We start from the raw sequence: 101067 nt of genomic DNA, 5'->3' as shown, positions 1-101067 counted from the left end.
AAACATCTGGTAGTTCAGTTTATTGTTTGCTCATCACTAAATTGTAATTGCTTCTAAATTACTCTACTACCAATGTAATCCTGGGGAGGGAATGAAACTCCTCAAGAGGTGGTACAGTTGTGGTGCCAGTTTAATTCCACTTGCACTGGGGGCGTTTACATTGATGTAGAGGCACTTGTGCTGGTGTTGGGGAGCCGCACAGCAGCATGATGCTTAGGTACCAGCACTGCCTTTCTGCCAGTGCTTCCTTAGTGCAGAAACCCGTGCCAGTTCCAAGGGGTTTTTCCCAAGAACAAGGCTGGCTTGGTTGGCTTCCTGAACCTTTTTAGTCTGGGTATGTCCCCAGTTGCCGGTGCAGACTTATGCCAGCAAACACTTTGTGTGGAATCGGCCTCTGAGTGGCTACAACACATTAGTTATTTTTTGACTGGATCATTGTTCTTTCAGTTGTGTACAGTAGCACTCCTCAGCCATGCACTCATTGCTGCTTCTTGATCCACCACAGTGTCATTGCTTAATACAGTTTATGTTGCTCTTGCTAACTGAATTTTTATCTTGAATTTTACTTGGGTTTACAAACAAAATTGAAGTCCAGTAGCAGTTCATTTGTGTTTAGGTGGCTCTTTAAAGAGGAGTGGAAATGCAATTTTTGGACTTTTAAAATCTGCCATTATTTAAATTGTTGGAGGCCATTTCTGCACGGCCAGAGGCAACGGCTTCCCACCAGCTTAAATGAAGCCAGTGGAGTGTCGGGACCATTCACTCTACCCATGCGGGCAGTCCCAATACTGCTGATGCCCACAGGGGCAGCTCCGTATAGATCCACCCAGGGTGTGTGTGAAGGACTTGCCTTGCCTTCCTGTGCAGCTCCAGGTGGCTGGAAAGACACGCCCATGATGCCCTCTGACCCTCGTGTCTTTCCAGCTGGCCGGAGCTGTACAGGAAGGCAAGGTAAGTCCCTCGCACACACCGGAGGGGCCAAAAGCGGCACCCTCATGCCAGTGCGGTTCATATCACGCCGGCACAAAGACGCTGCTTTTGAAAAACCTCGATCGGGGAGCATGGTTTCAGTGGGCCCAGCACGGTGCTGCTGCGAACAGTGCCCCAGGGACGATGTTTTTACCATCCTTAGGGCGCTGTGTGGAAACAGCCTTAGTTTTTATATTGGGAGCCTTTGTAAGGCAATAGGTGGACGTTATAGGATGTAAACATTGAAATGAAAATGAAATGAAATGAAATGAAAAAGTAGCAGAGCGGAATGCAGGTCCTGTTTCCTTGCAATAAGTAGGAGAACCTTGTAGGAAGAGTGGGACCTCTTGAGCCTAGGAAACCAGCATGCTATGCCAGGGAATGGAAGCAATGGCATTGATGTGTTTCAGACAAAGCACCCAAGTGCCTGAAGTCAATGCTGTGCTATGCTATTGTGCTAGGAATGGTTGAAAGAAGTTCTGCAGCGAAGCTAGTTCTGACTGCCAAGCCAATATGCTGCAGCCTCCCAAACAAACTGTAAGTGACAGAGAAGCTGTGATGTAAGCTCTCCTAAGAAGGAATTATGTTACTTGAGTCTCGTGATCTTAAAGGCATGCCCTCCTGTGGCCATGAAATATTTGTCTTTTGTTTCCCTTCATTGTATAATAATGGCAATAGAAGGCAAAGGTTCCATGCAAGAAGGCTCCTGTGCAAATCTCAATTTGGTTGTCTGTATTTTACACTGAGAATACTCCTTTCACTTGAAAAAACAGTTCTTTAATATTCTTTCCACTTGAAAAAAAACAGTCCTTTAATACTCTGTCCCAAATGAGGAACTTTCCTTATGGTTCTATCTCCTTTCTCTGAACAGGGTCCTATTTGGTAGTTTATTAACCTTAATATGGACCAGGCTTCATGTAACTATTATTTTATCATGTGGTGGTGGTGGTGGGGACAGTTATCGTTTTAGCCAAATGAGTTAGTTTTGTATTAATTCTATTTGTGTCATTACTCAGGCTATACAAATGCATCAGGATCCAGCAGTAACATAATTTCCTGGCATATTTTTAACATAGTTCTAATAAATCTTAATTGTTAAGTAGAACCATGCAATAAGGAAAAAAAATACTTTCATGGCTCCATGCTAAGGTAACATGCATTAGAATACTTCTCAATTGAAAAGCATCTAGTCAATAAAAATTTTGGAGAAAGGAAATAGCTGAAGGACTTTTTAAAAGCATTATTATAACCACTTTATCATGGAAGGCTAATGCTCAGACAATTTGTCATATTTTAAAATGTTTTCATTGGATACCTGAAACTGATCAATCTTGTTTTGCCTGCACCCTTAGTTCCTAGACGAGTGATGGCAAACCTATGACACTTGTGTCAAAGGTGACATGCCATGGCATTTGGGGTTCACCAACACCTGGCAACAATTATTTGAGTCATTTTTGTAATTATTTGACGTTTATTTAATACACAGCACCACACATGATGGGACTATTTTTTTAAAAAATTAAATGACTATATAAAGAATTGTTTCCCATTTGTTCAAGGGGGAGGGGTGTTACATGCCAGCAGAGTCAAGATAGGCATTGTCTGAATTTTCGACATGCTGAGCTGAAAAGGTTCACCATCACTGTCCTAGGCTGTGATATTATAGACAAAAGCTTTCGAGTCAGAAACCATCAGAACTAGAGGGTCTTCAAATGACAGGGCTGTCCTGGAAAAAAATACAATCTTTGTGGAACCCCTCATTTTTTCGGGCGGGGTGGGGGGACAGGACTGTAGAGACCAGCTAGAATTCTGACAATGGTGACTTCAGGTTCAACAATGGCTGGCCTCAGAAACTGCTGAGGGTTGAATTATGCACTATGGCAAGGAGAAGTGTGTTCTTAGAGATCTGCTTCTAGTTAAACTGAACTGCTCTGTTTCTTAACCAAGGTGATGCTGAAGGCTTACTGATGAACTTACTTCTGTGGAAGTGGGATTGTGAGAAGGTGAAGACATTTCTGTGAAGGAAACATTATTTGAGGTTGTCAGCAGAGAGCTGTTTTGGGATGTCTCTCTTCTGACACCTCTGCAAGTAATGGAGAAATAATAGCTTAAGGAGTTGACATTATCTGTTGTGGTTCATGTTCATTTAAGCCTGCATAAGTCCCTAAATGAATTATATACTGGGTAAAGAAAGAGAATGTGCTAGACAGTGTGGTTCCAGGGAGCAGAAATGCTTCTGTAACTGGCTGTGGGTCAATATGAGATAAAGCTAATAGATGTTGTTAAGATCTGCTCTGCTTAGAAGAGCAAACTCCAATCAAGATATTAATGTCTGCATGTGAAACATTTGTTTTGGCACTATCCTCTGTATTGTTTTTGTTACTATGGTCTTCAAGAAGTAACTCTTCAGTGGTAAGGTTAACGTTACAGACTTTATATGAAAACTAGCGGGCTCAGCCACGCGTTGCTGTGGCAATTGTCCTTCTCATCACAGTCCGCAACCCACACAGATGTCCATGCAGGTCCAATGATCCGCAGCATAGCCTTTTGGGGTGGTCAAATGGAATCCTTCTTTCCCTTTTCAGTGCACATCGTTATATGGTGCTGTCTAGTTTTTTTAGTATAAGGTAACCCTTCCCATTCCACAACAGAACTGTCCAGAGTGCGAATCCCGCTGTCCATGAGGCTGGTTGACACGCACAGTCCTGGCTTGGGTAAGGCAGAAATGGGTCAAGGCGGCCATCCCAGTCAGGCAGCAGAGGCAGGGTGGTGAGGCACTCAGATTGAGGCCAACTCCCTGGGTTCTTAAAGGGCCATGTGCAAAAGAAGCAGAGGCAGTAGTGTTGGTTCACCCCCACCCTGCGGATTTTCTTAGAAGAAAAAGGCAAACTCCAGCTTGCTTTTAGTAAAAGAGAGCTGTGGCAAATATGGGTGAGGAAGAGGGTAAGTGGTGGTTGGATGTGAGGGAGGGCAGAGTGAGGTGTGTGAGGATGAACCAGATGTGTATTGTGTGGTAGCAGTGGGTGAGGCACAGAGAGTAAAAGTTACCTGCGTGTGAGGGGGGGAACCCCACCTGACGTCTCACATGGCAAAGTGTGTATGTGTTTCACTTCCACTCGTATTATCTAACAGTATTACCTATTTACTGTTTTCACTGCTCACCTCTGCCCATCTGCACGAACATTCTAAGCCCTCAGGCCATAGACAGACAGGCTGCACAAACATTCTAAGGGTGACATTTAAACAGAGGCAGCTTCATGGCCTGGTGCGCCAGGAAAAAGACGTTTTACCTGGCTCAGGTATGGACTTTCGGTGGTTTGAAGGTCCGAGTACCTGCCAGCAACAGGGAGGGACGTCCTGTGAAAATTTGGGGGTGATCCATCCAGCAGCTTCTGAGGGACACCATCAGGGACAAACACACTGTTAGATTTTTATATAGATAGATAGGCCACTGACCTGAGTTGCTATCATAGAATACTGTAGAGCATTCTGCTGCGTGGAAGGTTACATAGTAGTGCTTGTATGAGAAAAGTGAACAGGCTGTTCAGCCACATGACTTTGGCTCACCTGTGTTCTTGAAATAGGAAATATATTCTGCCTTTATTATTCTGGTAAATCTAAGGAATTTATTAGTGAAAAGAGTAATATGAGTGAAATCCTGACAATGGATGTTGGACATCTGTGTGAACTTTGGATCTTCTGTGTTCTTATAAAAAGTCGATCACCTCAAGCTCAGATCATACAAGGAACATTTTCATAGCACAAATTTTTGGCAGAGATTATAATGTGTGCTCTTGGTGGAAAAGGAGGCAGGAATGGCTGATGACTAAGAAACTAAGAGAAGAAGGGGAATGGACAGTCTGGGAAACTGATTAATTTAAGAAATAGCAGGCCCAGGAGGCAGAGTGACTGAAGGAAGGTCAACAAATAAGACAGTGAGTTGAGTAGCAGAAACCTGTGGGAAAGTGACTGAAGAAGAACAAAGCAAAAGGTCTAGGGAATAAGCAGCAAGAAGATTCAGGATGACAACATTGAGAATGGGGGAGAGAGGTAGAATAGACAGCAAAAAGCAGAGTAGTGCACTTCAGAACTCAGACTCAGAGGCAGAAGGCAAGGAAAGCCAAGGAAAGCAAATGCCTTAGCAGACCAGGTGCTCAGGAGCAGCAGCAGCAGAAGGCCATTGCTTTCACATCCTGCATGTGAGCTCCCAAGGGCACTTGGTGGGCCACTGCGAGTAGCAGAGTGCTGGACTAGATGGACTCTGGTCTGATCCAGCAGGCTAGTTCTTATGTTCTTATGTTCTTATCTTGCCTCTTAACACTGTATTCTGAAGTTTATTACCTCTAGATGTGGAGGTTCCCTTCAGTCACCGTAGTTAGTAGTCCTAGGACCTAGGTCCGTGGTGGCAAACCTTTGGCACTCCAGATGCTATGGACTACAATTCCCATCAGCCCCTGCCAGCATGGCCAATTGGCAGGGGCTGATGGGAATTGTAGTCCGTAACATCTGGAGTGCCAAAGGTTCGCCACCACTGACCTAGGTGGACATATTCCATTAATCTTTCTAATGTCCCTTTAAAACCATCATCCTCTGCAAGCATATTCAGGGCAGATCTTTAAAAAAGGACAGAGCCACATACAAGGTAGAAAGTACCCCACTGTAATATTATTAAATAAAAGGTTTAAATAGTGCTTGATAACTATTTTAATGAAAAATTACTACCGGTATTTGTGAATGTGCATGCTGCTGATCTATATCCTTTCACTTCCCTTGCTGTGGGGGACGGGGGAGTTATATAGTGTTAAGGCACACACACAAACATTAGTATATTTGTGATATATCTAACATAAGGAATTCTTGGGTCCTAATCCTGGGAAAATTTAAGGTCATAGGCTTTGAACACTTCTGTGGAGTTGGAGTTGGACTTTACCACGCAGGCAGAAAAGTAATAATATTTTCTCGTATTCGTTCCATAAATTTCCACCTTCTCCATCTTTTTTTAAGTCTTGGGATTCTGAAAACCTGTTCAAGGTTATTTCAAACATTGCTACAACATACTGAGTATTAAAAGGCCATTTTCAGTGAAATAAAAAATAACTTTGGTGATTTATTTCCCCCTGGTGGAGAATGCTTAAAACTGCAAATTCTCTCCTCAAATTCCTTTAAAATATTCTGTTGCTAGGAAGATGCAAAAATTAGTGTGCAGGAAGAAAATCCTATATTGCTATAAAACATTTTTAAAGCATTATGTTTGCACATCCCTATTTCCTTTCTTTTTGTCTACTGTTGCTTGTCAAGAAAGGTGTGAGGATAAAGAAGGAATGCATTCAGAAGACAGAGACATTGGGGAAGGCGGGCAGGGTCAATATTCCTGGGGCCCAAGTTATACCAGTTCAGAATAAAGATGACAGGAGATTTGTGGATTCATCTGCCATTTCCCAGACTATCTTTATTCTAGAATGCTCCACTTGGATCCTAGGGCCTTCGGGACAGAACTAGGTTGGCACTAGGAGTTATGCGGAGCATTCTAGAACAAAGACGGCCCAGGAAATGGCAGATGAATTCACAAATCTCCTGTCATTTTTATCCTGAACAGGATGTAGCTGGAGTCAGTCATATTGCATTCAGAGTCTAATGCAGTTCTACACTACAGCTACTATGGACTGAGGTCGATTCCCCACTTCAAAAATGAAAGTAGATTCAAACCGGTTTGGTTAGATTTGGGACCTTTTGAGCATGGTTTCATGGTCCCCACTGCAGCTTCTGCCCCTTTGTTCCCAGAAACGCCGCAGCCACGCAGGAGTTCCCACTGTTGGTGGATCAAATGCGCAATCCACTCAGGGGCTATCCTGATTGGCTGCTACGTTGTGCTGGGGCGGGAATTTTTTTATTTTCAAACTGACGGATCCATGTCTGTGTGAGCATGCGCAGAATGACTACACAAAGACGAAGAAACGGGCGATTAAAGCAAAGCCCTTTTTCGGCGCACCTCCATGTACTCCGATTTACGTGGATATGACGTGTAGCACAGCTTTGTATTGCCTTCTATTCAGTCAATTTGTCAAAACCGCCCCATGTAGCTTCGTATCCATGTGGATCTCTGGTCTGGAAACAATGGGGAATGGGGACCCCCTTTGGGAGTCCATAACTTTGGACTCCCTGAACCAAACCTCACCAAACCTGGGTGATAGCATCAGGAGAGTCTCTGAAATTTTGGTGCTGCTACCCTAAAAACAACGCCCTCTGCAGGCCAAAAACAGAAAAACACTAAAAATACAAAAATCCACAAACGAACCTGCAGTTTTTGCACCCCCCACAAGGGTGTGCCCTGGGCAACTGCCCACTTTGCCCAATGAGAGGAACACCTCTGCTTGTCTGGCAGCAAGATATGGGAGAGTAGAAGTCTCTGCACCTGATGAAGATTAACTCCTTGCAGAATCCCAGCCCCTTGAACATGGCTGTCTATATAAGCCTTGCTGTGAGCTTGCTTCTGCCTGGGTGCAACAAGTGTGTTTCCTGTTGCTTCTGTGTGTCTGGTCTATTGCTGAACTCCAGCCTGTTTGCCTGATCTCCTGTTCCGTGTTTGCCTGATCTCCAGCCTTTTTGCCTGATCTCCTGTTCCATGACCTGTTTGGACTGTGACCTGACTATGCCTTGCCTGCCGCCTGCCTTGACCCATTGGACTTTCTTTTGGCCACGCTCTTGTCTGCTGTTCTGTTCTGAAGGACTGGACCTGACCAATCCCCACCTGCCTGCAGCACAGCCTTCATTTCTCTCCCTCTCCCTTCTAATTTCCCCCTTTTTATGTGTCAGTTGATCTCAGCTCTTCATCCCTATCTTGGTAGTAACTCAGAAATAATTAATAGAATGATAGCAGCAAACCCTTGTTAATATTATTAAAGTGTTTGGTGTGTGTGGGGGCGGGGGGGGAGGAAGTTCGTATTTTATCCAGTAATCCATCAAAGTATTAAAAAGATGCTCCCTACATGCCTGGTAATGGAATGTTAAGCTGACTTGGTAGTTTAACATGTGGAACATAAGTTAGTATTCCTCTGCCTGCCTCTTAATCAGTTTTAATTATCCTATATACTCGAATAAAAGTCGATTTTTTCAGCACATTTTTTGTGCTGAAAAAGCCCTCCTCGATTTATACTCAAGTCTTGCAGAAGCTGGTTGCCATGGCAGCGGGAGAGGGGAGGCTTTGAAGGACCCCTCACTACCCCGCCATGGCGGGAAGGGGCAAAGGCGCCTCGCTTTCCCTGCCATGGAAGCTAAAGCGAGGAGGCTTTCAAAGCCTCCTCGCTCTCGCTACTATGTAGGGAAGCAAGGTGCCTTTCACCGGTGCAGGGTGCACAGATCCCCTTCCCACCTCCACCCGAGGCTCCATAGAAGGTGGGCAGGGAAGGCTGGCTGCTGCATTTCCCACCCTAGACTTATACTCGAGTAAATGAGTTTTCCCAGTTTTGGGGGGCAAAATTAAATGCCTCAACTTATATTCAGGTCGACTTATACTTGAGTATATACGGTACATTTTAAGGGGTGGTGGTTGTACTGGTGGATCATCTAATTTCCTTTGTAAGTGTTACTTTGCTACCGTAGACATTAAGCTTCATGTTATATGACAAATAATATAATATTTTTAGAATAGTTAGAATATCCAGAATATTACACCAACAGTTTGCCCCTGCGTTTTTGCTAGGCAAAGGTACAAGGGTAAACTTTAATAGTTTCTTACCAATTTACTTACTAAAGTTATATTGTGATATAAAGTGAACTAGAGCACATTTCATCAGAATGTAAGACACATGTCCTATATAGGTACACATACGTTTATGTGTACAAATATAAAATTGCCTAATTAAACAGATGGCTTAGATCAGGGTCATATAAGGAGGTGGGGGGTGGAATATTTAACTGGAACAGAAAGTGACCAGAAATGGAGCCGCTGAGCCCTGAAAGGTATAGTTTGATGGTGCCTAGATAAAAGACCTGCGCAGAGTCCTGGTATGCCAGCTTGACTGGAAGAAGGATGGTATATAAGTGTAATAAATAATGGGCTCAACAGTACAAGCCCCCAAACACATAAAGTCACTGGCTCTCAGCCACAGCAGCTCTTCCCATTGTTTGGACCACCATTTCAAAACGATCAGAAGGGCTTTAAAAAAAACTATTTCAACACTGAAGATCTATCGCTGGAGCAATAGACCTCATGCAATTGACATGAAATTGACCTGGTCCAGTGAAGTAATGCTAGACCAAAGAAGGCAAAAAAAAAAAAAATGGAGGTTGCACTGGAAGAACAAGGAAGTGGCCGGATGGCAAAACAGCAGATTGCTTTAGCTAGGGGCACTTTGCAGAAGGAAGCTCCCCATGTAAATAAAAGCCAGGAACTGCTCCAGCAGCTGCCACAGCTCTTCTCCACCACTGCTGAGCCATTGTGTTGTAGTTGCCATAGCTGTTTAAAGTTGAGTCTCTCAGAGGCAGCAACCTGCCCAGAACTTTCTCAGTACGAGAAAGGGCTAGTCTGCACCTGTATGTGGTTGGTCCCTCCCACTTCCTTTTCTTTTGCTTCAGTTTATTATTAGTAGCTGTTGTTTTGTTCTTCAGTATCTTTGAATTTTACTAAGTCAGCAAAAGAATTTGCCTCCTCCCTCCGCCCCCCGCCCCCCGGTATAACTGGAAGGCTTTGCATACAGAAAAAAAAATGTTCTGCTCTGTTAGCTACCCCCTTGATTATGCCCAAAGCTCCAGATAAAAGAACAATTCTGCTTTGCCTCTTACAGCCTATGTACAGCTTGCAAATATTTAGTCTCCCATAATTATGAATGGTTTGGTTTGGGTTGACTGAACTGTAGCTTTAGACTTGAACAGATATTTTAGGGGGATTTTTCCTTCTGGAACAAAGCTGGATTTAAAGGTTTGCGGTGAGTGGTTGATTGCACCCTTGATCCACAGCCAAAAGCATTACATTACATAAAGAGTTTTGTCTTCATTAGGAATTAATCTTTACTAACCAACCGCCAGTTTGTAATGACAGTTTATTAACATGTGGCCCTCTCTGAATGAGGCATATTTAATTGAAATATTTCATTTATTACACAATATTTTAACACACCTACACAGATTAAGATCCAGATTTCCATCCATGATGCCAGTTATGTCAGTGTGTATTTGCGAACTATGGGTTAGATCCAATGGAGCCTTTCTGTGAACAGAAGGAATTCCATCTGTACTGCGCAACTTTCTTGCCTCCGCCTCCCACTACAAGCCCCAAATGCCTCCCAAATCACCAAATCACATCCCCCCCCAGCAGCATTTCTGAGAGCAACAGTTAACAAATAGGGCACTGAGTTTAGGATCCTTTTTAGAATATACGTGTCTCTTGCATAATTAGTAAATTGCTTGTTTGACCACTAGGTATCAGTGGAGCTTTGGGCAAAAGTTATTGCTCTTTGTTCCCTAGTCACTTTCATTTTTGGTCTCTCTAGTACTAGTCACTATATAATTAAAATGCAGCTCATAGCCCCATCCAATGGGCCAAGTGAGGTGCCATGGCTGCACCAGCCTGCGGCTCCCAAGAAGACTTCCCAGCAGCCTGGGAAGGCTAAAAATGCAAACAAGCCTCCCTGTGGCCAGAATTCCTCCACTGAGCTTAATGGACTAACGCCACCAAAAAAGTGGCATAAGTCCAAAACCCTGGCCGACAGTATAATGGAGGCAATGGCCAGGAGGAAGCCAACTAGCACCAGCTTCTTCCTTGGCCACACTCCTGGACTGCCTCCACTACACCAATGGTGGGGGCGCAAGAACTCTGGCAGTATTCCGTGCGGTGTCCCACCACCATGGAGGGCCATGGTGGCTGCATGCAGGCAGATTCACCCCTCCACTGGGCCAAGTGCTCCAGGGAGGGCAAATCTGCTGGCACAACCCCACACCACTCCCAATGGCAGATTTGGCCCCCTCCTTTGGATGGAGCTGTTAGGTAGAAAAGTTGTTTTGTATTTTCTACCAATTTTCTACCAATGTACACCCTTCCTATTGAGTATTATAAAATCTCACTCACAGTATGTTGGTTCTGTTTACTTTCATTGCATTATACTGCTAAATATGAATTATGATTATTAATATTAATATCTCACCCCAACACATAGAGGCTCACTGCTGCATTCATATACATCTCTCTCAAGCAGATGAAATCTGAACCTGGTAAATTTATTTATTGAGACTGAATTATTTCCATCACATCTCTGAGACCTTGGAAAGAACACTGCCTCTCCAAGTGTTTAAATAAGTTTGGTATTTACTAGATTAGATTGACAAATATACAGCAGTTATGACTTCCCAAGCAGTACTAAACTTCAGAGTTTTGATTTTTGATTGATGTTAGCCTAATCAAATGTAAGTTCTTCTGAGTGTAAGCTTACCATCACAAGTTAAAAACAGATAAGAACTTCTCTTAGAGTCCCATTCAAAGGGCAGTACAACCACTTACCCCAGCAGAGGGAGTGATTCACCAGCGAGTGGCCGCCACAGCTCCCCTAGCATTGAAATGTGGCACAGGCCACTGCACCCATGTCCCAGGGCCCCATTATGCCAGTGGCCCTTACAGCAGGCTTAAGCCACCCTTTTGGGCTGCATAAGTCCATTGAGGCCCATAGAGGCTCCTTGGTGGCGGGGAGGCTTTTTGACTTTTTGAGCCTCCCCATGCCACCAGGAAGCCTTTTTCAGGGCAGTGGCCTGGCGTAGCTGCGGTGCCATGGTTGGGTGCCCGGCTCTTGGATGGGGCTGTCTATTTCTTATTCTTACAGTGCTTCTGTAAAGTAGGCCATATTTCTCCTCATTTAACACAGGGGAAGAGACAAGATGAAAGTGAGTTGCCCTATGCCACTAAGGGAGTCTGTGGAAAGGTAAAATTGGAATTCACATCTCTCACAATCAGTCATAAGAGTTGATTGATAAGAAGCTGAGCAAAAATAACTCCAAATGCATGGGACTTGTGCTTTATTCATATCCATCTTTGAGTCAATTGGAATCAGACAGTAAATACATTCTCAAATAAAAGTATGCCTGCATTCAAGATAATCATTGATATGCCTGTATCCAGCATGCATCATTCCATCTTCTAGAAACACTTATTAATATTTTATGCTTTCCAAACCTATATTATATAAATGCATATGTGGCTATCATGCAAGCTAAGGCTAGACTTTTCAGAACCAAGTTCATTATATAGCATTTGAGAGATAATATCTGTACAATTGGGTAAATTTGGGTAAAATTAAGGGGGAGAGTCAATAAAAATAAATATCAGGATGAAAGCAAACTATTTATTGACGGAGCAGAAGATATTGTCCTGAATGTACACCATTTACGTAGTGATTTTGAAAAATATTTATCTCTAGGGCAAATCCATTGGTTTTGCTGAAAATACACCAAAGGTGACTAAGGCTTTGTAATGTCCACAAACCCAAAACAGGGTTGCCAACTATTGGTTGGGAAGTTCCTGGAGATTTTGGGAGGAGGCCAGATAGGGCAGGGTATGAGGATGTGGGACCTCATCATGATACAATGCCAGAGTCCACTCTCCAAAGCAGCAGTTTTCTCTAGAGGAGCTGAGCTTTGTAATCTGGAGATCAGCTTTAATTGTAGGACATCTCCAGACCCTACCAGGAGGTTGGCAACCCCATCTCATAACTGTTTGTGATCATGAAACCAGCATGTCCACTGGCTCTTTATACTAATTAGCTGTGGACTACTTAGCTTAGTTATATGAAATGTATGAACTATAAAAATAATACTCTGTCTATAGACAGGCCTTGCAGCCAAGGATGAGAAAAACTTTACCAAATGTTTATTATTCACGCAACCCTCACTAAACATGTGTGAGGTAGTCTAGTTCATCACCCCCATTTTATAGATGGGGAAACTGAGGCACAGAAGAGGTTCAGTGATGTGCCTGAGTGGTATACACAAATCACCCCGCCCTCCTTTCTTCCAGTCAAAAAAGATTTTGGTGATTCATCTGTTGAAATGGATTTCTGCCTGCAGAGTGTCCTGCTGCATAAAATCCAGCATGCAGGCAAAAAAGGAGAAAACAATCACAACCGGCACCAAAGCTGAGTGAACAGAAGTCTTGCACCACTGCTGTTAGTGGAGAGAGTGAACTGGAGGAAACTTTTCTCCATCTCTCATAATACTAGAATGTGGGATCATCTGCTGAAGAGATTCAAAACAGACAAAAGGAAGCATTTTGTCACACAACGCATAGCTAAATTGTGACACTTCCTCCCTCAGGGTGTGATGATGGCTGCAAACAGGGAAGTGGACATGTGCATGAAGGATAGGGCTATCCATGGCTGCTAGTCAAAAAGGATACTAGACATGATGCATATCTATTCTCTCCAGTATCAGAGGAGCACACCTATTCTATTAGGTGGTATGGAACAAATGTAGGATAATGCTGCTGCAGTAGTCTTGTTTGTGGGCTTCCTTGAGGCACCTGGTTGGTCAGTGTGTGAACAGACTGCTGGACTTGATGGGTCTTGGTCTGATCCAGCATGGCTTTTCTTATGTTCTTAATTCCAACAGCATCATCCATTTCTCAAGTGGGTATTTGAATAATGTGACATATCCTTTTGCCCCCTTAAACCCCTGTTGTTGCCTTCTGTGCACAAAGATCTTTACATTGGAGTCTTTATTTATTGCAAAATTAAAATTAAATCATTATAAACCTGTTTTCTATAGAAGACTTAGCTAATGCTTATAAGCAATGCAAACTTACTGGGTTTTTTTTTAATTACAAAGAAAAACTGCTTTGGAAGGAAGCACTTTGGAATGGACAAGCTGTTAGGCTGGGGAATGCATTTGTCTGTCTCCTGCGTAGCCACTATAAATTGCTTCTCTTCCTCACTTCTGATATATATATATTTATGTATATGGAATTTGCCATAGATTTTCTCCTTCAGAAAAAGTGCACAACCCTGTCAATACCAGAGTGAGTTTTATACGTGTGAATAAATAGGGAAGAGGCTTTGAATAATAATCCTTTCTCTTTTCCTAAAAGACCTTCAACGTAGTCCTGTGAGGCAGATAAATACTCAGGGAGAATGGCGCGTTCAAGGCAGGTTCTATCATCCTTAAGGGGTTTGGACATGGGGGATCCTCCATGCATGTGATGTTATAGGTGCCATCATTGTTTGAAGATTCAAGAAGGGGCAGGGACAAAGGCCAAGGGGGATGATGTCCACATGTCCTTAGATGGCCCTCTGAGGGCTGCACTGACCAGCAAGGCTGAGATATGTGGCCAGACTTCGACAGTACTGAGATCCCACTGTACTGGCCAAGCTGACGGCCCCACCACTCCATTACACAATGGTGCAGGAGAGTCAGGTGATTGGCCACTTCCATGGCCTTTGCTGGCATCCATATCCAGGATAGCACTGTCTCAAGTGCAACAACACAGTCACTGGGGCTCCAGTGGGATCTCTGCGCTGGTGAGTCAGCCAACCAGCCACATGGGCCAGCTGTGGCATAGCATGGAACTCCAAAGGGGACTGACTAGTGCTGCCGCCATTGTACCAGCAGACAGCTGTTAGCAAAGCTGCCAGCCTCAGGACTGCTCTACCTGTAATCATTAACAGAATATATTGTCGAAGGCTTTCACATTAGGAACAAAATCCACCAGACCACGGCCACACAGCCCGGAAAACCCACCAGAACTAATTAACAGAATATTTCCAGTCTTAGACTGCAGTAACTATAATGCATACAATTGCACTGCAAGTTAATTCAAGTACAAAACAGTATTTTCACATGAACCATGATACTGTGAGGCATAAAATACATTTTCAGAGCAATCATTTGACATCAACATATTTCGTTTTACATCCTGAGTAATGTTAGTTGCTTTTGTCATAAACAACAAGGCCTAAACGTTCAGACTTTGTCTGATCCCAAGGATTCTGAAAAAAAAATTGCTTGAGTGATCCAAAAAGCAATTCTGAGTTTCATACTGCAGCCAAATGTAATCTCTAGTCAGATCTCATCTATCAGTTCTAGAATGGAAGAGGAGATGTCTTTGTATTTAAACAATTAAACTCTGAACGGTCACTTTTTCTTTGAAACTGAGGTGATGTTCCCTTCTACATATACATTATAAACTTTCAGTTTCAGAAACTGACTTGTAGTTTAATATGAGTTGCTCCTTAACATGGGACGCTTGTTGATCCAGGGATCATTGCTAGAACATCACTATCTGTTACAGTGAAACCTTGGTTTTCGTTGATGTCGGTTATCGTCGGATTTGGTTTTCATCGATTTTTTTGTGTGAAAATGTTGTCTTGCTTTTCATTGGTTGCCTCAGATTTCATCGGATTTCGCTGCTTTCATCACCATGCCACGTGACCTCACTGCTGATTTCCTATGTATGGAAATCATTGCCTTTTTGTTGGTTTTGGATTTCACCGATTGTTTTTGGACGGATTGCAAGATCAGATGGCGCCCGCAACGGATGCTCGGCAGCAGAGCTCCGTTACTATAAGTTTTTAAGCTAATTTCCTCCCACATTTCCTCCCACATTTTTAGCCTGGAGAGGGAGTGTTATGTTTACTTTTTGCTACTGAACTACACTGGCATGAAAAACTACAAGTGAAATTGCAACTGTAAGAGCTGTGACTGCGGGAAACTCACCAAGCCTGATAAGCAGAGGTGAAGTGGAACGAAAAGGGAGGAGAAGAAAGAGACGGCATGAGGTACTTGGCTTCCTTTGAGCTTCATGTTATTTACCTCCCCTGTGTTCCTCGCCCTCTTTTTGGCAAGGTCCTTCGCTCCCCTCATCATACTACAATATGAGGCAGCTGTTTCCTACCATGCTTTCTGCTTCTCGCCGCCTGCTCTCCGCAACTGTTCGTGGCAGCCGGGCATCCACCTTTGAGGTACTATCCCAGAAATCTGCGATAACAATGGGGGTGTCGGTGGCAGAGACCCCCCAACCCCCCCTTTTGGTTCCTAGAACTCAGGGGAGGGTGCAGCAGAAACGGGAACAAGAGCCTCATGGTCGAGAGAACCGGGAGGGGCTGGAGACAGTTGCGACTACAACGGGGGTGTCGGTGGCAGAGGCACCCCTCCATCAAACCCAGCCCCCAGAGCCCTCCTTGGGAGGAGCATGGTTGAACCAGGGCCATCTGAACTGGGAGCCCCATGCGTGGGCGGAGCTGCAGACGGCAGCGCCGGTGGGACGACCGGAGCCGGTGACGAGAGGCTCCGGAGTGGGATCAGAGGAAATCGACCCCGGTGCTGCAGAGGCGACGATCTTGCTGGTGAGGTCCATCAGGCCCGGCTGTGAGGGCGGGGCCCCGCAGGACACTTTAGTGACCCGGATGAAGGCAGAGCACTACAAGCTGTATAGACGACCACTTAAACATCAGAGGTCGGCTGTGGAACATACAGCCAGTGGAAACTTTACAATTTTTGCAATTTTTACAATTCAGCACCATTGCTACCTTTCTGGCCTTTTTAAAAATCAGTTAATTAGGGACGGTGATACTTGGGCAAGAATTGGCACCTTTGAGATCAGGGAGGAGCGGCCAGTGGCAGTGGTCCTCCAACCTTTGCGCTACTTGCCCATTACCGCTATCGTCTTCATCTCCTTCCTCTTCTTGATTCCATATGCTCTCTGGACTTACAGATCAATACAGGAATCTTCCCTAGGTGGTGGGAGCCCTAGGTTTGAATTTTCCTGCAGCGAACTAAATAACGATTGCAATCTTGTGACTATTAGTGACCACCGGAGGGCGCAAGGGCATAGAAGCGGCCCCGTGCCTAATTCTACAACGTGCCAAAGTGACAGCACTTAGTTAATTTTGCCTCCCTGTGAAGCCTGGACATTGCTATCGTCCCAAATGCTGGTATACTGACATCTCCGGCTCTGATTTTATTGTGTAGCCATTGTAATTATAAGTAGATAGTTAGCTTTAGACTTGGGGAGTTGGTTGTTAGAAACTTATTGATGCTGACTGTATCTTTGTTAATATTTAATTAGGATTATTGTAGGCTGCTAGTCAGATAGGTTATTTTAGTGGCGAGCCCGAGCCCACATAGTGGGGAGCCCTCGCCAGGATGTTAGGTGAGATAAGGGATGGCAGGGAAGGGGGGGTGCCACCTATGGGTCTAGGGATCCCAGTGTTGATGGGACGGGGCAAATATGACGGTAGACGGTGGCCACATGAGAGAAGATGGAAGCGAGATGCAGATATGCTTTCGCCTGCCTTCTGACCTCCGATCTATCGAGGCGTGGGTAGTAGGGATCAGGGTTACTCTGCTTAGGTCACTGGTGTTGATAAATGCCAGGTCCATAAATAATAAGACAGCTGTTCTCCGAGAGATATCTCCGAGACCTACAGATGGACCTGGCTTGCATTACCGAAACCTGGAGTCACGAGAAGGGGAGACCGTGGCCTTAGGCGAGGTCTCCCCACCGGGTTTCGCGTGCCTCCACCGGTCACGAACACAGGGCCGGGGGGGGGGGTGGAGTGGCAATGTTCATCCGTGATACTATCCCCTTCAGGGCTGTTCCTGTCCCAGAGATTGTGGGTCTGGAATGTGTCGGCCTGGAGTGGTTGGCCTCGGAGAGGTTGGCTGTCCTCCTGGTGTACCGGTCGCCTAGCGCACCAGGGGACAGCCTGCTGCGGTTGCTGGAGGTGGTAGCTGACTAGGCGTTGCGGTTCCCCAGACTTATTGTCTTGGGTGACTTCAACGTCCATGTCGACACCGCCTCGTGTACGGTAGCTGTGGACCTAGTGTCATCCATGGCGACACTGGGCCTCTCCTTGGTAAACTCTGGCCCCACTCATGAGGCCGGGCACACACTAGACCTAGTCTTTGGGTCGGGAATTGATATGGTCATATCCTCTATTGATAGAGTGCCATGGTCTAACCATTATGCCCTGAAGGTCCGGATGGTCCGGATTCTATGCTAGAATGGCCTGAAGGTCCGGATTCTATGCTAGAATGCCCTGAAGGTCCGGATTCTATGCTAGAATTATGCCCTGAAGGTCCGGATGGTCCGGATGGTCCGGATTCTATGCTAGAATCTATTCTATGCATAGAATCCGGAAGGTCCGGATTCTATGCTAATAGTAGAAGCATTCGACCTAAAATGGGGGAGCTGGAGTACAGAGTTTTGAAGGAGGACATTGATATAGTGGGCATCACAGAGACATGGTGGAATGAGGAGAACCAGTGGGATGTGTTTTCCCAGGTTACAGGCTCTACAGGAAGGATAGGACAGGGCGTATTGGGGGTGGGGTGGCCCTCTACATCAAAGAGAGCATAGTGTCACATAAAATAGACAATGCAGGGGGAGCTGATTCCTCTACAGAAGCACTGTGGATATCAATACCAGGGGTGAAGCATAGTTTAACATTAGGAATATATTATCGTCCCCCTGACCAAAGCGCACAAGAGGATTCTGAGATGGAAAAAGAAATTAGAGAGGCCAACAAAAACAAAAATGTCGTGGTAATGGGCGATTTTAACTATCCCCATATAAACTGGAAAAATGCATGTTCAGGTCATAGTAAGGAAAGAACATTCCTGGATATGCTAAATGACTGTGGCTTAGAGCAGATGGTTGTGGAACCAACCAGGAGATGTGATCCTAGATCTAATTCTATGTGGGACCCAGGACCTGGTGCGGGAAGTCAGTGTTGTTGAGCCGATAGGGAACAGCGACCACAATGCTGTCAGATTCAGTATCTCTGCATGCGAACAAGTGACAACTACTAATGTAGTTACATTTGCCTTCAGAAAGGGAAATTTCTCAAAGATGAGGGGGATAGTCGCAGGGAAGCTGAAAGGGAAAATCAAGAGAGTCAAAAATGTCCAAGATGCTTGGAGGTTATTTAAAACCACAGTCTTAAAAGCTCAGCTGGAATGTGTTCCACAGGTTAGGAAAGGCAGCGCCCAGTCCAAAAGAAAGCCACCATGGTTAACAAGGGACGTTGAGGAAATTATTAGGAAAAAAAAGATGTCTTTTAGAAAATGGAAGTCCAACTTAAATGATAAAGAATACCAGAGAGAACACAAATGGTGGCAAAAGAGAAGCAAGTTAGCTGTAAGGGAGGCAAAAGGTTATGAGGAGCATGGCTGTGAACATCAAAACCAGCAACAAACAGTTCTTCAAGTACATCAAAAGCAGGAAGCCAGCAAGGGAAGCGGTAGGCCCGTTAGATGACAAAGGAACAAAGGGTGTGCTAAAAGATGACAGGGTGATTGCAGAAAAGCTGAATGAATTCTTTGCATCTGTCTTCACCCAAGAGGAGGTGAGGAAAATTCCTGCACCTGAACCAAGCTTCTTAGGAGGCGAATCCGAGGAACTAGAAGATAGTGGTAGACAAGAGGAAGAAGTTCTGGCAGCCATTGATAAACTAAATGCTACCAAATCCCTGGCCCCAGATTGCATTCACCCAAGAGTTCTTAAAGAGCTCAAGCATGAAATTGCTGATGTTCTCACTTTAATATGCAACTTATCCTTGAAATCAGGCTCCATCCCTGAAGACTGGAAGATGGCCAATGTCACACCAATCTTTAAGAAAGGAACTAGGGGGGACCCGGGAAATTACAGGCCAGTCAGTTTGACATCTGTTCCTGGTAAATTAGTAGAATCTGTCATTAAAGATAAAATTATAAAACATGTAGAAAAGCAAGACCTGCTGAGAAAGAGTCAGCATGGCTTTTGCAGAGGCAAATCCTGTCTTACAAACTTACTAGAGTTCTTTGAGGATGTAAACAGGCATGTGGATAAGGGGGAACCAGTGGACATTGTCTACTTGGATTTCCAAAAGGCTTTTGACAAAGTTCCTCACCAGAGACTATTGAGAAAACTCAGCAATGAAGGAATAAGAGGGGAAGTCCTCCTATGGATTAAAAACTGGTTGAGAAACAGGAAGCAAAGAGTGGGTGTAAATGGGAAATTCTCACAATGGAGAGATGTAGGGAGTGGTGTCCCCCAAGGATCCGTATTGGGACCAGTGCTCTTTAACCTATTCATAAATGACCTGGAAGTAGGGGTGGGTAGCGTGGTGGCTAAGTTTGCAGATGATACCAAATTATGTAGGGTGGTGAGAACCACAAAGGATTGCGAGGAGCTCCAAGCGGACCTTGATAAATTAGGTGAGTGGGCTAAGAAATGGCAAATGCAGTTCAATGTAGCAAAATGCGCGTCTGGGCGTCTTAGTTGATAGTTCCATGGGAATGTCAACTCAATGTATGGCAGCTGTGAAAAAGGCAAACTCTATGCTGGGGATAATTAGGAAAGGAATTGATAATAAAACTGCAAAGATTGTCATGCCCTTATATAAAGCTTGCATGGGTGCGACCGCACTTGGAGTACTGTGTTCAGTTCTGGTCGCCACATCTCAAAAAGGATATTGAAGAGATAGAAAAAGTGCAGAGAAGGGCAACGAGGATGATTGAGGGACTGGAGCACCTTCCTTATGAGGAAAGGCTGCAGCGTTTGGGACTCTTTAGTTTGGAGAGGAGACGTCTGAGGGGGGATATGATTGAAGTCTATGAAATTATGCATGGGGTAGAAAATGTTGACAGAGAGAAATTTTTCTCTCTTTCTCACAATACTAGAACCAGGGGGCATTCATTGAAAATGCTGGGGGGAAGAATTAGAACTAATAAAGGAAACACTTCTTCACGCAACGTGTGATTGGTGTTTGGAATATGCTGCCACAGGAGGTGGTGATGGCCACTAACCTGGATAGCTTTAAAAGGGGCTTGGACAGATTTATGGAGGAGAAGTCGATTTATGGCTACCAATCTTGATCCTCTTTGATCTGAGATTGCAAATGCCTTAACAGTCCAGGTGCTTTTGGGAGCAACAGCCTTAGAAGGCCATTGCTGCATCCCTACGTGTGAACTCCCAAAGGCACCTGGTGGGCCACTGCGAGTAGCAGAGAGCTGGACTAGATGGACTCTGGTCTGATCCAGCTGGCTTGTTCTTATGTTCTTATGTTCTTATGTTCTTATGGATATGCCGCGACATCCCTGTCTAGGCGACGGGCGGATTTATGCCCGCCCGCAGAGACTTATGGATCCTATTGGATTCCTGAATGCTCTGCGGGACCCTGAACCTACTGGCACCCTCGATGAGCAAGTGGAAGACTGGAATTCCCGCCTTTCCGATGCCATCGAGGGTTATTACTCCAAGCCCTCTGGCTCCCGGTGTGACTAGCTCCTTGGTACACTGAGGAGCTCACATGCATATGAAAACGAGGAGCTCAGGCGGCTAAGCGAGTGTGGAGGAAATCTCGTGGCGAGACTCTTGCTTGAACATCTTATAGGGCGTTTATGAAGGCCTATGAGATGGCGACGAAGAATACGAAGAAGGGACATTCTTGTCCTCCTCTCTCGCATCTGCTAGCTCTCGCCCGGCACAATTATTTCGTATCATTCGGTCACTCACCTCATTATCTGAGGGCTCTACAAATCACCAATTGGCTATTAGCTGTGAGGCATTTATGAGCTTTTTTGCGGATAAAGTCGCATCGCTCCGCCAGGACCTTCCTTCCACCTTAGAGACAATACATGAACTGGAGGCTCCCTTGCCGTCTTCTGGCGCTTGTTTGACCCAGTTTTCCCTGCTCTCTGAAGCCGCTGTCGACAGGGCCCTGGCTGCTGTTAGACCTACTACCTGTCCTCTGGATCCGTGCCCCTCCTGGCTTATTAAAGCATGCCGGGTGGAGCTACGATCCCACCTGTTGAATATCATCAATAGCTCCCTTGAGCAAGGAGTTTTTCCGGGTGGGTTGAAGGAGGCAGTAGTCCGCCCACTCTTAAAAAGACCATCGTTAGATCCTGGAGATCTGGCCAATTACCGCCCCGTTTCGAATCTTTCGTTTCTGGGGAAGGTAATTGGGAGAGTGTGTTGGAGCAACTTCAGGAGCTTCCTGGAGGACACATCGACCTTCGATCCCTTCCAGTCCGGCTTCCGTGCTGGAGGCATGGGGCGAGAGACTGTTCTTGTCGCCCGTCACAGATACGCTCCGTATGCAACTTGACCCGAGGCGGATCAGCTGCTGGTGTTGTTAGATCTTACATGGCGTTTGATGTTGATGCCGACCACGACTGACCCACTGCCTGGCCGCTTCTGGGGTGCGGGGCACTGTCCTTCAGTGGATTGCCTCGTTTCTCCGGGACCAGGGTCAGCAAGTGTGGTGCGGGGACCAAGCTTCCCGGAGGTGCCCACTTCATTGTGGTGTGCCTCAGGGGGCACTGTTGTCCCCGCTATTATTTAACATCTATATGCGACTCCTTGCTCAGTTGGTACGGAGCTTTGGGCTGACCTGTCATCAGTACGCTGATGACACTCAGCTCATTCTGTTGATGGAGAGGGGAACGGTCATCGCCCCTGCAGCTCTCCAGCACTGTTTGGAGGCGGTTGCTGGTTGGTTGAAGCAGAGCAGGTTAAAACTGAACCCGTCAAAGACGGAGATCCTCTGGCTGGGGCGGGAAGGAGGGGGGTGGGGATTTCCAGCCGCCGATATGGGAGGGGGCTACATTGGCACTGGCCTCCTCCGTTCGTAGCCTGGGGGTCCACCTGGATTCGTCTCTTTCAATGGAGACCCAGGTGGCCCATGTAACCCGGGTTGCGTTTTTCTATCTGCGCCAAGCCCGGCGGCTGGCCCCCTTCCTCTCTCAACCGGACCTGGCCATCGTGATCCACGCAACGGTCACCTCCAGACTGGATTATTGCAACTTGCTCTACGCAGGCCTTCCCTTGCGTCTGATTCGGAAATTAAAATTGGTCCAGAATGCGGCAGCACGCTTGCTCACAGGAGGTGCCGCCAGAGACCATATCTCGCCTGTGCTGTGCCGCCTGCACTGGTTACTGATTGAATTCCGAATCATTTTCAAGGTGTTGGTTTTGACCTTTAAGGCCTTGCGCAGCCTGGGACCCTCGTACCTACGGGACCGTCTTGCCCCATATGTCCCAAAACGGCCTCTGCGCTCAGCAGAGGCAAATTTACTGGTGATCCCTGGCCCCTCAATGATGCGGCTGGCCTCCACCCGGGCCAGAGCCTTTACAGCTCTGGCCCCTGCCTGGTGGAATGCTACCTCCAGCTACGCGGGCCCTGCGGGATCTTAATGAATTTCGCAGGGCCTGCAAGACGGAGCTGTTTCACCGGGCCTTTGGGGAGCCCGGCCGCTGATGCCCCCCCTCTTTCTAAAATCTGTGGACCCTGCCATTCCCCCTCCCTCTTCTTTCCTCCCCCCCTCTTTTCTTAGGGGACTACGAGTAAGACGCCATCGGTAATTTTGATAGATGCTGCATTTTAATGGGGGTCGATTTTAACATATAGAGCCATATTTAATAACTATTTTAAAATTTGATTTTATTTGTGCTCTATCTATTTGTTTGTTCACCGCCCTGAGCCCTTCGGGGGAGGGCGGTAATAATTACTGACAAAAATTGAGGTTTCACTGTAGTTAAGTTGATGACAAAGGTTATTAAGTTGGTCCACCCACAAACAAGGGGTGGGCCTCTGTATACTTGATTGACTTTGTAAATTAAACAACAAAAATGTTTAATGGTTAAATGAGGACTAAATATTGTTCCAGAAGGGAAGGAGTGTTGAGAGCAGATGAGTGTCAATTACAGGGGACAGGGGGAGAGGAGCAAATCAGCCCTGAGAATTGAACACCTGATGGGGAAGATATTTTTGGGTAGATGACATTTCCAAAAAGGTTGTTGCCTGTAAAATCTGCCAACTGCCAGGACAAAATAGATGATGTTTACAAAAGCTTGTGTCATAATACTTCTGTTAGCCCAAGGAGCCATTAGGCTTTTATTGCTTTTAAATGGTGTTATCCATGATGCTCATCTCGACAACCCTATCACAAAGGAGAAGCAGCAGGTTGTCTGGTAAATTTTTAAATGATAACTTCCCATTCAGTTGTTGTCATGAACGTAGTGGTGAGAGTTCTTAACAGAACTCTCGTAAAAGTGCATGTTTGACCCATGCTCCACTAGCTGCACTGGTTACCAGTTGAATTCTGGGTCATTTTCAAGGTTTTGGTGCTAACCTTTAAGATCCTGAGTGGTTTATTTATTTATTTATTTATGGGATTTCTATACCGCCCAATCCCCAAAGGACGAAATCATACCTGAAGGACCACATCACTTAGTATTGCTTCACTGAGCCGGTGGTAACCTTTTGGTAATCCCGGGCCCCAAGATATCCATCCAGCTGGCCTCAACAAGAGCCAGGGCGTTTTTTGGCCTGGGTCCAGTCCAGTGGAACTCTCTGTCTCCAGAGACAAGGGCCTTGTGAGTTTTACTTCAGTTCTGCAGGACCTGTAAGGTGGAGATGTTCTACTGGGTCTTTGGTTGAGACAATTATGGGTGTTTGTTTCAACTTGCTGGCCTCCTAATATTTGTTCCCACTACACTTTCCCAAATTTGGTAAATCTGGATCATAAATGGGGAGGAGATATTGCTGTTGTTTTAGTTAGACTATGGCCCTGTGTTGGAGTCTATTGGAGTTTTAAATGGATAAGTCACCATCACTGGGTACCATTATAGTATTGGATATTTTGGGGGTTTGTTATCATTGAATTGTATATTGTATTGTTTATGTTTTAATCATATGTGTAAGCCACTCTGAACTCAGCTGTTTGGCTGGGAAGAGCAGGGTAGCAAATGTAATAAATACATTTTAAAATGCTGGGAAAAGTCTACATTGTTGTTACTAACCATGCAATTTTAATGGACTTACAAGGATGGAACTTTGCAAAGAATTGTGCTGCAACCCTCCTTCAATGTGGGGAGAAAGAAACATAATAAAGAAAGAAACATGATAAAATATTAATGGAAATACCCTGGTGTCACCTAGGCATCATCGGCCACTCCTAAATATCCCTACTGCCATATCAAGACATCCTCATGATGTCAGTGAAACAAGTTAGAAAACATACAGTGTTTTACTTTGTTTCTTAGCATAGAATGCTTGTAAGCTGATTGGTAACTGATTTAATATACAGAAAAGTAGGTATATGTGAGAATTCAAAGTTCTATCTGACAAGGGTGAACAAGGAAGCAAAACTTCCACCAGGATGCGTAATTTTACACAACAATATTTGAAATATTTGGCTGGAATTTCCCCCACCCTCAATACACCTTTTTTGTTCATGCTGACACTCTATAAAAAGCAGTGTTCTTCTGCAGTATCCTAATAGGACCTGCCCTTTTCAGAATCTCTTCAACCATCTCCCAAAGCAACTAGGAAGATGATCTTAAGTGATTTATAGTCTATAGTGAACAGACCATGGAACAGACCTGTTTACAAGTGCCATCTGTCCTTTATGATAAGAATGTTCCAAGTGAACACTTTCCTCCTTAAAATGTTAGAACTTTTCATTATTTCTACAGTACCAATTGAATTTACAAAGCAGATCAGAACTCCGCCTTATCTCTTATTGTTGAAGGGTTGACTTGGCAATCTTAGGATCTATTGCGGGTACCCATGTTGCATGCAATTCAGATGTCAACAGGTTATCGTTTCAAGTATGAACAATGAGACTAACATAAATTAAAAAATAATTGCAAGCAGTTATAAATAAACAGTATCCAATACAAGTTTGTGACATGCAGAGCTTTCATGTTCCAAAAGTGCACCAGGAGAAATAGAATCCTCACCTCTCTCTCTTGTAAATGACTTCTGGGTGCCCCACTGACACTATATATTCAGCAGAAGACAGACCAATATACCAAGTTAAAAAATATATAGGTGCCTGGGAATAGTAACCTTGAGTAGTTATCAATAATATGAGTGTTCTGGATGATACGAAGGTTCACATATCCCTTGAGCCCTTTTTTCTTTGATGCATTAGGCTCATTATGCATGGTCAAATGGATCACCATCTTGTCTTGCTTATCCTCCTCAGTCACTATCTGACCTCTTGCATATCTTTCTAGGCTGCTGACATCTGAATCACTGTAGGTACCATCGAGCAGCACAGTTTTTGTAGAAGATATTCCACATGTACATGGAAACTGGGAGAAGAAATACAATAAAAGAGACAGAAAGAAGGTTACTGGAAAATAATGGTTTTCTCCTGCTTCACATATATGGCCCCTTCCGCACACGCAAAATAATGCGTTTTCAAACCACTTTCACAACTGTTTACAAGTGGATTTTGCCATTCCGCACAGCTTCAAAGAGCACTGAAAGCAGTTTGAAAGTGCATTATTCTGCATGTGCGGAATGAGCCTTAGTTAGAAGCTGACTCCCTATTTGCAGATGCCCTATCTGGCCCTGCTAATCCATGCTTCAGTAACCTTGAGGCTAGATTACATTAATGTGTTCTGCCCTTAAAGACTAGCTGAAAACTGCAGGTAATGCAAAATACAGCAGCCCAGGGGTTAGCCAGTGGGTTTCTATTACTTCTAGGCTGTTCATTTCCGTGGCTGGCTGTTCCGTGGCTGGCTGTTCATTTCCGTGTTTAATTCAAGGTAATGGTGCTCATTATAAAGCCCTTCATGACCTTAGGGCCACATATTTATTTATTTATTCTAAAATATTTTAATGTTGCTTTTCTACCCACTCAGGCTCAACAAGGCAGCAAACATTAAAACAATTAAAATACAGATAAAATATAAAATCCAATTAAAAACACATAAACATATTTTGCAACTACTTAGTTTCAGCCTTTTTCATGGGTTCCCCATGTTTGAGGAACAGCTGCCTAGAAGGGGCTTCTACCTTCCTAGCTCCAGCAGGGCCAGACCTACATTTTTTGGAAGGGGGGTAAAAGTACAAAGTGACACCCCCATATATTATAGACATCCACACACACACACACACACGTGTGTGTGTGTGTGTAATCAACATATACGCATATAATCAACAACTCCTTTAAATGACAAAATAAATTGTGCTGACTTCTATGAACAGTTAATGAATAATTACACTTTTACATTATTTTATCTGTTTGTTTTGTTCTGACAAGTCACAGGTGACTTATGTTGACACCATAGAATTTTCAAGGCGAGAGATGTTCAGATATGGTTTGCCACTGATTGCCTCCATGTCATGATCTGGTAGTCCTTGAAGGCAGTGGTGGGATTCAAATAATTTAACAACTGATTGTTTACAAACAGCATTCTAACAACCGGTTCTGCCGAAGTAGTGCAAACCTGCTGAATCCCACCACTGCTAGAAGGTCTATTTCTACTATGATCCAAATGTCCTTTCTTTGTCATCTCCCTTTGATCCCTTCTTGCTTTTATCTTGCAGTTCATAAACCTCCTTCTACTTGTTCCTCCTCCTGCACTTTTTGTCTTTAGTCATTACCGTCCTTTTTCCTCTATCGGTAAGCTAACAACTTCTCTCCTTTGGAATATTTCATAGAAAAAAACCAGCCTTTTCTGGAGCTCCATGATTCCGTCACGTCCTGCCATGCACTAGCTCCTTATCAGCCATCACCTCTTTATTCACTTAATGTATACACTACTTTTCTCCTCAGTAGGGGCCAAAATGGCTTCCAACATTCTCCTTCTGTTTTTATCCTTGCTGGGAGTGTGTGACTGGCACAGGGCGACTCAGTAAAATTCCATGGCAGAGGGGGGATTTGAACCCACGTGTTCTAAATCCTAATTGAACATTGTTAATATTGTACCACGCTGGCTTTCTAATCTGATTCCAGCTTTGTTTTGCCCCTGTTACCCACTGCATTTACTCAAGTTAATTTACCATATATTTATTATGCCATAACTGATTTGAGAATACAGAGGACTGAGTTTGTGAATGCAATTTTTCTTTTGTCCCCAGCTGTTTTGTGCTGATATTGTGACTGCACAGCTAGAAAGTAATAGTTATTCCAAATCAATCAATCCACAAGGAAAAGGTGAAATCTTATTTGACCTGTCAACAGCACATTTGGTGATGATGACTTCTGAATATTGCAGAAAAAATGGACTTAGCAACTGCTAATGTAAAGAAAAGAAATAAAGGAAATAGAGAAAGATTGGAGGGGGAATGCATTGGGAAAAATAAGTCAGGGGGGTTCATTTTGACCTCTCACGAAAATATCTAGTTGTCAAGTTGTACTAGATGTGTGCAAGGGAAAAAAAGAAAGTTGTGTGTGAAGGCTGAGTAGGTAAAGTTTGCTTTGCCTGGCATATCAGCTGATCTTCCCTTAACCCCCCACCCCCCAATGTAGGACGTTGAGTCTGCCAAAGGAGATGCTGGGTGACTGCCCACTCTAAGCAAGGTCAATCAATTAATGTTTAATGCAGTCATACACCAGCACTCATCACAATAAAATTCAAAACAGAAAAAAGAAATAATTGAAAGTAACGGGCATGCATAAGTTTACTTATACTAGATGATTTATTTTGGAAAGAACTGGTGAGTGAACTCCTCTTCAACTAACAAATATAAGGCTTTGGAGCAAGTGGAAAACTCAAATATCGTCTCCCTTATACCCTCAAGTGATTGATACAGTTGGGGTGAAAGGGAGGAGGCTGTGTCCCATCCAGTAGCTAATTTAGAGACTATAAATTCTGGCCTGGCTGCTCTGGAAGAAATCTTGCCATGCTATAGGGCACCAATTGGAGGATGGCCAATTTCCAGGCCAGCCCCCACACCAGCACACCCGCTCGAGCATATAGAGGCTTGTGGCACTTCTGGGCCCTGGACCTCAGTTTCCTGAGATCCCCCTTCGAACAGTGCACCTCTCTGCCCTTGCCTGGGTCAGTAGCTCCCGCTAACTCCCCCTCCCTGACCCAAATCTGGCCCTGCTCTCCAGTGAGCCTGTTAAACAATTATTCTGGAGGACTTTAGGGGCCACCTGATCCTTGGAAGAGAAGGAAGATCCTGCTAGTAGAGCATAGGGTGTTTTTAGATTGGTGAATTGCTCAGGAAAGCAATATATTTTTATTTTTATTTATTTATTATTTATTATTTATTTATGGGATTTCTATACCACCCAATCCCCAAAGGTAATTGTATAAGTAATTGTATAAGTATTCTAAATAAATAAATAGGATGAAACAAAGGCTGTTTCCACATGAAAGGAAAATAGCGCCCTAGGGATGGTAAAAACACCGTCCGTGGGGCACTGTTCACACAGCTGGTGCTGCTGCAATGCAGCAGCACGGTGCTCGCCCTGTTGAAGCAGTGCGAAAACACCACTTTTGAACCTCACTCAGGGAGCGAGGTTTTCCAAAAGCAGTTTCTTCCACCTGCTGCTGTGCATTTTCCCCGTGCCGGCCTCAAACGCCTCATTACCTCCTCCTGCTTTCCGTTGCTCTGTGGAGGCCAGGGGACATGCCATGCACTAACTCTCTGCAGTTGTTGCTCTGGCCATGGGGGCATGTCCCCTGGCCTCCACAGAGCGACGGAAGTCAGGAGGAGGTAAGGAAGCATTTGGGGGGTTGTGCAGCCAGAGGGGCCTTTCGTGTGAATGGCCCCAGGGCTTGCATTAGCATGAACCATGCCGATGCAGCCCTGCTGCTCTGGCCACGCGGAAAGATTTTACTGGGGTATTTTCGTGGTGTTCAATAACATTGCTTCAGCAGCTCATGTTATTGTATGACTCCTTATCTGCAGTTTCATTTATACTCTGCATCAAAAGATACATTGAGACAGTTCACTGGGGCCCCAAGGAAGTTTGCAGTGCAGTTCCAGCTGTTCATTTGCATTGTTTATGTGTGCAGAAACCTGATTTGTGTTTGGCTTTGGCGTACTTGATTTGGGGGTAAGTGTGTCCGATTCATGAGTTCCTCCTTTGCACTTTATACAGGAGATGATAATAGGATGCATGTCACCTATGCATCTGATGTTTCCAATTCTGTTTAATTGTGAATCTGAGTGCATTTTATACACGAGTTTCTATTACCACATTGGTTGAAGCCAGTTTTAAAATGTGCACCTTATGGTGGTAGGGACTTCACAATTATTCTTTAGCAATAACTAAGAGCACAGATGCAAACATAGGGAAATATATTGAATTTTCTTCCTTCCCTTCCCTATCAAAATGCCAAGCTGCAGATTTTCCCTTAGTTTCCTGTCCTCTGTTATTTATCCTGTGATATGTTCCTGCTTTTTGGTGTTGACTTTTTGGCATTGATGCCTACACAAAGATTATTAATATAAATAGACATATGGCACTGGAATTTTCTCCCTCATGTTCACAAACCTCAAACATATTCCAAGGATATGTGCAGAAAGTATTTCTCACCTTCTCTCGCAGCTTCCGCTGCTTTCGCTCTTGAACTGTGGTCAGGTAGTTCACTGCTGCATACTCTATGACTGAGAGGAAGACAAACACAAAACTGACCCAGAGGTAAATGTCCACAGCTTTGATGTAGGAAACCCGAGGCATGGAGGCGTTGACACCCGTAATGATGGTAGACATGGTCAGCACTGTTGTTATTCCTGGAAAGGCCACACAAATAAGGTTTTATTACATTCATCAATATATAACAAGTAAGAGGTTTAATTTGCACCCAGGCTAAGAGCAGAAGTATTTGTTTTCTTTATTTTTCTTTTTTGTAATTGTTTTTATTTTTCATGAAAAATATAACAACAATATAAAACCACTTAAACAAGTGAAAAGATAACTACTAAGAATGAAACTTAGCTTAATTACAATTCTGAATATAAATATGATAAAATAATAAAATTATACAAATGATATCATTGGCGTTTTCCCCACAGCCAATATATCCTGGGATAAGGAAGTGAACCATCCCGGTTTGGGCATGAATTCCGCATGGCTTCTGGGTCTAATTCATGACCACCCCGAAAGATTTCCCTCATCCTACGTCTTTCAAAAAATGATAAAATTGGCGGTTCTTTTAAAAAATTGTGCCACTCCCGCTCCCATGCAAACACTGCAGGAGATGGGCTGGTTTATTTTTCCTGCCTTGCTGGCTGCAGCCAATGAGAACAGTGGAAAAACGGGACAGTTCACACATGCGCAGCATCGTCGGCAAGAAAAATGAAAGTACACCAGAGGCTGTGCGTAATCACCTGGAGTTCTTCCTCCCAGCTTGAACGCACTGATGGGCTGCCATGCGGAGGGAGGAACGAGATGGAAACATCCTAGTATGTATGATCCCGTTTCCCCCCTGGGATGTTTTGGCTGTGGGGAAAACGCCTATAATTAGTCCTGAAGTGAGAGGAGTGGTCAATAATTCTTTATCAGAATGAGTTGGGCATGTGTAAAACTTTAGTTTGAGGCTCTGACCTGGATAGCCCAGGCTAGGCTGATCTCATCAAACCTCAGAAGTTAAGCAGGGTAGATACTGACAAGTATTTGGATGGAAAACCTCTATGGAATACCAGGGATACACGGAGACAGGCAATGGCAAACCACCTCTGAATGTCTCTTGCTTTGAAAACCCCAACAGAGGGTGTCATAGGTCAGATGGGACTTGACAGCATTAAAAAAAGCCTTTTAAAATGGCTGTTGCCTCACAGTGTGAAGAAGAATAACTATTCTCACCTAAAGAAACTCTTGCAGGCACAGCTCTGCGGTCGATCCAGAAGGATACCCAGGACAACATGACCATAAGAGTGGCAGGAAAGTAAGTTTGGAGCAAGAAGAAGAAAATATGACGACGTAAAGTGAAGCTAATGTAGAGGCGATTGTACCAACCTGTTGGAAGAGAAAAGTCTTTAACAGCAGCAACAAAAGTGAGACGTAAGCTTTCTTTTGGACATATAAGCAAGAATCAAGTGACACATAAGGACAGTGAGGAGAATAAGGCCAGAAAAGGAGAGGGAGGGTCTCAGAAAAAAAGAAATTTTAAAAAGACAATGAGGGAATAAGACAAGGGAACACTATCAATATTATGTTTCACTATAAAAAGTTAAAGGTAATCTCCTGTGCAAGGACTTGATCATTACTGTCCCATGGGGTGACGTCACATCACAATGTTTACGAGGAAGACCATGTTTACAAGGTGGTTTGCCATTGCATTCCCCAGTCATTTACACTACACTAGCAAGTTGGGTATTCATTTTACCAACTTCAGAAAGATGGAAAGTTGAGTCAACCTTGAGCTAGCTACCTGCAACCAACTTCCGTTGGAATTGAACTCATGTTATGAGGAGAATTTTAACTGCAGTAGTGCAGCTCACCACTCTGGACCACAGGTTTCACTAGCCTTCACAAAACACTTTTATCCTTATTTTATATGTGGGAACTGAGGTCAATGGCGACTTGCCAAAAGCTATATAGTGAGCTGAAAGGGTCTCTGGGATTCCAAGTTAAATACTATATAAAATGTTGCTTTCATAAACTGAGCGTCATTTATATATGTACATGACTCTTATGTGCTTAGAGAAATTATATTTTTAATTTCTGGATATCAGATAACATTTAGTAATGTCTGGGTTTTATTTTATCAGCTAGGGAAAAGGAGAGACATTGCTTGTGATCTCTGAAAAAGCTACACCAGAGATATTAGAACATGTATGGACAAAAGCATGTGAGATGGGAACTGATTAGGGCAAGACTGAACAGCCAAGCTGTTGGCTCAAACTCTCTAAATTCACTGCTGATGTATTGCCTTTTCATTTAGGATAGCTTAAATTCTTGGGGGGGGGCGGGGGGGTGAGAGAAGGGTTGCATTTCTTGCATTTAAAGTGCAAATGTGAACACTATATTGGTTAGAAGGTATCTTTGATTTAAAAATGGATATGAGTGACTGAAATATGCTTACTGGAATTATGTCTGAGAGAATTTATTCATTCTCACAAATAGAAAGAGGAGCAGAAAAAGATCTAGTATAGTCTTATTGGCATTTCATTAAGCAAACATATGAGATTGGGTCAGCAAAGTGACAAGGGTGCAAAGGAAAATAGAAACTAAACTCAGATACCTGTGCTACTATAGAAAGCGAGTCTAGAGGTTGTATGAAATTTTTGTATTAGAAACTGAGATAAGGAAATTTTCTCATCTGTTTTCAGAGATTCATTCCCGTTTTTCCAGTAGAGCATTAGATCTTCATCTGTGTAAGCATCTAGGGGAGAAGTAATGAGGGTAGTAGAATGTAACCCTGTACAGTTCAATACCAAAATAATGAAATTGACAGATGAAGTAATAATCCTGAAGAAAACAAGAGATTATGGAAAAGTGTATATATTTATCAATACCTATTATACACTAACATTCAATGAAGAAAGCATAACTAAAGTAGGTAGTACTGGGTAATTATAAGCAAATACCTGGGTGGGAGGACACTGCAGAGGCCCAATTTGGATTTTGGCTTGGGAAAATGGTTCCTGTCTCTATGCTGAGCTGTCTTCCTAAGCCAAATTTTCAATTGGCTGGGGGGGAGGTATTTGCTCAATGGTGGGGTTTCATGTACACATTGCACTCCCCTAATGGAGCAGATAATGGTACCTGATGATATATCAGTGGGGGAAAAGGCTATGGGGGGGGGTTAGGCACAAGCCCTGCTTCCTCTAGCCAAATCCCGCTCCCCCACTCCCCAGGGAAAAACAGTAGGAAAACAATATATACATAATGGCACAAATATACACAGGTATTGGATCACTCAAACAAACTTGTGGCCAACTGAAGAAAATATCCAAATTTAAGCTAGTACATGGGATGCTAAAGCAACTTATGAAAGTTATTGAGCTTCGTTAGGAGATCTGTCCTGTGTGCTTTTCAATGGGGCTTTCACTGAATAATCCTGGTTGAAATATGGCTGTGAGTTCCCGTGGCAGATTCACATAAATATGTATTTTGGTCCTCAGTCTACCAATGGGGGTGGGGTGCATTCTGAACTTTTGGGAGCCTCTTGCTTCTTAATAGATTTTACTAATAGATTATACTAATCACCTTGCACTGATGATAAAATTCTAGTTTTCTCCTCTATAATGCCTCCAACAAAGAGCAAAACAAAATAATACTCATTCACCCATAGAGCGAAATATGTGTAATGCATTTCTAGAAAAAAAACATCAAAGAGGGCCCTGTAATAACAATATGTATTTATATAAATCATTTATATGCTGCTGAGACTTGCTCAATGCAACTCACAAAATAAAACAAGATAAAACCATAAAACATCAAAACATTAAACCCTAGCCAATAAAAACACATAGCATATAACTGCATAAACCTCAGAACCTAAAACTTCTAGCAAGGAAATAACAGCTTCTCCAAAAAGTACTGGGCAGGCTCACAGCATTAGTAGGCTTATTTTCCCTGTGTCTTCATTTGTTTAAGTATGTCTATAGTTAATAAAGTTGTTTTGTTTGGAGTGCTGTTGTTATGTCCTAATTTTTTTTAATTAGGGCTTCATGACATAAAATGATAATGTTTTGTACTTTGTGGGTTGTAGTGGATTAAGGGTTGCTGTAGCCAAGTGCCTGGAGGATCAGTCAGCAAGCAGATACAATCAATTTTATCACAACCAAGATTCTGCAGGTCAGCTGGACCATGGATTAGTGGGTCTACTCAGACAATTTAGGAAAGACAAAGCAAATAAGAGGCTCTTCTGGAGCCGCTGGCTGTGCCATAACATTCCTAATACAAATATCTTCCTCACCATCAGCACTGGGGTACCTTGATCAGAGGGCAGAGGGGAAATAGAACATTTGACCCATCTGACCCTTTGTCCACACTTATAAAACTATCCAGTGGTAAGGACTTTCACAGTGCAGATGACAGTCAAGGAGAGTTGTAAGCTCTTGGCTACAATGGACAATTATCATTTGGGCAATAATCACCTTCTGGTTTAACATGTTGAACTTGCAACATGTGGTTTTCAAACAGGCAAAAATGGGAGTAGACTACTGAAGTGTGCAGACAGAGCTGGAATGTAAGGGCATAAATAGGGATTGATGGGTAAAATAGGCAAAAGTTTCACAGCCCAGCAGAAAGCACCATGCACTTATTGATCAGGTAAAACCCAAACTGCACATTATAGAAGATTAGGAGTATCACTGAGCTGCATTTCCCACTATCTCTTCTGTTAACATGTAGCTGAAAAAAACCATGACGTCACTGCAAGTGACAATCAATAAAATGGAGCAGATGTAATGTCATTGTGTCACATGTTTTTCAGCTGCACATTCATTAGGAAGACATGAAGAGGCAAAATACATGTTGACAGCACCCCTGCATCTCTCCTTAAAATCCAATGCTACCTGCCATTCTCAGATTTTAAGAAGGCAACAGATTTCCTAAACAAATACCTGAAGACAGTGATGGGTTGGATGCAGACAAACAAATGTAAGCTTTATCTAGAAAATATGAAGGGGACATTGTTGCTTGAGCTTCAGTTGTCTCCGGGTATGATGTTCAACCTGTCTTGGATTTGGTATACCATCCCTGGAGATCCAGGTTTACAGTTTGAGGCAGTTCTGGACCTCACTTTGGTACTAGATAGACCTCACGTTGGTACTAGAAAGACCCCCACATTCCTGATCTCAGTGATCCGGAATAGCTGCTTCTGGGCCTGCTGGGGTCAGAGGTAGCACCATTCTCTGTGTATGGCAGAGAACACTTTATTTAGTTTTTGTGGATTTAAACCTGTGTTAATTTTTTTTAACTTTTCAGATTATTTTGCAGATCTAGGGGGGTATCTACAGGAAAGGGGCACACTTGGAAATTAGATAAATAAATTATACATTGTTGATTACAATTGTAATTATTGGTCTATTATTGGTCCTAGATTTTTACTGTATTATCGATGCTGATTTTCAGATTCTAATGTTGAGGACTTTTATTGCTTGATCCCTGTTTGCTTTAATGATTAGTTTTATTTGTAACTTGGAAATTTTAAAATTATATTTTGTATCTTGACACTGATTTTATTGTAAGCACTTGGGGAAAAACTTTAACTGAAAAACAAAATGGAGATTTTCTAATAAAGTATTGTAGATCATGTGTCTCTGTGCTTCTTGAAATATAAACATTATCCAGGCTTCTGTCCTCTGATGGTTCATGTTAGATTAAATCCTAAAATAGTACAGTAATTTTAATTCTACATGATTATTGACAAATGCCATGGATTTGTCACACATACATTTCTCATCAATTTAGCCAAAATAATGAGTAACTGAACAGTCATGTAGGGAAAGAATTGCAGATAGAAATGTTAATTCTACATACAGCTTTCCAGCTCCAGGGAACAAGTCTGGGAATCTAGTGGAAACCGGCTGAAGTCCATGTTGCACATTGCTGTCACTGTGATCCTAGAAATTCCAAAAGAATAGGCTGTAAGTTTGAAATGACTGAACTGATAGATTAATACACTAAAACAGGGGTCCCCAACATGGCGTCTGTAGATGCCATGGTGCCTGCCAACACCTTTCCTGGTGCCAACCAAGTATTTTTAGAAACTGGGTGGGCCCAAGTGGAGCTTTTGCCCAGCAAGGCTTCGAATTGACCACTGGATTAGCTGTGCCGGGGTTTTTTAAAGGGTTGCTTTGGCAGTAACTGCCACCACAGCACTGTATGACTGAAGATAAGCTATAGAAGCCACTTTGTGGCTGATTCCAGCTCCTGTGGCAGCCAGCCATTTTATGGATGTGCTTGTCAGGTCAGAATTTCAAGGGTGCCCATAGGTTGAAAAGGGTTGGGGACCCTGCACTAGAATATCAATCACAGATAAACATTTGCTCTTACCCAATTAGTTGGTGAAGATGAGATGAAATGAACAACATTAACACATCTGCTAAATCTTTCTGTATCAGTTAATATGAAAAAAATGCGGCTTTTTAAACAATTGGTATCATACAGAGGAAATATTTTCCACTTCCAGATAGAACCACTATAAGTTTCATTCTGGTAACCCGAATCAGGTGCAAAAGAAGCTGGTTGTACACAGCTGGGGTAAAGAAGATGTAAAGAGATTTCACAGCTCTGTGACAGTATTTGAAGATTAGACCCCATTCCAAGGATTTTCCACAACTGTCCCCTTTACCATCTCACTGGAGAATTCCAGTGGGAATAAATAACTGTATATGGCAGTGATGGCGAACCTTTTCAAGACTGAGTGCCCAAACTGCAACCCAAAACCCACTTATTTATCGCCATGTGCCAACACAGCAATTTAACCTGAATACTGAGGTTTTAGTTTAGGAAAAATGGTTGGCTCCGAGGCACGCGTTACTCGGGAGTAAGCTTGGTGGTAGTCGGTGGCTTTGCTTTGAAGCAACCGTGCAACACTTCGAACAGGTGAATCACGACCCTAGGAGTATTTACGTAGAAGCAAGCCCCCCACATGAAAAACTCTGTGCGCGCGTGCCCACAGAGAGGGCTGTGAGTGCCACCTCTGGCACCCGTGCCATAGGTTCGCCACCACTGGTATATGGGAACAGAAGCTGACTGTAAGGAGTCTTTGGCCACTGTCTGAGGTATAAGGTATAATGACTGGATGAGTTACTTTTTGAAGGAACAAGGATTATTCAAAAGAAGAAATGCACATTAAAAAGGATATTAATGAGGAATGTGGAATGCCAGTTTTTAAACACTGCACTGGGAAATATCTTTCCCAGGGAAGCTTTTTAAAATATATACCCTGGTCAAATAATTATAATTAATTCAAAACGCATCAGTCATTCTTTCTACCTCTGTGCTATCTATAACCCACACCCCTGTTACAACTAACCCTTTGCCGTACTCTGCTCTTGCTCTCTGTTTTCAACCCTAGCTCCTAAATGTCAGAGCAAGCTTATATTGGCTGGTTCAAAGCACATTATCATTGGCTCTGCATTGCTGGGATAATATTCTGTGCTCAACTTGTTGCAATATCTTTCAGCTATGTATGTTTTCAAAAGATGCCTGAAGACTTTTTGGAGCTAGTCAAACACCCCAGGACAGGGGCGTAATGAGGCAGCCCTGGGCAAACTGTAGCCCTGGGCAAAACCTGAGTTGGATGCCACCCCCCCCATGGGCGGCCACTCCACCACGACCAAATTTTTTTTGCACCAGGACATTGGTGCCTGCAGGGGGTGCATTTTTAGACATATCAGCACCAAAATTTCAGCATATCATCAGGAGACTGTCCGTATGCTACTGCCCAAGTTTGGTGAGGTTTGGTTCAAGGAGTCCAAAGTTATGGACTCCCAAAGGGGGTGACCCATCCCCCATTGTTTCCAATTGGAGCTAATAGGAGATGGGGGCTACAGTTTTGAGGGTCCATAACTTTGGCCCCCCTGAACCAAACTGCACCAAACTTGGGGGGTGCCATCATCTCCAGATGATCCCCTGAAATTTTGGTGCCGATACATCCAAAAATGCACCCCCTGCAGGAACATCCTAGAAATTTGCCCAAGAATCTTTGTTCTGCATTGAGTTTTCTGCATTGCTGTCAATGGGGGTTGCAGGCTGTGGGGGGCACATTTCTGAAGGCACAATCTCAAAACTTTCAGGGGCTCATCAGGAGACTGCCCTAATGATACTCCCCAAGTTTGGTGCAGTTTGGTTCAGGGGGGGGGCAAAGTTATGGACCCTCAAAACTGTAGCCCCCATCTATTAGCTCCCATTGGAAACAATGGGGGATAGGGGCACCCCCTTTGGGAGTCCATAACTTTGGACTCCCTGAACCAAACCTCACCAAACTTGGGGGGTAGCATAAGGACAGTCTCCTGAGGATACGCTGAAATTTTGGTGCCACTAGCCTGAAAACTGCGCCCCCTGCAGGCCAAAAATGGAAAACCACTAAAATACCCAAAAACGAACCCAGCATTTTGATGCCCCCCCACAAGGTGATGCCCTGGGCAGCTGCCCACCTTGCCCAATGGGCATTACGCCAGTGCCCCAGGACAGTATATTCCATAGTTTGGTGGCTGACTGCATCTTTGAAAAAATTACATGAGAATGTATATGAAATCCATTCATCTATCATTAATTGTTTAAAATAAATTGCATTATTAGGACCCTTTAAAGTGCATAACTTTTTCAGAAATTGGTACTTCTAGACTGAATGCAGTGAGGGCAGCCTCACTGTATATGTTATGTGTGTCTTCCCCCTTAGCCAAAATTAACATATCATTAAAATCTGTACAGTCTATGATGGGTCCCCAAAGTGGTTCCTGTGGGATCCATCATGGCTGCTGATACTGTTCCTGGACCCAACAAATGTTTTTAGAAAGTGGGTGGGGCCAGGTAGGTATATTTGCCTAGCAAAGCTTCTGATTGGCCATTGGAGACCTGATTGGGCAGATTTTTTAAAAGTTGATTTTACACCAGCCATTACAAGACAAGGATCTTCACTACATGATTGTAGGAGAGCCATGTTTACGCAAGAAAATATTTTAAACGCTAGGTTCATTTAAAAAGGCATCCTGTTAAACAGTGTCTGCCTGAAATGTTGAAATGTTAATGCTGGTTATGCATTTCCTCAGTTTCTGACATTTTGTGGTTGACTCCACTTCCTGCAGCAGTTGTTGTGCCCATAATCCTGTGTCAGAATTCCAAAGATGCCTGCTGGCTAAAAAAAGGTTGGGGATCCCTGGTCTATAATACCAGTGGGATTTGAATTTGTTCATTTTTAAGATACTTATGGCCTTATTTGTGCTATAGCAATAAGAAATTCTAAATTCAAGATATCCTGAATTAATTAATAAAATGTTCGAAATGATGTGGGAAGAGAGGGAAGAGCTCTATTAATGTGATATCATTAATAATGTTACCGAGGAAATCCATAAAAATAACACCATTCTTGTTCCAACACACTGTATGCAGCAAACATTGCAGAAGTGGATATACTAAATGGGAGACGTGCTGCTGGTGTATTGCCCTATACACATACAACAGAAGGATGACCTTGTATGGTTTAAAACAGAAAAATACAAAAGCAATTTGCAAAAAAAAAAAAATCTCTGAGCATTAAGTGCAACAGATACTGACTGTGGCTTCACCTCATACTATAGAGAACATGACCATCTGGGAATACCCGCAACATGATATTGTCAGTAGTTGTGTCATGAATGAAGGATCTTTTAGAGTGAACAAAGAAGACATCAGGCACCCAGATCTTCTTCACTAGCCTTCCATCAAAAGTCATGCTCTTATTAGTATGACTGGGAAAGGAGAGACGCTCATCCTTCCAATAATGCCTCAGATACAGTGTCATTGTGAAGTCCTGAATTAGGAGAGAGAAGAGTAATTAGGATTATATTTCCAACACCCATACAAATTAGTAAAAAAGGCTTAAAGTGATAGAAAAAAGACAGGGGGGAAGATAGCTATATTACCATTTTCATAAGGTAAAATTTCCTGAGTTGAATCTTGACATACAATAGCTACATGGTCATTTGTTCTCTTTTACTGTAACACCCTGCTACACTGGGACATTGCCATTTATTTATTTATTATCCCAGCATTTTATTCCACTTTTCAATTTAAAAAAAACTACCAAAGGTGCTTATAGTAAAATCACAATTTTACTCAACAGTTGAGAGTTGAACTAAACACATTTTTGGTAACCCCTGAAAAGACATAGATGGACAGGAGTAAACATAGACAAGGGGATGCCAGGTGATCTCTGGTCACCGATGGGAGTGATGGGGGGGGGGGGTTAGGATTGCTAGGTCCAGGTTGTGAACACCTGGAGATTTGGGGAACCTGGAGAGGACAGGGCCCTCAGTGGGGTACACTGTTGAAGAGCCCATCCATGAACTGTAATTCTGGGGGATTCCCAAGTCCCACCTGGAAGCTGGCATCCCTTCACAGTCATTTGCCTGCTACATGTGCTCACTGACACGTGGTCATTATTAAATTGTACTCAAGATTATCCACATTTGCATTTATCCACAACTATCTTTGATGTTGGAATGTACGCAAATCTCTAAGTACCCTGTTTCCCCTAATATAAGACATCCCCGAAAAATAAGACATAGTAGAGGTTTTGCTGAAGTGCGAAATATAAGGCATCCCCCGAAAGTAAGACATAGCAAAGTTTTTGTTTGGAAGCATGCCCGACAAACAGAACACAGGAAAAATAAGACATCCCCTGAAAATAAGACATAGCACATCTTTGGGAGCAAAAATTAATATAAGACACTGTCTTATATTCGGGGAAACACGGTATATTCCTAAATTCCCATTTTGTCACTGACAATCCATTTTTGCAGCAACAGTCCAATACTAGGGAAACATTTAATAGGCTGTGCTGTGTCGCACAACTTGCTTTGGCTCTATCCCATCAGGGCTCCCCTTCCCTTTCCCTTAGGAAGCTGATCAATCACTTTGCAATCATATAAAGGCAACATTCAGATCTGACACTGCATTTATTGCTGACAGATATTTGGCTATACACTTTGGGAGTCACACCTGTATGAATGTAAGTGTATTGCCAGAACTGTAACAACTATATGTAACAACTATATTTGTAACTGTAACAACTATATTTGCCGTGCTCCTTGTGGCAAATGGGAAGGTGGGAAGGTCGAGCCCTGACCTAAATAGGCCTGGCCCCACCTTCGTTGGTGACGTCAGGGTGCCCAGTGTCGCTGCTCGGCGCCCTGAAGCCTGCCAGGCCCACGTTGCCAGGCCAGCCTGAAGCCTCGCGAGCTCTGGAGAGCTTGCGAGGCACAGTGAAAGGGGGGAGCATCACGGAAGGCATCCCTTCCCCACCAGCAATGGCTGCCGCGGTAAGTCACGGCTGCTCTTTGCCAGAACTGTAACAACTATATGGCTATGTGTGTGAATTTGCAGGCAGATCCAAATATGTGCAGCTTCTTTATAAGAAATACCGTTCAGCAAGCCAGTGAGGAGGGCAAATTAGGACAGTAAATTTACTTCAACGCCTCCAGCATCCAAAATGTGATGACATCATTTCTGACATGCACCAGAAGTGATGTCATTGCATCAGTGATGACCATGGGGATGCTCTAGTATATGGGCAAATTCTACCATAGCGTTTTACCCAGTCTTGAAGGGCCATCCAGGAAAAGCAGTGATGAAGAGGAAAATGACCAGCATTTCCAGGAGCAAAAGGAAGAGTCCACAAGCAAGTGGGGGTGTATGCACAGATACAACACACACACACCCACACCCACACCCACACACAGTAAGAATGGCCAAAGGACCAATATTTATTGGCCCTACTTGAATTTTGGCAATCCTAATTAGGGATAAAGGTTCTAACTTTCTTCCTGACGTGATAGTTTTCTTTATGCAGGAAATTTTCGAATAGAGGAGCATTTTAGCATCCACCTACAATTTGAGAATGGCATGGCCCAGACCACAATTAGCTATCTTACTAAGAACCAGGCACAAATGACAATCTATCAGGCATTGGTTTGTGGGATATTTGGATGCTAAAAGTGTAATACTCTTCCCAACCCCAGAACCAAAATTCAATATTTTTCTCACTGGAAATAGACTTTTAGACGTTACGTACCATATCAACCTCAGAAATACTGTCCAAGCTTTCAACCTGCACATCAACCCCAACAGGAATAGGAGGGCCTGTGGGAGAAAAAAACTCAGATTAGTCCGTTATAAAACTTTAGACAACTACAGCAAAGGATGTGAATATTTCTACTTTTGTTGGTACTTCTGATTGCCATTCCCACTTTTAATTTGAACATGATGTATGGATCATTCATTACTGATACTTAAGCATACATAATATTTTAACACTATTGTATTGCAAATGTTGTCTGCTAAAATGAAAATCTACGCTCAAAATATGATGGGGGAGGAATGTAGCTAGTGATTTTATTCTCTATCCAAGAAAGCACCAGTAGTAGTTATGAGTGCTATTTTATTCAAGGCTACTAACTTCCAGGAAAGCATTATTTTGGATCACAGCTAGTTACTCCCATGGCAATCTCACAGGAGTCAATGACAAACAGCACAAAATATAGGGTCAACTCAAAAGATCTTGGGGAACAGTTCAGAGGTTTTTGAAGACCTGAGTGGAAAAGGATAAACCCCAGACAAACAAAGAGTACATTCTGAAAACTGCTGTGAGTTTGCCATTTCTCAGGGATGCACTCATTCAGAAACTGCTGAGATCCCAGTTGATTTTGACATAGCTGAATTCCTGAATAAAATACATGTACACAGCAAACCAGAACCCATGTGCACTAAGATTACTGAGGTAGCTGGTCATGCTAGAAGCAGTCAGAGCTTAGATGTATGTGCAACTCCTGCATGGAGAGTTCCCCTGATTGTGCCAAACTCTGTTGGTGAAATTCAGAAAAATTTCTTGGCTACCGTACCATTCTGTTCCCTAAATCACATAGTCATTGTATAGTTTGTGACAAAGCACTAACATTCATCTTCAGATCCCCTTCTGCAAAGTGACAATGCTGCCTCCCAGTGTCAGCAGGGGACAGTCCACTGACTGTTTAATTGAGTTATATGCATAAAAGGATGTTTCAATAGTGATAGTTTTAGGCTGTTCTTGGATTAAAGGGAACACAACTGGCTGAAGGATTGCAGTCTTATTTTTTCCTTATTGCACCACAGTTTTATAGACTGGTTTTTAAGTATGCCAGATCAAAATATTAACTGCAGAATTTAAGTAAAGTAAAATACATTATGTTCCATAGAACTTTTGAATTAATGAATCAATTGCTATATATTTATTAGAAAAACACACTGATTTTGAAGACTATAGGACAGTCATATAAAGAGACATTTCTTATGATAACAATTACAAATACAGCATATATAGAAGTGAATAGTCATTTTACAACTTAAAGGTGGCTCTTCAAAATGCAAAGAGGTAGGAATGCCAGATCCCCTGTTTTGGGCCCTCTCCCCAGGCACCATCCAGCTGGAGATGGGGGTCTTAACAGGCTTAAAATGAGGCCCAGGCCTTGATGTCAATGGTGTAATGTCACCACTTCCGGAAGTGACATCATCACACAGGTGACATCGAGGCCTGGGCATTTTAAGCTTGGTCATGTCCCTCTAACCCTGTCATGTGGACAAATGCTTAATTAGCAGAGTTAATGCAATAATGAGGCAGAGACCAGTTGCTTTACTGAAATAAAGTTTACTTACTACAGGGAAGGGAAACTTGGAAGAAAAACAATAAACATCTTTCTTACCAGCTAGCACCAACAGCCAGCTTGCTGCTTAGACTATTACATGGCTACTAAGCTATGGATAAACTGAACTGACCATGTGCAGAGTGCAACAAAGAACATATATCTAAAGCCTACGTGCAGACCTGCATGTAGCCCACCCAACCAATAGGTATCAATTACCTGGTCAGTGACTTCTGACCTCACTAACAAATTAGCATGCAACAATTAACTCCTTCATTATTGGACTGTGTGACTGGCACTTGCCAAATCCCATCAAACCCCCTCTCTGTTGATGCCCAGGGGATGACCAGGCAACTCTAGGGAGACAGGAGGCCCAGCAAAGCTTTCTCCACCATCCTGCTTGGGGCCAACTGTCATAGGGATCTCCTCCCTGCCCCTAAAATGTCTTCTGCAACAGCCATTTCACCTGATGATTATGGAACAGTTTTATAATCATCAGAGGGGTTACACCTCAGCTGATTCGTTTTTCTTTCTCTTCCTGTCTCCTTTTTCTGTGGTGTTATGTATGTTACATTCTGGGCAATTATTTTAAGGTATAAATCAGCTTGGATGTAAAGGCATATAAATAAATAAATAAATCACATGGCCAACTTTTATAACAGTAAGAATGAAAAGGTAAGTGACCATATAGCAATTCACTTTTATAGTATCAAAAACAAAACACATATCCAGAAGAACCAGCCTCAAACTCTATCTGGGTGTTTTTGGAGGTTGTCCTGGCAGCACACCATACTGTTGAATTAAGCATCTGGTGATGAGTCACAGAAAGATCAAGAGATTTTTGATCTCGCTAATCCCTAGTCATTAGAAAGCTGCTAGATCTTTAATCCTGTCTCCACCTAAAACTATACTGGTTTGGGAGGGTTGGGTTGCTCCAGATCGTTAACTACAGTCTTCACTAAATTAACACCACAGAGGAGAAACCAAAATCAAATTTAAAAGTACAGGAAATGCATGAAGGAAAACGAAGTTCAGAGCCCTTTCAGGACTCTAAGCACAATCCTTTGGAAATGTCTCTTGCGCAGGCCTTGCTGAACTGAGCAGTAGCCAGCACCAACACATCCCCCATCTATTTCAACTAGGTTTGTGTGATTGTCATTCTAAATTGCATCTTTTACTCTCAGTTACATTTATCCAGTGTTTTGTGTGCTTCTTTTCAAAGCGGTTTTTGTTTGTTTGTCCTGCTTATCATCACTTGGTGAGGAAAACAGCTCATCTCGAATATGTTTACTTTTCTAAGCAATTAAGTTCATCATAATGCACATAACATCTAAAAAGTTTACAAAGGCTAATTCTGCACAGCAAAATTGCTCCTCTGTTACCCGGGGAATGCCCCAGTGCAATTGGGAGTTCCGCACTGTGCCATATGCTGCTGCATGGCTGCCATGTTTGTGCCCTGGAGCTGCCTCATGGCAATGGTTTTGCTCTGTGAATTTCCTGAACCACAAAGGTTGAAGTTTTTTTGAAATGCCCCTTTGTTGCTCTGGAGGCTTCTGCTGCCATGCAAAACTCCTCTGTAGCAGAACTTGGGCCAGTTTTCCCGCCTCACTGCTCTGGCCCGCCCCTCCAATGGACAAGTGCTGAGAAGCGGTGTCTCCCCCCCCCCCCAACCAATTGCAGTGAGGGGACAAATGGAGGAAGAAATCTTGATTTTTTTTATAAAGGAGGGAGAAACCTTGGACAGAAAAGCAGTGTGCTCAGCCTACCAAACAAGGGAATCCTCCTCCCCGCACACACGCAAGAAGTTTGAAGGAATGGAAATGGCAATTCTCTCACATGGGCGAGGAATTTGCAGGAGGTAGAAAAGGCAATTCTCGCACGAGCAAGGAATTTGCAGGGGGGGGGGAGCAAGGATTTCAGACGGGGAGAGGAGGCCGAGGGTGCCGATTCTCAGCGCCTGCCTGCATTCTGTTTTTAAAATACAAAAAAAATACAGAAAGTGAGTGGGGGGAATGGGGCGAGATTCAGCCAATCTGAAAGCAGGAAACGAAGGCTGCACACACATGTGTGGAACAGACTGCAGTGTTTAAGCAGGGCTTATGGGAAATCCCAGGGCTTGTGGGGCTTCCCACACCGGCCCTGACTCGAGCAAAGGAAAGAGCTGGGCAGCAGTGGGGAACTACAAGCAGGGAGAGAAGCCCCGCAGCAGGTACATTCCCTGGATAAGCCATGGAGCAATTTCGACATGCAAAATCAGCCACAGAGTACAAACACTTCCAATTATGGTGCAAACAAACTTTGTCACCATGTTTACTATATACTCTAACGCAGTGGTGGGATCCAAAAATTTCAGTAACATGTTCCCATGGTGGTGGGATTCAAACTGTGGCATAGCGCCAATGGGGCTGGGTGGGGCACAACGGGGGTGTGGCCGGGCATTCAGGGGGTGGGGCATTCCTGGGCGGGGCTGTGGCAAGGACGCAGCTGCTGCGCCAGTCCTTGGGCGGGAAACGAATGCACGCAGGCGCAGGCTGCCACGCACGCCAGTGCACCTCCTGCTAGACTGCTTCAAGTTCTGCGTGCTACTGCTGAGAGGAGGGGCGTAACTAAGGCAAAAATCACGTGGCAAAATCACCAATTAGTAACCCCCTCTTGGCACACACAAATAATTAGTAACCTACTCTCGGGAACCTGTGAGAACCTGCTGGATCCCACCTCTGCTCTAACGATCATGTACACCTGTAGCTGTCAAGCAAGCTCTAGAGGCTAAGTAGGCATCTGTCAATAAACGTAAGTGCTAATGGAAAGGAAGATTTCTTTTCAAGCATTTAACGTTATTCATAGAATCTCTGTGTTATTCGAATAGGCTATGGAACCATTCTAGAACTCCTGATGGAGATGGGCAATTATATTGCAAGGAGGGAAGGATTCAAGAATTCTTCATGGTGTTGAAAGGCAGTGGATATGGACATGGCTTCAATCCTGGGTGATTTTTGACTGACTGTTCAAATGTCCCAGCCACAAAAACCTATGGGAATGCTTATTTGGGGGGAAGGGAAGGACAGTACAAGCATTAGGATTGCACAGAAGCTGTAGCTTCCTGTTTTTAGAACACTTTTTTTACATAGGAAAAACTCACCATAGGAAAATGGAATGGTTATTTCCCACCCACCCACACCACCACCACCAGCCGGCCATCTTTAGTGGGGGGTCACTCTGTGATTACATGTGATGCTATCCTGTGGTGCTCTGAACTCCATCGAATCCTCACATGGAAGTTTAATGCAGTAGCATTCCGATGATGAAGTGAGATGTAGATACTGGTGGAACTGCAGGGTAACCAATTAACAAATGTGCTAGCGGCAGTGAAAGACCTTAACAGAAATAAATTTTATACCCTGCTCAGCAAACCTCAATATAACAAAGTTCAAAAAGTTTAATAATGTAAAAAAGTGAAAAATATAACAACAAATTATCCATTCATACATACACCACATTCATACCTACAAACTCTCATACAGTTTATACCTCTCTTACAGCATATCTAATTGAAATAAGTCTGGTTTGTTGCACTATGAGGTATAGCACTTAAACTTGTTACTACAGAGAGGAAATAAGCAAATATAACAATTATTCCACATAAGATAATGTTCTTTCCGGTTCTTCCAGAATCTCCTGGAATCTCGCAGAATCTGTATATTTTATGTTGTATTTTAAATGATTGGGGTGAAAGGAATCCCAGTGGCGCTATGCATTGCGGTCTGTGGGTTTATGATATATATTAGCCCTTAGTTTTCTTTCTCTTTTCTATATGCACCAATAGGTCCAAAAATAGAAATTGTGTGTTATTAATTTGTGCTGTGAATTTAATATTATCCTGAATGGTATTCAGCTGCAGAACAAGTTGTTCAACTTTTGACTGGTATGTAATAACAAAAAATAAGTCATCAATAAATTGTCTGAATATTAAAATGTCTGAAAAATGAATTTTCAGTGTTGTTATTTTTCTTCCAATATGGACATAAATAACTTGGCAAGATAAATTAAAATCCTTTCCAACAATATTTTTTTTAAAAAATCATCTGTTTCAAAGTGTGCTCTTTCAGTCTTTATAAGAAACAATCTCTGTCTGAAAAAAACCTTGCAATTTTATTTGAATAACTTTGTACAAACTTCTCTCAGGCTGTACTTTCTTTCAGTTTGTTTAGGCCCAACTGAAGAGTTTTGTTTAGCAATTACACTCAAATTACACTTAACTGGAAATTAAAAGATAGAACTTGATAAATTGTTAAACTGGATATTGGATTAAAGGTGTTGATGAAATGGACAATGCTAAAGGATATTGCAAATGAAGCCCCCTTTTGCTTGCAAATCTGTAATAAGGTAGTCATTCAGCTTCACGCTTTTAGGGTCACACAGCAGAGATAGGTATATTCAAAACAACATTCATTTATTAGCAAAAATATACAGGGATGGGAACAATTAGGTTTAGGCCATAATAGGGGACACAATTTTAAGTAGGAATATTTGAGCACCCTCCAGGTTAGCTCAGATGCTTTCCAGCTATGAGCTGCTCTTGGCTGTTTGTCAGGCTGTTTTATAGTATTTCTTCCTAACAGTAGCAGTTGCCATGTTTAAAACGGAAAGCACACATATACATACCCATAGGCCCTTCCTTGCTATTAGTCTTTAGGCTTGCTTTTTATTTTGTTCACAATTATCCATTTGTAGTTTGTAGTAGTTTCAAGACAAGGGCCAGAAATACCCCATTAATATATGCCTGGAAGAGTGAATTGTTTGGCCTTTTACTCACTAGAGCCCCTTCTTCATAGGTAGCTTTAAAAGCCATACAGTGCATTTGTTCTATTTTAAAATGACCCTTCTATTTAATTTCTTTGCAACCAGGGTTTTTTCCTGTTTAGTGCATTGAACCTTGTTCACTCTTTAACAATGGGCTGCTTCTGAAAGGCACACACTAATAATACCGGAGTGGTATTATGACACATGAGACCTCTTAGGGATACGATTCTGTAGGGGGAGCCTAAGGCTTTTCTCCTTCATATCCCATAATTCTGCTTCTGAACAAAGTCTGGGATGAACCATGAGGGAATAAAGTATTATTCTTGCTTTTTACAGGCACTACATTATTACTTCAGCAATTCAGCACTGAAAGCAGCACCAAATGGAGGGGGGCCTAGACCCAGGGGCTCTGAAGAGAAGCTTATGCTATACCTGCCTGCTGGCTCCTAGCCACAGTACCTAATCCTGCAGTTTTGTGAGTGATGTTCACTACAATCTAGTTAGTCAGTTATTTCAAATCTTGATTGAATTTTAGATCGCTGCAAAGAGGCAAGGGATTAACAGTCCCAGAGACTGAAGCTCAGTCCTGCATTAACATGAAGAACTAACATGACAGCCACCTGTCTGGTTATCACATATGCAAAATAATAAGGCATTTACAGCAGTTTCAGTTTTGCTTATGCTATAAAATTGTTTTCAGAAAAGAACTACATATAGCTTATATTAAAAGAAATACCATTTAATACTATGTGAGACAACTATATGTTACTTTGGCAAATATGTATCCAAAGTCTCCTTTGCCAAGATACCAAAAATAAAGGTGTTTTTTACTTCCAGAGGAAAACTGGTAGATAAGATATTTTACCCTTCTGATGTCTATCCATTCTCCTATACAACCTGCTTGACAGTGCTTTACTTCCAAAATAGCTTATTTCTGATTTTGAAACTTGGCTATAGAAAAGTGTTTTCAAATGTCATGAGCGGGCTGGTGAGAGAACCAACATATGAGAAAGGGTTAATCAGTCCCCACCAATTCTCTCCTGCCCGCTTCCCTCACATGTCCAAACTTGTAATTTGCCTTGCACTTCTCATAATACCCACATCTTCCCTACAGAACCATTCCAATGTTATATAATTCTACAGCACCTCTTCCCTATTCCTGTTACTGGAGTACTTAAACTGGATATCAGAATAGAACCTGGAACTTTATACAATCAAAGTCTGAAAACTACTATTAAACTATGGTTGATCACTGTAGGTCAGAGAAAAGCATTGCATAGTACAGTTGTCAAGGGCTTAATCATTTCTCAACTTGCTTTTGAGCCTGATGAAAGTAGTAATCAACCTATTTTGAGCTCCTGATGTGCTTTAGTGTATAAAGTACAGTGGAACCTCAGTTTTCCTTGGTAATCCATCGAAAAGAACCACTAGGGCTGTTTTCACATGGAGACAAAAAATGCATCTTAATTGTGGCAGCAGCAAGCAGGATGGGACAGCCAGGAACGGCCAGTTCTGGTGCTAATTGCTGCTGCCCCCTGTTCCTCCCACTTTGCTCCACTGCACGTGTGCAAAAGTATAACATGATGGCAATTCCAGCATCCTTACAACTTGAACCAACCCCCGGTTACTCTTCCATTTCATTTCCCTGTCAAGCTACAGTGTAGTGCTGCAGTACAGCTCAGCTAAAGGGAAAGAAAAGCCCTTGAAAGGGCTGAAAAATGAGGAACATAAAGTGGATCTTTGCTCCACTATTTTGAATTGGCAATAGGTAAAGTGTCCAGATGGGTGTCCCACCTGTAGACATTTAATACTTTCTCTTTGAGCCAGATGTAGGAAAGTTTATTTGTGATATGACTAACAAAGGAAAAACACAGGAGCCAGACAAGCTGTGCTCACACTGGACACCATGTCCTCTGAATGCTCCCAAATACTTCTGGGCTTCCAAAAGTCCTCGTGATGAAAAATCCCCATGAAAGCAGCTTACAGTACTAAGGAAACAATTGAAATATTAATATCAGGCGGGAGGACTAGCATGTGATAAACTGCTTCTAGACAGAGAACGTAGGACAGGTATTCTTTCTCATGATAGAGGCTTATAAAATAAAGAAGAGTTCTGAAGATGTCAAGCAGGGTAGCTTTGAAAGTATAAAACCATATTACTAGTAGAGATTAAACAAGACCAGATTGAAAATGATGACTACACCAAATTAAGGTCATTTCCCCCCTGAGAAATTAAACCCGGATGCATCCAGGTTTCAAAAGAAACAGAACCTTTTCATCGAGGTTTCACCCTCCCCACTGCAACATATGTCTGATGAGGACATTGATGTCTATCACGGTTTCAAACAGTACAGCACTCCCCACGAACATGTGATCTGCTCAGCGGCTCTGTTCTTCCTCATCCTGATTGGCTGTTGTGTTGTGTTGGGATTTTTAAAAAAACTTTTTTTTTGCGTTTTGTTTAAGTCATTTAATTCTTTTAATTCCTGAGCCCAAGACTTCTTCCTACCATGAGTACCAAATTCCTTTTGAAGGATCCTGAAGGATCTGAGGTCGATGTCCATATCAGTGTCCTGAGAATTTGTAGAGGAAGTTGGAAATTTTTTTTGGCTCATCCTTTATATCAGTTAGGACAGGGTTGTTACTTGCTGTCTCGAACTTCACCTGACTTGATTTTTACTAACAACCTTGGGGCAATCATTTATGTGGCACTCCCAAGGGGCAATTGGTTCATTGTTTGAATGACCAATTTGTGAAAACAATTATTCTGGGGTTGTTCTGAATTGTTTAAGCTGGGCCAGACCTAGCTCAAAATATTTCCAGTCTTTAGTCAAGGCTTCTAATCTTTGTTTTATGTTGACAGGATGCATTGATTGCCCTCTTTTCTTAGGGGACTACGAGTAGGACGCCATCGGTAATTTTGATAGATGCTGCATTTTAATGGGGGTCGATTTTAACATATAGAGCCATATTTAATAACTATTTAAAAATTTGATTTTATTTGTGCTCTATCTATTTGTTTGTTCGCCACCCCGAGCCCTTCGGGGAAGGGTGGTTTAATAATAATAATAATAATAATAATAATAATAATAATAATAATAATAATAATAATAATAATAATAATAATAATAAAGGTCATCCTCTTTTAGTTGTTTATTAGTAAAAAGGTTGATAATATTTAAATTTTTGAATATTGTAATCGGTATGTCATACATAATGTTCAGATAGTGCTTCAACTCCAATAACCATTTTGTGACTGCTGGCTGAGAGAAACTGAGAACAAGTCTTTTGTAAAAGCCAAGGCTAGGAAGTGTTTCATATTTCAATAAGGAAATTCTAGAACTTGGTTTTCTCAGCAATTGCCTCAGAGACTTTTTTTATTTCCCAGAGGTTTTCCCATTTGCCCTGGTCAGTGGCGTATCTACCTAGGGGACAAGGCGCCACTCTTCTGGTCACATGGGGGGTGCAAAATCAGCCCCCCACGTGACCAGGAAGTCCTGCTGCCTCATTGTTTTCGCGCACCCTTGACCCCATCCATGTGTCATCTACATGGGTGGGATCAGGGATCTTGAAGACCACGAGGCAGCAGGAGGTCCTACTGCCTCATTGTCTCTGAGAACACATGGGTGGAGGTGAGCGAAAACAACAAGACAGCAGGACTTCCTGGTCACATGGAGTCAAGGGCACCCGGCAGCATTGCGGGCGGAGCTTGGGGGCATGGGGGCAGAGTCTGGGGGCGTCCAGAGACAATTTGTCTCCGGATGCCATTTATCCCCGGTATGCCTCTGGCCCTGGTTGAATCTGTTATTTCCTATAAAAATCACCAGTTGGTTTTTTTGCAAGGTTAAATTTGACACTCCTGATGTAACATTTATAAAATTTGTTGAACCAGAAGACTGGCTATGAGTTACTTTGGTTGGAGAATGAGAAGAGCATATTCTTCTGCATTTCTTTGCTGCACCTGTTAGGTCTACATGGGCTATACACTTTGCAGTTAATATATTCCAAGCTATCTGTAATTAACTTGCAATTATCCAAAACCATTTCCAAGGTCTTTTCAATTAAGAAAGATTGCCTTGAGGAGAAGTTTAGTAAAGTTCCTTCAGAGTTTGAAGTTCCCAGTTTTTGTAACCAGGGGACAGGTCTTGTTCTAAAGTTGGAATTTCCTCACTTGTGATATCAAGGTTTACATTCTCCAGGGGAGTAAACCTATTAGATAGTTCAAGGTTACAAAGCAATTCTTCTGCCTCCAAGTGATCTTCTAAATACATATCTGTCTTTGTTTACTTGCAGGCTTTTTGGTCATGACTGCTGGCGAGGAACGACACCCAGAGGTGGAGCTAGCAAGAGACAGGGGGCGTGCGTTGCACTGGATGTGCACCTGGGGGGACAGAAAATTGCCCCTGCCTCCCCGCAGCACCCCCCTTCCCCTGTGGCACCCCCAACCCCACACTTACCTTATTGAAACAATGCAGGCTGGAAAACAGCCTGTTCCCTTCAGGCTGAAAATGGCCTGGTGGGAACTGCACTTTGCAGGAGACCTTGTGAGCCCCAAGGTCTCCTGGGAAGTGTAGTTCCCACCAAGCCATTTTCAGCCTAAAGGGAACAGGCTGCTTCTCCAGCCTGCATTGTTTCAATAAGGTAAGTGGGGGGGGGAGGACACTGTGGAGGGGGGCAAAAAACACAGAGTGCGCACTAGGCGCAGAATAGCCCAGCTATGCCTCTGACGCCGCCGTTTCTTATTTGGCATTATTATTGCATGAAATGTTAATGCCCAAAGCTGTAGCTTATCTGTCTTTAATAGGAGGAAAGAAAGTTCCAAATTTTCCTAGTGAATCTTTGAAAGAGCAGGAAAAATAAAACTCCTGTAACTTATCTTAAGCAGCAAAGATAAAGCAACCTCCTTCTGCTCCCCTAGTGGACTCAGGGTTACATAAAGAAAATTACTGAAGGGTTGTTTAGAGACTACAGTGTGTTATTACAGGATGTGTAAGAAAGGCCTATGAGATAGTGTAAAAAATATTATCCACCTTGGCCAGAGGCCCTAGGATTCAGCCTGCCTAGCCTATAGATAAATCAGGCCCAGCTTGGAAGACATCCTCCTATGCTCACAGAAGAAAGAATCTTCATGGTAAGTTTCCAGTGGCTGTTCTATTACAGACCAACATGGCTACCCTCTGAACATTAATGTGATGTTTCCTTATTGTATTACATGATAAGGATAAACCATGCATGCAAATAATGTACCAAAGCTGTGAAGTGGGCTACATACAGAGGTGGGATCCAGAAGTTCTCACAGGTTCCCGAGAGTAGGTTACTAATTATTTCTGTGTGCCGAGAGGAGGTTACTAATTGGTGATTTTGCCACGTGATTTTTGCCCTAGTTACGCCCCTCCTCTCAGCAGTAGCACGCAGAACTTGAAGCAGTCTAGCAGGAGGTGCACCGGCATGCGTGGCAGCCTGCACCTGTGTGCATTCGTTTCCCGCCCAAGGACCGGCGCAGCGGCTGCATCCTTGCCACAGCCCCACCCCTGGAACGCCCGGCCACACCCCATCATGCCCCACCCAGTCCCATTGGCGCTACGCCACAGTTTGAATCCCACCACCATGGGAACCTGTTACTAAAATTTTTGGATCCCACCACTAGCTACATATGTAATCAAATTAATAAAGCAGGAGCAAAACTCCACACAGCAGCAGATTTAGAAGGAGCCAGCAACATTCACAGACTACTTATGTCATGTGGTAACTTTTCTTTACATTCCTATTAAGAAGTCACCACTGCAGAAACTAGTGAGTAGTCTTGCAACCAAACCGTATTCATTTATGCCTCCAGTCTATACATGCTGATTAAATTCTATCCAGTGGGATCTGGCTACTATGGGGGAGATAGGTGGGGAGTAAACTGCATCACAGGAAGCATTAGACTGTTCTTCAGTGGAATAGATACAGCTATTTTGAGTATCAGATAAAGCTGCTTATTCATTGACTCTCTGTCAAAAAACAGGAGATCTCCCAGATGAAATGCATCCAGAGAGAGTATGCGTGGGTCCTAATGATCTATTTACATAAGCTTTAAATATTAATATTTGTAGTAAATAATACCTGAACAGCTGCTAGTTCCACCAAGGTCACTGGCACTAAGAAAACTCTGGAAGGGCTGAAGCAAATGTGATTCATCATCATTATTTACTCTTGTGTACAGTTACATTGAATGATTTTGTAATTATGATTTTGTAATGTAGGGCTGGAAAAGGTACCGTGCTATATGTGAGAAATAAGAAGTCAAAGGTGTTGAATACTGTGGCGAAACGGGCTTGCTTTGCCTGGCAGGCACTATCCCGCACTCTGCACACCCTCAGGAGTTACCAACTTTTCCTGGGGAGGGCTAGCTTTCTCTCTGGGTACGCTGCCACCACCTGATCATTTGAGGACTGCCTGTGGGAAGATCAAGAGTTCCCAGCTTCCTTTCCAACTGCGAGGTTTCGGACTCAGTTTCCCTTTGGTTCCCCTCTCCTGGGTTCCACAGTGTAGATTGGAGGTCCTAGAGGAAAAGCTGCTCAGCCTTCCTCTATCTCCTATTTAGATAGTATGCCAAAGACAGTGGGGCATACATGGTACAGAGAACTGTCCTCCACATCTAAGGTTTTACAAGTATTTATTAAAAAGAAAATGATTACCAGTATGTTTTATCACAGCACGAGATGGAGCAAGGGTTTACAAAGCAAAGGAAATAAAACACAAATCCCCTTCCACTATCACTTATACATACCTAGCTAGTAGATGGTAGAAAGCAGGGTAGGTCCTTAAAACTTAAAAAGTTGCAGTTCTCCAAGAGCTCACATTACCTGTAGAGCACATGGTCCAGGAAGTGGCTGCTGCCTTCCTCAGCTCAGGCATGAGGTCTGCCCTCCAGCTTGAGGAAAGAGAAAAGAGACCTCTGCCCCTTCACTCCCAGCAATTTATCAGATCCCAGACCCCACCCTCCTTTGACTAGATCAGGCTGGGCCAAGATATAATTTCCCCCTAGGTCAGATAGCATTTCCTGATGTTTCTCTGGAATTTCCAAGTCCCCCAAGTTTATGATACCTGATGGGAGGAGGGGAGGAAAGAAAAAGAAAAGGGAGGGGGGAGCCATTTCTCCACAAATACCCAGATATATGGGCAGAGATGAGGGTACTGTAAACAACAGACTTGACTGAGCTAGAGACAGTTCTGGATAGCCATTAAGCTGTTTCTCGGTGGGTCAATGGGGGCAATGTGTACCATACATATGTCACTGTGAATGTGACTCATTTTCTAGTAGGAGCCCAGATTCACACTAGGATAGTTCAGTGGCCACACTGTTTGTTTTGTTCCTGTCAAACCAGAAATGTGCTGGGAGTTCCATGTTTGAATCTTAATTCTTATTCACGTAGGAGCCCAATTCAGACTGAGGGTGCAGCACAAGAAAAAAGGGAGATTAGCCTTCTCCAGTGTTGTTTTCTTGACCTGAAATAGCCAAGGAGAACTGCTGTTTGCCCTGTTATGGGCTACACATAAATTTCCCTGGACAATTTCCCGGGTCAAATGTCCTGTCAGTGAATCCTAAATGCATCTAAGCAACCTGCATCCACAGTTCAAATTCTCAAATTCCCAGCAGCCCCATCTTGAAGTACTCTGATACTGCCCTTGATCGAGTGCAGTCTTACTCTGTTTGCTAGTCTTCAGTCGTTTGAGGTGTTAATGGTCAGAAACACTGCTTCATGGTCTCTTCTCATGCCTTTTCCGCGCAAGGCATTTACAACATTTTCAGTCTGGAAATAAAATATTTCCTCCATGGAGTTCCACATTGTTCCTTCCCGCCCCCGCCCCTTTGATTTTGGAAAGACTTCCAAAACATGTTTTCTCCATTGTTTAAATGGAGTTACAGAGCATCAAAGCAATGCATCAGTGAAGCACTGTTCCAATGAATAAGCAGGAAAAAAAATTAAACTTCATGGTGGCCATAAAATGTTTAGAGAAGTTGAGTGTGGTAAATGGCAATTAAATGGGCAATTAAAAACGATTAAAAATGATCAGGAAATGTTCTAGGTGACTTGTGCAGAAAAGACCTGTAATAGAATTTAGCAATATGCTGATACTTGGGAAAGCGTTTCTATGTGCTCCTGCATATCAGAAAGTTACCCAAATCCTATTTCATCATCATTGGCTTGTCCAATGAAAGGTAGCCCCTAACAATATGTAGGACAATACATTAAGTTTATGAACAATTCAGCTGTAAAGGAACTGGTACAATTTCTTACCTCCAAAGGCAGGTCTCATGCTGAAATCATGGTCATCCACCCTCAGGAGTTGTTCAGTTTTTCCTTTCCGAACTTTTGTTACATCATGGTTCTTTTTATATATGTGACTAAAATGGAAAACAACAGCACCAATTGAAATATTCAGAGCCCAAACGTTATTCCAGAAACAATCCTTAAAAACTGTGGGAAATTTGTTTTATTTCCGTAATGGTTAATATTCTAAAAACTCTGGAATGTTTTCTGCCCTTGAGTAGCTTAATAGCTTTGCACTGAGCTAGAAACTGAAGATGTCCTTTGAAAAATCAGGAATTATGAATCAAAATAAAAACTATAGTGTACTGGCCCTTGAATTTTTGTGAGGTTATAAGCATGTTAAAATTTAGAACTGTACAGCTCATGGGAACTAAATGCACTGGTTTAAATTGATTCATTCTATGGTCCTAGATGGTATTCTAGTGATTACTTCCAAGCTAGGCCATCCAAGACATTAAGGTTGGATAATTCTAATTTGGTAATTTTAAGAATGCTGTTAGGACAACATACTGCTGTATTGCAATGGGTTCACTGTTCTATTCTGTGAAGCAGAAAGGGATTGGAGAAACAAAATTAAAAGTAAATGTCCAATAGAACAACAGTCTGAGAAAGTAATTTATACTAAATTTCTCAATATCAGGATTTTGAATGGGGTTTTGAGGAAAATAGGAAGCCAGTGCAGAGGGTGAAACCATTGTATAATAGTTCTCATAGTTCATATTCTAATGGCAAGTTATCCCATCTTCAAGAACTGACCCAAGTAGACTTAACAAGGATTTTAATAATGTTATATCAGAATATGGAATAAATTCAACCTAGACTTTGCCAAAACACACACACATGGGTGGCTATTACCACTAGAAGCACTATATAGACAAGAAATTACTTTTGAAAAGAAATGGATTCTGTATAATGATATCCTAGATTGTTCACAAGAAGACTGCAAAATAAAATAAAAACTAGAGAGCAATTACAGGTAAAGGGTATTAATTGTGCTTAGTTTTCCTATACACAGTTCCAGGAGAGATTTAAACTAAACAAAAATTGTATGGTTTGGTGGAAACCAAGATGGAATTTGAAAGGGAACTTAGCACAAATGATAAACATGTTATTGTTAAGATTTACAAACTTATGTTGAGACTGGAAACAGAAGAACAGGTCAAAGAATGTATGATAAAATGGGCTACCAATGTTGGGTATAATGGGTATTTGAACAAAGAGAGAATATGTGGTCAAAGGGGCTTAAATATAGATTGTTACAGTTTGAAAGAGAACTTTGATAAAATGATGTGTCAGTGTATGACACTAGAAAAACCAGCAAAGATGTATAAAAATGTTTCAAATAAGTGTTGGAAATGTGAATACTAAGGGGAGACATTTTATCACTGATGGTGGACTTGTTTAAAAGCTAAGAAATTTCTGAGTTCAATACATACAATAATCCAAAAGATTTTAAAAATTAATATACAAATGAAACCTGAGGCTTATCTTTTGGAATTTATGGACAGATATGTGGAAAGAGAACACAGAACTTTGTTTTTATATATGACAGCAGCAGCAAGAATACTAATGTACAGAAATTGAAAACTCCAGCTATGCCTACAATTGAAGAATGGTGGGTGAAGGTAGTTTGGCCAAGTAAACTTCACTACTCAAAGAAAAAAACTTAATTAAGTTCATAGACAAGTGGAAACCCTTGACATCTACTGGTTTTGAATGTTAAGGACTGTTAAAGTAAGAACCAATGAAAAAACATGAGACTTTTTATCAGTAATATTGCTAAAGATTTCATTTCATTTCAATGCTTAATAAACAAGTGCGGAAAAATTGTTTTGAGTTATAAGGATTAATATTTGATACAGAAGAAACTGGGAGTCTATGAAATAAGTACTTTATAATCTGCTGATTTTTTTGTCTTTTTGAATGTTTTAGTTTTTGCAAAGATTTTGATGAACAAATAAAAAAGTTCTACTCATTAAAAAAAAAGAAATGTTAGAATCTGCAAATGCATTTTCATGTATAGACTATTTTTGCAAATGATTCAGGTTTAAGAACCAGAATACTATTATTGAAAATATTTCTTAAAACTGGAAAAAAGGACTGACCCAAGCAGACTACAGAATGAAGACATACATTATTATTGCTGGATTCTAATTTAACAAAAAGATACACAGTTGATGTGAAATTATGAAGTACCATAGATTTGCCCATTATTTCACATGATCATATTACAATTATGTGTCATTTTATATACACACATTTTCCCCACTATGTGCAGAATGTATTCATTAAATTCTATTTAAAACTCCTTCCCTCTCTTGTACGTTGAAGCAGTATGTGACTGTATGTACTTGAAACACTCTTCAGAACACAAGCGCATTGGCCCTGATCTAAATTACAGTGCTAACAAAAACTATGTATATCATATAAAATGTATCACAAGAGAAGTATACCTCCTTTTCAAGGCTGCAAAGGCTGCAGATTGATAATTCAGAATCCATTTCCATGGAAACAGAATTATTTTCCAATTAATTTATTTATGTCTGATTATGTCTGATTGCCCTGTGGAGCAGATAAGAAAATGAAATCTACAGAATTTGAAGACCATGGAAATTAATGCAGAAAGATAGCAGAGCAACCTCTTCATTTAAGGGTTGCCATAACGTATATTACCCAAAGGGAATTTAATTACAGTAAGAAGTCACAGGGGTCAGTTAGCTAAGAGGGAAGAAACCCTAGTTTTCTAATCATTGCTAGAGGATTAGAATAAACTAAGATCCACAAGCCTTTTGCCCTCACAGGGAAATCTACAAAGTTGTAAATACCATTGCTACAGTCATGGGCAAGAGAATGTAGAAGAGAACCAAATTCACTTTTTCAGGGAAATACTGACTGGCAAAATACTTTAGAGTTGAAATAAGAACAGCTGAGAAGAGTGTTGGAAGTAAAATGACACCCTAAAAATAAAAGGATGCCTAAACTGAAAATAAGAAAGCTAAGCTGAAAATACGAAAAGATGCCTAAAACATCTGTGTCAGAGTTTTTCCCCCTATACTGAGAGGGACAAAAGCAGCAAATTTAGTTCAACAATGTCTAGAGTTCAGTCAGGGTTAAGTCAATGGTTCACAAACTCTTCAGAACACAAGCGCATTGGCCCTGATCTAAATTACAGTGCTAACAAAAACTATGTATATCATATAAAATGTATCACAAGAGAAGTATACCTCCTTTTCAAGGCTGCAAAGGCTGCAGATTGATAATTCAGAATCCATTGCTGGGCACATTAAGGTAGTGTGAGAGACTTGCTGGTGTGCCATGAGAAGTAGATTCATTAATTAAAGGTTTCTTGTGAGACCTAAAAACCTACTTGGAGAAGAGGAGGCTGCATACAGCATCTTTCCATAATTTATTGATCTGCCCTTGTCTCTTTCTAATCGAAACCCTTTTGAGGCTGGGTAGTTCTGTAATCTCTGTATTGGGGTGGTTGAATAACCTTATCACACCTGCAGTGATGAACAACCCAGATGGAAGCAAATGTCTAAATACCAATGTTGGCATGTAACAGGGCATCAGCCTGCTTGCCCTGTTTGGTTGGCCCTCCAGGGCAACTGTTTGGCTACTATGTGAAACAGTATACTGGCTTAGATGGACCACTGGTCTTATCCAGCAGGCTCTGCTTACGTTCTTCCTTTCTTGGGATAATCAAAAATCCTGAAAAAAAAGTCTTGATTTTGGTGACCAAAGTCAATGTGTTCCACAACCCCAGAGGCAGAGCAAGGGGAAACTGCGCCCGGGGCACCCACATGCGCCCTGAGCTGCTGCCATGGTGTCGCCCACCCCCGCCCTGCCCCCTCGATGGCCCGGCCATGCCTCCGCTGCTGCTCCGCCCGGGGCATCACAACCCCCCTGCCCCATGGGTGCTATGCCACTGCCCAACCCTCAGAACCTGTACTACAGTTTCACATAACACAGAGATGTTTCTCTTGCCCAGATTTCTTCCTTCCTTTTCTTAACATCTAACAATTCACACAATTCTGTGGAACACTATCAGGTTATCTTTCTGTGAGGAGGCCGGGGGGGCACAGATTTTACCTCTTTAAAGAATGTGACATGCTTCTCTTCCTCAAACATTTTAAAAAACTTTTTTTATTCCAGTAACTCCCTACAAATTCTATTGCTTAGCAAAAAAAAAAAAAAAGCATCCTGCTGCAAATGCAGTTGATCATTGTGCGGTTGTTTTATACCCAAGTGCTTTTTTATTTACATAAAGAAAACTGTAAGTGGTAACTGGCTAAATTGTGGGGTCATCGTTTACTAAGTTGTAAGTGACGATTCCCTAAAAATAAACAGTTTTAAGTCACTTCTCTATCCATTCTGCCCAAAATTCAAAACAAACAAACAAATCTGTAACCATGGATTACTAATGCTTCAAACTGATTTAAGAAGCAAGGCCAGATAATTTGATAGTCCAAAATCAGAGAGCAATTCAGAAGAGAAGAATTTTCAAAGCATTCTTAATGGGAATAAAGGAGAGGTGGCAGAGAATAAGACACAGGACTTTATATATCTACTATAGAGACACAGGCCTAATTGTGTCCATGGCAACTGATTACTAAGCCTTACCATAACTTTTGGAAGTATTCAATCAATAGATGGAGGCTATTATGTTGTGAGTCTTTATAGGGAAGCTATTTTTGTGGTATCCCTATGCAAATGACATATTCTGACCCATAGATTAAAGCTCCAAATTCTGTCCCCATGATCACCACAAGATTGTGGAGGCTTACAACTTGATGTTACCAATATATATGGTGGTTACATATGGTGTAAAGGACATGTTACCGCAAGGAGGCCATTTTTGATGCTATCTCCATGTCAAATATAATTTGAACTGTTTCACATAGAGCGAGTGGGGACTTTAAAATGAGTAGAACGTTAAATCTATTGCTGAAGACTAAGGCACATTATGCATGGAATGCTTACCTTGGGATTCTTCTCTGGGCAGTGGACTTGCAGTGGGATTTTCTTGTGTTTCTCTGTTTACATGTGAGAAGGCACTCCCTCCTGCATCCATATTTTTTCTGCAGAAAACTCTCCTGGCCTGGTTCTCTTAACTCTGCCCATCAACTTATTCTTAAAGGCACAGATCTTAGAGGCACATTCCTAAAAGCACAGATGTCCTTACACTTGGTAGTCAAGATTGCTGGCTTAGTCTTTAAACTACATTTTTATTGATACTGTTGCAAAAAAAATTATCTCCCCTTAAATGAAAGAGCAAAGCAATTTTCTGGATTGCAAGCTGCTAAAGAAGGGGACCACGCCTTAGAGCCAGTTTTCTCTCTCCCTCCCTACTGCTGCCGCCGCCACAGGAACAGAGAGAGACTTGTTTTTCCAAGCATTCTCTGTTGTTATTATTGATCTTGATATATCAAGGTCAATAATGTATAGTACCTTGATATATCAATAGAATGCAGAAGTCAATGTGTGAGCTTTCTTTTCTATGACTTGAAGGAGCTGGATGGCAGTGGGAGAGAGCAGGAAGGTGGACCATGGACAGAGGGAAGATGTCTGGGGCAAAAGTGTGCTCACTGGCAAATCTGCCTGCTCTGGTGGTGAAGCAGAATTAAAATCATGTTAGAAGTGGGCTCACTTGCCATGGAGAGAATGAAAAGTGAAAGCAAGGCATGAAGAAATATATCAGTACAAGAAATTTTGCAACAACGGACATTCACCTCCACCACTCAGCTAGCACATCATGCATAATTGGCCTGGGGGAGTCAGTGCACTGACTGAAGGAGGCGGGTGGCTAATGACAGCTATATGGGCAAAAACAAAGCATTTTTTAAAAACCAGAACTGAAGATAATTAATATGGAAGGAAGGAAGAAAGTGCAGTCAGATGAAAGGTGGAAAGAACATGAGCAATTCTTTTAGCTGAAAATGGAAAGGGAAGATGAAAGAGCTCGGAGGAAGATTCAGTAATTTAGTAGCTTCATTTAATACCTCTTCTTCCCAATTATTTTACCACCAGATCTATCAGATTCTTCTCAAAGGCCAGTTGTCTGAAGTGGCGACATAGCAAGCTCCAAATGAATCTGAGTGTTCCAGCATCAAGTTCCTTCCATTCCTATGGTCCTAAGCCAGGCATACTCATGAAAGGTCAATAGCATACATCAATTTGTAAATATATAAACTGTTTCCTCACTATGTAGACCAGTTGTTGGTTTGCATACTACACTAGCAAAGATTTGGTACCAGATATACCATCTTTACTAATCTATGCTTAAATTATGAAGAATGGTAACATTTTGGATCTAGATTAGTGTGACACACTGTAAAATATACGCAGGTGTGATTTCTAAATGTTAAAAAGTGGTTTCTAGACATGACAAAATAGTTACAAACAGGTTTTCACAGCCAGAATCTACTAGCTATTGTGGATTTTTCAGACTGTGTGGCATGATCTGGTAAATTACCTCACAGCCCAGAAAACCCGCAACAGCCAGTTATAAACATCTCTTAGAGCAATGGCTTCCAAATATCTGTGTCCCATCTGCCGGATCTAAAAGAAAATCTTGTACATACCACGTCTTCACTTCACAATATGGAGAAGCTTTTTTTCTCATGTGATATGAAATAGTACAGCCCTTTTCCTCTTACAAACATTAGAAGGTAAGGAAAGGAGGGCTTTATGAAGCCCTCCACAGTGTTGAATGCTACCAGTATTTGCTGGGCCTGAAAGCATTAATAGATTAACAGCTTCATAGATTAAAAACAGAGCTCCAATTAATCAGAAACTGCCATCTGGGCATTTCCAAAGCCACTTACAAGACCATGACTGACTCTCCAAATTGCTTCCTCCTTAGTCTTCCCATTGAGGAATCTCCTTTCCTTGCTGCTGAACAAACCTTTATGACTATCAGCATTTGGTCCATATTGACTACTATTCTTGGGAAACAGGGCAACAGTCCAGTGAGCAGAGGTAGGAAAAGTGTTCAATGAGATCAAAATGCATCTTCCTGCATGAACAAATCCTACTTACAAAAAATGGGAGTGAGCAACACGTTATCATTGTTACCTGGAGAATTTCCTAAAAGGATGCTGAAGGATGCTCACAGATATTTGGGAGGGTACATAGAACACATCCATAAACCACCTTATATTGCATCAGGCTACTGGTCAACCAAGGCCAGTATTGTCTGCTCAAACTGACAGCGGGCCTTTCCCCACTTAACTTAAGCCCCGCGCTACTCTCTGAAAGTAGCGCGGGGTCCCCCGGCACTCCCCACGACAGGGGGGGCAACAGCGCAGCCGCCCTGCCGCTGCCGCTGTCGCGCCCCCTCAGCGCACGGCATCCCTGGTACTCTTTTAAATGGCACCTTGTGATGACCCCACGTCATGGGGACGCCCAGGCGCGTGCCAGGGATGCCACGCACTGAGAGCAGCACGCGGCATAGGGGGATTAAGGTAAGTGGGGAAAGGCCCAGCAGCTCTCCAGGCTTTCAGGCAGAGGTTTTCCACATTGTCTACCATCTGATCGTTTCAGCTGAAAACTCTGGGGATTGAACCGGGAACTTGCAACATGCCAACCAAATGCTCTACCACAGATCCACTGCCCTCTCCAGAAATGCATTACTTTGTAGTGGAAGTTCATCTTAGCGTGTGGAAAAGCAAAAAGTATGGGCTTATCTCAATGACAAGCAGATATAACTTTTCTGGCAGTTTGCCGCCCTCTCCCCAAGGATCCTGGAAATTGTAGTTTGATTGGAGAGCTGAAAATGTTAAGAAATTCCTTCCTATTCTTCCAGACCTGTAATTCAAAGGTCTTTTGGAGTCATACATTATATTTATCGGTATGCCTCAAATTTGCTGTATAAAATAGCATGGCTAACTGATAAATTAATTCATGTAAATAGCTGAATTGGGGAACAGCAGAAATTTGGTCTGATATAGGAAATGGGGAAAGTTATATCTGTTTGCTTTCCTAGTCATTAACATTTTTTTGACTGTTAAAATATTTTAGCATCAGTATATACGTACTGAATTATAATACAATATATTCCAATATGGGTCATTTCCATGTAACCAAAATAAGATGTCCTAGGGATGTCTTTAAAAAAAAAATCTCTTTTTTTTTGTCCGGACAGCACGGCAAAAATAAAACATTTGAGGGGACAGTGGTTTTTCCCCCCTTGCCTGCCAGGTGTTTTATTGTTCCCACCCAACTTGTAAGCTTTCTACTTTCATTTTTCTGCATCCGCCATTTTCTGCTGCTTTTGTTGTGCAGAAATGGCCACTGATAAGCAACTGAGCCAGCAATGTCCAAAACTAATAGTGGGTTGTTGGATGAAAGTCTACAGATGTCTGTGTCAGGAACCATGGGGACCATGCTGGACTACCCTGTCTTTCCCTTCCCACAGCAAGCCAGCCCACTTGAGCTCAGGGAGCTCCTTACTTGGAGCAGTGGACAAGGCAGAGGGACACCAGGGCCATGGCACATGAGGTTGGGCTGCGGGCAGGCAAAAGAGAGGCCCTGGGGCAGCGGCGGCAGGGCTGGGCCACAGGGAACTGGTGGGTCTCTCAGCAAAGCACAAGCTGCTGAGTAGTGGCATGAGCAAAACACTGGGGGCATGAAGCCACAACTGCCAAGGGGAAAAGGGAAACAAGTGCCCAGCCATACTTCTTCTCCAAGGAACACCCAAGCCACAACAGGCAAAGAACTTGTCTTAAAAGGGAGCTTGGGGGCAGAGCCAGACCAGGGTGGCGGGGTGGAGGCTGGAAGTCAGGGGGTGGGGGAAGGGCAGGAATTAGGATAAAAGGCCATGGGATCCTAATGGCCCAGGAGGACACGTTGGAAGGCTGAGGCCCAACCGAGGGCCTTGCTGCCATGTTAGCCATGCTCCTCTGGAGTAAAAACCTGTGGCTTGATCTGAGGCCATAGGACAGACCCCGGTGGCCAGCAAGGGGGGACAGGGGAGGGCTTCAGACTCCACAGTGCAACAGTCATATCTTTTAAAGAGGAAAAAAATTATGAATTCTAAGATCAGGTCAGCCTGGGCTATCATGGTTAGGGCAATTAATAAACTTTAAATGGATGCAATTCCTTGGAGGTTGCCCATCCAAATACTAACCAGAGACAACCCTGCTTAGCTTCTGAAGTCTAAAGAAATCAGACTAGCATAGGGGTTGTTATTGTTGGGAAAGTTAAAACGTTGGGGAAGAAGTATCATAATTCCATACATTGCCCTTTGCTTTTATTGCTTAAATAGAGTGTCATTAAAAAAGCCTTTTTAGATGAGAATTTTCCCAGGCATATTTTCTCCACTGCACATTGTATTTGTTTCTAAGCTTTCACATCTTTGAGACACACCCATGGAAGAGCTCACCATCATACTGTTATATTGCAAATAGGATTTTTTGGAAGGAGGGGGAGAACATTCCATCTCTTCAAGTCTGGAGCAATGTGTGCTATAAACGTAAGAATGCTGCTGACTCTTGTGGTGTACAGCTGTACGCATGCCACTTGAAAGCGCTTCTCAGACATTTTCCTACTGTTGGTGTGCTTGGGTAAAATATGGAAGGGCAGTTCTACATGTGTTTGTATTGGGTTCCTGAACTGACTGGTGCCCAGGCGGGAATGGTTATGTTTAAGGTAATTTCAGTCAAAATTTTACCATGCCTATGTCCTTTTTGAGTGTGAGGGAGAGTGACACTCTTTGTTTTCTGAACATCAGCAAAACATGTACAGTAAAGTGTGGGAGTCCTGCTATATCCAAATCCCTGCTCAGTCTCTGGGTGGCTTTGAACAAGTCCCCACTGAATAGGGTTCCAGCAAGGATAAAAAGGAATAACTCATGTATCCTGAACTCTCTGGATGGAAACCAGGATGCAAAAGCTATATAAAACTTTTATAATCTTTATTTATAGCCTGCCTTTCTTGCTGAGACCAAAGGGCAGCTCACACAATGTGCAACAGATGCGGCAAAGATGGTGGAGTTATCAAAATTTGCCACCTGTCTTACACCATGGCCTACAACTTAGCAGAGTTGTCCTTGAGGCACCCTAATCTTATCTTGCTTGTGCCTTTGCTGTCAGCTGATTTTTCTCTGTCCTGTCTTCAGAGGCTGTGTGGAATAGAACTTAAGAGCATCAGACTAGGATCTGGGAGACTCTTGCTCAAATCCCCACGTTACCATAAAGATCACTGGGTGATCTTGTGCCAGTCTCTCTCAGCCTTACCTACCTCACAGGGTTGCTGTGAAGATAAAATGGAGGGGAAAAGGTATTTTTAATGCCGTGAGATCAGTGGTGGGATTCAGCAGGTTCGCACCACTTTGGCAGAACCAGTTGTTAAAATAGTGCTTGTAAACAACCAGTTGTTAAATTATTTGTCCTACCACTGCCTGAGATAGTTGAAGGAAAGGCAAAATTAAAGCATACTGAATAAATACTTGGTTTCTCCACTGCAGCTGTGAAGATTGTAAAATTCTGAACTGCCCACTTCATTTGTGCTTTTGTATAGCATCTAGTGCAAATATTGAAGAGTGACAGTAACAGCCAAAATTCTAGCATTACTGGAGCATCTAATGTATTATGTAATATTTAGGTTGATTCTAAATACCCTGCAACAATTCATTCGGCAACATAGGGACATGCTTGTGAAGGCCAAGGTCTATTGCCTTAGTGCCTTCCCCATATAATAATGCATTGCTTGAAGGCTTTTCTGTGTGTGTTCTGTTCAATAGTTAGACCCGTGCCATCTTAGAAGACAAGAAAGTGTTCTTGTGAATCAAGAAAATAATTTTAACATAATTATATTGTGCTATAGTTCAATATGCTTCAGCAACTACATTGTCTGGCATGGCAAGATGAGGGCATTACACGGTGCTTTAGTGTTCATGTTTAACAAGTTACGCTCATTACCCCCATTCAGGCACTTCAGTTCTGGAATTCTGAAAAATTACAATGCTAGCAAATTATGTTTCCCTCCTAATGTTTTCCCAGCAGTTTAAAAAGAAAAAGGGGACAGTGACCCAGCAGAGATAACCAAGGCAATGGTTTCTGATAAATGGGGGCAGCTAGTTTATTGTGAACAAATTGTTGTTTGACTACATGGTATCTGGACAACATGGTCATATATAATGGACTCTCATTGTTCCAAAATAACTCTTATTCAAATATGTCACATCCTTTTCATTCAAACCAACAGTGCTCAATTTCTCCAAATAGTCATACATAGTGTTCTTTTGTTTCTTCGTACAGTCATGTACTCAGGTACATAACAACACGGAGAAGTTAAGTCCTGTGAATGATCTAGACTAGACCATCAGTTGTAGTTTAGTGAATAGCAACTATACATATAGGCCTGCAAAGTGAAGAAAGAAGCAATTACTTAGATCCTTGTACTGTTGTGTTTTTTTTTCCTGGAAACGACTGGAAAGTAAGTGCATCTTTTATACATACCAAAGGAGCCACAGCAATTTTAAAATAAAAATACTAGTGCAACTACGACACAATTCTAGTGCAATCCTTTTTCATCAAGGAGCAAACCACCCCTAAATGTCATATTTGGATGCACCAGTACTTAGGTTTTTTATAGATCAGATAGGAACAGGCAGGAATCTGGGAACGATATTAATTTCATTTCATCAGTATTTAATCACAGTACTTTCCATGAAGGAAGAAATTATATGCAAGCACCAGTCTTTGTTATCCTTAAGTTACACAGTACCAGGAGCTGACCTCCAGTGTTTAATTACACACGTGTTCAGATAAAGGGGCGGGGGGGGCTTCAATCTTGAACAGAAATAAAGGGTGAAATTCACTAAGTACTGCTTCACTGATTTCAGCAGATGAAATTTCTCCGGAAAGAGTGAACTCTGCACAGAAACAGTAAATTTCATCCTAAAATAATTTAGTTTCGTAATACTTTAGATTATAAATCATTAACAAGATTGGCAAGTTGTCTTTGATGTCAATGTCACAATTCTAATTGATTTACAGTACAATCCTATACAGAATTATTGCAACCTAAATCCATTGTAATCAATGGGATAGGGACTGGAGTAACTTTGTACAGGATTGAACTGTTACACATGAAGATTTTGATCCATAGATATAATGAGGCTGTCAAAGTGAGGTCATTTGGTGAACTAGAAAATGCAAGTGTTCACCAACGGTCTTGGCCAAATAAACGGTATCACAATATCTAATGTGTTGCTCTTACTTAGTGGGACAATGGCAGCAATAATCCCATATGAAAAACCTGAGGAGAGCACATCTATAAAGCTAAGTGTCTCCTCCCGTTAAACAGCTATCGTTAGGCAGCAGCCCTGTTCAAGTGTGGATTGACTGGTTGTACCAGCTGTGTAATATATTAGCAACTCTTTCATGAATGCTATGAGTTCAGAGGATCATGCTGAAGACCGCATGCCTAATGAGTAGATGACGGCCATAGGGTTTCCATTTAAGATGGATTAGTCTATCTTTGTTTACAAGGCAAATGGTCATATAGGATGCCACAGTTCACTGGATGACATAACAAAGAGAGATAATATACTGAAGCTTGCTCGGCAGTGTCAGAAGATTATCTTTTTCTAACATCAACCATTCACCACACCGCTGTGATATTAAATCTGATCAACTTTATTAAGACCTTTTAGTTCTTTGGTACATGTTCTCCTAACAGTCCAAAAAAAAAACAAACAAACACCAAGCTCCCCAATTTGACACACACACACACACACAACCATAAGTACAAGAGAATTTGGCAAGCTCTATAGAATCTTTTTTTAAAAAGGCTGCTATCATTGGCATTTAACAAAAAATAAGCCCCTCTGAACTGAGTAGGAATTTATATGTTTGGGCAACAGGAATATATTTTAGGACTGCTTGATTCCCTTTGCATTTCTCCAGTCTTTGGCTGTAATGCAGATCAGACCCACCAGTTTAACTGGGACCATTTCAGCATAATTGCACGGTGGATAATGCTTTCATTGTCAACATTTATGCCCAAGAATCTATTCAGTGCTCCATTTATGTCTGAAAATACTTGCAGACATGATCCACTGGAACAGCTCTCAAAGCATAAAGAAAGTGGTTTAGAGAAACTTCCATCCTGCCCCTTTCTCACACTGACAAATACAGTGCACGTCCTTTTTACAGACAACCAACATGGCTTAAGTAACAGAGCTTAAGTACAGAGAACACTATTTTTTTCAGAGAAAATGTATAATGAAAGCAGAGAGGAAGAGAGAGATCGTTTGACTTTGTTACCATTCCTTCCTTACCTTGCCTTCTGCATCTCTATCTGTCCCGTCCATCTCCTCCTCCTATGCTTTCTGCTCTCCCCAAGAAGGACCAAACAAAAGATCAACAAAAAGAGCTTTACAATATAAGGCATCCTGTGGGAATTGCTGGTCCACCTTCCTTGTCTCCAGTAACCTCCTGCACTGCTAGTACACCCTGCTTTAAACATTGAATCAGATGTGCCTCCAGGGCTTGGCAATTGCTCGAGTGCTCATTGCTAGAAAACACCACTTTTCTAATTTAATATTTTAAACCAGCTTTCCACAGCTCCCCACTCAAAGCCCTTCCTCTCAGTGATTGGCCATCACTCCCGAAGAAGTTAGTCCTGTCTGGCAACATTCCCTCTGGGTCCTAAAGTGTTTTTACAGGACAGCCACAGATAAAAAGATTTCAGTTCCATCTGCTGCGTTTCTGCTTGAACCATTAATCTCAGAACTGCTGTGCAGTCTGTCTGCCAAACTGTACGTTACAGAGTCTGGGTAGCTGGTGTGCTGTTACATGAAGGATTCCTGAAACAGGAAGTGGTGTCTGTACCTTTGTCATGTTTTCTTTTTTAATTCCACTCTTGTTCCAAGGAGCTCCTGGCAGCAAACAAAGCTCTTTCCTGCTATATTTTATCCTCACAATGACAATGTCAGATAGATTATGCTGAAAGAGAATGACTGTACCGAAGTCACCCAGTGTCAAAAGCAGATAAGGTTCTGGGAGTTTCATGGCTAAAATGCCCAAGGTTTTTTGTTTTGCTTTGTTTTAAAAACCTAATTATCAGATGCATGGGGATCTGATTCAGATGGAGACCATTTTGCAAGGGAAACAGAAGCCTTCTTCCTTGTGCCATTTTTTCCAAGTTGAAATGGACATGGGGAGGCACTATTTGCTCCGCTGGGGAAACAGAGGATACCCCTATCTGTACTGACATGTTTCTTCAGTGGTCCCTAGATCCCATTTTAGATCAGGAACAGGGAAAGATCCATATTGGGATTCCACTTTGCCTCATAACAAAATTTAAAAAATTTGGGCCCTCTGATTATGTGACTCCAGCATGTCATTTAGTTTGGCCTAGTTTTACAAGAAAACAATAGTTTGAATTCAGATCTCCTCAGTCCTGGTCCAATACTACACCATGGCATAATTTTTAATTCAACAAATGCTGCATGCACAATCACAGTAGTGTTCTATAGCTTGTCCCACCGAAAATATAAGTAGAATTATGAATTCACCCCCCACCACTTCCTCCCTCTGCAACCCTCCCCTTGCCCTAAACAGCAAGATGGGCCTGGCAGGGCAGTGGTGGCAAGCCACCCGTTGCCCCGCTGAGCCTGGCATCAGCCTTCCCAAGTCCTCTCCCTGCCCCAAACACCAAGCCAGGCCCAGCAGTGCAGCAGCAGCTTGGCACCAGCCCTTCCAACCCTCTCCAAACACCAAGGGATTATGCAGAAGTGTGGTACTCTCTCTCTTCCGCGGGAACACTACTACCACACTTAGATCTTTTGGTGGGAAAGAGTATAGTACAATTTCTGAAGCCTTCTTAGTTCAGCTTTCAGGTGCATTAGAAAAGACTGCACATAAGAATGTGCATGCTATTTTAAAACTAACATCTTAGAACTTAAAAAAACTCCTTCAGTGGTACTATCCTGGGAAGTAGGATTTGCTCTAATGTTGGATTGTTGTTCAAAAATGTTTTCAAGTTGTTTAGCTTGAAAACACTCATCACTGGCTTCTGATTCTAAAACTTGTTATGTTATTATATCTAATTTTCAACAAGGCCCAATCAGGATACTTAAATACAGAGACTGCAGCTCCAAGACTAAGACAGGCAGCCCACTCCTAAGAGAAAGATAGACAGGCAGCAACCATCCACTACACAATCCCGTTGCCTCCAAAAAGGATTATGGCGCTGCAGCAAGCAAGAAAATAGGGAAATATCTTTGACCACACTTCAAGCCCCCTATACGGCCCAATTTTTGCAGATGGAAGTAGATCCTGGCAAAAAGGGGCATTTCCAGGCTGAAATGGCTCAGGGTGAGACAGATCTACCCTTGGGAATGCCCCCAGTGGCATGGGTTCCTGCAATGGAGGAGCACTGGCACCCTGGCTGTCTCAGCACCCGGGTGTTGTGTAGCTGCATGATATCCTAACACCAGAGTAAATGCCCCTGCACCAGCATAAATGCCACTTATGCTGGCATGAGGTGACATCTATGCCGGCACAGGGATCACATGCTTCCAGAGTCCTTTCGCTCCCCCCCCCCCACCCCACTCAGGATTGCATTGTCAGAGAGTGGTGGCTTGCCTGAAGCTACTTTGTGAGACTGCATAAGAACCTCCCAGGTCAGTGTTGGCTTATACACTACACTATAGTTCTCAGATACTTATATATGTCTTGCACACACAGGATCTCAAGATGTGAGGTAAAGGGCCATGTTTATTAAACTGGTAAAACCAACATTAAACATACTTTTTTAGCGATCTTACAGAGTTCCAAGCCTCAATCCGGATATAAAAGTTAGCGCTGCTCAAACACAGAATGTTGTGCACAATAAGACAATTTAAGGAGATTTGAATAAGTGTGTTTGTTGAGGTTATTATTTTCTTGTTAAGACACTTGCTAATGTTGAACTTCTCTGCCCCACGCACAGCTTTTTGAAAAAGTAGGATTTATATATTTACTTGCAGGATAGATCAAATGTGTAAAATTATGACATATGCCACTTTCAATACAAGGCCCTCCCGTTTTTCCAAAACTAGAAATTATGAGCTTAGGAGTAAGACCTTGCAAGTCTTGGACCCACAATATTTACCCCTCTTCACATCATCCTGCAAGTCTCTCAGTCCCCACTGGATAATATTGAAATATGCTGGACAAGTGGAGACCTCTGCAAATTTGGAGATATATTTTAGTGTGTCTAATATCTGCTGTGTTTATTTCTGCTTATTTCTTAAGCACACATATATATCTAAACACTCACATATTAACCACACAGTCCTAACGATTAACTAATGCTTTAACAGTACTACTGTCTGCTGAACCCTTTCCTACCTACATGGTTTTTAAGTAACAATGTCAACAGTATGTTTAGCTTCTGAGCTGCTGGAGTGTCCAAAAATATTCAGTTACATCTTAGTAACTGAGCTAAAAGCTAAGGATCTTATTTTGGTGAATTCAGCCAGAACTCTTACAACCAATTGCTGTGGAGGTTTCAAAGTCTACAGCCATATTTTGAGTTCATCAAATTCTCGGTTTTTGTTTGCTAACAAGTTCTAAAATAAAGTAAGAACACAATCTACTCCATAACCTGTGGTCAAATAATGCCCATGCATAACAAACATGCAAGTGCTTTTTCATGCTGGAAAATAAGTCCCATGTACAGGGCAGCTTGAAGGAGAAGAAAGGAAGTGACAAGGGATTAGAACAAAGAAAACCAAAATAAATTTGACCCCTCCCCAAACATTTCCCCCCATAACTACAGTGAGATAACAGTTTTCTATCTAAACACAGGCCATTTACCCACTTGCATTCTGCCTCACTGCAGGTAGACCTTCCCTTCGCCACAGATTTTCCATTATGCAATGTTTTTCACCTCTTCCGAAGCCACTCCATGGCAGATCGAAGAAGCCACATGGCTTTCATGCAGGTAAAAACGTGACATTGCCGGTTGCTTCACTTTCATAATGAAGCTAAACAATTAGTTACTCTTTTTTCCAGGTTTTGTTGCTATTCCTTGTTTTTCCCCACCTATCCACCTGCTTCTCCAGCCACACTACTATTTGTTTGTTTTTTCAAACTGCTAGTTGGTCAAAAATTCAACTGACCAGTTAAATCTCTTGAATTTTCAATAGACCACCCCCACCTCCAAGGACATGGCCAAGGGTTGCCTTCCCCAGAGGGAGATTGCACTTAAACGCAGGAGAAAGTGGCCCGTGGCCAAAATGGAGGAAGCTTCATAGCAAGAGGCTCCTTCAGAAGAGGAAACTGAGGGGAAAGCCCCAGAGCCAGGCAACTAGCCACATGGCAGCAATAAGTGCACAACAAGTGCACAAGTTTTCTCCTTTACATATCAATAATTTCACTCATTTTGTATCCTGGATAGTTTTAAAGAGTGACAATCTACACTTATTCTGACACATTCCAGTAATGCTACAGTAGAGCAGATAAACCCTTCATTACAATTCCAAAGTAGATCACAGTGTTGAAAGTTTAATCACTTAATTCAATAGATTACCAGGAACATGGAGTGTCAGGATCCACCTGCTGGCAAGGAAGAATAGTTGAAAGGGAGCTATCTTAAAATCTCAGAGTCCTTTCCTTATCAACTCACTTGCTGTTATTGAAATAAATATCAAATTTGCTCTGTGGCAATGGCTGATTTTATGGACAGCTATAACAACCTTATTAAAAACAACCAGCCAAATGTTAAGAGAAAGTTGGCACAAGATGTTTTATCAGTGATACATCACCCCAAAGGATATCGAGAATATGTACAAGAACTATAAGGTAAAATGCTCGAAATATAAAGAAGCAGATGGCTCTTTTTACCATGTGGTGCATGTGCAGAAAAGTTAAACAATTTTAGGAAAATATTCATGCAGAAATACAGGAAAAAACACAAAAACGGTTGTTTGTTATGGACACCTAGACTATGATTAGGCATGTTACCAAAAATATTCCAGAAAAAATGATCTGATATTTGACAACAGCCACCAGAGTATTTGCAACAAAATGGAAAGTAGAAGAATCCTTTTGCCAAAAAATTTGGGAAAATAAAGTAGTGGAAGATTCAGCAATGGCAAAATTAATAAACTCTGTGAATAAGAGACCAATCAAGTATTACAAGACAAATGGAAAACATATTATGCATATTATACCTCCCCCCAAAAAGTATAATGGTGAAATATGAAGAATATTGCTGAAATGATGCGAGTAAATTATCAATAATTTTAATGATATATTATATTGAAAATGGATTAAAGGGGGATAGACAAATGGATAAATACATTAAGTAAGATGATTATAACTGACCTATATGATTTATATTTTGTGAGAAAAACTCTAGAAATTTAGAATTATAATCAATTATTAATGTTCTTTATTAATCTCTTTTGAACTAGTAGAATTTATATCAAAAATAGCCAATATTGATAACTGTTTTAACATTTTCATATAATGTTATATATCTAATTTGGTTTCTGCTCTTAGTCTTTATCATTGTGTAACAATAAGATTCCGGGTTTTTTTTTTTACTTTATTAATTTCTGTCAATGGGAAAAAAAGATTTATCAAAAAACAACAACCACATAGCTTAGCTCATGGGACTGTAAAACTGCTTTTAGCTTTTTTTAAAAAAATATGGGCACAGGAATCTCTCAATTCAAAATATTACGTATATTTTTGGAATACATTGTAGTCATTAACCTCCAAGAAGATATCACATAACTATTTCCAGATCCTTCAAATTAAAAAAATACACACAATTGAAAATTTGAAAACAACATTCAAATCTTGTAAAAGATCATCCTGTCTAACTGCAGAACAACCAAAAGCTACGAGGAAAAAAGAAAGCAGGCAATGTTCTGGCCCCTCTTCTTCACTGAAGATAAAATCCCTACCATTTAAAGGATTTTTAAATGAATTTATTGTCTAGGAAATAAAACCAATTACAAAATATTAACAAGTTCTCCTTTCTGATAAATTTAAGAATACTTGCTATGCAAACATATTTGCATTTCAATTTAAGAAGTCCTCAAGCAAACTTTTATAATACAACTTTTCATGAATAAGCATTCACTTCCTTCTCTTGTTAGCATACCACCATAATTTTATATCTATCAATTAAAACTATCCACCAAAGCTCACAAATGATACTTTCAGTCCCCTGCTGTTGCAGAAGCAGGTTCCACAAATAATTCTCTACCTGATCTGCTTAATTCGTATAGATATACTTACAGCTCACAGTCACACCAATATTGAGGTGTGCTTTCTGGACAGAAATTAATGTGCCTCATGGTACATTAACATTCAGACTTAAAGTAAGCAAATACAAAACGTAATGTTATGTAAACAGTCCTCAAGACATTTCTGACAAAATGTTTTAATGAAGCATTCAAGTCACTGAAGAGCAAGATAAACTCATAACTCAAATATATAATCATTAGCTAGATATATTCGCCTGAATATAAGAGCCGCTAATGCTAAAACAAGGAGAACAATCAGCATGTTCGATCCGACGTGGCTTGTGTTCACTCTCGGCTGCTGGACCTGATTGAAGTTGGTTGAAGATGGCACCCTTCTCTGTTGGGCACGTCGCTGGCGAGGGCTCATGGACGTAGTACTTGACACCGTTTGGGTATGCTCTTGACTGGAAGTGGCTGAATTAGTCTGATTGTCAGACTGGAAAAGAAAAAATGGTTTTAATACAATGGAACACAAAGTATAATACATCACAATACTGCTTGGCAAGCTCATTGTTTGCCAGAAAATAAAAGCAAAGAAATGTGTTTGTGAACTTGTTTTTCAGAAAACTGCAAGCAACAGCTCAGTGCTGGCATGAACAGCAGTTCAAGAAAACACAGTTCCTGATATAATCTGGGTGCTTAAGTTTTAACACTGATATCTTGGACTTTGCATAGAAAGCAATAGAACATGTCTGAGAAAGTGAATGTTCCTTTGAGGGATGGCAGACTCCAGGTGGAACACAGTGATTCCCCCAGCATTACAGCTCATCTCCAGACAACAGAGATCAGTCCCTCTGGACAAAATAGATGCTTTGGAGGATGGACACTATAACATTGTCCCCCAAAGAGGTCCCCATCCTCTGTGGACTACATCCCCAAATCTCCAGGGGTTTCCCAACATGGATCTTGCAATCCTACCCCCCATCATTCACCAGTGTCCGGGGGAACCTGGCAATCCTAGTTCACAGAAGACTCTGGATTGGATCCAACCAGGTTTGGTGAAGTTTGGTTTGGGGGGTCCAAAGTTATGGACCTCCAGAGGGGGTGCCCCCATCTCCCATTGTTTCCAATGGGAGCTAATAGTAGATGGGACTACCCTTTTGAGGGTCCATAACTTTGGACCCCCTTAACCAAACTTCACCAAACCTGGGAGCTATCATCAGGAGAGTCTCCTAAAGATACCCTGAAATTTTGATGCTGCTAGACTAAAAACAACGCCCCCTGGAGGCCGAAAACTGAAAACTAAAAAATACAAAAAACACAAACGAACTTGCCCCCCCCCCCCCAGCAAAACTCCAATTTTGCACCGGGCTCCATTTTCCCTAGCTACGCCTTTGCAGAGATGGGCATTCATACAGCTCCCTTCAATTCACCTATGATGTGTCTCTAAAGCATTCTGACCTGTTAAAACAGCTATAGTGCAATCATGCTATGGCACAAATCTTAAAACATTTTTTAAAAGCTGAAAAAGAACACAGTGCAGAAAAAGAGCGGGGGAAAAATAGCTCCCCAGATTGTTCAAACAGCACACTGGAGCAATTCAGAGGCTCAAGGAAGAACTGAAAACGGTTGGAAGCAGTTTTCATAAAAAATGGCAGCGCCCTCAATGCCAACAGGACACAAGCAGCTTTGTCTGATCAGATAAAAAAAATCTGTTAGCAGCTGGGAGCCAAACTGGTTGTGTTTGAATTGACACTAAAAATCCATTAGCAACCCGCTGCTCAACTGGATTATAAGGGCAGTTTGAAAAGAACCTAAAAGTAAAATCATGTGGCTTAATAACAATCTTGCCCACACAGGCAATTATTGAGGAAAGATACATAATATTATGTCTGTATTCCCAAATAGCTGGAAAATGCTCTTCAGTGAGCAACAGATGGTCTGATATGATTTTATATGATTTAACCAATCTGCAGTCCCTTGAACACATACGAAAAGCAAACCTACACTCACACAGAAAGCTTAACTGGGATTTGTCTACAATTTATCAGCGAATTTAGATTGCAGCTAGAGCAGTCACAGCAGCAGCTGCCCAGCCCTATACTAGGTGTCAGTCACTTCCAAAGTAGAAGGGTTATATAAGCACTATCCCTGGCAATAGTAATGTGTAAATGGCATAATTAAGCAAACAATTATTTAAAATGCTCAGAATTAATTTTTGCCCTTTGTGTAGTCAAAAAGGAACAAGAAGCATATTAAATAAAACAACTGCTGCATATCACTAAATATCAAGGATTGTATTTTCCAGTTTACGTAAGACTCTTACATTTGGAGCAACAGCAAATGCAGCAAAGGCTGCAACCCCCTCCCTGCCCCGCTCCAATCCTCTGTAAGAACCACATGTAGATCCAAAAAGGTATGGCTTTCAGGGCAGAGGTGTGCCCTCAGTTGAGAAAAATGCCAACCTTGCCAACTAAAGAATGCTTGAAACTTGGATATCATAGCTGTCGTTCTCTTGAAGAACCAATAAGCTGTAAAATGTGGGTGTGAGAAAGTGTCCATGCAGTGTCAATTTAATTTTTCAAAACCCAGCCTTCATACATCTTTATTCAGTACCCACCGCTTCACTGGAGGGTGTATCCTGGAATGCTGGAGTTGTACTTTGTTGCTGGGCTTGAGGGGGACTGATCAATTGTCTCAATTCAGATGAATCTGCAGATTCAGTGGTGGATTTTCTAGATGAATTTACTTCAGCCTAAATCGCAAAAAGATGTATTATGTAATACTTCTCATTATTAAAACAATGTATTCAGTCTTCATTAACAGGAATGGGCACTGCCTTTAGGGTATAACATTGTTTTGAGAACAAGTGTTTCTGAAACTGTCAGAGTTGTATAGGATTTCTAGTTTCCAGATTGCACAAACAATCCTTATTGTATCACCGTAGCAATTACATTAAAATAAAATAAAAATCAAGATTCAAGCTTCTACAATTTTTCATAAAAGAAATCAAAATACAGGATAATCATTTAGAATACTTCAAGATGAAGTCATGATAATATACCTTACAAGTAAGTAATTTATTAATGCAATGGTTGGTGACTCACAGTAAAGCAATTAATTGACAGATCAGTCATACTGTAATCAACATGTATTATCGTCATCTTTATACTGGTGGCAACAAACTTTCCCTTTTTTTAGTTTAGCTGGAGTGATACCAAAAATTTAAAAAAACCCAAAAATACAGCACACCTCAAAAATTGGACAGGATTGACGTAATTCTAGGTGCGATCCAGAGACTCCACCAGAAGGGTGAGTCCCATGGGCTCAACTGTTTCTCATTCTCTTCTAGGGAAAGAAAAATTCTGTACACATCATGGGAGGATTTCTTTCATATAAAAAGGAATGAAAAACCCTTTTATATATGAAGCTCTAGAGCACACAGGCTCTGCTTAAATCATTCTGGTTGATAAAAACATAATGAAAACATTACATTTGGAACAACCCCACAGTTATTTTATATCCTTTAGAAACAGGCATGATGGTTATTTATAAAACTATATTCAGAGAGAATGCATACATTTACCAACATGAAAAGAAAGGGCAGGAGAGCTGAAAGGGCCCCTGGAAGCTGTGCAACCTCATGCTAGCGCATTTGCCCTCCCCGGAGCACTTACCCCAGCAGAGGGGCCAGACGCGCTGGCAGCTGCACGTCCCACAGCCCCACCACCACAAAACAGATAAGTTTGGGCTGCGGCAGGGCTGCACAGGTGGTCTACTCAAATGCCAGCATGGGGGTAAGGGAGTTGATCCTGGATTTTAGGGCTGGTTGCGCAGCGCACCAGCCCTCAGACATACACCCCCCTTTCGGTGTCATACGTCCTTTAAATTCTACGGGGCTTTCTGGCAGTGGGGGAGGGGAGGCGGGGTTGGGGCTTTTCCAAGCTCCCTACGCTGCCAGAAAGCTCTAATGCAGGTGGTGGGGCAGTGACGCACCAGTGCCACATCCAGGTTTGGATGAGGCTCTTAATCTTATCACCAGCCATAACCAGAAACTTTTTGCTGTCAGGGCAGATGTTAAAAATCTGCATACTCACTTTCTCTTAACTTATAAGCAAAAATTACAATTAACATCTCAAAATATATTTTATTTCTGCCCTATGCATAAATTTTACCCATTCTGCCTTTTATTTTAAAACAATTGAAAGGGGAAAACAAACAGTGCTTGGTCCCAGCCAAGCAGTAAGCAGAGTAGGGCCAATTAATGTCAAAGTTATAGGCTTTCATGGTTTCTCAGTCTATACTGGTCTCATCTTCCTGCTGTGACATTTCTTGGCCTAGGTATGCTAGGTACACGAGTTGACAGCGTAGGCGCAACTGAGCATACACAGAGTGCGGCAATAACCACTGGAGCCAGGGAGTTCACGCAAAGAAAGGATGTATTGGCATTGATACAATATATACAGTTTAAACGGACAGAGCCTTCGGCTTTGGTCCTGTCCCCAGCAAGGAACATGCTTAACTGAGTTAGCTTACTTATATACACTATGATACATTAATTAGCCTATGGCTAGTACAGTCAAAGGTCACATGACTCATATATATAGCTGATGCAATCATGCTTAGTCATTCCCTTTGGCTGACTGCTAACAGGTGACTGTAGTTAGTCCTTCAGCAGTCCATTAAGGCAATCAAGGGTTTTGCCATGCAGCTGTTATACCTTCAGCTCCTGACACCCCTTCCCAGATGCTTGGCAAACCTACATCACATTTTTGTTTATCACATTAACAGTTACATTTACACATATATCAATTCAGTGTATGCCTTACATTCCATCACGTGGGGCCACTCCCCACTCACCATAAGCCGCGGGGTCACCTCTTTAAAAGACACGAGGAGGATGGACGTTCCCCACGTCACCAGCGCCCACTGCGCAGCTGCCCTTAATTTGCTGCTCTCCCACCTCCTTGTCGCGCGGCAAATTAGGTTCTCTGAAAAGAGCAACATTTTCAAAACCCCCGCAGGTGCCGCAGGGGGGTGGGGAACCTCGGCTGTTTACGCGCGGCTGATTCGCTCTGACGCGCAGCTTCCGGCCAATCAGGAAACAGGAACCGCCATTTTGTTTAGGGAGGGTATTCCCGTCAGAAAGTGCTCGGAAATTGAGACGTGTGCACAACAAGACGTGCCAACATTGCTCTTTTTTTGCTCTTTTTTGCTCGGGTTCCACTGTTTTGCAGCTTGGCAAAGTGCTGCTGAGCACAGGGTTGTCGGCGGTGTAAACCGAAACTGATATTTACTTTCATTTTTCTGCCCAAGCAATTTGCAACAGGTAGTGTCGTCAGCATGTGCAGACGTCTTAAAACAATGCGTTCAGCTTATCCAAACGAACTTTTCGGGTCAGCCAATCAAAATGGAGCCCCGCCTTCGGCTGGCTGCAACTCCCACGTGTAAATGATGCACACACGTGCCAGCCAATCAGAACGCTCGATTGCCTCTTTGACTCGTGATGTGGAACCCCGCGCTATTTCCTGAATGGAAAATGAGTGGGGAACAAATGTCTCCGTTGTCAAAAGCCACGGAGGCTTTTCTACAAGGGGTCGCTGCGGGGTTGCACTCAGACAAGGTAAGTGGGGAGTGGCCCGTGGCTGACTTATTTCAGAGATGCATCAGTTATACCCAACAACTCTGCGCCTCTTTCATGTTTTATAGAGGTTAATGGCTTGGTCAGGATGTCTGCCTTATTGTCCTGTGAAGGTAGGAAGCTTGCCTCTATGAGTCCTGTTTGAATCATCTGTCTGATGTTTTGATAGCGTACTCCTATATACTTTGTTCTGGTCTTAACAGATTCGCCTTTAAGAGACTGTATACAACTTTGTGAGTCATTGAATAATATGCTTGGTTTTGGTACCTTGAGACCTAAGTCTTTAGCTAATTCAGACACCCATTGCATGTCTAAAAGCACAACTATTCACAGCGCTGTATTCGACCTCACAGCTGCTTTTGTGCTACTAGTTTTTTAGCTTAAAATGATGCCCATAAAATGGGTACACCTGCCAGTAGGTTATCACATTACCCGGTAATAAGACATACAGAGCTCTTGTTCTCTTAATTGGCAAAACTGCTATCTGCATATATCCAGCAATAAAGTTGGTAGTTTGAGATGCGGACACAGCAGTAGTAAACCTTTAGACATGGTTGCATTAAGGTATTTCGAGTACCCTTTTTACCCCAGTCCAGTCTGTTTCAGTTGGTTGTTGGCATCGCTCTACTGAGTAAATGCGTTGACAGCATGTGAAATATCTGGTCTGCTGCTAATGGAAAGCAATATACTGCAAAGAGACCCGATTACACTTCTGTAGAGACCGGAGTCATCACATTCTTGTGTCCTGTCTAGTTCTTGGAAACCTACTACCATGGGAGTTTGCTTGCTGAGCGAGTTAACCATTTGTGTTCTCTCCAAGGAAGCTCTTTTATTTTTACCTTCTTGGTGCAGTAATAAACCCTCAGCCAGTTTTGGTAGGCCACAATTCCATACTTAGGTAGGATTTTATTTCACCTAGATCAGCGCACTTTAATGTAAGTTTGCATTTAAAAGTCCTACAAAACACTTTGTTCAGTTCCTTTTCCGGTTTCTGTTAGGATTATGATGTCATCGACCCACACTACTAAGGAACGTGAAGCTTTCAGCACCTGATTTCCTGTTTTATAGACACAGGAATCGCAATTGGCACAACTTTGAAAACCCTCTTTCACCAACAGGTCATCTAAATGGTTTCTCCACATATGTGCTGATTGTTTTAAAACCATAAAGAGCACGTTTCGAAGTAACCAAACCTTATTTGTTTTTACACTCTGCTTAACCAGGTGGTGAAGTCTCATCACTATATCTCCTCATCCACCTTTGCATTCAGGTAGAAGCGGTACACACATCTAGTTGCTTGGAGACATACCCCCCTGCTTGTTCAGCAATAGCCAGAAAAACACAACCTGATGGATTCATACCTAGCTGTAGCAGCATAGGCTCTTTTTTCGAGTGCAAAGTCCTCAGGAAAATTTTGTTTGAAAACCTCTAATAGCTACTAATCTGGCTTTAAAAAAGCGTTTCACCATTCGGGCTAAAAGCTTTCTTTTTTATAGACCCATCTGGAGTCCGCTAACAAGAGTTCTTCCGCTTTTGGCATATGAACCTCAGTGAAAACATCATAAGGTCGATTAAAGATTTGAACTCTGAGGTTCATAGCCTTCAAACCATGCGGCTTTTGCTCAACTTCATCCCTGTGCAAAACCTCTTGATAATTGTTTGGTTCAGACCATTCATCGAGTATTATCTGTTTAGCCAAAAAAAACATTCAACGCTCCATTCTCTTCGGTTTTTCATTTTGTAAGTTGTGTGTCATACCCAAACCTCTGGGGTGGTTTTCCCTTTAGTCACACGATGCAGACCTTTTGGGAATTGGTTCTTTCTCCTTATCGCACTTTCTGAGTCTGATTCAGCTTTAACAGGAACACTAGACTTGTGTCTTTCACACTCTACCTCAAGAAGAACTTTCACTTTCCAGTTCTTTGTCTCCCTTCTCTCTCAATATGTTTATCAGCATATGGCAGAATGACAGATGGACTTTTCTTTGCTTAGAAAGCAGGGAGTCCTAAGAATTGCTTTATGCAGCGGGACCAACCAGAATGCTTCTCAAACTCAGCACTTCTGGAAAATAGTACCTGACCATTTGGTAATAGGAACCTTGAAAAGCCTTCATATTTCCACTTGGACACCCACAAACTGGAAGCCTTTGTGGAGTGCACCTCATTGCGTTTTTCTTTTCTGTGTGGAGGCACCAGAACATTTGGCATATGGGAACCAAAAGTATGAAGGTGAAGGGTCTAACTTAGGTGCCTTACCATACAGCTTCCTATACGGAGATGTCACTGGAGTGCTTCACTGAATAATCTGTTCATGACATACGCATTACAGTAAGCCCATGCCTCCGCCCAGAGACTATCCCTTTGCATCCTGCGTCTAGCTTATGGCACAGCACACCATTTGTTTCCAAGTACACGCAATCTTTCTCTCTGCTAAACCATTTTTCAGAATGCACATAGGCATTAGACGCACTCAAGGTCTATCTATTCCTCGTTTGTTTAGCCACTCAGTAAATTGGTTACTTAGAAATTCTCCGGCACCATCATCAATCTGGATTGTTTTCACATCACATCCAAATTGTTTTACAGATCCTTGTATGCCATAATTTAAACACATGGAAGGCTTCACTCTTTCTTTTTTTTAAGAAATAAGAGAAAGTGAAAGCGTGCGGTGGCATCGATCCACAATTACAAACACATATTTGGCTATAACTCCCCGATGCGAAACACCATACGATTGTGCTAGTATCGCCAGTGCACCAAAGCCGAGAAAAGAGGTCCTTAGTTACCCTTTGGGCTTTTGATACTTGCTACTGGATCGCGTTTTCACTTTCCCACTCAAAACACACTTTGCACTCTAGAAAACAATCACACATTTGTGCAAATTGCACACCACACATTTGTATTGCTGTTTGTTTTGAGTACTTTGAAGCTCACATGCCCACACATTTCCTGTGGAAGTTGTTGCACACAATTAGCTGGAGTGCAGTGGGTCATTTACCCCACACCACAGTAGTTGGAACATCACAGGTCACGAGTGGTGTTACTGTCCACAGTCAATTTATAAAGTCTGTTACTTAATACACCCTGTGCCACAATGTCCCCATCCCTGGCTATGGAGCACCCTCTCTGTCCCAGTAAAAGTACATACACATACCCATCCAGTGCCAACCTGGACACGCTTTAATAGATTATGCGCCATACGCGGGTATGTGTAACACGTTCTGCAGGGTAATCCCCATAGCTTGTAGCAAAACACTTCTCCTTGGGACTGTACAACAGCTGCAGAGCTGTCAGCAAGAGTCACCTCTCAATATCCGGTGTCCTCTTCTTCTGCAGCCGAACTTGCCCTTCTGCAAGGTTACTATATGTTCTGTAGACCCGAATTGTCCAAAAAAGCCACGTGAATTTCGGTGCTTGGATTAGTGCGTTGCACCAGAAAGGCGCTTCCTTTCCCCGGGTCCTCTGCACAGCTTCTGTTGCTGGCCATCTAGAGTCGCTGTAAAAGCCTCTCGGGCTGGCAATTCCTCGCTAGGGTGGTTGGATTTGCTCCACAGGTGTAACATCTCACCCGAACAGCATTTGCCTCTGCCGACTTGTCACCCTCGGTCCTTGCTGATGCTGTTGTTCACTGGAGGCTGAGGGTAGGCACAGTAAATCCCTTTGCCCCTTCCATTCCAAAAGCCTCCCGGACCGCGAGAGTCCAATGTTAAATCATCCTCACTGGCACACTTTGTAAAGCCATCCACTAATGGGTCCCATTGTTATTGCCAAGAGAAGAGAGAGCAAAATTAAAGCTTGCAGATTATTATCCAAAAGTGCCAAACCCACTCTGTCGGACAAATCTGCAAAGAGTGCTCTCATTTTGTTTGCCCAGATGGGGAAATCACATTGCCTTCATGCAACTTGAGATTAAAGAGTCTCACGCACCAGAATCAGCTTTGGAGCCCGCCATTGTTGTCCTCTGGTTACAACTCTTTTCAGGGAAGTCCAACGCACCCCAAAGGCTGTTGTTTTACTCCTCAGCAGGGAATTCACCAAATTGGCTGTTTTCCACTGCTAGAACTTAATGGCTGCTCTGAGCTTTCTCTATCAGCCTCTACCTCATCATCATCGTCTATATCTGGAGCTTTCTTGAGCAGCTTTCTCCAGAGTCCTTCCCGGATGAGGAGTAGGCATTTCATTTTCTCCGCCCATGAGGATGTAATTGGACTCATTGAGCCTTTCAAACAGCAGCCCATGAGTAGGACCGATCGATGACTTCACCACACTCTTCGCTCCGCCCACTAGGCAATGTTACTCACCAGTGGGTTGTACGACGCCTTGCGGCAACTGGGCCCATAACCTGACACGAGTTGACAGCGTAGGCGCAACTGAGCATACACAGAGTGCGGCAATAACCACTGGAGCCAGGGAGTTCACGCAAAGAAAGGATGTATTGGCATTGATACAATATATACAGTTTAAACGGACAGAGCCTTCGGCTTTGGTCCTGTCCCCAGCAAGGAACATGCTTAACTGAGTTAGCTTACTTATATACACTATGATACATTAATTAGCCTATGGCTAGTACAGTCAAAGGTCACATGACTCATATATATAGCTGATGCAATCATGCTTAGTCATTCCCTTTGGCTGACTGCTAACAGGTGACTGTAGTTAGTCCTTCAGCAGTCCATTAAGGCAATCAAGGGTTTTGCCATGCAGCTGTTATACCTTCAGCTCCTGACATTACTCACAAACAATCCACCCTAGGCAGAGTTATGCCTCTCTGAGCTCACAGATTTCAGTGGACTTAGAAGGGTACAAGTCCACTTAGGATGGCACCTTGGAAGAAGAAAACATCAGTTACTCTACCTTGAAACTAATTTGTCTGGCAAGTTCCTTGGCCTCTTTATCTGCCTGACTTGAGGCACTTCCTGAAGTCAGAGGCAAGAGTGCTTCCTTCATAAGTGATCCACATCCTTCACAGTAGAAGTCCTGAGACCTAATAGTAAATGGAAGCATATATAATTTAAGTGGGCCTGCAAGGACATTCAAAATCTTCAGCATTCATTCACAGTGAATCTTAGGTTTGTGAAGCAATACGTAACAGTGCAATTGCTGTGCCTGCTGCAAGCTTCCATAAGTGCTTGGTTGACAATAGAGTATTGGTAGTAAGTGTACAAATCCACAAACGACTAAATACTTTGCTAAAGAGCATTTCCGATCCACAACATCATATTCTAACTTTCCATCAGTTAAAATTATTTTCTTTTCCCCCTACAAGGTACAATATGTACAGCCAGTATGCATGTTAACTGAGAAGCTGCTTGCTGTTCAATGGACCTCATTCCTAGCAAGAACGCACAGAATTGCCTGATTCATTAACTGTCTTCAGGCAGCAAATACAAACAACCCACATATTTTGACCATTATGGAAAGGTAGAGAAATAGAACATTTCACCAACTGGATAAATGTCAAAGGAAAATTAAATAAAGTATTTCAATGACAAAAAGACAAACATAACACCAATTTATACAATATCCAATGCAGTTGTCAGAATAAGCATGAAAACAGATTTAGGTTGTTCCAGACAGCTGGACATTTTGGTAGTTGTATTTTGATATCTTCAGGAGATGAATGAATGAATAAGCAAGGCAGTCACTGGGATGGCCCTACACTGGCATCTTGGAGAGCTAATGCTGAAGACAAAACAGAAATTAGAGGTGCTGTTGTATACTATGTTACGTCTCAGGCAAAGATGACAAATGAGTTAATTCGCCACACCGTCCTGGACCTTCCGTGTGCTTAAATGCGCTGTGGAGTCCTAGTGACTACCTCCCCGCATTACGATTCTCTTTTCACATTAGAGAATCTTTTCACATTAGAGAATCTGAGCCCTTCGGGGGAGGGCGGTATATAAATGTAATTAATTAATTGATTGATTGATTGATTGATTGATTGATTGATTGATTGATTAATTAATTAAAGCATCATTTCTGTCAAAACCATTACTGCCTGCGCTGTTAAACATAGGCATTTGAAGAAAGAGCATTTATTTTGTCCCGGATGGCTATTAGCAAGACTTGCCTTTTATGAAGTTGCGCCTGCCATTTTGTTTCCTGCGGCAGGAATGGGAAACTGGCGGGTGCAACTTTACAAAAAGGCAAGTCTTGCTAATAGACGTCTGGGGCAATATAAATGCTCTTTTTCCAAAGGTCTATGTTTAACAGCGTAGGCAATAATGGTTTTGATTAAAGTGGTGCTTAAATAAGATTCTCTAATGAAAAAAGATAATATCGGAACTATCTTTGGTTGTGAAAAAATGTTGCAGTAACTTCCACTGCAGAGCACAGACCACACTGTCATCTTTCCCTGAGACAGGGTATGCCAGGGAGTGGAACCTTGGAAAAAAGGTAGCAAAACAAGAAAACACACATGGAAATAGTGCATGGTAGCAAGCAGGAAAAACATATAACTTTGTGTGATTCTGGAGCCATCTGCAACATCTCTGGTTCACAGTGCACAGAGATCTTGTACTGTGGTGACACAATGACTACATAGTTGGACAGGATTTTTTATAAGCCATAACACATTCTATAAAAAGAGGGATGGTTACTTGGTTAAAAAAATTCCAAGCCCTGTGATTTCAGCTATCGATGGCAAATACTCAGGAATGGTTGCAGTCATGGGAAAAGAGTACTCTTTAAGACTGTGTTTCAGAATAATGCTCGAACATACTAATAGCACCACCTTAAGCAGAGTCACATCCTATAAGCCCAGTGACTTCAGTGAACTTAGAAAGGTTAGAATGGGACAATTAGTCTCTAAACAGGAACAGGCCTAAAAATTGAGCTGATTATTCAAAAAACAACAAAGGAATGTGTTGTCTGAGTCAAGCTTCAACATCAGGTGTTATTTAAAACTAAAAGGAAACCCTTACTTTTTAGCAAGCGCTTTTCGTTCCTCAGGTGTGTAGTCCAGCGATCCTATGGCTCCCTCCCCTTTGGTTGGCATAAATCCAATAATGGCTAGCAAAGCTGTCCTTACTGTAGTTGAAAAAGAAATATGAAGACTCATAATTAAAAGACCAAAATTCCTCACTAAAATGCTGAACTAAAGAATATAGGACAATTCACACACACACACACACACACACACACACACACACACACACACACACGAAGTGTAAAGTTTAGCTGTTCCTGTCTTTAATAACCAATGCATACATATGTGAATTACAAGGAAGTATTAGCTTTAAACTGTAGTACAGCAGTCTATACCTTTACTATGTACCCAGGCCTTTGCTGGCAGCCCAGTGGACAGGGACATAGATAAGGGGGGGGGGGGTTCCTCGGGTTCAAACCCCTCCCATTACCTGTCCCACAATATTTACTACACATCATCCTGCAAGCCTCTCAGCATTACGCTCAGTCCCCACTGGATAATATTGAAATATGCTGGACAAATGGAATAGCCGGAAAGCCCTCAGTCACTGAACCCACCCCATAAAAAATCTATACCTACATCACTGCCAGTGTGCAACAGTAGCCAATACTTACTGCTCCATGACGGTTGCCATGTTTCAGGATGATGTCCTGAGATGCTTAAACAAATTTTCTTTCCCACCTCAAACCTGCCATTGGCCTTAGATGGGTACAGGGAGGAGAGAAAGAAGATCAACATTTAAAAAAACAACAACAAATGTTATTCTCAAGTTAAGTTTCAATCAGAGAATGAAGACTTATTTGAAAAAGTGATTTCTTACAGTATAAGCAGATTGCACAGAATATTATACTGTACAGTTGCATAATGCTTTGTATATAATCAGTGCAGGCTAATGTCAAAGTATGGTTCACTCAACATGATTTATTTATTATGATCAAAGACTAATGAAAGAATAAACACATTACCAGAAATGTTACATTTAAAAAGTTAACAATACAGTTGAATGTTACTGAAAATAAAAGTTGAAAACAATAGGAATGATCAGTCATACTCAAATGACATGAGTCCCCTCATGAATGCTGATACTACAATCAAAGTTTCCCTGAACAGTCGCTTAAAGAAGTAGCTGAAACAAAAAGCTCTGATGCAGTGGGGTACGGCCCTAGGGACATGGGGTACCTTATGTCCCCAAGTGCACGCCTTTTGGTCATGGGGGGGTGACCAAATGGAGCTACCGATGGAGCTCCCAGTACTGCCTTCCCCAGCTGTGGAGAGAAGGATTGGGAGCCCTGGGAGCCAGCTCAGCTTCTTGCCTGTGGCTAGAGGCACAAAGCTGAGCAGGCCGCCAGGTCTCCCAGTTCTGCTTTCCTTGGCTGGGGAGGGCAGGACTGGGAGCCCCTGCCACGGCTCCTCCTGCCTGCCTAGAAGCAGGGGCACAAGGGAAACTCGCTCCCCAGATTCTAGGCAGCAAATAGGGGCGGCTCAGCTTCTCCTCCCTGCCCATAAGCTGGGTGCGAGGGAAACTCGCTATCCACCTTCTAGGCAGCGAAGAGGGGCTGCTCAGCTCCTCCTCCCTGCCTAAAAGCTTCTAGGGAGTGAAGAGGGGCTGGAACCCAACTCGCGAGTAAGCGTGGCTTACTTGCGAGCAAGTCACAATTATTCACGTGTAATGCAGGGGGGGCCTGGAGGGGTTTTTGCCTCCGGGCACCATTTGGCCCTGGTACACCTCTGCTCTGGTGCAATTTGCCTTTGAAGATGTATCTTCACAAACCAGTTCACTCTGTATGGACTAAATATGTCCTTTTTACATAGAGGATCCCCACAAAGACCAAAACTGAACAACAGTTAGTCCGCTTGAAGATAATATTAAAAGCACACACAAAAAACCTGCAGTGCACAACTAGCAAGAATGTTATGGTGCCCTATGTCACAGTAAGATGCTGACCCAAAATAGTAAGTTAAACAGATTAACACCATTATTGCTCATACCTGAATACAATCAGGCCCAGAAGCCCTCCAATAAAGAAAAACTGTACTTTACTTTTGTCCTATATAATTCTTGATCCTACACATGTCCTACAACACATGTCCTACAATACAATGAATAAACAAATAATAATTTTTAAAAACCCTACTGTAGTCCTGTCTTAACAGAAATTAATTTCTAAAAACGTAGCTGATAAAGTTCTTTTAATACAAATAAGAAAAAAGACCTGAACTGTGATAAATATGTTCAGGTGTTCCATGAATTTTCAGGAATCTGTAATACACAACCGCCCCCAAATCTTAGAATTAACACAATTTTTCTTCTTAAACAACCATGTTTCCAACTCAAATAATTTAACTTTTAGCTGTAAAATAAAATCTCCTAGAAATCAACACTTCCTGTACTCCAGGTGCTCGGGGGCAGCAGCAGCAGCAGGCCATTGCTTTCACATCCTGCATGTGAGCTCCCAAAGGCATCTGGTGGGCCACTGCGAGTAGCAGAGTGCTGGACTAGATGGACTCTGGTCTGATCCAGCAGGCTCTTTCTTATGTTGTTATGTTGTTATGTTCCACTATAAAGGCTGAAGTTGAAATTCCTATTAGCCAAACTGCAGGTTTTGATTTTCTCAGATAGTCTTCTACAGATTGTTTAGAGTAACAAAAACTTTTAATGGTAATCGGATCAAGTAGTCACACTTAGAGAGGGCTGCTAAACATTCTTACCGTTAAGAGAATAATGCTTGGTGGTTTCATAGGATATTCTGGTGGTAATACTATTCGACCGTGGTAAACACCTCCATCAAAATCTGAATCTGGAGGACCCCTGACAGTAAAGTGCCACTCAAAAAGGTTGTCCTAGAAAAATATAAATGAACAATGTGCAGAGGATGTAACAACCAACTATTTGAAACCTACATAGATGGAAGACAAAAATCAGAGGAGCTGTAACCAGCAATCTACATATGCAGGGATCTCAGATCTCCTTTGCCCAGCAGTTCTTTCCGCATCCAGGAAAGTCGTGATCTTCTTGGAAAGTGGCCATGTAAATCAGTTGGTTGCAGGAAAGGAGGAGAAAGGGGACAAAATTGCTCTTTATCCCTTCTTGCATATTGGAGCTGCACTGCTAAAAGAAACAAGGAAGGTCAATTTTGCCCCCTTCATCCTCCTCACTGCAGTCCATCAGCCCCACATGGTTCTTACGCCATACAAGTCTAATGTCCCCAGAATGCAATTTTTCTGGGGTCCAAAGGAGCTAATGAGAAGAGGGGAAAGCTGGAAAGTCCATGATGATTGGTACTTTCTGACAATAGATTACTGGATACAATGTGAAATGTTTCTTAAATAATATTTATACAGACACATATCATAGGCATTTGTTTATTGTTATAATGTGTAACATGTGTACACAACACACACAGAAAAAATAACACAGAAGAAAAAGTAGATTTGAATCCAGTGGGAAAGCTCGCAGGCAAAGATGGCAGAATGGTTCTTTCCCTGTCTTACTCAATGCACAGCACTATCTATAAACACACTCAGAGAAGTTTTACTTTTGGTCCAGGGGCAACACCTCCACCCCTGCTCTTACTCCAGGAGACTGCAAGCTCCTTTGGCAGACTCTACTCAGGAGCTGGCCAGTTTGAAGGAGCCCAGCCAGCTCTCAATGGCAGGCTTAGCACCACTGACCTTCTCACAGGATGTTGGGCAGGGCAGCTGTCCTGGGGGAAGAGCCAGTGAGCAAACTACTCCAAGGCAAGAATCCATTGGTCCACAGCCTTGTCATTTCCCAGGGCTGGACTAGGGAGGGATGACTGACTGATCCTACGGTTGGCCCTCCCCTTGAGAATTGTTTAAAGGGTGTGTGTAGGAGCAGCCAGGGAGAAACGGCCAGACCCATTCCAAGGCAGCTGGGAATAAGTGAATGGCAGAACGGGGAGGGGGGGAGGCGGGGGGAATTGGGTGAAGAGGAACCTCTTCCTCTATTCTGAGTCCCTATCCTGGGGCACTTGCCAACTAAAGGCAACCCTAAAGTTGGAGAATGGGACAGCTCCAGACTCACACCAGATAGCAGTAGAGCCTGATACGTTTCGGAGATGCATATTCCCTGCCTTTCACTGCTTCCTTCACTAGCATGAATTTCCTCACTGGTCTTAAACATAATGAAGGTTTCTACTAGCACTAACCTTTATCATAATTAACAATTATTAGGCTTTGCTATGGAGCAAGATTTGAAAAACCTGTCTGAGAGATGCTTTCAAAATCTGGTTGATAGCAAACCTGATGCCAATGACTAATACTGACATGAATCTTAGAAGGTCAACTGGTAACATTCACATAGGCGAAGGGAGAGGATGGGAAATGGAACACATCATCCTGCATCCTGCTTCCAATAGTTTAATCAGGTTCAGGTTGCTCCACTGTAGTGGAACAACTGGCCGGAATGTGGTCTCCTTGAGGCCCAATGAAGCTGTCCTAAGGAATTTGTCCTTTGTGGACTTTTTAATCTTTCTTCTGCTTCTTTCCAGCTGACGACCCTGAGGAAGCCACCATGGAAGAAGGAGATAAAGAGCTGGACTGAGTCAGCCATCACTGTGGTAAGGACCTTTTCAACCTTCCAAACAGTTCTTCTACAGTGGAGCTCCTAAATAGTGACCTGACTGAACTGCAGGACTATCAGAACTGGAAGGGCCCAGCAAAAATTTGCACAGCCCTGCCTGAACAGTAGGAGGCATGACCTGAGTAGCCTGGGTGACAGAGCCTCACTGAAAGAGAACAAGTATTTTTATGTGGTACATCTAGATTCAAGGAAACTGGCTCCTTAGATATCTGATGAAGGGAACTTTGACTCTTGAAAGCTTGTAGCCCAAAAATCTTGTTGGACTCTAAAGTGGTACTGGACTCGAACCTAGCTCTTCTATTGCAGGCCAACATTTTGAAACTATGTCAACAGTCATTATGTGCGAGCAAACATCATTAATAGGAAGCTTAAGAAATGGATTCCCCAGACCAGATTGTGACTTGGAACTAAATTAGGCATGACCATAGCCTTCTAAAAGTCATGGTTATTTCAGTACTGATTGAGCTCTCAGCAGCTCCCAAAATGGGTCACTAATTTCACATTAGAAGCCTCTCCTTGTAAAGCCTTTTGCAAGATATCTGTTGTTTGTATTCTTTCCATTCAACCCAAATCTACTAAATTAAAGGTCTCAGCAGATTCTCAGTGTTCTATAAGTAGACATTGTTTGTCTCTGAGGTTATCATGGAGAAAGGTGTTAAATGAACTCAGCCAAGTTGAGGGTTAGCAAAACAGCAGCTGCCTTAAAAGGGAGCTCAGACAGACAGCTGTGTGAAAGACTGTTTGGGATTACTCTGTAAATAAAAAGGTACTCAAGCAAAACAGAAGATCTTGTTCCTAAATGGTTACAAAGAAAAGTCCAAATCTGGGCTACAAATGACAAGAACATCTATGTGTAGGCAGGCAAACTTGTACAAAATTCTGTAGCCTCATTTGTTCTACCTGGAACAGGAAATGCATACTAACCTCTAAGGGCTGTGCATGATAATGGTCTGTTGGATCCTTAAGTTCAGCAGCCTCTTTCATTAACCGTTTAACAGCTGAAAAAGAAAAAGTATGGGATGCCTATTAATTCAGACATGTGGTCCATCTAGTTCAACATCCTGTACCACATGATAGCCAGCCAACAGGGCACAGAAGTTAAGATCTTCCCCTGATGTTACCTGATGGTATTCAAAGGTCTACTGCCTCTGTACATGGAGGTTCCCTTTAGTCATCTTGGCGAGTAGCCATCAATGGACATCACTATGACATGGATGATCAAATAATAATTTACCACCAAAACAATTATTAAAAGGATTTATAGCTATGATTATACATTTGTTTGCTACACTGGACACAAACTATGCATGCAATTTGAAATTATGAGTTGTTTCAGCAAATACATTTACATTTAACCAGTTATTCTCAAAATAAATGTACAGGTACTCAGAATTTTTTTTAAATTATGAGAAGCACGTTACATATCCAGCATACAGTGTCAAGAGATCAGCTACAGGAAAGATTGCAGAGCAAGTCAACTAGGGGGGCAGGAGCAGTTGGCATGGATCTACAATGGGGAGGGGGCCTACTCCCTCAGGTAGAGGCAAAGGGACCTTCTGGTGAAGAATACTGATACTGTAAACAGAGTCAAGGAGGATCCTTTAGGGCAAAATATTTATATTCTAAAAAGATTCGTAATCATAAAATATTCACGCAGAACAAGTATAGATAAATAAATGGAGATCATGAAAACAACTTTTTTCAAATTAGTTTTGTGGAATTTCATGAGTAGTTTGCCATCGAGCCTGGGTCTATTACTGGCTCTGCCAGTATTTATTTATCTGCCAGTGTATGTATTTAAGGCATGTCTGCATATAAAGGGATTGCCGATTCCACTTTCTGATTGTAACCATCATATAACATCAAACAGTGTTTCTGAGGGTCCTCTCAATAATTCAGGGGAAGGTGAGGGCCTGCAACAAGAATGGGGAGTCTGAACAGTCCTGAGGCCTGTGAGGAGCACCTTACATAGCCCTCTCAAATTCACAGTTTTTACTGCATTTTAGATAAGGTTCACATTCTAAAGAACATGAAGTGCTACTGATTTGCTAGCAGGATTTCTAATAAAATAAGTTTATATCATAATATTTGAAATGGCATTAAGAATTCTAAGCAATCAAAACTAAATCACTCAATTAGAACATGTTTACCACTAAATAACAAAAGTAGTTCTGGATGAGCAGAAGGGTATTTTTAATGATGATGAGAAGTAGATTTACTTTTCATTAAAAAAATTGTGAACACCAAAGAGTCACTTCAAGCAGAATGTCTTGCCTCGAGGGGACACTGCCACGTACTGGATTAACCATACTTCCTTCCCTTCATTTCCTACAAAATATTAAATGTTTATGGCCTACCTAAAACTATGGAACAGATACTAAATAATCACAACTAATAATCACAACTATCTGAAAACAGATTTGGGTAACTATAAAAATATTATTGTTTTAACCTTCATCTGGAATACATTCAAAATTAAATTTTAATAACAGAATAAAATGGCATTGCTGAAATATGCCTTATTTAGGCTGTGGAGAGAAAAAGGTGTGAGTGCATGAGGGAAAATCATGTGTGTGCTCTCAGCCAACCAGCATTCAAAGGGATGAATAAACGAAACTGGGCTTCTAACAACCTGAAGAAAAAATGTCCTTCAACAGAGGCTTCATGTGATGAAACAGGCAATGGAAGATTTCATGGCATTGAGTTAAGTAACATCATTTGGTAAATATCATTCATTAAGCCTCTACTAAAGGGGCAGGGCTTTTTTTCCTCTCCAGGCAACCCTAAACCAATCTCTCTCTCTCTCTCTCTCTCTCTCTCTTTTGTTGTTTAAACAACTTGCCTGTTCAGTCATGTGAATAGCAACTAGGTTCAAAGCTACTGCCACAACATGTGTGTTTTCTCTTACTTTGTAAGATCACAGAGGTTGTCAGATCTAAGTATTTCAAATTTTCTGTGGATAGTCAGAGAAGATTCAGGTGCCAAAATTCTAATACATTAAACTTGATATTTCCAGAATACTGAATACTGGAAAGTCACTTAATACTATGACAAGGTAGATCATTTCAGCTACAGTCACATAACAGTGCTTCAAAATAATTTTCTCTTTTTTTATGCTACTCCGAATAAAGTTAACCTTTGTACTACAAATAAATACTACCTATTTTATTGAATTCAGTTTGTTATTGATGAAAATAAACCATAACATTCAGCTATACATAGCAAATTCCTGTATCTGTATTGCAGTGGCGAAGCTGCAAGGGGGAGAATCGCCCCCAGAACCCCCTCCCAGGGGCGGGGCACAGGGGCGCACACGGGCAGGTTGTGCCTCAGGCGCAGTTTCCTCTCCCTCCATCCCTGCTGTATTGGTGTACAGCGTTCCCCACCACCACCTGTGCCCAAGAATAGTAGGACATACAGCAGACATAGCCAGAATACAGGAATCATCATCAAAATAGCAACAGGTTGGATGTAAACTCCTATGAATTTCAGCCCTAAGATCAGCCCAAAGCATGTCCCTCTCCTGTTATTTGCGGACGATGCAGCCCTATTATCCCTTTCTCGTGTGGGTCTAACAAGACTCCTGCATGGATTCATTGACTTTTGTGAGACAAATGATCTGCAGGTGAATTATGACAAAACTAAGATCCTGGTTTTTGGAAAAAGAAGTAAAAAACAAGTCTGGAAGATAAAGGGCCACTACATTGAGCAAGTTAAAAATTTCAAATATCTAGGACTCTGGTTTAGCAATAACTTGTCGTGGTCCACTCATCAAAAATATATATTGGCTCGGGCCCAGTCAAACGCAAATGCCACTAGGAGGTTTTATCATTCTAGGGGCAACCAATATATTCCCCCAGCTCTGCAAGTTTTTTCACGAAGCAAGCAGTGAGAGCACAACTGCTTTATGGAGCGCCCATTTGGCTAACACCTTAACAGTGCCATTAAGGATCAATCCATTCTAAATTTCTGCATAGAATTGATTTGGCGTGCCAAACTCGTCCCATATGCAGTCCTATGTCTACAGAATCTGGCCGATACGCTATTTGTAAAGAGGCCACTATCTGGTTAAACATCATAAAATTTTGGCTGCATATTCACTCATCAAAGCTCCAACAACTCACTGGACGCAACTCACCTTGAGAGAGAACTCCATCACTCTAAATGGTGCACAACAGTTATAACAAAGATTGCTTGGAATTGGGCTATGATAGTGACTCTCTTTGAACATGCTAACCAGTACTGAGACATTTGCCCTCTCATCAAAGAGCGCTGACTGCAGCAATGGATTGATCAACAACTGCAGAGCTTGGCCAACAAATCCTGCTGCGCCAATGAACGTGGCAATTCCATTTGTGCAGGGGAAACTCCAGCCCTACTATATCGCAGGCACTTACCAACCCTATATATAGGGAGAGCTTCCGTACATGCTGGCTAGAAGCTTTAATATTATGCCATCCCCGGCTCCATAGAGGAAGACTCAAGGGTCTACCAAAGGCCGATAAGAGGAGCTTTGCCCCTGCAGCCCAGGGGCAGTTGGATTCCATTGCACACATTCTCCTCCACTGCCCACTTTACCAGAAACCAAGATCCAGCTTATTAGTACCAATCATTGACTCTATGAAAACCCTGACAGAGCTTGATAAAGTAAATATGCTCTTAAACTGCAATGACCTTGACTGTTGTCTCGCAGTGGCAAAGTTTCTGGCTGAGGTTTGCGAGCTGAACTTATGATCCAGTGTGAAGTTTTATCTAGTAATTTTAACTGTATTTATATTGTATGTTCTGTATGCCAATAAAGGCTTATTGAAATTGAAATTGACTCCTATGAATTGAAGAGCACTTCCCCTTGCACAAGGAGGGGCACTCCATCCCACACCTTACCAAAAAACCCCACAACCTCAAGGAAGCACAAAGGGCTGCAATAGAAGAAGGGAGGTAGGAAAGATTCCTTTCATGAGGGGTGCTCCACTTTTGGTTCTTTGGATTTATCCCAATGTGCTATGCCATAAGCATTCCACTTATTTGGCACAGCTCCATAAACTAAGTTTCCTCAGGAAAAAGAAAACAGGCCTCAATTAAAAATAAGCAAAGTTTAGTATACATATTTGGATTCCCCAGGATAAAAGAACATACAAAATCACACAGGATCAGGAACCATGAAGTCTGATAAAAAATGACAAGGAAGAAATAACTTTCAACAAAGTTCACTTCAAGTAGCATAAAAAGCGCTGCACAGAAGAAGCAGAATATGGAATGTTAAACTGTGGCCTCTTGATGATCTGATCTGTTTCTGATCTTTGGCTTTCCCAACTGGTCCTTCTTATCTCCATTTCCCCAGTGTCTTTTTAAATTCAGCCTCATACACCCTCCACCCTAGGCAGCATTCCCTCACCCTTTGTGAAGGGTGACAGTTATAGGGCAGAAAATCGAAAGTTCAAATGAAGGGTGACATCTAATATTACAACTTTGGCATCTCTTCTGCAGGGCAATAATCCTCACGTTCAGCATTTGAGACCTTGAGTCTGTCCAAATTCTACATTACCAAGAACTCCAGCATGGATGACAGATATCGAAGCCATCTTACAAGTGCTTCAGCAAAGCCAACCAAACTCAGGATGAATCATATTTTCTGTTCAACCGGCTATTGACAGCACACAGCTCTAGCATGTTAAATAGGGAGCGACTTGAAGTGTGTGCACACTTCTTTAGCACGAACCAAGAGGGAGGAATGGAGTCGCTCAACTCACATACCGACCTGGTCATGTCAACTACGTAAACGACCATCCTTAATTATAACAGGTATCCCTTCAAGCGCCAAGTTGTCTTGGCAAGCATCTATATGGTTAGATGCATGTACGTGCGTGACGGGGGAAGGGAAAGACACACGTCCAAAAATAGCCATCATTTATTTTAATTTTTTTTAATGAAAATGAGCTGTGCTGAGCCCTGGACCGAGGCTGGATTGTAGCCTTCCCCCCCCCCCCCCCCCCCGCCTCTTCAGCCGCTGGACCGTGAGCGAGCGGCGGTCGCCTTCTGCCCTCGTCAGCACCTTGGGGAGTTATGGCGAAGAAGGAAACGCAGCAGAGCAGGGCCAGGGCAGCCCGTCCTTCCGAGGCACTGAAGGCCTCCCGGCTCCCTCTAGCAACAACAGGAGAGATAACCCAGACATGGTGGGGTGGCGCTGGGGGGTGTTCCGGCCTGTACGTGCATCAAAACCACGGGCTGGCGTGACGGCGAACCCCGCTCTAGCAGCCCGAGAGCGGCCACAATAGGCCCGAAAGCCTCCCCCGCTCGCTTCGTCCCTCAGGCACTCACCGGGGCTTTTGAGGTTGTAGCGAGTCTCCATGGGGGGCCCCTTCGCGTCCAACCCCCCCGGCCGGGCGACTCTCCGCTGAAGTCAGGCCACGTAGAGATGTTTTCGGCCACCCGCATCCGTCACTCAGCAGCAGCAGCGGCGAGCCCAGAGGAGGGAGTCGGAAGCGATCGGCGCCTCCCCATCCGCGCCGGTTCAGGCAGCCTGGAAACTCCCTTGACGTGGCTCTCCGATCTCGCTGTCGGGGGAGGAGGAGAGGAGGAGGAGGAGGCCACCGCCGGCCAGCAGCAGCCCTCGGCTTGCCCGCCCCTTGCACAGTAGTCCTGGCAATGTTGTCGTCGTCGTCGTCGTCTCTGTCCCTCTCCGCAGCCGCCGCCTTTCTCCCTTTCCTCACCCACCTACTGAAGCGGCAGCCGAAACCACCACCCTCGTCTGGTATAGATTAATGTCATCGTTTGCTCTCAGTAACTGTCTGAGAATGATTAAACCAGTTTACCTTTTTGGTAATCGTAGTGACTGGCTTTTCCACATATACTAACTTGTAATTTTATTTATTTATTTATTTATTCAGGATCAGAATTGGAAGGGATCACACGGGCCATCCAGTGCAAGCCCCCTGCCATGGAGGAACACACAATCAAAGCACTCAAAAACCTCCCAAGAAGGAGACTCCACCACCCTCCAAGGCAGCGTATAATACTGTCAAACAACCTGAATCCATTACCCCTTGTCCTAGTCTCTGAAGCAGCAGAAAACAAGCTTGCTCCATCTTCGACAAGACATCCCTTCAAATATTTAAACGTGACTTATCATGTCATCCCTTAACCTTCTCTTCTCCAGACTAAACATACCCAGCTTTCTAAGTCTCTCCCCATAGGAGTGGCGTAGCACCAAGGCATGCGCCGGTGCAGGAGCGTGGCAGGGACGTTCCTGGATGTGGCGGGGTGCAGTTCCCCCTTGCTCCGGCCTTGCCTCATAGTGCATGGATTCCAGACCTTGTACGATTTTGGTCGCCCTCCTCTGGACATGCTCTACCTTGTCAATATCCTTGAATTGTGGTGTCCAGAACTGGACACAGTATTCCATGTGAAGTCTGACTAATGCAGAATAGAGTGGCACTATTACTTCACTTGATCTAAACACTTTGCTCCTTTTGATGCAGCTCAGAATCACATTGGCTTTTTTAGGTACCACATCACACTGAGCACTCATGACTAATTTGTGGCCTACTAAGACTCCCAGATCCCTTTCACATGAGCTATTGTCAAGCCAGTTGTTGTCCATCTTATATCTGTGCATTTCA

At 42.5% G+C, this 101067-nt stretch overlaps 2 protein-coding genes across 3 annotated transcripts; both read right to left on the bottom strand.

The window, feature by feature from the left end:
* Nucleotides 1-23438: 23438 nt before the first annotated feature.
* LOC125431580 (gamma-aminobutyric acid receptor subunit rho-2-like) lies at nucleotides 23439-70860 on the bottom strand. Of its 2 annotated transcripts, XM_048494513.1 has the most exons (9): nucleotides 70368-70860; nucleotides 57047-57153; nucleotides 42359-42426; nucleotides 39873-40096; nucleotides 36118-36200; nucleotides 32870-33010; nucleotides 31489-31641; nucleotides 30220-30416; nucleotides 23439-26029 (listed from the first exon to the last, which is right to left on the bottom strand). In XM_048494513.1, the coding sequence occupies exons 1-9, from the start codon at nucleotides 70553-70555 to the stop codon at nucleotides 25721-25723; spliced, it is 1470 nt and encodes a 489-aa protein (XP_048350470.1). In that variant the 5' UTR covers nucleotides 70556-70860; the 3' UTR covers nucleotides 23439-25720. The 2 variants fall into 2 exon arrangements, with proteins under 2 accessions (XP_048350470.1, XP_048350479.1); XM_048494522.1 differs by lacking the exon at nucleotides 31489-31641.
* Nucleotides 70861-72784: 1924 nt separating this feature from the next.
* UBE2J1 (ubiquitin conjugating enzyme E2 J1) lies at nucleotides 72785-100167 on the bottom strand. The gene is made up of 8 exons (XM_048494499.1): nucleotides 99767-100167; nucleotides 94373-94446; nucleotides 91555-91686; nucleotides 89460-89544; nucleotides 88841-88946; nucleotides 86772-86901; nucleotides 78898-79032; nucleotides 72785-76773 (listed from the first exon to the last, which is right to left on the bottom strand). The coding sequence occupies exons 1-8, from the start codon at nucleotides 99795-99797 to the stop codon at nucleotides 76513-76515; spliced, it is 954 nt and encodes a 317-aa protein (XP_048350456.1). The 5' UTR covers nucleotides 99798-100167; the 3' UTR covers nucleotides 72785-76512.
* Nucleotides 100168-101067: the final 900 nt, after the last annotated feature.

This window comes from Sphaerodactylus townsendi, linkage group LG01 (genome assembly GCF_021028975.2).
Source record: "Sphaerodactylus townsendi isolate TG3544 linkage group LG01, MPM_Stown_v2.3, whole genome shotgun sequence".
Lineage (NCBI taxonomy): Eukaryota > Metazoa > Chordata > Lepidosauria > Squamata > Sphaerodactylidae > Sphaerodactylus > Sphaerodactylus townsendi.
Note: the sequence above shows the minus strand (reverse complement) of the source record. Positions and strands in the feature narration are given on the sequence as shown.

Excerpts from the sequence above, each read along its gene's own strand:
- LOC125431580 (XM_048494513.1), bottom strand. The coding sequence starts at position 70,555 with ATGTTTAAAGCAGGGTGTACTAGCAGTGCAGGAGGTTACTGGAGACAA. Across the intron at positions 36,201-39,872 it reads CATGTTCTCTATAGTATGAG|GATCACAGTGACAGCAATGT; the intron begins GTGAAGCCACAG and ends TGGAATTTCTAG. Across the intron at positions 30,417-31,488 it reads GCCTGCAAGAGTTTCTTTAG|GAATAACAACAGTGCTGACC; the intron begins GTGAGAATAGTT and ends TGGCCTTTCCAG.
- UBE2J1 (XM_048494499.1), bottom strand. The coding sequence starts at position 99,797 with ATGGAGACTCGCTACAACCTCAAAAGCCCCG. Across the intron at positions 88,947-89,459 it reads ATGGCAACCGTCATGGAGCA|TAAGGACAGCTTTGCTAGCC; the intron begins GTAAGTATTGGC and ends TTTCAACTACAG. Across the intron at positions 79,033-86,771 it reads CCAGACAAATTAGTTTCAAG|GCTGAAGTAAATTCATCTAG; the intron begins GTAGAGTAACTG and ends TTTGCGATTTAG.